This window comes from Dasypus novemcinctus, chromosome 19 (assembly GCF_030445035.2).
Source record: "Dasypus novemcinctus isolate mDasNov1 chromosome 19, mDasNov1.1.hap2, whole genome shotgun sequence".
Taxonomy (NCBI): Eukaryota; Metazoa; Chordata; class Mammalia; order Cingulata; family Dasypodidae; genus Dasypus; species Dasypus novemcinctus.
This window is the reverse complement of record NC_080691.1, coordinates 79,565,198-79,696,248: the sequence shown is the minus strand read 5'-3', so window position 1 is coordinate 79,696,248 and position 131,051 is coordinate 79,565,198. Positions and strand designations below refer to the sequence as shown.

Here is a 131,051-nt window from a genome sequence, read left to right as displayed (position 1 = left end):
GTGGAGCTTGGATGCTGTGAGGGGAGGAGCCTGGGTCCCCTGGGGGTGGAGCTTGGATGCTGTGAGGGGAGGAGCCTGAGTCCCCTGGGGGTGGAGCTTGGATATCTGAGGGGGTCCTGGGTCGCCTGCTGGGCGACCATTGGATCCTCAGACGGGGTGGGCAGGAGTTAGTGGGTACCTGTGAGCAGCCGCCTCCAGAGCCTGGGCATTTGACAGGGACTCTGCCTCCATGACTTTCTCTGCTATCATTTTTGTGTCTCTCTTTCTGAGTGTGTGGCTGTATCTTGACTGCCCCTGCTGTGCACCACCCATAACCACGTGGGGCTCCCTGTGGCTGCCCCTAGGCGTGCGCGACTGCCCCCCCAGGTGTCTCCTGGTGGGAGTGATTTTGTGTGTGCCCGATCTGCGTGTCTCTGCGTCTTCCTGTGTGGGTGTGGTTGTGTGTGCCTGTGCCTTGCTTTTATGGCTGCCCTTGTGTCTCTGGGTGTGTGTCTCTGGGTGCGATTGTGGGTCTGTGACTGTGTGTTCGTCTACCTCAGTGTCCGAATGTGTCCCTGTGTGTGATTGTGTGCTTGTGGTGCTCTTGTGTGGCTGACCTCAGCTCTCTCTTTCTCTGTGTGTGGTGGTGCGTGTTGTGTCTGTGTGCCTGCCTTGATTTGTGTGATTGTGTGTGCCGCAGAATGTGTGTCTCTTGTGTCCCTGTGGGGGCCCCCCCTCTGTGTGTGACTGGTTGTGCTGGCTCCCAAGGCTTCCGTGCCTGCAATTGTGTATCTGCGTGGATGTGTGTTTGTGTTTGGAGCAGATAACCAATGTTTTAAGGAAAGATATGTATTACGCCACTGTGTGTTGTGTGTCCATCTCCGTTTCTGTGACTCTGACCTTGTGAGTTTCGGCCACGTGGCGGCCCTGCTGGGGTTTCCTTCTCGGGCAGCCTGGCTCCTCGAAGGGGTTCCCAGGCCCTGCCCTAGTCTGCCGGCTGGTTCTTTCCTCACCGCCAGCTTCTGCAAACCTAGTGTCCTTCTCCTACCCTCAGCTGGGAAGCACCATTTCCTGCCTTTGATGTCAGCGGTGCTAACGTTTTCCTTCTTTCAAACACCTCAGGCCACTGGTTTCTTTCTTTGTGTGCGCTTGCCTGACCACAAATTCTAGTGCCGCACAGATAGTCTTAAAAATGGCAACCCCGTGGAAAATGCCAGCGGTCCGAGCTTATACAGTGAAAGGCTCACGCCTTCCAGAAATAGTCAGTGCAAATCAATTTCTGCCCCCGAAACAAGAGCCAGCATGCTCTGCTAAACATCCTGCATCTTTCTTTTGTTTTGTTATCCCTTAGAGATCTCTACTGAATTGAGTCACCCTTCCTCGCGCTCTGATCACCACACCGATTCGGGTGGCTGTTGGGGTTGTTTCCATTCGGAACAGTTTTGCAGCGGAAGTCCTCGCGTGCCAATCATTTGGCCCCGGGTGTTCCCATTCACTGGTGACTGGTTCACATGCTGAGCGCTCAGGCCAGGCACTGCCCTGATGCCCGGCGGCCACCCGGTTAGGTGGTTACTGGTATTAGCCCCACTTCACAGATGGGGAAACCGAGGCCCAGAGGCATGGAGCCATTTGCCCAAGGTCGTACAGCTAACAAGGTGGGCAGCGCTGGGATCTGAAGTCAAGGGGTTTGGAGGTGATGCTGGGCTGGTCCTCCGCTAGGAACACACGCCCACGCCCACAGGGACACCCAGACCTCCCCCGCCCCCAGACCCCACGCACACATCACCTCCCGGGACCGGCTGGCTGTGCACTGCCACATCACAAAGCACAACCGCTCTGTACAATCATACCTTGCCATGCTCACATTATACCACGGGTACACACGCCCACGTGCCCAACCTGGGTATCCCTGGCCCAGATCCAATCTTTTCCAGACATTTGACCAACGCGGCGGATGCACTCCTGCCATCTTGTGTCTCTTTCCTCTTTCGACAGGTGTTCACGCCCCCACGGCAGGCAAGCCCGATGCCACTTGTTTCTCACCTTCCCCGTTTGCTTCTGTTCTCTGTTCACACGCCCCTGGGGCCCCTGACTCGTGGGTGCTCTCGCTTGTTCACTTACTCTGCAAACACCACTCCTGCCTTCCGTTAGGGTTTGCCTCCACCCTGGGGGCGGGGGAGGTGTTTTGCCAGGAAAAATCAAAGCAGGCTTCCTGGAGGAAGTGTCCCTGGCACTCCAAGACAGCCAACCGAATCGGGTAGAGACTGAGGTCCCTCCCGTCCAGTCACTTCCTGCCCCATCTCTCCCTTGAGCCCCTGAGTTTGCTGACCCTTGCTGGCAATTCCACGCTCTACTTCATTCATTCCCTAAATAAAGACTACTGAGACCTGCGCCTCTCAGGCTGGGGCTTTGGGCCTTCCCCTGCTGGAAGAGGAAAACGAGGGCCCACACTCTCTGGGGGAGATAGCTGAGTCCGGAGGTGCGACTTGATTGTGGGGTGCTGAGAGCTCCACGGGGGGGGGGCGGGGCTGCCTGGCTCAGATGTCCCAACCACAGCACGTCACGGTGCACCCTGGCTGTGGCCTGAGCCTTCTCCAAGCTGCGAGGACTTGTTTCCCCTCTCTTGTGTGTGTGTGTGTGTGTGTGTGTGTGTGTGTGTGTAAGAACTCTGCCGAGCCCTCCCAACGTAGAGAACCATTCAGAGCCCGTCATGGAGAGATACTGGCCAACTGTCTCCATCTTTTGGAGCCTCGGGTTCTCCTGCATAATTGGCATGATGGTGTATCAGAGAGTTGGAGAAAGAGTTCAGTGACAATTATAATAAGAATAAAAACCCTTACCGGGCATTATTCTGCGCTGGGTACTGGGCTCACAGCATGTTCTCGGCTACCCTTTGAGATCCACTCCTGTTCCCATTTGACGGATGTGAAAAATTGAGGTGGAGAGAGGTAAAGCAACGTGTCCAAGATCACACAGCAAGAAAATAGAAGCATTAGAATTCAAGCCTCTAGAGCAGGGGTGGCAAAGTTTTTTTGTAAAGGGCCAGAGAGTTAATATTTTCAACACTGCGGGTTTGTAGCACAAAAGCAGCCACAAACAATACATAAATGAATGAGTGTGGCTTGTGCCAATAAAACTTTATGGTCATTGATGTTTGTATGTCATATAATTTGCATATCACAAAATAGTATTCTTTTGACTTTTATCCAACTGTTATATTAAAAGAAGTCTCCCCCAAACATCTCTATTCTTCATTTGCAGGCAGTATAAAATGGGTGGCTGAGAGCAAGTGTAGCTCAGTGGTTGAGCGCCTGCATCATATATTCAAGGTCCCGGGTTCAATTCCTGGTATCTCCTCAAAAAACAAAAACAAACAAAAACAAAACGGGTGGCAGGCCATAGATTGCTGGCCCTATTTCTAGAATGTCTCGGTTTGCCAGGGCTGCTATGACAAATACCACACAATGGTTGCTTTAAGCAGCGGGAATTTATCATCTCCCAGTTTGGGAGGCCTGAAGCCCAAAATCAAAGTCTTGGCAAGCCCTGCTTTCTCCTGGAGAAAGCCTCTTTAGCCTTCTGGTTCTGGCTGTGCCGCAGTCTTGGGTTGACTTGTTTTGCAACTCTGTGTTCATCTCGTGGCAATCTGCCTCATTCTCTGGTGCCTTCCGGCCTTTTGGCTTCTCCTGATTCCTGGCTTCTGCTGACATATCTGATTTCCTTTGCTCGTAAGGACTCTAGCCATGTTGGATGAAGGTTCCCTGGGATTCAGTCTGGGCCCACATTAACTAATAATGGCATCTTCGAAGGCGCTAGTTAGAAACGGTTCACCCCCACTGGGCCGGGCATTGAACAGAGACCTCGCATGTGGGAAGCTGGCGCTCAACCACTGAGCCACATCAGCACCCCTGAGTTGGTTTGTTTCATTTGCTTGCTTGTTGTTGTTGTTTTTAGGAGGCACTGGGCGCCAAACCTGGGACCTCCCATGCGGGAAACAGGCATTCAACCTCTTGAGCCACATCTGCTCCCCTTGAACACGGCTTTTGCAGAAGCCGTGATTCCATTTCCAACCTAATGCCTAAGCTCTTAACCTCTATGATGCACTTCATTCATTCATTCATTCGTTCAATGTGCTTGCAACATTCTCTGCATGGAGATACAATGGAATCAAGGCAGAGTAAACTGCAGCCCCTAAAGTGCTTACAATAAAAGGGAGCAGGAGTAGCTCACTGGTTGAGCACCCGCTTCCCAAGTATGAGGTCCTAGGTTCAATCCCTGGCACCTCCTAAAAAAAACCTGCTTACAGTAAGTGGGGAAACAGTTGTAACCAAGTACACAGAATACACGCATTAGAGCATTTCAGATGGTGGAAACTGATAGTACGCGAATCTGATGGTGAGATGGAACAATGGTGTGCGCGGATGTGTGTGTGTGTGTGTGTGTGTGTGCTGAATTGTCTGAGGAAGAGATCTTTGTAGGGATTCCCCCAAATTCCTGGCTCTGCCCTTTGGCGAGGCTACGATGTCCTCCCGGGGTTTGTGTTTTAGGGTGAAGAGGCGTAAACAGATCGGAATTGCCTGTGGCCTGCTCTGCAGCCTGATGACACTGCGATTGGCATCAACATCTTTAAGTCTTTTCTTCTTGGCTGGTCAGGTTATTTCCATCTTCCGGGCCCTGGGGTGAGTGGGCACAAGGGCCGGGGGTGTCATGTACTCAGGCTTGCTTAACACTTCTGATCCTCCTGTCCAGAAATGCTGCCGTGTTCTGGAATAAAAGCACACAAAGACCTTGATTTTCCTGATGTGGACCAGGACGGACGTCTCCTGACGAATGCCCTGGCTTCTGGAGGGCTCGTGAGAGTGCAGAGCGCTGGGCTCCCGCCCCTGGCGCTGCAGCGGGTCTGGGCTGGCCGCGCTAACAGGTTCCCAGGTGTGCTGCGGCCACTGGCCCCGGGGCTCCTTCACAGCCGAGAGCCACTGCTGTCATGGAAGCATGGCCCAGTATCATTTTCTCTGTAATTCCCCAGTGAGCCCCACGAACGGTTTCAAGCCCAGAACCTGCCCTGGAAGAGCTTGCTGCAGCTGAACCAAAATCCCCCAGTATTTCATAGGTTGATTCCTCCTCCGAAAGAGCACATTACCCACTCCCCCCACCGTCCCCTCCCAGGAGGTTGGCCGGGGGCCGCCGAGGCAGTCTGGGCGGGGCAGGGCCTCCACGTGAGCCCAGGGCTTTCCCCGCCGCCCACCTCGCAGTCGGGAGCAGCTTCCCCTTTCCGGCTTCTCGGCTGCTCCTCGCCCCCCCTCCCCCCGCCCCAGGCAAGACCAAACGGGAAATTTGGGTTTCCTCCAACTCAAGGGCCCTCTTTGTCCCAGGGGGATTTCTCTGCTTGGACTCTCCAGTCTTCTGCTTGGGGGGATCCAAAGGGGCTTCAGGGCGGGAAGTGTCCAGGTGGGTGGGTGGGGGCAGGCCAGGGGAGGCCCCGGGATCTTGGGGGGGGGGTGTGCGGCGGGGAAGCAGGGTGGGGGAAGGGCTGAGCAGGCGCGCAGGGGTCCACTGGAGGGGGTGGTGCGCCGGTGGGCACTCCCCATCCCGCTGCGGGAGTGCTGGCCTCGGGGGAGCCCCGGGGGTGGGAAGGCTGGGGGAGTGACGAGGAGGAGAAAGAGACACAGAGATCCAGAGACACCGAGAAAGGTGGAGTCAGAGGTCCAGGGATGGAGGACGACGGAAGAGCGGAGAGTTAGGGCAGCAAAAGGCTGGGAGGGGCGGGGGGGGGGGGGGGCGGTGCAGAAAGAGAGAGCCCCGGAGCCCGAGGGCAGGAGCCCGAGGAGAGAAAGTCCGAGAGCTCCAGGTCGGGGAGGGGGAGGGGAAGGGGCCGGGCCGCGGGGCCGCGGGCGGTACGTCGGGGCGCCCCGGCTGGGATCCCCGCTGGCCCCGCCCCGGAAAGCCGGCCTTCCGGACTCGCGCTTAAAGCCGAGGCCCCGGCGCCGGGAGCCGCAGCCTGCCGCCCCGCCGCCGGCCATGCGCTGCCCCACCGACGCCTGCCCGGACCCCGAGGCCCCGCGGCCGCCCGCGCCCCCCGGCCGCGCCTGCCGCCCGCTCGACTGGGCCCTGGGCGCCGCGCTGCTGCTGCTCGCCGCCACCTGCGCCGCCGCCTGCGCCGCGCGCTCCTGGGCCGTCCCGGGGGTCCCGGGACAGCCCAGCCCCACGTCCAGCCCCCGACTCCCCGAGCTCCCGCCCGGCGACCCCCGCGCCGGCCTCCTCCCCGACCGTCGGCAGGTGAGGCGCGGCCCGGGGCAGTCCCCTGCCATCCCTCTGGGACACCCCCTTCCCCATCCGGCACCTCCGGGGAGACGCCTTCTGCCTCTCCGGCCGGGAGATGGCGGGTTAAGCGACCCCACTGTTCCTCTCCCGGACCCTTCTCCATTCAGGACTCCGCGGGGCACCCCTTCTCCACCCCTCACCCCGAGAGAACTCAGCTACGTCCCGCTCCCCGGGGGAAAACGCTTTCTCCAGCCGGAGCCCGGAGAAGCAATGCCCGGGGACCTCGAACTCCTAAAGGGACCCCCACTTCCCTTTCTGACCCCCGAGATCCTTTCTTTCCTCCCGCATCCTCGGAGGGTTCCCCTGTCTTCCCCAGACTTCCAAGGGGGCCCCTGTGCCACTCCCAGCCCCCCTCCCTGCCCCCCAGGGGTCCCTGCTCTTTTCCCTCCCGAACCCTCGAGGATTCTGTCCTGGCAGACATCCCGGCTGGAGGCGCGTTGAGCTCTCCTTGTGACTCCCTGTGAATGGGCATTCGCGTGTTCTTGGGGCACAGCGCGCGCGCAGACAGCAGGGACCCGGGGGTGGGTGCGGGCCGAGACTCGCACGTTCGGGGTGGGGGGCTGCGCTCGTGGAGCCCCCCCACCCACCTCTCTCCTTTCCTCTCTCCGCAGGGCGGGTTCGCGCAGCTCGTGGCCAGCAATGGTGAGTGTCTCGCGCCTCTTCCCACGGCACCCCACCCGCCCCATCCTTACTCCAAGAGGAGGGCGGCAGCTCTGGGGAGGGGGGTACCCCAGGAGAAGCCTTAAGGGCTCCAAGCCCGCGCCACTCCCATCACCAATCGGACCTTCCCCCCCCCCACAAAACTGTCCTCTCCCCTGTCCGAACCCCATCTTCTCTCTTACTGACCTTAACCTGATCCTCCCGGAGGCCATCTCCTCTCCACTCTGACCTTCACCTGTGCCCACGGCAGACCCCAGCCCTTCTGGCGCTGCGCTTTCTCCCCTCCTCCCGGCTCCCCGAGCCCCAGCTCTCAGCTCTGGGAGATACGGACACTTCTCCCACCCCCTCTGCCCCTCCTCCCTTCCCCTCCTCCCTCTTCTCCCCTCAGAGTTCCCGTCTCCTTACCACCCTCCTCCCCTTGGAGTTGCCTCCTCCCTAACCTCTCCCCACAACTTCCTTCTCCTCCTCTGAGTCCCTTTCTCCCTCCCCGTTCCTCAAAGTCTCCCCCCATCCTCTTCACCAGGTTCCGGCGCCTCTCTCTCTCTCTCTCTCCCCCTCCCCCCCCCCCACTGTCTTCTATCCCGTCCACACCCCATTCCCCATGCTCCCCCAATCCCCAGCCTCCCCCTTGGAACCCCTGCCCTCCCTAGGAGTTTCCTTACTCTCCCCCCCCCCCCCCCCCGCAGTCTCCCCCTTGGAACCCCTGCACTCCCTAAGAGTTTCCTTACTCTCCCCCTCCATCTCCCGCCCCCACCAGTCTCCTCTGGGTCTGAGTGCCCCCCCCCCCCCCCCCCCCCGCTTTGGCGTCTTGTCTCCGCCCCCTCGGAGTCCGGTCCCGCACCCCCAGCCCCCCCTTCTGGCCCGCATCCGGGTCGCACTTGTCCCCGCGTTAACGCGCCCCTCCCGCCCTCTCCGCAGAGAGTCTGACCAACGGGTCCCTGCACTGGCTCAGCGGCTCACACCTGAAAGGCGTGACCCTGGCGCCGGACCTGCGCTACGACAGCAGCACCCAGGAGCTGGTGGTGGCCGCGGCCGGCGTCTACTACGTCTTCCTGAGCCTGGAGCTGCGGCGCAGGGTGGTGGGCGTCGACCCCGGGCCGGGCTGGGTCTCGGTCGCCCTGCACGTCCAGCCGCCCCCGGTCCCGGACACCACGCTGGAGCTGACCGTGGCCTTGCCCTCCTTGGAGGCCGGGGAGTTGGCCGTGGGCTCCCGGGGCCACCTGCTGCACCTGGACGCGGGCCAGCGGCTGAGCGCCCACCTGCGCATCTCGGGCCCCGCCGGCTCCTTCTGGCAGCTAAGCAAGGGCTCCACGACCTTGGGCCTCTTCCTCGTGGCCGCCGAAGGCCCCTTGGGACTCCCGCCCCGGGGGCCCACCTGACTGACGGGCGGCCTGGGTGCCTTCTTCTGAGACTATCCTACCTCACCGGGCTGGGCAGGGAGCCCCGCTGCTGACCCCTCCTCAAGGAGTGCCCAGGAGTTCCCGTTCCGGTCTCTCTGTCGGCCCCTGCTCCAGCTTGAACTTTGGTATTTATTCTGGGCCTGAGCTCAGACGGTGGTTTACTTTATATTAATTCAATTTTTATTTATTGAGGTTCTTTTGTGTACCAGGTATGGGGCAGGTGCTGGTGACACATCAGCAAACAAAATAGACCCCTCTGAATCCTTATTTATGTAATTATGGGTGAAATAAAGACATCTGGGGCACCCCCCCATGTCATTCATGGGGCTAGTTTTTGGGGTGCTAGTAACTTTGCTCTGTGAGTGTCATTCATTTATCCAGCAAATATTTGTTGAGCCGCTACTGTGTACCAGACTTTGTTTTAGATGCTAGGGGCACAGCCCGGAACAAGAAAGAGAAAACCTGCAGATTTCACAGAGCAGATTTCTATTGTGTGGGAGTGAAACTCTGACTTTATGCTGTAATTGGGTGATACCATGTCCCTGGGCCTCTTGGGATAGTGTGAGCCTGTGTGGGTACTGGATGCTAAAGTTATAAACCTAACTACTAAGATTTGAGCATCCGCTCTACCTAGATCTAGTTCTGTGTGCCTTGAGTTGTTTTATTTGAGAATCCTAACTACCCTATGCCATTGGGATTTAAAAATTTTAAAATTTAATTATTTCTTCTGGCCATATGGGTTTTATTATTCCCATTTTACTAATACCAATGCCCTTGACAGTTTAAAAAATTATTTTAAAAAATACTTATTGCATTCGTGTGGTGGAAATACTATATAATGGCACCTGCTCCCATCTCTTTCCTGCTCCTTGTGGGCTGCTTTCACTACTTGTAATTGACCAGGTTCAGAGTATTTACACCATAGAAAGCGGCAAATGCTACAAATCAGGGCTTGATGTATTATCCATTGCCTAGACTTAAGAAAGTCGTGGAGGAAACAATAATGTTAAACGTGTAAAGTATCCTGCCTGTAGTTGAGTTGTTGCCTTGTGCATAGCATACACACAAAATTGAGGAAGTATTCCTCTAGCATTTGAAAACCATAATCTGATTTAGCAGAGAAGCTGCTCACGGACAAACAAGTGAAACGAGGGCGTGCATCTTTGTTTCATTTCAGCTTGCTCTTTAAAATAGGAGGCTATCAACCCAAGATCCATAATGCTGGAACTTCACTTGTTTGTCGGTTGCAACCGTAGGTTGGCTATGGATGCAAGAGTCTGGGAAAAATCCAGGAAAGCATTCTGCGAGAGTCCATGGAAGATGTGGAATTTGTCACAAAGAGTATTTTCCATTGTATAATCATTTCTACCAGCAAAAGCTATAACACACAACATGCACACATGCATATATTCATCTTTTTTCTCTGGAGAGCTGGTTGTTAGACATTTACCAGGATACACCATGGTCCTCATTCCTGAGCTGACCACTTGCTCTCCCATCCCCATAATTTCTCCACTAGACAGATGTTCCCACTCATTCACATAAACCAGCTGGGCTTTGGCTTCTTAGAGACATCGAACAAGGGGCTAAGGTGGATAGAGAAGTCCCACCGGAGGAGGTGGCCTTGATTGGGACCTGGCCAGGCAGCAAAGGAGGGTGGAGGAAGGCAGTAAAGATGCAGATGGTGGAGGTAAATAGCAATTGTCTGACCCATTGCTACTTCTTCTCAAAGAGCTTGTCCCCGAGTCCCTCCTGAACGGGCAGAGTGTACATTGCAGGGACACACGAGTACAGCCACACCGGTCATTAGATTCTTAAAATAATTCCATATTAGTGGTGAATGGTTGTTACCCCAAAGCTCCCTGAGATTCCCACCCCTGCCCCATTGCTTCCTTAAAGACCCGTAGGCAGTACCCGGTGCACAGCATCAAATCTGATTGGTAAGTGTCTGGGCTGATTGGGCCATGGTGGACCAATCAGAGCTCCTTCCTAGGAAGGTGGGCGTGTCTGGCTCCAGGCTGTGTTTGTCTATAAGGGCCACATGCAGAGAAAGGAGGGGAGGGAGAAGGTTTGCTCTGTTGCCAAACTCTGGAGATACAGAGGAGCTAACTTGCTTTCCTGCTTGCTCCTTTCCTTGTCATGGGTTGCCCTAGTGTGGTGGATTGGAATTAGATACCCCAGAAAAACATGTTTTTTTAAAAAAGAGGCACCGGGAAGGGAACTGAACCCAGGACCTCCCATGTGGGAGGAAGACTCCTAATGGCTTAAGCCACCTCCACTCCCTGCATGTTGTGTCTCTCATTGTGTTTGCTCGTTGTGCATCAGCTTGCCGCGTCAGCCTGTCCGTGTCAGCTTGCTGTCTTGCTCGTCTTCTTTAGGAGGCACCGGGAACCAAACCCAGGACCTCCCATGTGGTAGGAGGACACCCACTTGCTTGAGTCACATCTGCTTCCCTGCTTCCCTGTTCTTAATCCATTTCTGTGGGTGTGAACCCACTGTAAGTAGGACCTTTTGATGGGGTGACTTCGGTTAAGGTGTGACCCACCTCAATCAGAAGGGTCTTTTAAAGTTTTTAAACAAATCAGTTTTATTGATACATGTTAATAAAACATAAATCCATCCGAAATGTACTATCAAGGGTCACAGGCAGTCAGCCACCGAATGCCAATCTTGGGGAAGAAAGCATCACCTTACTGGTGCCTCAGTTTTGGAATTCTCCTAGCCCCAAACTGTGAGCCAATAAATGCCCATTGTTTAAGCCAACTCCTTGCATGATATTTGCTTTATTTTTTTGAAAGATATATTTTATTTATATATTTCTCCCCCGCCCCCACTTGTTGTTTTTCACTTGCCGTGTCTGTTCATCTTCCTTGTTTCTTTAGGAGGCACCGGGAGCCCAATCTGGGACCTCTCATGTGGGAGGGAGCAATTCTAAAGTGCAGAGAGGTTCCCTGTCAATTGCGTCACCTCAGTTCCTGGTCTCTGCTGTGCTTCACCTTGACTCTCCCCTTCGCCTCTCTTTTGTTGCGTCATCATCTTGCTGCGTGACTCACTTGTGCGGGCACTGACTCGCTGTGAGGGCTCACCACGTCGGTGCTCGTGCAGGCACTTGACTCACCATGCGGGCACTCGGCTTACCGCGTGGGCACTGGCTCACCATGTGGGCACTCGTGGGCACTCAGCTTGCCCCATGGGCACTTGGCTTGCCATGCAAATGCTCACCTGGGCACCCAGCTCACCGTGTGGGCACGGGCTCACCACGCGGGCACTGGCTTGCCACGCAGGCACTTTCTCTTCTTCTTTTTCACTAGCAGGCTCCAGGGATCGAACCTGGGTCCTCCCATATGGTAAGTGGAGGCCTTATCACCTGCGCCACATCCACTTCCCAGATCTATTTTTATTTCCATTTTAAGGCCCAGTGAGGCTTGTCCAAGGACACACAAGTAATAAAGGGTGGAGAGAGTGGGTGACAGTGGCACTTACAGAGCAGGACTCTTAACCTACCTTCTTCCACAGTGATCTCATAGAATATTTGGGATTAGTGCGTGCTGATACACGTAATACTCAGTGCATTGTCCCTGGTCCTGCATAAATATTCAGTAAATGTTAACTGGTACTAGAAGGGCACTCAGACAGAAAGGATGTGTGACAGGGGGAAGTGGACTTGGCCCAGTGAATAGGGCATCTGTCTACCACATGGGAAGTCCGCGGTTCAAACCCCGGGCCTCCTTGACCCGTGTGGAGCTGGCCCATGCGCAGTGCTGATGCGTGCGAGGGGTGCCCTGCCACACAGGGGTGTCCCCGTGTAGGGGAGCCCCACGCACAAGGAGTGTGCCCCGTAAGGAGAGCCACCCAGCGTGAAAGAAAGTGCAGCCTGCCCAGGAATGGTGCCGCATACACGGAGAGCTGACACAACAAGATGACACAACAGAAAGAAACACAGATTCCCATGCTGCTGACAACAACAGAGGCAGACAAAAAGAACATGCAGCAAAAGAGACACAGAGACGAGACAACTGGGGTGGGGGGGGGAAGGGGAGAGAAATTAAAAAAAAAAAAAAAAGGATGTATGACAGTTTGAGATTGTTTTATGAATCCCCTAAAGAGAAAGATTATGTTTGTAAACTGTTCCTCTGGGTGTGATACCCTTTGATTATATTAAATTCTGTGGAGGGGCCCTTGATTAGATCACCTGATAAAGTTGCTTTGAGGACTTTCTTCGATTCATGACTCTGAGTCGCCACCTCCTTGGTGGATCTGCATTGATACTCACGCAAGAAGACATGGGAAGAGAGAGCTCTGTCATTTTTGATCCTGGGGCCCCATGGAGAGATGAGCCATTTGCCTGATGGTTTGCAGCTGACCTCGGAAGAGATCAGAACAGCTGAGACTGATCTAGAATGCCTGGAAAGAGATGAGCCCTCTGCCAGGAGAGCAAGGCAGCCCTGAGAGACCAGCCCTGTGCCAGCCTGCAGCTGAGATGGGGAAGGAGCTGGGCCCTTGGAGCCTCAAGAGGAAGAGGAAGCCCAGAGGGGAAGGCGGAGACACGTGACAGCTGGCCCTGGTGAGAAAGTACCTCTCATGGAACCTCGAGCTGGACTTTCCATGGTCTGGGACTGTCAGCTCTTCCCCCCAATAAATATCCCTTATAAAAACCAACAGGTTTCTGGCACTTTGCATCAGCAGCTCTGTGGGAGGGCGAATACACGCTGTTACAGAAACACGGTGACACTCAGAGGGGGTGTTTCAAAGCTGATCGAAAAGGCCATCAATACACACACACGTATATAAAGGTTGTAACAAAAGGACAAGGATGCCTCTAGGAGGAGTAACAAAGACAAGCCACAATAAAGGTGGCCTCCTCGAGTGTGACGCTAATTCAGGTACAGATGGAGCTCACCAAGGGTGGCAGGGACTCAACACCCTCCTGACGTGGCCAGAGCAGAGCCCTAATCTTAATTTAACCAAGTTAAACGTGAAACTGCTGAATGTAATACACGCCCAAAGCAACAGACCAGTTCACAAACACAATCAATATTTCTTTTTGGAATTCATCAATAATATCAAACTGCCACACCCACTTAATCCTCCCTACAGCCCATGAGGTACGTATTATTTTTCCAGTTTTGCAATTGAAGATGCTAGGGTCAGAGAGGCACTGATGCCCAAGGATGCATAGCTTGGCCCTGGCAGGACCAAGACTTGCCTCTCAAATGCACTCTCCTGCTGTCATGACAGATGGCTCTGGAGTTCAGGCCTTGCCAGTGGGCCCTACTTTGGAATTTGTGCTCCCAAGTACGATGGAGTTGGGCTCAGATGTGGCCTCTCTACACGTGCCTCTTCTGTCACTTTTCCTGAACCCGTGATTGGTGCTGGGGTTGGTGTATACTCAGGAGACTTGAATCTCTGGACTGTCCATGTGCCAGCTGGGCCCAGAGCCTCAGCAGAGTTGCAACTCCTACTCTCTGGTTCATTGGACTTACACAGGTCAGCTAACAGGGAGGTGAGGATTCCACATGGGAGGTTTGGTGCCTGGTGCCTCCTAAAGAAGACAGCGAGCTGGCCCAACAAGATGATGCAACAAGAGACAAGGGGAGGAAAAATGTAATGAGAAACACAACAAAGCAGGGCATAGAGGTAGCTCAAGTGATTAGACTCCTCTCTCCCACATTGGAGGTCCCGGGTTTGGCTCCCGGTGCCTTGTAAAGAAACAAGGAAGACCAACAGACACGGCAAGTGCAAACAATGAGGGAGCGGGGAGAAATATATAAAAAAATAATATATATATATTTTAAAAAAGGCTTGTGTAAGCCATTCAGGTGAGAGATGGTGGGAGATTTGGGCTGGATGATGCCGGTGAAGATGGGAGACGGTGAATAGATACAGCGGGTAGTTACAGGATAGGCATGCATATGTATGATGGAAAGTTATCCAGCCATGAAGAGGAATGACATGCTCATGCTATAGCAGGGATGAACCTTGAAAACGTCATGCTGAGTGAAATAAATCAGATACAAATGGACAAATACAGTAGGATCCCACTTCTATGGAATAACTGGAATATGCAAATTTGCAGAGACAGAAAGTAGATTCAAGGTTACCAGGGGTTGGGGCAAGGGGCATGGGGAAATCTTACGTGATGGCGCTAGAGATGTGTTTGGTGTGATGAAAAAGTTTTGATAATGGATAGTGGTGCTGGTAACACACCACTTTGAAGGTAATTAATACCATTGAGTTGTGCACTTAAAAATGGTTATAATGGGAAGTTTTGTGTTTTATATATTTGCCACCCCAATACAAATAATAATAAAATAATGGTAAGATAAATAACAAAAGGAGCAAAAAATGGGTAACACTCTGAATATGCATGGGAAGGAGGAGATGGAGGAGCCAAGACTTCTGGCTGTGCAACTGAGTAAGCAGGTAGAGGCATTTGTGATGTGGGGATGTTGGAAGATCATGGGTCACGTTGGGGTGTCTCGAATTCCAGGGACCTCTGAGACTGGCCGAGGAAGGATGGTGAGTAGATTTTGTAGCTATGGGAGCTCTTTGGGAATGTAAACTTGAGACTTGGTGTGTATATATGAGTGCGTTTGTGAGTGTGCATTGCAAGTTTTGGGTCAGGGTGAGTTCTCTAAGGAAAAAAAAAAAAAGGAGTAGAAGAAAAGGGCGCTAAGATCAAGCACCGAGGAACTCCGACTGATAACGGTGCAGTGTGGGAAGATAAGTGTGCAAAAAGGGCCGAGGAGCTGGCAGACGGAAACAAGGAAAATCAGGTTTCCAAGGAAAGTGTTTCAAGGAGGAAGTAGCGGTCAACGGTGTCTGATTTTGCTCAGAAGCAGTTAGCATCAGAAGTGAAAATACTTACCGGATTTCGAATCATCAGGTTCATTGGTGGTTTTACCAGGGTTATTTTTGGTGGGTGTGATGGGTCAACTTGTATCAGTATACAAGGAGTTAGTGAGAAATGCAGAATTTGACCCAGCTTGTGTAGACTGCTTTTTATTTTAAAAATAATTTCAATCGGAAAAGAATTGTATCGTGGTAACATGTAGGCAAAACAAAAGTTCCCATTTTAACCACTTTCATGTGTACAACTCAGCAATATTAATTACGGTCACAATACTGTGATACCGTCCCCACCGTCAATTACCAAAATTTGTCATCACCCCAAACAAAAGCTCTGCATCCATGAAACAATAGCTCTCCATTTCCTGTACCCCCAGCCCCGGGTAACTTCAAATCTACTTTCTATTTCTAAGAATTGACTTATTCTAGGTATCCGTTCGATATTTGCCTTTTGTGTCTGGCTTATTTCACTCTACTTTCAACTTTAAAGAAAAGTTACGTGAACAAGGAAAGTGCGAACAACACCTAAATATCCCTTTTCATTTTTTTTCAGATCTACAAATTGTTAACCTTTTACCTCTTTGTTTCATTGTTTGCTTTTTCTCCCACCCGTAAATACTTGCATGTGTACAGTGTGTATTATCCTAAAAATAAGCGCAGTCTCTTACCTAATCCAGTGCAGTTAACCATTTCAATAAATCTGCATCACCATCTGGAGACAAACCCGTCCATCTGGCCCTTCCCCGTGATACTAATTTCGGTCATCCAGGCAAGGTGGCGTTTCTCTTTTCCCCACGAATGCAAAAAAGACCTTTCCCCTATAAAGCACGGTTTTAATAAAAGGTAACATCCTGGCTCCATGCAGTTGTACAAGGAACACCTCAGAGATTTTATCTGACTCCCAAAGTGAGCATGTGAAGGGTTCAAAGGAGGAAACAAAAGACGGTCTAATCGCAACTCCTGCTTCCTGGGGGTATGATTTCATTTGGAAAAAGGTTTCCAAAGTGTTTTTATATGGAGAGAAATGACAACCAGAGAGGAAGTTCATGTGAAGATGGAGGGAGAGTAAGAGGTGCACAGCTAGAAAGAATGCCAGGGATTCCTGGCAACCACTAGAAGTCAGGAGAGAGGCATGGAATAAGATGTCCCTCAGAACCTCCAGAAGGAACTAACGAAATGCCAACGCTTTGATTTTGGACTTGTGGCTTGCAGAATGGTGAGAAAATAAAAGCCTGTGGTTTTGAGTCACCCGGTTTGTGACAGTTTGTTACAGCAGTTCTAGGAAGAGAATACAACGTATATATGGGGGCTGAATTGAATTTGCCCACAGAATTTTTTGCAACAATTTGTAAAATCGGTTGATATCCTCCTATAGGGCAATAAAATATAACACTGGGATTATCTTTTCCCTACAGCAAAACTTCAATTAGTTCTTAACTGCAGAAATTCATCTGAAATGCTTTGGAGAAGAATCACCATCTTACTGCCATCAGAAAATCAAAGATATACACCTTCATAGAATCAGATAATCTCCAGGAACTCTGAGAGTCCACTAGACATTTCTTAGTGTCCCACTAAAGGGACACATTCCATTTCTGAGACTTTTTTTTTTCCCCTTCACATTACCATAAACTACCAATGGGGAGACACTTGAAAACCATACAAATATATTTCCCTTTATCAAAATTTCTTCCTGGAATTGACATCCTTTGACGATCCTTGCCTAATCCAGCCTTCACTTTCACGGTTGCAAAATGATGATTTTCTTTTTTTTGCAGAGAGAAAAGAGACTTGATTACCTTCTTAGTGAATAAAAACAAAAGTTTGGGGGCTTTGCAGCATTTTGTTTGCTTGTGAGAAGGTTTTAAGAAGGCACTGGGGAGCGAACCTGGGACCCCCATTCGTGGGAAGCAGACACTCAAACCACGGAGCTACACCTGCTCTCTGACGATTTTCCAACTCGAGCCCTCCTTCCATATTTATGAGTCAGCGCTTGGCATTCATCGGCAGATTAAAAAAATTTTTATTTTTATTTTTTGTGGTACCCGAAACGGGAATTGAAACTGGGACCTTGTATATGGGAAGCTGGTGCTCAACCATTGAGCCACACTGGCTCCCCTGAGTTGGTTTTTTCATTTGTTTGTTTGATGTTTGCTTTTGGTTTTAGGAGGCACCCACTGATGGAACTAGGGACCTCTATGTGGGAAGCAGGCGCTCAACCGCTTGAGCCACATCTCCTCGCCCACTCAGATTTCAGAGACCACCAAAGCAGTGAATTCCCTCCCCTTCTCCATCTAGGAGTAGGTACGTAGCCCCTTACACTGCATGGCATGGTGTTGAAAAGTTTGCATTCTAGAGTCGGATCAACTTTGGGTTCATGTTTGCAGCGTTAATATCTTTGCTGTCAGATCTTGGGCAAGCACTGAGCATGTGTTTCGTCACACATGCCATGGGGGCTGATACTCATGCATGCCTCCTCGGTCGCTGTGTGAATGAAGCTGATGATGAAAATCACGGGTGACCGTTAGTTCACCTTGCCAGATCGCACAAGCCCATACAAACGATTGTGCTAGAGGGGGGGACCAGAGAATGGAAGGCACCCTCTGGCTCACCCTCCTTTCCACCCCCAAATTCTGTGTCATCGTAGAAATGAATGCATGCCCCGGGGCTTGGGGGATCAAGAGTGTAAGCAGCAGCCTCGAAATTGGGAATTTTTCCTTTAAGATGAAACAGACGAGATCAGGGTTATTAAGAAATAAAACCGGAGGAAACCGCAACCTGAGAGGCAGCGGTGTTGTAGGAAATTCCAAGCCTAGCGTGGGTGGGTGTGAGAAACGGGAGGGGAGTGTGGGGGCATTTCCAAGGTGCTTAGTTAGAAGGAGATACGGGACTAGCTGGGTGGGCTCCACCCTCTCCTCTGGCTCATGAACGAAGAGGATCCAGTTGTGTCATTTGCCCCGAGACTAAATCAGCAGGTGTAAAATGCCGAATTTCTGGGCCTCCTCTCCTGAGCCTGGTTATAGCCTCTCCTGAGCCTGGGAAATCTGGGATTTTCAGATACAAAGGTGAGCAGGCAGCTATGAATTGCCAGGCAGGGGACCAAATTCAGTGCTGTCAAAGAAACACTCACATTCCACAAAGGCTCCAAACAACGATCACCTGAAGGAAGAGAGCAAAGCCAACCACTGAAAGACTTAAGGGAAGTGTACATCCTTTCCCTGGGAAGGTTCTCTTTTCTTTTAGATGACATGATATTTGAACACACCAATAATAAAACCCATTAGGTTTTATTCAAGTGAGTAAAACCCTTGGCCATCAATTTCAGAGATATTTAAAGATTGTTCGTTACATTTCAAAGGAGGTGACTTATCAGGGAGGCAGTAGAAAATATTCTTCATTCACTCATTCATGTGTTCAACAGATATTTACTGGGGATTTTTTTTTAGGAGGAAACTTTACAACATCACTGTCCTAAATCTCAATTATTCTCAGATTTGTTGATATGTATTACTATTCCGCTCTGCTTTGTCAGCCAACATGACATATTTTGGAAAAGAAGCATATTTTTGTCTGTTTATTCAGGATTTTTAATGTGCCAGCGTTTTTCTAGGTGGTGGGGATATAGGGCAAAAAAGAGAGACCTGCTTTCTGCCTACAAGTAGCTTATATTCTAGATCAGGAGCCTGCAAACTATGGCCCACAGGCTAGGTCCAGGCCTCTGGGTGTTTATGTAAAAAAGTTTTACTGGGGAAGTGGATGTAGCTCAAGTCACTGGGCACCTGCCTACCACATGGGAGGTCCTGGGTTCGGTTCCTGATGCCTCCTAAAGAAGAGAGCAAGACAGCAAGCTGATGTGATGGGCTGACATGGCAAGCTGATGCAATGAGATGACACAACAAGGAGACACAATTCGAAACACAACAAGCAGAGAGTGGATGTGGCTTAAGTGATTGTCACCTCCCTCCCACATTGGAGGTCCTGGGTTCAGTTCTCCTAAAAAGAAGACAAGGAGACACAGAGAGCACACAACAGACAGAGATAGCAGATAGTGAGAGCAAACGAGGTAGGGGGGAGGGGAGAAAAAAATAAATAAATCTTTAAAAAAAAGTTTTGTTGAAACACAGTCATGACCATTTATTTACGTATTGTCTGTTTTTGCTTTTGTGGACAATTGCAAAGTGGAGTTGCTGCAACACAGAAGCCTAAATTATTTACTATCTGTACTTGCACTGAAATGTTACCAACCTCTGTTCTAGATAAAGAAACAAAATAATTTTAGATTGTATAGATGCTGTGAAAGAAATACACAGGGAGACATCCTGGAGAGCGAAGGAGGTCTATTTATTTATCCTGCCTCCTCCCCCCATTGTTTGCACTCGCTGTTTATATCTGCTGTGCGTTGTCTGTGTCTGCTTGTCTTCTCTTTTTAAAAAATTTTTTTTAAAAGATTTTATTTATTTATTTCTCCCCCCTCCCTCCATGGTCTGTTTTCTGTGTCCATTCGCTGTGTGTTCTTCTGTGCCTGTTGTCTTCTCATTAGGCAGCTCCAGGAACCGATCCTGGGACCTTCTGGAGTGGGAGAGAGGCGATCATTCTTTTGCACCACCTCAGCTCCCTGGTCTGCTGCGTCTCTTATTATCTCTCCTTGATGTCTCTTTTTGTTGCAGCATCTTGCTGTGCCAGCTCTCTGTGTGGGCCAGCACTCCTGCATGGGGCAGCACTCTTGTGTGGGGCAGCACTCCGCACAGGCCAGCACTCCACCTGGGCCAGCTCGCCACATGGGCCAGCTTGCCTTCTTCACCAGGAGGCCCTGGGTATCGAACCCTGGACCTCCTCTATGGTAGATGGGAGCCCAATTGCTTGAGCTACATCCTCTTCCCTTGTCTTCTTTTTAGAAGCCACTGGAGACTGAACTTGGGACCTCTCACGTGGGAGGGAGGTGCCCAATCCCTTGAGCCACCTCAGCTCCCTGCTTTGTTGTATCTCTCATTGTCTTTCCTCTCTGTGTGTCCTTGTTGCACCATCTTATTGCGTCAGCTCGCCATGCCTGCCCATTGCACCAGCTCCCTGTCTTGCTTGTTTTCTCTAGGAGGCACTGGGAACTGAACCCGGGACCTCCCATGTGATAGGCAGGAGCTCAATCTTTTGAGCCACATCGGCCTCCCTGGACATCTATTTTTCATTATTATCATATATATTTTTTTATTGAAGTATATTATTCATACATGAAGGAGGTCTATTTTTAAATGGTCAGTTATGTCTTTTCTGAGGAAACAATGATATAAGAACTGAGATTTGAAAGATGATGAAACAGCTTTGGGACAATCTGGGGGGAAGGCATCCCCGGCAGAGGACAAGGAAAACGTGAACGTCCTGAGGAGGGAACAAGCTTGGTGTGTTTGGGGCCCCAAAAACCCACTCTGGTTGGAAGGGAGACGTGAGAGAGAAAGCAGCAGAGAATGAAGTTAGACTGAGATGGCCCCGGATGCCTGATATGGGGCATCTGGATTTTTTGCTATAAGCAATGGGCAGCCACTGGTAGGCTTTAAGTGAAAAATAATGCGTGGAAGGATTGCAGAGGGAGAAATTTGGCAGCAGGAACAGGTTTGGGGGACTGGAGGAGCCTCGAAGAGAAAGCTCTTGTAGGCTTGGACTTGGATGCGGTTTGTGGAGCTGGATAGAAGCGGTGAAAAGCGGACTGTGTTGCGAAGGCGTTGGTGCTAGTTCAGTGACCTTAGGGGGTCTCCATTACTGCTAGAGAGACATCCCTGCCCCTCGCTATAGTCCATAATATGCTCCGCAATTTGCTTCTGTCACCCCTCTCACCTCGCCTCTTCCTGCCCTCCCCTTCGCTCACTCTGCTCCAGCCGCAGGCTTCCTCACAGTTCCTCCAACTTTCCAAGCATGGACCAGCCTCAGGACCTTTGTACTTGCTGTTTCCTCTTCCAGGACTTCACTTGTAGGCGTCTTGTCGTCATTTAGTGCTCATCGGCTTACCGGATAGCCCATTTAAAAGAGCAGTGCCCCCATCAACTCACTATTTATTACTGTTTCATTTTCTCTGGGGCCTGTACCAGTTATCCAATGCTGCATAACAACCCCTCCACCCCCCAAATGTAGCAGCATAAAACAGTTTTATTTTTTTGAAGTAGCGGGGGGTGGGATTGAACCCAGGACCTCGGACGTGGGAAGCTGGCACTCAAACTGCTGAGGCACATCGGCTTCCCAGAATTGTTTTTTTCATTTGTTTTGCTTGTTCATTTTTGTTTTTTTTTTTCAGGAGGCACCGGGAACCGAACCTGGGACCTCCCATGTGGGAGGTGGGAGCTCAACAGCTTGGGCCACATCTGCTCCCCCAAAGAATCTTTTTATGCTCATGGATTCAATGGTCAGGGAGCAGGAATGACTTATATTCTTGCTCCAAGATGCCCAGGGCTCAGCTGGCAAGACCCAAATGACCAGAATTTCTTTGAATGACTGGGTGCATGTATTGGCTTGGGTTCAGAATACCGACCACTTTCTAAAATTGACTGTGGGTTCAAAACCCAGATCACATTTAGAAAGGGTTTTTCCCCTCCCAATTGGTACTTCAGCTGTCTAACTTCCAGCCCAACAGCTTATGACTTTGGGTTTCCTCTATTATTTTTCTGTTTGCGTACTCCCCAACGTTTCCCATTTTGCACTGGGGACCTTTTTGGCTTCCAATTCTTTAGAAGAAAACAATGTTAACTGTTGGAAAGTAAAACGCATTGGTGAGCACATGGAAGAGAAATGATACTAATTGTAAAACCACAACCGTAAGATTTTTAAAAATTGAGGTATGATTTACATAGAGTATGAAGTGTGGCTTGGTGCTTCACCTTGGCAGACCATATTTTTATTAAAAAGTAGACGTTTCCGTCACCCCCGCAAGTTCCTTTGTTCTCCTTCCGATACGCCACCCTCAAATCTAACCAATGTTCCGACTTCTATCGTCACTGATACGTTTTGTCCGTTCTTGAACTTCTTATAAATGAAGCCAGGCACTGTGTACCCTTTTGGGTCTGCTTTCTTTCATTCAAAATAATGTTTCTCACCTATTCGCTGTTGGTGGGAATGCAGAATGGTGCAGCCCCTGTGGAGGGTTTAGGCAGTTCTGAAAGAAATCGAAAATAGACTTGCCTTGTGACCCTGCAATACCATTGCTGGGTATATACCCAGAAGAACTGAGAGCAGACATCTGCACAGCAATGTTCATAGCGACGTTATTCATGACGGCCAAAAGTTGGCAACAACCCAGATGTCCATCCAGATGAATGGATAGACAAACGGTGGTGTAGACACACTGTGGAATAGTATGCAGCTGTGGGAAGAAATGAAGTCGTGAAGCATCTGATGACATGGATGAACCTGGAGGACACGTTGTTGAGCAAAGCAAGCCAGACACAAAAGGACAAATACTGGATGATTGTGCGTCTATGAACCAAGTATATTGTATAATGTATTTGATGATTAAAAAAAAATGTATAGGAATCCAATAATTTAATTGAGAAATATATGTTTATATTCAACTTTGTTTACTTTTTAGTTTTTAATTGTTTGTATTTTCAATTATTAAATGTACAAAATAAATTTTAAAAAATGATTAAAAATAATATTTCTGAGGTGCATCTGCTTTGTGTGTAGCTGTAATTCATTCCTTTTTTTTTTTGGAAAAAGCAAGATAAAAATGCATAACTTTATTTTCTAAATTTTTGGTCTGTGTTTTATAAATAATCCATGATTTTGGGATGTTTCTAGGACTATTTACAACACAGAGAACTAAAATACAGTGGCTTATCAGTGACTTTTATTATCTGATCATCAAACAGGAAATTTTAGGGCCATTTCCCTCTGAAATGTACGATTCAAGTTTTGTCACATTTGTAATTACTTTGAACATTTCAGACACAACACAAAACATTCCCTTTGATAACTTATTAGGCTCAATGTGAATTCCAAATCAAATCTTGTTACCAAATAATACTGCATAGTAGGAGTTTTCATAGATTTTTGGAAAATAAATAAATAAACCCACAGTAATATCAAATGAAAACAGAACAAGGATGTATTGCTAAGAAATTTGAATAATGTTTGATCTTTTTGTGTGTGTGATAGGATTTAGGCACCCTTAACAAAGAGAAATTAGCTGAAAAAATAATTTGCCAGATTGATAGGCCAGTCTCTTTTTGGGCTTTTAAGCTCGTGGTTTAAATAACTTCCGTTTGATGATAAGTCCTAACCCTGAGTTTAAATGTCATGCACTGGAAAGTGATTGGATCGAAGGATTTCCATTCAAACCTCCTGGGAAAGGAGTCCTCCGTTTCACCAGGAAGTAGACCCATGCCTCCATGGCAGAGATATCAGAAGGTGCCGCACTGTTTACGTATTCAGCGTATTTGACCCCTCTCACCCCTGAACTTAGTCTGAGTTTTTTTGGACAATGCAAAGATGCGTTTCTTTTTTGTTGTTGTCAAATAATATTTCATTGCATAAAGGGCAACTTGTTTTTCTCTTCTCCAGGTGATGGACATTTAGGTAGTTTCCAGATTTTCTTTTCTCTATTACAAATAAAGTTACTATTAACACACATGTGCAAGTCTCTTTGTGAACATATTTTCTCTCTTTTTAAAAAACATACTCTTTTCGTGAACATTTCTCTGGGGGAAATACCTAGAAGTGGAATTATTGATTATAAGGTTGGTATAAATTTAATTTTAGCAGTTTCAAAGCATGAATACTTTAAAAAAAACCGTGTCTTTAAAACAATAAAAATGGATATAGAAACTAAATGCAAATATACAAACCTAACCTCAGTAAAAAATGTAGTATTTGAATGTTACTTTTTTCTGTGCAACCATGTAGTGCTCTAATTCAACCCTCTTGTCTTGTATCCACATTTCTTAATTTCCCCTGGCAGTTTGAACTTCGTGGTGGTATTTTAGGAATTGTGGGTATCGAACAAACCTTTTTCTTTTTTTCCATTTGGACATTTCCCTGTAAACTCTCTCTCTCAACATTCTTTTTCTATTCATTTCTTTTTCTTTTTTTCCCTCCTGTCCCATTCTCTGATTCAGATTTTCTGAGAGGGACTGAACAGGAATCAAAGCCATTTCAAGGGAAACAGACTTGGCCCAGTGGTTAGGGTGTCCGTCTACCACATGGGAGGTCCGTGGTTCAAACCCGGGGCCTCCTGACCCACGTGGTGAACTGGCCCATGCGCAGTGCTGATGCGTGCAAGGAGTGCCGTGCCACGCGGGGGTGTCCCTGCGTAGGGGGGCCCCACGCGCAAGGATTGTGCTCTGTAAGGAGAGCCGCCCAGTGCGAAAGAAAGTGCAGCCTGCCCAGGAATGGCGCGGCCCACATGGAGAGCTGATACAAGATGAGTCATCAAAAATAAACACAGATTCCCATGCCACTGACAACAACAGAAGCCGACAAAGAAACAAGATGCAGCAAATAGACACAGAGAACAGACAACTGGGGTTGGGGGTGGGGGGAGAGGGGAGAGAAATAAATAAATAAATAAATCTTAAAAAAAAAAGCAATAACCATTTCAAAGGAGTGGACATCACCATCCCAGAATCTTCAGGATTGGGGAATGAACTAAGGACTATAGTAGACTTACTGATGTCCTACTATAGACTTATTGTGGTTCTAGCAATGGAAGAAATTATATCATTGATGTGGAGGCAGTGGCCCCTAGAGGTTCTGAGGGCAGGGAGAAGGAAAAACAGGTGTAATGCAAGGGCATTTTCACAACTTGCTATTTTCCTGAATGACATTGCTATGACAGATGTGGGACATTATATATCCTGCCATAACCTACAGAATTGGGTGGGAGAGAGTATAAACTACAATGTAAACTTTTATCCACGCCTAGTGGCAATGCTCCAAAATATCAATTGCAATGAGTGTACCTCACTAATGAAGGATACTGTTAATGTGGGAAAATGTGGAGGTGTGGAGAGCGGGGTATATGGGAACACCCTATATTTTTTTGTGTGACATTTGTATAATCTAAGTATATTTAAAAAATAAAATATCAGAGAGGTCATGTAGTATTTGTCCTTCAATACCTGGCTTGCTTCACTCAACATAAGGTCCTCAAGATTCATCCATGTTATCCCATGTGTTAGTGCTGTATTCCTTCTTACAGCTGGGTAGTATTCCATTGTATCTATATACCACATTTTCTCTCTTCTTCTGTTGATGGGCATTTGGGATGATTCCAACTTTTGACAATAGTGAACAATGCTGCTATGAACATTGGTGGGCGTATATCAGTTTGTGTCCTTGTTTTCAGTTCTTCTGAATTGGTAGGTTATATCACAAATCTATAGCTAGTTTTTTAAGGAACCGCAAAACTGTCCTTCAGAATGGCTGGATCCTTCTGCATTCCCACCAGCAGTGGATGAGGGTTCCCATTCCTCCACATCCTCTCCAACACTTGTGGTCCTCTGTTTTTTTAATAGCCACCAGTCTAATGGATGTAAGATAGTATCTCATTGTAGTTTTGATTTGCATTTCCCTATGGGAACCTCATATTTTTTAATGTCACATTTTGTGTGATCTGTATCTTTTTTATTTTTATTTTTTATTGTCTATTTTTAAAAGATAAATAGATCACACAAAATGTGACGTTAAAAAGCATAAGAGGGGAAGTGGATTTGGCACAACCAATAGAGCATCCACCTACCATATGAAGGGTCCAAGGTTCAACCCAGGGCCTCCTGACCCATGTGGTGAGCTGGCCCACGTGCAGTGCTGATGTGCGCAAGGAGTGCTGTGCCATGCAGTGGTGTCTCCCACGTAGGGGAGCCCCATGTGCAAGGAGTGCGCCCCACAAGGAGAGCCGCCCCGTGTGAAAAACGCACAGCCCACCCAGGAGTGCCGCTGCATACACGGAGAGCTGATGCAGCAAGATGACGCAACAAAAAGAGACACAGATTCCCGGTGCTGCTGACAAGAATGCAAGCAGACACAGAAAAACACACAGCAAATGGACACAGAGAGCAGACGATGGGGGCGGGCGAGGAGAGAAATAAATAAAAAATAAATCTTAAAAAAAAACTATTATAATAAAACAACCTGTGTAAAAAAAAAAAAAAGATGAGAGGTTCCCATATATCCCGCACCTCCCCCGCCCCCCGCCAAACTCCTCCCACATCAACATCCCCTTTCATCAGTGAGGCACATTCATTGTATTTGGTGAATACACCCTGGAGCACTGCCATACCATACAGACCGTAGTTTACGTTGTACTTTGCACTCTCTCCCAGTCCATCAAGTGGGTTATGGCAGTATAAAAAATGTCCTGCATCTGTCCCTGCAATATAGTTCAGGACAAATTCAAGTCCTGAAAATGCCCCTACATCACATCTCTTCCTCCCTCTCCCTGCCCTCAGCAACTCCTGTGGCCACTGTCTCAACATCAATGATACAATTTCTTCCATTGCTAGAGTCACAACAGTTCTGTAGTAGAATACTCCACTCCAATCCTTATTATATTCCTCCATCTTGTGGACCCTGGGATGGCGATGTCCACTCCACCTCTGAATATAGAGGGGGCTTAGATCCCACATGGCTGATGGATGCAATTATCCTGCTTGCAATCGTTGACACTCTTGGTTACCTGATGGGGTGATTGACCATTTTCACCTCCCTGTCAGCTGACCTGGGTACGTCCAACGAACTGGAGAGTAGGAGTTGCAACTCTGCTGAGGCTCAGAACCCAGCTGGCACATGTCCAGAGATTCAAGTCTCCTGAGCATACACAAACCCCAGCACCAATCTCAGGTTCAGTAAAAGTGACAGAAGAGGCATGCATAGAGAGGTTACATCTGAATCCAACTCCATCACAATCAGGAGCACAAATTCCAAAGTAGGGCTGATTGGCAAGGCAATGAACTCCAGAACCATCTTTCATGACCATAGAACCTGTTTCTCTGTAGTCCTCAGGAGCACCACTACCTGGGGTTGTATCTACTTTGGCTGTCTTTGTGATCCTGCTAAGACGTGCATAAGCATGACCCCTGTGATGACCTCCTGACTCATTTTGAAGTCTCTTAGCCATAGAAAGTCATTTGGCTTTACCATTTCCCCCCTTTATTCAAGGTCTTTTTCTAGTTGCATCACCAGCTGGTGATGGTAGTAATTCCTCGGCGCCAGGGAGGCTCATCTCTGGGAGTCATGTCCCAGGTTGCGGGGAAGGTGATGCATTAACATGCTGTGTTTGGTTTAGAGAGTGGTCACATTTGAGCAATATGGAGGCCCTCAGGAGGTAACTCTTAGGCACCCTGCAGCTTTAGGCCTAGTTGAAATTTCAAGCACACAGGCTCATAAACAGTCATCAGTATCAAGGGCACATCATTGGACCATCCTTTTTCACTGGTCTTTGTCTTTGCCATTGGGGGATTGTTACTGTTCCATTGGGGAATGTGACAGAGCTCCCCAGGAGATCTATGTATCTTAAAAAAAAAAAAAGATAATTAAAAAAAGGAAAAAAAAAACTTTCTAGGATTAATAGAAACAACAAAATGGAAGCTTCTTTGCCTGGCTGCCTATCAAAATCACCAGGAAATTTTTAACTGATAGAGTTCTGAGCCCACCAACAACCAACTGAGCTGGGATTTCCAAGTGCAGTGCTCAGGAATCTGCATTTTAATAGTTGCCAGGCGTAGTAGCAGAGGTCTAAGATGACCCCCATGATCCTTGTCTTTGTATAATTTCACTTCCATTACTTTGTTACATTAATGGTAAAAGGGATTATTGTAGATTTTGCTCAAGTTAATTCAAAAAAGAGATTGTCCATGAGGGTCTGAGAGAGTACATGGCCCTTTGTTTTAGTTTGTGTGGCTGCTGAAAGCAGATATCATCACATGGGTTGGGTTTTGGCAAGATGAATTTATTAGCTTACAGGTTTATAGTTCTGAGGCTGTGAAAAATGTCCAAATCAAGGCTTCATCAACCTGATGATTTCTTCCTGAAGCCCGACTACATGGCAAGGCGCATGGAGGCATCTGCCAGTCTCTCCCCTTCTCTTTTGGGTTTTGTTGCTTTCAGCTTCTTACTTCCTTGGCTTTTCTCTTTGTCTGAAATTCACTCCTTTATAAAGAACTCCAGTAAGAGGATTAAGACCCACCCTGAATGAGGTGGCTCACCCCTTAACTAAAGTGACCTCGTCACAAGATCCTATTTAAAATGGGCCCACACCCCCAGGAACGGATTAACTGTAAGAACAAGCTTTTCTGGGGTCCATACAGTTTCAAACCACCATACCTTTTTTTCCCTTCCTTTTCAAAGAAGTATTAGATTACATAAAAGTTACATAAAAAATATAGGGGATTCCCATACACTCCAACTCCTCCCTCTATCACACTTTCCCCAATTAACAACACCTTTTATTAGTGCAGTACATTTGTTACAATTGATGAACACATTGAAGCATTGCTATGAAGGATGGTCTATAGGTTACATTACGGGTTACACTTTGCACTGCACGATTTTATAAGTTTTGCGAAATGTATAATACCCTGTATCCATTTTATTGTAAAATCATGTGTAACAATTCCAATATCCCAAAAATGCCCCATGTTACACCTATTCTTCCCTCTCTCTCCTGGTGACCAGGAGACCAATCTCTTTATATCTTCTGGTGACCAATCTCTTTACATCTATGTTACCAGTTCTTCCATTACTAGAATAGGCCTATTTTGGTCCACAGTTGCATTTCCTCCTTATGTTTATTCATTCCTCCATCTTGAGGATTTGGAGATGGTGATGCACACTGTATTTCTGATTTTGAGGGGGCTTAGATCCCATGGGGCAGATGGATGAAACTGTCTTTCTTGTAGTTGTAAATGCTCTCCATTTTTTGGGTATTGCCCATCATCATCCTTTTGTTAGTTGTCCTGGGCAATCCTGATGAACAGGAGAGTAGGTGTTGGCTGCAACTCTGCTGAGATTCATGGCTCAACTGGTATATGAACAGACCAAAGATTTAAGTCTTTCGGACATATATTTAACAGAAATAGTGCTAATTATAGGTTCAAATAAAAGGGCAGAAGAACCATGTATATTTCAAGGTAAGGCTTACCAACAGTGTGCCAATTTCCTGGGGTTGTCTTCCCTGTCTATAGTGTCCAGATGTCTGTAGACCCCTTGAGACTTTAGATGCACTTTGAAATCTCTTAGCCATAAAACTCATTTGTATTTAATATTTCCCCCTTTTGGTCAAGATCTTTTTCCAAATGCATCACTGTTTGGTGCCTGGTAATAATCCCTTGGTGCCAGAGAGAGTCATCCCTGGGCACCATGTGTCCCTCCAGGGGGGAGATAGTGAGTTTATATGTTGTTTGGCTTAGAGGCCACATTTGAGTTACAAGGGGGTTTTCAGGAAGTAATACCTAGGCAATGTGTTACTAGGCTAAGTTTCAATTTTACAAGAATAAGGTTCATAAGTCAAAGGCCTGGCATATTGGTCTGTCCTCCTTCACTAGGCACCACCCATGTGCTCTAGAGAGTCTTGCCATTCTATTAGAGAATTTAGCAGGACTCCTGTATTAGTCAGCCAAAGGGGTGCTGATGCAAAGTACCAGAACTCTGCTGGCTATAATATTTGGGGTAGAATTTCACAGGCACAAGGCCCTAAGGAGTCCAACTCAAGGTACCATAGAGGTCCTTCTCACCAAAGTCATTTGCCATGTGTTGAAGCAAGATGGCGGGCGATGTCTGAGTGGGTTCAGCCCTCCTTCTTCCTCTTAAGGCTCCGTGGTCCCAGCTCCTTCTGATTTCAGCTGAAGGCTGGCATAAGATTTCTCTCTCTCCCTGGGGCTTGTTTCTTTCTGGGTTCAGCTGCTCTGGTCTCTTTACAAGATCACCTGCAGACTACCAGGCTCATCTCTCTTCCTGGGGCCTCTGTCATGGCTAATGAGCTGTCTCTTTTCCTCTGCTGTGTCTTTTTCTGTGCGAGTGTCCACCCACCAAGGAGGCAGGGACTCAAAGCCCTGCTGACATGGCTGATTCAAAGCCCTAAATTTAATCAAGTAAGCATAAAGCCTTTGAATTTAACACAATCAAAGGATAGCATGCCCAGAGAAACAGAAGTTTACAAACGTAATCAATACCTCTTTTTGGAATTTATAAATCATATAAAAATGCCACAACTCCCTAGGATGAGAACTTATTTTGTTGGTTATTGTGTGGGTCTTCACCCACTGAGATACCACCCCATGACCACAAGAACACATTCATATTCCGTAGAGGTATATCCCAGGTGCATCCTTATCCGCACATCCCCACCACTGACACCCCGCACCAGTGCCCCTCCCCTGATGTATTTGCCAAAACAATATTCCCACCATTATAGTTTCAACCACAAACCTACAAATTCTGAGTTCACCTGTTCCTTCCTCCAGCTCTCCCGCCAGTTTCATGAGTAATCCAACCCAATCCCCACCCTGCTCACCCTCACATTTCAGCACCCCCCCACACTCACATCCTTGTACCACCATCACCCCTATCCACTGCCAAACCACCCTCTTCCTCCTTTTCATAGGTTCTGCCCATGTTGAGCATCGGCTCACCACTCTCTAATCATTTTCTGTCTCCTGATAACCTATCTTCTAGACCATCTCTGTGAGTCTGTTCAATATGCTTAGGTCCTATCAGTGAGGTCATGCAGTATTTGACCTTTAGTGAATGGCTTACTTCATTCAACTGGTCTTCAAGATTCATCCATATTTTAATGTGATATTTTGTGTGATCTATGTATCTTGTATTTTTTTTATTTTTTATTTTTTTAAAGATTTATTTATTTATTTAATTACCCCCTTTCCTTCTCTGGTTGTCTGTTCTCTGTGTTTATTTGCTGCGTCTTGTTTCTTTGTCCGCTTCTGTTGTCGTCAGCGGGTTGGGAAGTGTGGGCGGCGCCATTCCTGGGCAGGCTGCACTTTCTTTCGCGCTGGGCGGCTCTCCTTACGGGGCGCACTCCTTGCGCGTGGGGCTCCCCTATGCGGGGGACACCCCTGCGTGGTGCGGCACTCCTTGCACGCATCAGCACTGCGCATAGGCCAGCTCCACACGGGTCAAGGAGGCCCGGGGTTTGAACTGCGGACCTCCCATGTGGTAGACGGATGCCCTAACCACTGGGCCAAGTCCGTTTCCCTATGTATCTTTTAAAAATAAATAAACACTATATTAAAAAAAGAAAAAATTCATCCATGTTGTTGTGTGTGTCAATACTTCATTTCTTCTTATGGTTGAGCAGTATTCCATTGTATGTATATACCACATTTTGCTTATACATCCATCTGTTGATGGACACTTGGATTGTTTCCAACTTTTGGCAATAGTGAATAAGGCCACTATGGGCATTGGTGTGCATGTATCTGTTCATGTCCCTGCTTTCAATTCTTCTGGATATATACCCAGCAGCCCACCACACCCTTTACATCTGGATTTGGAGGAAGTCAGAGAGATTCAAAATATGAGAAAATTGGATGCACTTTTCCTGGCTTTGAAATGGAGGAGGCCACATGGCAAAGATCTGAGGGCAGGCTCTAGAAGCTGACAGCATCTTCCAAGCTAAAGACCAGTAGGAAAATGGACACCTTAGTCTTAAAGCACCCAGGAATGACAACAACCTGTGAACAGCAATAAAGAGCTTGGACAAGATTATTCTGCAGACCCCTTTCCCTATCCCCCTTCCAGATGAGAATATAGCTGGGTCCATCAACTCTTCAAAGCCACTAAGTTTGTGGTAATTTGTTACACAGCAGTAAGAAACTGATACACTGGGCTCTTTTGATGTGGCCAGCTGGTTGATTGGGATCTCTAGACCCATGAGTAAAGATACTTCAGAACCATGGACAGTGGCCTGCATGCCAGGGAAGCGATGATTGGCTGGATTAGTCACCTTGCAATATGGAGCGTTCCCTATTGGGCAATCTTTGACCAGGGTGCTGATCCCTGATCCAATCAATTATGGTCAGGGTCTACAGATGTGACTTTTCTTTGCCAGCTGTATTAGTCAGCCAAAGGGGTGCTGATGCAAAATACCAGAAATCAGTTGGGTTTTATAAAGAGTACTTATTTGGGGTAGGAGCTTACAGAGACCAGGCCATAAAGCATAAGTTACTTCCCTCACCAAAGTCTATTTGGAGCAAGATGGCTGCCAATGTCTGTGAGGGTTCAGGCTTCCTGGGTTCCTATGTTCCTGGGGCTTGCTTTCCTCTGGCTTCAAGGTTCCTTTCTTCCTGGGGCTGGCTTCTCCTTGCTCTGGGAGCTTACTTTCCGGGTCTTCAGCATCAAACTCCAACATCAAAACTTCAACATCAGAAATCCTCAACTCTGTTCTTTGCCATGCCTTTTATCAATGCCCTAATCATAACCCAATCACGCCCAGGTACAGATCAGATTACAAACATAATCCAATACCTATTTTTGGAATTCATAACCATATCAAACTGCTACACCAGCCATAAAGACTTACCTCAGGCAGCTACATGGTCCTGTATGAACTCTTCTTTGCATTTCTCCAGGATTTTACATCCCCATCTATATTAGTCAGCCAAAGGGGTGCTGATGCAAAGTACTAGAACTCTGCTGGCTTTTGTAAAGGGTATTTATTTGGGGTAGAAGCTTACAGATACCAGGTCATAAAGTGTAAGTTACTTCCCTCACCAAAGTCTGTTGTCATGTGTTGGAGCAAGACGGCTGCCGACATCTGCCAAAGTTCAGGCTTCCTCTTCCTCCTAAGGTTCTGTGGTCCCAGCTTCTTCCAGTCTCAGCTATAGGCTGGCATAAGCCTATGTCTCTTTCCCTGGGGCTCGATTCTTTCTGGGCGCAGCAGCTCTGTTCTCTTCACAAGGTCAGCTGTAGACTCTCAGGTTCTCTGTCTTCCCAGGACCTCTGCCATGTCTATGGAGTTGTCTCTATTCCTCTGTGTTCTCCTGCGTCTTCACTTCCCAAGGCTGGGACTCAACATCCTACTGATGTGGCAGAATCAAGACCCCAGTCTTTTTTTTTTTTTTTTTAAGATTTATTTATTCATTTCCCTCCCTTTCCGCCCATTGTCTGCTCTCTGTGTTCCTTCGCTGTGTGTTCTTTGGCATCCGCTTGCATTATCAGGTGGCACTGGGAAACTGTGTCTCTTTTTTGTTGTGTCATCTTGCTGCATCAGCTCTTTGTGTGTGCGGTGCCACTCCTGGGTGGGCTGCAATTTTTTCACGCAGGGCGACTCTCCTTGTGGGGTGCACGCCTTTGCGCACAGGGCATCCCTATGCGGGGGCGCCCCTACGTGGCATGGCACTCCTTGTGTGTGGCAGCACTGCACGTGGGCCAGCTCACCACACGGGTCAGGAGGCCCTGGGGATCGAACCCTGGACCCTCCATATGGCAGATGGATGCTCTATCCGTTGAGCACATCCACTTCCCCAAAACCCCAGTCTTAATCAAGTAAAAGTGAAACCTCTGAATCTAATACAATCTAATACACCCAGAGGAACAGACCAGTTTACCAACAGAATCCAACATCCACTTTTGGAATTCATAAACAATACCGAACTGCTACATTTGGGCACACATAGTAGATTCTATTTCCCAGGACCCATGACTTAATCCTAGTCGATGGACTGTGAGTGGAAGCTATGCACTCCAATTCCATGCCTGGCTCATAAAAACCATCTGCCAATGAACCTTCATCACCTGCTCTTTTGGGCTTGATGTGGGCAAGCACCGTGACAGATGGCAGAACCAATATATGGAAGAAGCCTGGATCTCTGAATCACTGCTTGGAGGAGAGTTTTGAGCTAACCAAGAACACCTGTTTCAAACTTAATGTGAGCAAGAAATAAACTTCTATTGCATGAAGTCATGAGAATTTAAGGCTTATCTGTTACAGCAGCTAGAGTTATCTTAATAGCCTCTTTGTCTCTCAAGAGGACATGTCTATGGATTTGCCTATTCTGGATACTTTATATTAGTGGAATCACATAACATGTGATCTTTGTGTTTGGCTTCTTTTACTAGGCACAATGCTTTCAAGTTTCATCCATGTTGTAGCATGTATCTGATCTTCATTCCTTTTTATTGTTGAATAATATTCCATTGCATAGATATCACATTTCATTTATCCATTAGCTGATGGACACTTGGACTGTTTTCACTTTTTGGCTATTATGAATAATGCTGGTATGAATATCATGTACAAGCATAAATTAGGTTTTTTTTTTCCTTATTTCTCTCCCCCCGCCCCTGTTGTCTGCTCTCTGTGTCCATTCGCTGTGTATTCTTCTGTGTCTATTGCATTCTCTTTAGGCGGCCCCGAGAACCCATCCTGGGACTTTCCAGAGTGAGAGAGAAGTGATCATTCTCTTGCTCTACCTCAGATCCCTGGTTCGTTGCATCTCAATTATCTCTGCTCTGTGTCTCTTTTTTATTGTGTCATCTTGCTGCATCAGCTCTCTGTGTGGGCAGCACCACTCCTGGGCGGCCTGTACTCCTTGCACAGGGGCACTCCTTGCTTGGGGGGCACCCCTGTGCGGGGTGACACTCCTTGTGTGCAGCAGCACTCCACATGGGCCAACTCACCACAGGGCCAGGAGGCCCTGGACCTTGTACTTCATAGGCAGAAGCTCTATCAGTTGAGCCACATCCGTTTCCCCGTAAATTAGTTTTGGATCTATTAGTAAGTTCATTTCAGGGTTTCTTTGCTTGACTATATACATTCTGTCCCTTGAATTCTCCTTTTAACAACAGCCTTACCACCTGTGGCAGTTTGGTATTATTGATGGATTCCAAAACTAGATACTGATTAATGTTTGTAAACTGGTCTGTTCCCCTGGGTGTGATACCCTTTGATTGTATTAAATTCAGTGGTTTCATTTGTACTTGATTAAATTAAGATTAGGGCTTTGCTTCAGCCGTGTCAGTAGGATGTTGCGCCCCTGCCGCCTTGGCTGGTAGACACTCACACAGAAAAAGACGTGGCAGAGGAGAAACTTGGTATTTTGATGCTGTAACCCAGGGAGAGCTGAGCTATTTGCCTGATAGTTCACAGCTGACCTTGTGAAGAGAGTAGACCAGCTGAGCCTGGAAAGAAACGAGCTCTGGGAAGAGAGACAAGCCTTATGCCAGTCTACAGCTGAGATCAAAAGAAGCTGGACCCACGGGACCTTAAGAGGAAAGAGGAGGGCTGGGCTTTAACACGTGGCAACAGACTTTGGGTGGGAAAGTATACCTGTTATGGTATCTTGTGTTGGATTCTTTGGAGTTGTGATTGTAAACTTCTACACCAAATAAATACCCCTTATAAAAGCCAACAGAGTACATTTTGGAGCATTGCTACACAGCATGGGTTATGTTGTGGTTTACACTCTCCCCCGGTCCATTCAGTGGGTTATGACAGGATATATAATGTCCTGCAACTGTCCCTGCAGTATCATTTAGAACAACTCCAAGACCTGGAAATACCCTCACATCATTCCTCTTTTTCCCTCTCCCTGCCTTCAGCAACTCCTGTGGCCACTGTTTGCACATCTATGATACAATCTTTTTAAAATGTACTCATCAAATACAATGAATGTACCACACTAATGAAAGAAGTTGTTGATGTGGGAGGAGTGGGGTGTATGGGAACCATTTATTTTTTAAATGTAACATTTTATGTGATCTATGTATCTTTAAAAAAAAGATAAGGAAAAAAAAAAAGAAAAAAAAAAAGCCAACAGAGTTCTGGTACTTTGCATCAGTATCCCTTTGGCTGACTATTATACCATCTTACAAGTTCCTTCCTTAATTAACTGAATAAAATCTTTGATATGTCTTTGTTTCATATTAGTATGAGCATTATGTATTTTTTTTGTTTTTTTGTTTTTAAAGATTTATTCATTTATTTATTTCTCTCCCCTTCCCCCCCGCCGCCCCAACCCCGGTTGTCTGTTCTCTGTGTCTGTTTGCTGTGTCTTCTTTGTCTGCTTCTGTTGTCGTCAGTGGCATGGGAATATATGTCTCTTTTCATTGCGTCATCTTGTTGTGTCAGCTCTCCGTGTGTGCAGCGCAATTCCTGGGCAGGCTGCACTTTGTTTCACGCTGGGCAGCTCTCCTTACGGGGTGCACTCCTTGCGCGTGGGGCTCCCCTATGCGGGGGACACCCCTGCGTGGCAGGGCACTCCTTGCGCACATCAGCACTGCACTTGGGCCAGCTCCACACGGGTCAAGGAGGCCCGGGGTTTGAACCGTGGACCTCCCATGTGGTAGGCGGACGCCCTAACCACTGGGCCAAGTCCGCCACCAGCACTATGTTTTATTTCACTTCTTGGAAATTGCACTTGAACATTTTACTGAAGGCCACAGTTCCTCTTCTATAGCCTTCTGCTACAGCTAAGGTGATTCTTCCTGGGTTCTGGAAACTGCTCTCTCCTCTGGTCCATGGGGGCTGTGGCTAGCCCTGGGTACCTTGCCATTCCTGGTGGCGCCTTTCACAGTTGCACACAGCTCCTCTATTGCACACTGTCAACGTGCCATCCCTTTCCAGGCAGGGCTTGATTCCCATTGGAGTAGCCTGGAACCCTGCTGTGTTCACAACCGTATCTCCAGTGGATACAAAGCAGTACGTAGCCCATGGTCATCAAACACTTGTGAAATGGATGAGGGGAGTACAATTTGTAGGCTCTCTCTCTCTCTTTTTTTTGAGGTACTGTGGATTGAACCCAGGATCTTGCATGTGGGAAGCAGGCACTCAACCACTTGAACCACATCCTCTCCCCTGCAGGCTCTTGAAGACTGTGAAATGAAAAACAAACCCAAACACAGCCACATGCAATCAATCAACACCTTGGCAGGATCTATCTAGAAATACGTGAAAAGCTATTTCCCTAATATAACATAGTTATAGTTCGGTATAAATCCCTAATCATGATTCTTTTACTTCTCTTATTTGAACCTATACTTTTCAATTTCCTGGTTAAGTATATTTCCCAGTGATTTGGATTGTTCCTCTCCTGGTGGAGCCCTGAAACCCAGCAGAGATACGGCCAATCCTATTTTCCAACTCTTTAAGCCTTCCCTGGACGACCAACAAAACAATGATGCTGGACCAGCCCCGGCCCAGGAGGAGGGAGTTTTCTTCAACGGCAAGCAGAACAGCCCCACTCCTCTTGCAGCCGGCTAGTAAGACAGGGAATCAACAGATGGGTCTGGAAGCTGGCAACAGGTCCGCGTGGACATCGGTACCCCAGGATGGCTGTTGGAAGACCCCCACCCCCCAGGATTCTACCATTCAGAGCAAGATCTCCTCGGGAAGCCAGGAGAAGCCCTGGATATTCCTCAAGGACTTTATCCCTGGGCCCTCCTGGGGGAGTGACCGGTGGGCTGATCAGTCAAAACAGCAAATCGCTGGGACCCCTCCTGGGCCCCTAGCAGAGGGAGGGAATAATGAACAGCTCAAGAAAGCAGGGGCTGGGAAACGGACTTGGCCCAGTGGTTAGGGCGTCCGTCTACCACATGGGAGGTCCGTGGTTCAAACCCCGGGCCTCCTTGACCCGTGTGGAGCTGGCCCATGCGCAGTGCTGATGCATACAAGGAGTGCCGTGCCACGCAGGGGTGTCCCCCGCGTAGGGGAGCCCCATGCGCAAGGAGTGCGCCCGTAAGGAGAGCCGCCCAGCGGGGAAGAAAGTGCAGCCTGCCCAGGAATGGCACCACCCACACTTCCCGTGCCGCTGACGACAACAGAAGTGGACAAAGAAACAAGACGCAGCAAATCGACACAGAGAACAGACAACCAGGGGAGGAGGGGGAATTAAATAAATAAATAAATCTTAAAAAAAAAAAAAAAAAAAAAGAAAGCGGGGGCGAGGTCTGGCATCTCTCTTTCGCCTTGGGACCCCTGCTCTTGCCTTCTCCATGTTCCGAGCCTGTCCGTGTGCCTCTTCCTGCCCTCTGTGCCCTGCTCTCGCTGTTTCTCCTCTGCCGGGATGGCCATTTATAACCTATAAGGGAAAACCGTAGTCTGTCAATCAGCCCTCTTTAGCCTTTGTCAGCCCCTTCCTCTCTATCTGGGACCCATGATCTGTTACTTTCTCCCATTGCTTGTCCTTCTCTCCCTGAGTGAATTCCTGGCCTAACTCACCCAACATGCTCTTAAAATTCGTTTTGGCGGCTTAGTCAAGGACCCAGACAAAACCCGGCATAACACTCTGCCCCGTAATATCTCCATCCCTTCTCAGCCCCAAATAGTCAGTGTTGACGTCATCCAAAAACCCCTGGAGATGGAGAAACGAGCCCTAAATCAGAAGGGAGTGTAACTGCTGACTAAAGCAGGTGTGTTGTTAGTGTCCTCGTGTCTCGTGTTGTTGTAGAATTTGAGAGAAGTTCAATTACTTGAGTATAGAGAGGCCAGGACTCAGGAATGATTTTGAGAAGGAAAAATGGTTTATTGACGGCCGGCCGGACTCGGGAGCTTTCTGTTTGAATCCCGAGCCTCGAACAAGATTTTTTAGTCCCTTTTATGCAGAAAGGAAAGGCCAAATGGTCCTTTTGTTTCAGTTCTCAATAGGCTTGAATTAGCATATATTTCCACATCTTAGTAAGCTTTTAGCATGGACTTCAGGCATTCGATAAGCTTTTAGCATATTTGCTTTGTATTTCCCCTGAATACTTAAAGTTTATAGACCTTGCATTGTTAAACTGTCTCCTGCTCACCAAGGGCAGGACTGCAACCTTTCATCATCCCACACCCACAAGTCAGATAGTATAGGTTATATCTGAAGAGACAAAGAGCCTGCCACCCGTAGCCCACATCAGTGTCAACTAGCATGTAACATTGATATAAAAAAATTAAAGGGAAAAACAAAAAGGAAAACAAACCCAAACTTAGCCAAGACTTTATTTGAAAGGATTATTGCAGGGTAGGGGGGGTGGAGGAGAAGAAGCGGGGGGGTGAAGGAATAGAGACCAGAGAACGTTTGAGCTCAGGGAATTCTCAGGAAGAGTTCGGGGGGATTGTATACGGACTTTAGACCGGAGGTGGGTCAAAATTTAGGGTCCCGGAGGGAGGAGAGACGCTTGGCCCAAGTCTGCTTCACAGGTAGCTTGTGCCGGTTGATCAGCGGGTACAAACAACTGTCACTTACGAGTCTGCTCCAAGTCTCATGGGGAAAGGCACATTCTCTGTGGTCGGCCCTTGCCCGGAACCCAGAAGGGTGAGGGGATTTCTTAGCCCTTTTGCTATTGTGCCTGGGGCCAAAGTAAAATTCGACCTTGTCAGTTCATCTCGCTGTTGCTATGGGCGACGAGGCATATACTGGGAAGACGTGCGGTTCCAGTTTGTGCACATGAGGTTTGCTGGTCCTAGTGTGCGCGGGCGAGAAGCGGGGCGTGTGCTTAGCGTGTGGGTTTCCCGTCTGTATGGGAGCCTGAAAGTCCCCCCTCCCCGGCCTCTAAACCTAACAGAAGCCGGGGCATGCCTGGGCTTGTCTCCAGAGCAGATGGGCTTATTTGCAAGGCAATTGACATTCTCATGCTCTAAGTCCTATCTGAAGGGGGGAAGGAGATATGCTCGTGAGCCTGACCCTGCACTATGGTCTTGGGGTAGGAAGGGGAGGAAATAGGCAACATGCCCCAAGGTTGCTGTGTGGATTTTTGCCTCCTCTGTGGAGGGCTGGAGGGCTGTGAGAAAAACAGAAAAGCACGCAATGCAATGTTGGTGGAGAAGGTTTCCCACTGCCCCAAAGCTTTAAGCCTCAAGAGTTTTTTTTTTAATAACTGTGTTTTTAAGTGATCTTTTTAAAAAGATACATAAATCACACAAAATGGTACATTAAATAATACGACAGGTTCCCATATGCCCCACTCCCCACTCCTCCTACATCAGCACCTTCTTTCATCAGTGTGGTACATTCATTGCATTTGGTGGATACATTTTGGAGTGCTGTTTACACAGGAATGCTCCTGGGGACACTGGCTGCTTCCTCAAGGACTGTGTCTTAGAGGAAGCCGCAGGGGTCGCCAGGAACATCCCAGTGTAAGGCCACGTGCCAGCCCCTGGATTCTGAGAAATATATATATGCCGAGGAGGCTGGGCACCTCGGCTAGGGAAATGTAAGCTCGCTCTGTTCAAATCATCCCACTTAGGTCTTGGGACTCGTGATGTCTGGAGGGAAAATTCAGGTTCTCTGTGCATGCCAGCAGGATCTTGGAGTCAGCATGATCTTGGTGAATTTTTAATTAGATGCAATTTTTCTTCCTCAGGTTAACATAATCTTCAGGCTTTTATCATCCTTTCTAAAAAAAGTGGGGGCATGTAGAGAATGGAAAAATCACCAGACCTTTAAATCGCTCCAAGCCTCAGTTGACAAGTCTGTAAGATGGGAAACCAGTGGCGTCAGAATCACTGGGTTGTTGTGAAGAGTTGGACCATGGGCTCCGGAACCAGACTGTCTGAGTTCGAATCCCAGCTCTGCCTCTTCCCAGCTTTGTGACCTGCGGCACGTTGTTTAACCTCTGCGCCCCAATTCCTTAGCTGCGGAATGGCAGTGACGGGCATATCTCATAGGGTTTTGTGAGAATTATGAAAGGCGATGTGCCTAATCTGTTAGACACCGGTGGTATATAGCTTCTGTGGTATATAAGTCCTCTGGTTATTATCATAAGGCACGTGAAGTTCGTACAAGTTGCTCTGAGGAAAGACTCAGAACAAGTCGGAGGGCTGGGCTGAAAGGGCAGGGAACTGGGGTCAGAAGGGAAATGTCAGTTTAAGAGGAAAGTGGGGGAATGGATGTGGCTCAGGCAGTTGGGCACCTGCCTCCCACAGGGGAGGTCCCAGGTTTCGTTCCCAGTGCCTCCTGAAAAACAAAAACAAACAACAAGCAAAACTAATGATAAAACCAACTCAGGGAAGCCAGTGTGGCTCAATGGTTGAGTGCTGGCTTCCACCTACGAGGTCCCAGGTTCAGTCACCCACCCCCCAGTGTCTAAAAAAAAAAAAAGAGGAAAGTGGGCCAGCGAGTGAAATACAAAACACTTTCAGAAGCTTTTGTGTTTCGTTAGAGTTTCAAGCTGACTGTTCCCCTTGGGGGACCTTCTGATGTTTGTTCTGCTCTTAGCTTCCTCAATGCCCTATTCTTGTTGAGCTTTTTTTAAAAAAGTAGGCACCAGGGATTGAACCCAGGACCTTGTGCATGCAAAGCAAATACGCAACCACTGGGCTACACCCACTCCCCTCTTGCTTGGGCTTTTTATTTTATTTTATTTATTTTATTTTATTTTATTTATTTTTTTCCTTCTCTCTAGTTTATTTGTATTTATATTTTGTAAATACAATCACATATATGCAATATTACTCATATTCATATTTTAAATGAGGTTTCACTCTGTTATACAGTCCCATGTTACATTTGGGTTTCTTTCTACTAATAAAAATGTCCTTAGGCTTTCCCTTTCTTTTTTTAAAAAATATGGAACGCTTCACGAATTTGCGTGTCATCCTTGCGCGGGGGCCATGCTAATCTTCTCTGTATCGTTCCAATTTTAGTATATGTGCTTCCAAAGCGAGCACTTATTTTATTTTTTAAAAAAAGATTTATTTATTTATCTCTCTCCCCTTCCCCCCCCCACCCTGGTTGTCTGTTCTCTGTGTCTATTTGCTGCATCTTCTTTGTCCACTTCTGTTGTTGTCAGCGGCACGGGAATCTGTGTCTCTTTTTGTTGTGTCATCTTGTGTTCAGCTCTCCATGTGTGCGGCACCATTCCTGGGCAGGCTGCACTTTCTTTCGCGCTGGGCGGCTCTCCTTACAGGGCGCACTCCTTGCGCGTGGGGCTGCCCTATGCGGGGGACACCCCTGAGTGGCACGGCACTCCTTGCGCGCATCAGCACTGCACGTGGGCCAGCTGCACACGGATCAAGGAGGCCCGGGGTTTGAACTGTGGACCTCCCATGTGGTAGACGGATGCCCTAACCACTGGGCCAAGTCCATTTCCCTTGCTTGGGCTTTTTTAAAAAAAAGATTTATTTTTATTTATTTATCTCTCCCCACCTCCTCATTGTTTATATTTGCTGTGTCTGTTCGACTTCTTTGTTTTTTTAGGAGGTCCTGGGAACTGAACCTGGGACTTCTGATGTGGGAGGGAGGTTGTCTAATCCCTTGAGCTGTTCCCTGTTTTTGTTGAGTCTCTCATTATGTTTTTCTTCTTGTGTCTCTTGTTGGGTCATCTTGTTGTATCTTGCTGTGCCTGCCAGTTGCGTCAGCTTGTTGTCTCGCTAGTCTTCTTTAGGAGGGACTGGGAACCTCTGCTCCCTGCTTTGTTTTGTCTTTCATTATGTTTTTCTCTTTGTGTCTCTTGTTGCATCATCCTGTTGTGTCAGCTTGCCACACCTGCCCATTGTGCCAGCCAACTGTCTTCTTTGGGAGGCACTGGGAACCAAACCACAGACCTCCCATGTGGGAGGTAGATGCTTGAGCCACATCTGCTTTCCTTGATTGGGCTTTTGAATGAACTTCTCTGCTTCTAACATACCTTCTAACTTTCTTCTATCATTTCTTCTATTTTTGGTAACAGTGTCACTGGCATAATTCGCAAACCATAAAGTTCACTGATTTAAATGCATTTAGTTTGCCAGGGCTGCCATGACAAATACATATGATGGGTTGGCTTATACAACAAGAAGTTATTGTGTCATGGTTTTGAAGGTTAGAAGTCCAAAATCAAGATGACTGCAAAGTAACAACAATGACAAAATAACAAAAGACGGTGAATGCAAAGCCATCTTCTGATGGGAATTCAGATTTTCTCCAGGGGTCAGTAGTTTTCTGGTGATGGCAGACTTCCATCACGTGACAATTTCTCCTTCCTCTCTAGCTTCTTCTGACTTCTGATTTGTTCTCACTCCACCTGCATGTCTTCTTTTTATGGGGTCTCCAGTCACGTGAATTAAAACCCATCCAGGTTCAGTTTAGCCACATCTTAACTAACTTACAAATGGGTTCACAAATGAGTTCAGGGAAGTGAGCTTGGCCCAGTGGTTAGGGCGTCCGTCTACCACATGGGAGGTCCGCGGTTCAAACCCCGGGCCTCCTTGAGCCGTGTGCAGCTGGCCCACGTGCAATGCTGATGCGCGCAAGGAGTGCCGTGCCACGTGGGGGGTGTCCCCCGTGTAGGGGAGCCCCACGAGCAAGGAGTGTGCCCCGTAAGGAGCGCCGCCCAGCGTGAAAGAAAGTGCAGCCTGCCCAGGAATGGTGCCACACACACGGAGAGCTGACACAACAAGACGACGCAACAAAAAGAAACACAGATTCCTGTGCCGCTGATAAGGACACAGAAGAACACACAGAGAAAAACTGGGCAGGGAGACGGGGGTAGAGAAATTAAAAAAAAAACCCAAAAACAAACAAACAAAGAAAACAAATGAGTTCACACTCACAGGGATGCAGATCAAGACTTGAACATGACTTTTGTGGGGTACATGATTTACTCCTCAACATTCTGCTTTCTGGACTATCAAGAGATGTGTTCCAGCGGGTGAGGAGTGGGGTATATGGGAGCCTCTTATATTTTTTAATGTAACATTGTGTGTGATCTATGTATATTTAAAAAAAAAAAGATAATAAAAAAACAGTAAGATCACAACTGAGAGGTGAGACCCACAAGTAGAAAATGCGTCATACTTGCCCTCAACTGTTGAAAAGTCTCAAAATGGAAGATTCGATTTTAGAGTAAGAGAAAAGAATCCCAGTGTGTGTAATAAGACACTAAAGTCCAGCTGACATACTTTCTCCATAACCCCATTATCAAAACAGTACATCTTTGTAGTTGGAAGTTACACAAGTTTATTTTATATGTTCACAGCTTTTACTTTGCACTTATTCTTTATGTATGTTCATGTATGAATGATATAATTCAATAAAATAAAATTTAAAAGAAGAATGAGTTTGGGAAAAAAAGAGACATGTTCCTCCCAAATGCAAAATACATTCGCCCATCCCATTATCACCAAACCCTTATTTCAGGAAAAACTTGATGTCCAAAGTCTTATCAAAATCAGTTGTGCATATTGAGCAACAAAAGGAAAAATAGATAAATGGGACCGCCTCAAAATTCAGCACTTTTCTACTGCCAAGGATTTTGTCAGAAGGATGAAAAGGCAACTGACTCAATGGGAGAAAATATTTGGATATCACAAATCCAATAAGGGTTTAATATGCATGATATATAAAGAGATACTACAACTCAACAATAATAAGACAAACTACCTGATTAAAAAATGGGCAAAAGCGTGCAGTGAGCTGCGTGCCCATGTGGTGAGCCAAATGCCCTCACGGCAAGATGATTGCCCACATAGCAAGTCAGTGCCCGCGCAAGCCAGCCACACAGCAAGATGGTGACGCAACAAAAAGAGAGACGAAGAGGAGTCTCAAGGCGAGGCTCAATAAAAACCAGGAACTGAGGTAGCACAAGTGACTGGGAACCTTTCTCCTCATCAGAGGTCTCCAGGATCGAATCCTGGTGAATCCTGGAGGAGAAAAATGAGAAGAGAAGTAAAAAAAGAGAAATAGATACAGAAGCTCACACAGTGAATGGACACGGCAAAAACCAGCAGTGTGGGGGGAGGAGGGGAGGGAAAAAACAAAACTATTCTAAAAAATGGGCAAAAGATTATTGTCCAGGGGAGCAGATGTGACTCAAGTGGTTGAGCACCTGCCTTCCACATATGATGTCCACAGTTCGGTCCCTGGTGCCTACTAAAAATGGCAACAACAAAAAAACACACAACAAGCAAACAAATGAAAAAGCCATCTCAGGGGAGCCCATGTGGCCCAGTGGCTGAGCACTGGCTTCCCGCTATATATGAAGTCAATCCCTGGGCCTGGTGCCTGAAAAAACAAAAGATAATTGTCCAAAGAAGAAATACAAATGGTAAAAAAAAATGTTCAAACATCACTAATCATTAGAGAAATGCAAATCGAAACTACAATGAGATATCATTTCATACCTACAATGAGTGTTGAATTTTGAGGAGGTGCCATTTATCTATTTTTCCTTTTGTTGCTCAATACACACTACTGATTTTGATAAGACTTTCGATGTAGAGTTGTTCCTGAAATGAGTGAAGGGTTTGGTGATATTGGGATGGGTGAATGTATTTTGCATTAAGGACCACGTCTTTTGAAAGTCAAGAGAGCAGAGTGTTGAGGATTGAATCGTGTACCCCACATTAGAATGGCTACCATTAAAAAGGTGGAAAACTACAAGCGTTGGAGAGGATGTGGAGAGATGGGCTTGCTTAGTCGCTGTTGGTGGGAAGGCAGAATGGTGCAGCCCCTGTGGAGGACGGTGGGGCAGTTCCTAAGGAAGTTGAGCATAGACTTGCCACGTGACCCTGCAGCACCACTACTGGCTATATGCCCACAAGAACTGAGAGCAGTGACACGAACGGACATCTCACCCCGATGTCCATATGGCGTTATTCACGATTACCAAAAGATGGAAACAACCCAGGTGTCCATCAGTGGATGAATGGACAAACAATCTGTAGTGTATACACATGATGGAGTATTATGCAGCTGTAAGAAGAAATGAAGTCATGAAGCATATGACAGCATGGATGAACCTGGAGGACATGATGCTGAGTGAAGCAAGCCAGACACAAAAGGACACATACTTTTTGATTGTGTTGTTAATGAACTAAACATACTGTGTAAACTCATGGAGTTAATAGACTATAGGTCACCAGAAAATAGAAAGAGGGTAGAGAATGGAAAGCTGAGGGTTAATCTGTGCAGAAACCATAAAAAAGGCTGCTTGTAAATCTTTTTTTTTTTTTAAGGTGTACTGGGTGTTGAGTCCGGAATGTTGTACATGGGAAGCAGGCACTCAACCACTGAGCTACATCTGCTCCCTTGTTTGTAAATCTTTGGAAAAGAATAGAAATGGTGAAAGCACATCATAGTGTTTGCAACTAGCAGTGCTATTTTTTAAAATTTATGATTTATTTTATTTTATTCCCCCCCACCCCAGTTGTCTGTTCTCTGTGTCTATTTGCTGTGTGTTCTTCTTTGTCCGCTTCTGTTGTCAGCGGCACGGGAATCTGTGTTTCTTTTGTTGTGTCATCTTGTTGTGTCAGCTCTCCGTGTGTGCGGCACCATTCCTGGGCAGGCTGCACTTTCTTTTGCGCTGGGCGGCTCTCCTTACGGGGCACACTCCTTGCACGTGGGGCTCCCCTACTTGGGGACACGCCTGCGTGGCCGGCACTCCTTGTGTGCATCAGCACTGCACATGGGCCAGCTCCACACGGGTCAAGGAGGCCTGGGGTTTGAACCGCGGACCTCCCATGTGGTAGACGGACGCCTTAACCGCTGGGCCAAGTCTGCTTCCCCAGCAGTGCTATTATATGGTGTAGCAGTTTGATATTATTGATGAATTCCCCAAAGAAATATTAGGTTATGTTTGTAAACTGGTCTTCTCCTCTGGGCATTTTAGAGTGTATTGGATTAAGAGGTTTTACTTTTATGTGATTAAATTAGATTAGGGCTTGAATAGGACCACATCAGTAGGGTGTCGAGTGCCCACTCCCTTGGTGGACAGGGACTCACAGGGAAAGGACATGGCAAAGGACAGAACTGGAGTTTTGAGCTGGAGTCCGGGAAGTGAACACATAGGAGAATAACACAGAGGAATACAGATGGCTCCTTAGACATGGCAGAAGCCCTGGGGAGAGAGACAGAGCCATTCACCTGATAGTCTACAGCTGCCCTTGTAGAGAGAGCACAGGAGCTGAGCCCAGAGAGAAATGGAGCCCAGGAGGAGAGGAACCCAATAAGCCTGAACCCTGGCAGACGTCAGCAGCCATCTTGCCCTAATACGTGACAATAGACTTTGGTGAGGGAAATAACTTATGCTCTATGGCCTGGTAACTGTAAGCTCCTACCCCAAATAAATACCCTTTATAAAAGCCAACAGAATTCTGGTACTTTGCATCCAGCACCCCTTTGGCTGACTAATACATATGGGTAAGACAGTGGTTGAAAGGATAAGTCTAAGATCATGAATATCAGTAGAAGGAAAGCTAAAAAAGGTAACACAGGGGGAGCAGAGGTGGATCAAGTGGTTGAGCACCTGCTTCCATGTACAAGGTCTGGGTTTGATCTCTGGTGCCTCCTAGAAAACAAAACAAACAAAAATCAAACGAAAAGACCAACTCGGGGCCGCGGATGTAGCTCAGTGTTTGAGTACCGGCTTCCCAAACACGAGGTCTGGGATTCAGTCCCCGGCTCTGATACCTAAAAAAAAAAAAAAGAAAGTAACATAGGGGCTGTATAACATAGTGAAACTTCATGTAAAATATGAATATGGGTGATGCTGCACATATATGATTGTTTTTACAAAACATACATACAAATATACTAGAGAGATGGAAACAGAATTGCAGCTATGTATGGCAGGGAAGTATAGAGAGATTGAGAGCTCATGAGGTTTTTTTTGGTTTGTTTATTATTATTACTGGAATAATGAAAATGCTCTAAAAATGATTGAAGTGACGAGTGCGCAACTATGTGATTATACCAAATACGATTGATTGTACATTTTGATGGATTTATGCTTTATGAATAAGTATCTATAAAATTGATTTGTATACAAAATTCTATCTCCAGCTAGAATATTAACATGGTAAATATGTTTACAAAATTAAATGAAAAACCTGAAAATATTTCTTGTTTTTGCCTTACTTTCTTCTTTTAATATAATTTTTTATTTTTAAAGAAGCTTTAGATTACATAAATGTTACGTCAACAATATAGGATTCCCATATACCCCACCCCCTCTCCCTCCCACTCTTTCCCACATTAACAACATCTTTCATTAGTGTGGTACATGTGTTACAGTTGATGAACACATGTTGAAGAATTGTACTAACCAAAGACTATAGTTTACATTATAGTTTATACCTTTCCCCACACAATTTTATAGGTTTTGACAAAATGTAGAATGGCCTGTATCCATCATTGCAATGTCATGCAGGAAAATTCCAGTGTCCCCACATGTCCCCACGTTACACCTATTCTTCCCTCTCCCTCCCCTCAGAACCTCGGGTGGCCACTGCCCTTACATCAGTGATACAAGCTCTTCCATTCTAGAATAATAAGTCTAATTAAGTCCATAGTTGCTTCCTCCCCGTATTAGTCAGCCAAAGAGGAGCTGATACAAAACACCAGAAATCTGTTGGCTTTTATAAAGGGTATTTATTTGGGGTAGAAACTTACAGTTACCAGGCCATAAAGAGTGAGTTACTTCCCTCTCCAAAGTCTGGTGCCACGTGTTGGAGCAAGATGGCGGCTGACATTCGGCCTTCCTCTTCCTCTTTTTTTTGGTCTTTGTTTTTATTTATTTATTTATTTTTATTTATTTCTCTCCTCTTCCCCTCTCCCCCCCACAGTGGTCTGCTCTCTATGTCCATTCGTTGTGTCTTCTTCTGTGACTGCTTCTATCCTTATCAGTGGCACCGGGAATCTGTGTTTCTTTTTGTTGCGTCATCTTGTTGTGTCAGCTCTCCATGTGTGTGGCACCATTCCTGGGCAGGCTGCACTTTCTTTCGCGCTGGGCAGCTCTCCTTATGGGGCACACTCCTTGCACGTGGGGCTCCCCTACGCAGAGACACCCCTGTGTGGCACGGCACTCCTTGCGCACATCAGCACTGTGCATGGGCCAGCTCCACACGGGTCAAGGAGGCCTGGGGTTTGAACCGCAGACCTCCCATGTGGTAGACGGATGCCCTAACCACTGGGCCAAGTCCACCTCCCTCCTCTTCCTCTTAAGGCTCCGTGGTCCCAGCTTCTTCCAATATCAGCTGTAGGCCATTAGGCTCTCTAGGTTTTGTCTCTCTCCCTGGGGATGGATTCTCTCTGAACTCAGGCTTGCTTCTCTCCAAAGGTCAGTTGTAGACTCTCAGGTGAGGTAGTCTCTCTTCCCAGGACCTCTGCCATGTCTGTGGAGCTCTCTCTATTCTTCTGTGTCCTTGTCCTTCTGTGTGTTTACTTCCCGGGCTCCAGCTTCTAAAAACTCCCCACTCTGTCCTTTGCCATGTCTTTTATCTCTAAGTCCCCACTCACCAAGGGGAGGAGACACAACGCCCTACTGCTGTGGCCTAATCAAAGCCTCAATCATAATTTAGTCAAGTAAAAGTGAAACCTCAGACAGACCAGCTTACAAATATAATCCAATATCTATTTTTGGAATTCATAAACAATATCAAACTGCTACACCCCTTTATGTTTGTTCATTCCTTAATTGAGGATTTTGGGATGGTGTTGACCAACCTGTTTCTGACTGAGAAGGGGCTTAGATCCCATGGGACAGATGGATGGAACTGTACTGCTTGCAGTTGCAGGCCCTGTCTGCTTCCTGGGATGGGCAATGTCCATCATCATCCTTTTGTTATTTGTCCTGGATTACTATTATGAGAGTCAGTGTTACAACTCTGCTGAGATTCAGGGCTCAAGTGACATATGAGCAGACTGGAGATTTAAGTCTCTGGAACATATATTTAACCACTGTAGTGCAAATAAAAGGGGCAGAAAAGCCATGTATAGGAAAATTATACAGTCTAACTCTGTTACATTGGGGAACATATACTCCAAAGTAAGGCCCATCAACAGGATGCTGAATTCCTGAGATTTTCTGCCCTGCCTATAGTGCCTCAATGTCTCTAGAGCCCTCAGGAGCCCTGCTGTTTGAGGCACTGTTTACTGTGGTCAATGAGATCCTGCTGAGACATGCATAAGTGTAACCTCTGGAATGACTTCCCAACTCACTTTGAAATCTCTTAGCCCTAAAAACTCATTTGTATTTAATATTTCCCCCTTTTGGTCAAGGTATTTTTCCAGATTCATCATTAGTTGGTGCTTGGCAATAATCCCTCAGTGCCAGGGAGGCTCACCCCAGGAGTCATGTTTCATGCCAGGACAATAAAATAACATTTTTTTTTTAAATACATTTTTTTTAAGATTTATTTTTCTAAAAAATTTATTTATTGCCCCTTCCCCCCACTTTGTGGTTACTTGCTGCCTGCTCTCTGTGTCCATTTGCTGCATGTTCTTCTGTGTCTGCTTATCTCCCTTTGTTGCATCATCTTGCTGTGCCAGCTCTCCGTGGGCACAGGCCAGCAGTTTTCCGCAGGTGTGGGCCAGCTTGCCTTCACAAGGAGTCCCTGGGACACAAACCCAGGGCCTCCCATATGGTAGACAGGAGCCCAATCAACTGAGCCATGGCTGCTTCCCTAAAATAATGTTTTATTTTAACAAATAAAAACAAATCAGTTGTGCATAAAGGACTGAAAGCAGGTACTTGGGAAATGGATGTGGTTCAAATAGCTGGGTGTCTGCCTACCACATGAGAGGTCCTGGATTTGGTTCCTGGTGAGGAAAAAAAGTTGAGCAATGCAGTGAGTTGACATAATGGGCAGTGTGTCAAGATGACACAACAAGATGATGCAATGAGATGATGCAATGAGGAAACACAATGAAAGACACAACAAGCAGGCAGCAGAGGTGGTTCAAGCAATTGGACAACTCCCTCCTATGTAGAAATCCTGGGTTTGGTTCCTGGTACCTCCTAAAAAGGAGATGAGTACACAGTGAACAGACACAGTGAGCAGGCAGTGAATACAAACAACAAAGTGGGGGAAATAAGTAAATAAAATAAATCTTTAAAAAAAAGACAGCAGGCACTCAAACAGATGTTTGCATACTGATGTTCATACTGGCATTATTAATAATTTCCAGAAGGTGAAAGCAACCCAAGTGTCCATTAACCAATGAATGATTAAAAAAATGTGGTATATACATGCAATGTAATGTTATTCAGCATTAAAAAGGAATAAGGTTCTGGTTCATGGAGCATCAGGGGGGAACCTTGAAGACATTAGGTTGAGTGAAATAAACCAGACCCCAAAGGACAAATACTGTTTGATCTCACTGATATGAAATTAGTAGGGTAAGCAAACTCATAGAGTTAGAATCTAGAAGATAGATTACCAAGGGCTGGGTGGGCTAGGAAATGAGGAGTTATTCCTTAATTTGTACAGAATTTCTATTTAGGTTGGTTGTAAAGTTTTGGAAATGAATGGTGGTGATGGTAGTACAATGCTGTGAGTGTGGGTATAAATAACAACATTGAAAAATATATGTGAATGTGGTTAAAACTGGGAAATTTTAGATCATATATGTTACTAGAACAAATAGTAAAAAATAAAACATAGGACAACACAACACAGTGAACCCTATTGTAAATGACGCACTGTAGTACAATTATAAAAATGTCCTTTCATGAGTTATAACAAATGTACTGCACTAATGCAAGGTGTTAATAATAGGGTGGTATTTGGGAAAATACATCCTAATGTGAACTATAGAGTATAGTTAATAGTACAATTATAATGATCTCACATTAATTGTAACAAGGGTACTACACCAAGGCAAAGTATTAATAATGGGAGGGTATATGGGAACACTTTGGTTTTTACATGGTTTTTCTGTCAACCTACAAATTCTCTAATTAAAAAATTGAAAAAAGGAGTCATGGGTTCCAAGCAAGTCCGAAACCCAGGGCAAATTCCATTAGACTTCAAGGTCTGAGTCAACTGCGGAGCCGTACTTTGTCCTTTCAGTCTGCTGCTTGGCAGCCTCACCCTTTCCAAGCATTGGGACAACCACACTTTCCCTGAGGGATGGGGCACAGGCCTCACCCTCTCTGAACACTAGGATACTGGCCACACTCTTTCTGTACATCAAACATAAGTCAGAAAGCCCACCTCTCCAGGACAGAAGTGTTACCTTATCCAAAAAAGGGATGGAAACCCCTCTTTGTTCACCCATGAATATCTCTTTGGTCCAGAACTCTATTTCCATGGTTATGCCTTTGAAGTAGTTTTTCCTTCATTTCATCCTGTGTCAGTTCCTCTCAGTCCAGGATGGCAATACTTTTGCACATACAAAATTCTCAATCTTGTTGATTTTGTATGCAGTTCTAGGGTACCAGGCCATAAGAGAAAAGGATCTTCCACAGATCTTTCCTAGATAAGTGCATTTCTAGTGCTGACTTCCTCTGACATGGTTGACTGAATCCCTGAGTCATATGCCTGATCTCCTTAGCAAAGGATGGTTCAGCTACACCCTTGTGTGGAGCTCCATTCTGGGGACTCACTTTTTGGAAGCTTATGGAGGGCTCTGATAGAGCTTTTTCTGGCACTAGTTTCACAGTATGCTAACTGGATAGGTTGAGAATGTTCCAAATCATCAATTGCTTGTTCCTTTGTGCTGAACAGTTCAGTCCTCAGTTTATCTCTTTCCTCTGTCATTTTACTACAAGCATTGAGGAGAAATCAGGCTGCATCTTCCACAACCATCTGGGAATCTCTTCAGCTAAATATCCAAGTTTATCACTTACAAGAAATGCCTTCCATTAAACATCAGAACACAATTTTGCCATGTTCTCTGCTACTATATAACAAAGATTGCCTTTCCTTCAGTTTCCAAGAACACATTCATCATTTCCTTTAAAGACCTCACCAGAAGCATCATTCTGTTCATAACAATATATATATTCTCTTAGATGACTAAAACTTTCTCTAGAGCTCTCACTTATTTCTGAGATCTCACCGGAAAAGCCTTTAATAGTTGCATCTCTACTGACAGTCTCTTTAAAGCAAACTAGACGTTTTTTTTATTCACCAAGGTTCATAGCAGTTTTATTCACATAGGCCAAAAGGTGGAAGCAACCCAAGTATCTATCAAGAGATGAATGGATAAGGAAACTATAGTATATTCATAGGAGGGGTATTATTCAGTCATAGAAAGGAATGAAATCCTGAAATATGCCACAAGATGGATGCATCTTGAAGATAACATATTGAGTAAAATAATCCCATCACAAAAGAGCAAATATTCTATGGTATCACTTATGTGAAATAACAAGAATATACAAATAATACATAAAGATAACATGGTACCAGGGGCGCGGATGGGGAATGGAGAGTTATTGTTTAATGGGTACAGACTTTCCTTCATGAAGTGATGGAAAATTTTTGGTAATGGATGATGGTGATGGTTGGACAACATTGTCAATGTAATGAACACCATTTAACTGTCTGTGGAAAGTGGTTAAAAGGCGGTTTTTATGTTTTATATATCTCACCACCACAAACAAAATTTAAAAGTACCACAATAAATCCATTAAGTGTTAATTTTAGGAAAAATCTTTTTTAAAAAGTGAGAAAAGCAGCAATGTTTGATTTTGTGTGTGTGCACAAATCTCTTTAATATCTGACTGTAATAAGTGAGCTGGATTCTCATATCTGCTTCTACTTTGAATCTGTTGTGATGGGTTGGTTTGATGGATGTATATTAAAAAAATCTGATTTGTGTTCTTGAGTGTGATGGAGATGGACTCAGATATGACCTCTCTACACATGCCTCTTCTGTCACTTTTACCAAACCTGTGGTTGGCGCTGGGGTTGGTGTATACTCAGGAAACTTGACTCTCTGGACTGGTCATGTGCCAGGTGGGCCCTGAGCCTCAGCAGAGTTGCAACACTTTCTCTCCAGTTTGTTGGATTTACCCAGGTCAGCTGACAGGGAGGTGGATGGTCAACCACCACACCAGGGAACTGAGAGAGTCTACAACTGCAAGCAGGAGAATCCCATCCATCAGCCATGTGGGATCTAAGCCCCCTCTTGATTTAGAGGTAGAGTGGACATCGCTATCCTAGGGTCCATAGAATGGAGGAATAAAATATGGATTAGAGTGGAAAACAACAACAAAAAACACAAAACAGCAGGGGGGCATTTTCAGAACACTGGAATTATCCTGAATGATGTTGCAATGACTGATACAGGCCATTTTATGTCTTGTCATAATTACAAAAGTTGTACATGAGAAAATTTAAACTATAATGTAAACTATAATTCCACACTTAGTGGTGATGCTCCAATATGTGTTCATCAATTGTAACAAATGTACCACACTAATGAAGGATGTTGTTAATGAGGAAAAGTGAGGGATGGGTAGGGAGGGGGACATTTGGGACTCCCCTACATTTTTTATGTATCATTTGTATGATTATTAAAAAATGAAAACATTTTTGTGTGTCATTTATATAATCATTAAAAAAAAGAAAACTAAATAAATTGTGGAACTTAGAAAAAAAATCCAGCCTCAGAGACATGCGTAGTTCAAAACATAACAATTTTAATAGCCTTTTCGGACAACTGTGGATACTCTTCTTTGATGCAATGCCGAAATTCAACACGTGGTAGTTTTTTTTTTTTAAAGATTTATTTATTTATTTCTCTCCTCTTCCCCCACCCCCACCCCAGTTGTCTGTTCTCTGTGTGTCTCATTGTGTCTTCTTTGTCTGTTTCTGTTGTTGTCAGAGGCACCGGGAATCTGTGTTTCTTTTAGTCCCTTCATCTTGCTGTGTCAGCTCTCCGTGTGTCCGGGGCCATTCCTGGGCAGGCTGCACTTTCTTTTGCACTGGGCGGCTCTCCTTATGGGCGCACTCCTTGCGCGTGGGGCTCCCCTACTCAGGAGACACCCCTGTGTAGCACAGCACTCCTTGCACACATCAGCACTGCTCATGGGCCAGCTCCACACGGGTCAAGGAGGCCCGGGGTTTGAACCGCAGACCTCCCATATGGTAGGCGGACGCCCTAACCACTGGGCCAAGTCTGCCTCCAACATGTGGTGGTTTTTAAAGGTCATTTAAGACCCCGAATGTGGAATGGGAAACCCTATCAATTAACCTGTCATGCTCTGTTACATTAAAATCTTTACCTGTATGTGACATTTTAGTTTTTTTTTTTTTTACCTGTTTTTCTTTTTTCTCAGTCGTCTACTTCATTTTCTTTTGTCTTACTGCCACGCCTCGATGTAGCCTCAGGACCTGGTCCTCAGTTTCCTCAAGGACGCCGGTCAGAGCCCCTCAGACCTGGAGCACCCCCGCCACCCCCCCCCCCCACCTCGTCTGGTCCTGTGGGCGCCGGGGGAGCCTCCCCGGGTCTCCACCGACGGGGCGCGGCCAGGGCTGGCTCCGCACGGGATCGCGCCCCGGGTGGGGTGGGGCTAAGCTAGACCTTTCCTATCAGGCACTTCAAAATTCTTCCAGCCTCTACCCGTTACCAAACTCCAAAGCCGCATCCACGTGTTTGAGTGTTTGTAATAGCAGCACCCCACTTGCTGGTACCACAACCCCTCTCGGTTAGCCAGGGCTGCAATGAGAAAGGCCACATCGTGGGTTTTGACATGATACAATCCTAACACCAGTGCAGAAAAGGGTTGAGTTTAATGTTCACAAAGGGGAAGCCAGAGCCGGCTCTGCCGTTCCAGGAAGGAGGGAACGGGGTTCTAGGGGCTTGGGCGCGCCAGGAATTTGAAAAGTGGCGCCAAAACGAGGGGGGCGGGGAATGGTGAGAAGTGTGGGTGGGGCCAAAGCGAGGAAGGCCAATGGTGGGTGCTGGGGGCGGGGTCAAAGCGAGAAGGGCCAATGGTGAGAAGTGGGGGCGGGGCCAACAGTGAAAAGGGCTCCAGTTTTGGCAAGCGGGCCAGGAATGAAAGTGGCCTGAGCTCCCCCCAGCCCGTGGGAGTGTAGGGAACGCGGGAACCAGGCCTGAGAGCCGGAACTGTGGTAATCAGTTAGACAATTCGGATTGGCTGTAACCCCTGAAGTACCCAGTCAATGGGGCACAGGGGCGGGACCTGCGTGTGAGGTTTAGGGTATAAAGGTCAGTGTTTCTTGCTGTTTGGCGGCCCGCCAGTTTATCCAGCTCATGCCCCTTTCTTGCAAGATCCTTGATAAAATTCTTTTCTCCTCCACAATCGAGTGAGCTTTTGTTTTCTTACAGGTACAGCTTTCTTTCTAACAACCAGGAAATGGGGTGGTTTGGGTAGGGGTTGGAGGACAATAGAGGAAAGTGATTGGGAGATCCCAGCAGGCGCCTCTACCCAAGATGCCGAAGATGAAGGTGGATTTAGTATGTGTGTGGGGAAATCAGGTGCCTGCACCCTCCCTCCCCTTTCCACTTTCAAAGAAACGATGTTGCAACCCCAGCCAACAGAGCCAGGTTTGTTCTGCTTCTCCACCCCCCCCCCCAACCCTCCTCTTCTGGGCACAGTGTCACTTACAGGAAATCAGAGCAAGCTCCCCCTTTAACCCCTGCCGTGGAGTTCTGGAAGCCAGCCCCCAGGGACCAGGACCCTCACCCCACGCCAATCCGTGGCCTTAACCATTCACCTCTTACGGGACTTCACCACCTCCCCGCCAGATGCTCAATCTTGCTTGGAATCAGAGAAATGCAAATTTAAACGACCCTGAGCTACCAGTTTTCACCCCTGGGGCTGGCGAAAACCCAAAAGTTTGTCAACATGCTCTGGTTTGAGGCAGTGGAGAAATCATTTCACCCAGTGCCGGTGGTTGTGTAAATTGATACAACTCAGGTGAGGGGAATTCAGCAATATGTAGCATATGTAGCAAGATCACTAATGTATGTAGACGCTGACTTGGCAGGCCTACTTACACACTTGCACATTTGCAAAATTACATTACTAACGCTGAAGGCAGCAATCAGCAGCTATAGCCCACTCTGACCCGGGGAAAAGTTTACCCAAATTAACTCCTTTAGTCCTCAGAGCAGCACTATGAAGTAGAGGAGCTGTTGCAACCCCCGTTTTGCAGATGAGGGAATGCACGCACAGAATGGCTTGTCAGTGACTTGCCCAAAGGTCACAGCTCTTGCGGGTCAGAGCTGGAAAACAGCAGGACAAAGTTACTCACTGCAAGGCACAAAGCTTGCAGTCACAGAGGCTGTCTACAGGAGACACGTGACTTTCCCACAACATAAGACTAGGCAGTTTTGTGGACATAGTAAAGAAGTTTTCTGTGTAAGGTTAAGGAAAATCTCCAAGACATATTGTCTGGAAAAGCAAGATGCAAATTAGGAAACCAGGAAGAATGGTGTGTGGAGTACGCTAACATGGGTATGCTCTTGAATGCATAAGATATATCTAGAAAGAAATACAAGATTCAGCCACAGGGTCACATCTGGGTGAGCTAAATGGCTGGCTGGCAACAGGGGTGGGGAAAAGATGATTTTTTCCTGTATGCCCATTTGTACCTTTTAGATTTTGAACCATGTGTTACCAATTCATATACACAAAATAAATACAATTTAAAATAATAATCATAGATTATTATTATTATATTATATATATATTTAAAGGACCAGAACTGGGGATTAAACCCAGGACCTTGTATGTGGAAAGCCAGCACTCAACTGCTGAGCCACATTGGCACCCCAGTAATAATATTCTAAGAGGAAGTTGATGTGCAACAGTCCAGAGGCTAGAAATGGGGCTTAATAAAGACTTTTTAAACCTCAGTTGTTACTTGGCATTATGACAGTTGGGTGAAGGGAGCTCCAGACCCCTCTTTGCATAGAAAACATCTTTATCTGGATAACGAACTCTTACACATCCTTTAAAACCCAACTTAAATGACTCCTCTTCCATGAAGCCTCTCCTGAACCACCAAGAAGCAGAGTTCTCCTCCACTGGGGAAGACACTCCATGGGCCAAGAGTGTCTCTGCTAAGCTTCATCCCCGCCCTTCCCATCCTCTCACCTCCAACGTGAAAGCTTCAGGAAGTGAGGCCTTGGGTTCCTCTGGGGCTCTAGCTTCCAGCACACACGTGGACCTGTAGGAAGTTTTGGATGAATAAATGCATGGGCCAAAAGCAGAATGGGCTTCAAGCTCGGCTATCGAGAGGCGCCCTCGCTGGGCCTCAGTGTTCCTCTCCCATCAGGTGGAGACAACAGGTGAAAGTCCCCGTTCACAGGCTGGGCCTGACCTGAGGATGGCCAGGGCATGGGGGAAGGGCTGCTCCTGAGGGACAGGGACGTGACCTTGGGCTCCTGGCTCCATGGATCAAAAATGGTTAGGAAATGGTATTGAGAAATCTGGGGCAGTGCCAGGGAGGGAAGAGGCCAGAGGAGGAGGGGGAGGCGGGAGCCAGATAAAAAGCAGCCTCCAGCGGCCTCTGCTCACTCCCCCTGTCCTCTCCCTCTGTCCCTCCGTCCCTCCGTCCCTCCACGTTCCCTGCACCATGGGACCTGCCGCAGGGTCCAGCCTGCTGCTGCTGCTGCTGACCAGCATGCCCCTGGCCCTGGCGGACCCTATGTGAGTCGTCACGACGATCCTCCCCCCAAAAAGGCTGCCCCTGGGCTGGGAGCAGGCACCTGCGGGGACAGGCTCCTGCGGAATTCAGAGGGCGCTTGGGTGCCTGCGGGTTCAGGGGTCAGTGGGTTGGGATCTTTACAAATCTGGGCTGTCGGTGGAATTCAGGAATTGTGGGGTGGGGCTGTCCGGGTTGGATGTTCACAGAAGGGGGCTCCGGGTGTTTCCGGGTTTGGGGTTGGGGCAGGCGCGAGGTTGAGCTGAGCGTGTGGCTGGGGTGATTTGTGGGTTTAGGGGTTTTTCGGTTTGGACTTCAAAGGATTTGGGAGTTTGCACTTCCAGGGTTTCCTGTTTGTAGGTTTGGGGTTTGGGGCTTCAGGTTTACGAGGGCTTGGGGTGTGTGGATGCGGATATGCAGAGGACCAGAGCGTTAGAGGCTTAGGCTTGGGGTGTTCAGAGATTTGGGGGTGCGTGTGAAAGTCTAGAGACTTTGGGGGGGGTGCAGGTTCTGGCTTTGAGGTTGCGGGTCTGGCGAGATCCAGTTGTTCAGGGCCCAGGCAGGGCTGGGTGAGGGTGGGGGTCGGGGTGCCCTGCCCGTGGGGGCGAGGCGGCGGCGGTTCCCAGGGAGGAGCGCAGCCCTCGGGCTGGCGCTGGCGCCCCGGGCGGCCACTGGCGCCTCGCCAGGACCAGGCTGGGTCCAAGCGCCCCCGAGCAGGACTGGCCGCCGCTGACCCCGGAGAGCCTTGGCGCGTGGGCGCCCCGGGGTGACGGCGCCGCCCTGTGCCCCGCTCCGGCAGGTACTCCATGATCACCCCCAACGTCCTGCGGCTGGAGAACGAGGAGATGGTGGTGCTGGAGGCGCACGAGGTGCAGGGCAACGTTCCCGTCACCGTCACGGTGCACGACTTCCCCGGCAAGAGGCAGGTGCTGTCCAGCGAGAACACGGTGCTGACCGACGCCAACGGCCACCTGAGCACCGTCACCGTCAAGGTGGGCACAGAATGGCGCCGGCCTCCCACGCCCAGAGCCCCTCCCCCCGAGCCCCTCCCCCCTGAGCCCCTCAGCTCTCTAAGTCCCTTCCCCCTTTTAAGCCCCTCCCCCTGAGCCCCTCCCCCGAGCCCCTACCCCTGAGCCCCTCCCCCGAGCCCCTCCCCCTGAGCCCCTCCCCCCTGAGCCCCTCCCCCCGAGCCCCTCCCCCCTGAGCCCCTCAGCTCTCTAAGTCCCCTCCCCCTTTCTGAGCCCCTCCCCCAAGCCCCCTCACCTCTCTAAGTCCCCTCCCTGTTTGAGTCCCTAGCCCCCCTGAGCCCCTCACCTCTCTAAGTCCCCTCCCTGTTTGAGTCCCTAGCCCCCCTGAGCCCCTCACCTCTCTAAGTCCGCTCCCTGTTTCTTAGACCCTCCCCCTCCCCGCCCCTCAGCTCTCTAAGTCCCTTCCCCCTTTTAAGCCCCTCCCCCTAAGCCCCTCAGCTCTCTAAGTCCCTCCCCCTTTCTGAGCCCCTCTCCCTCTCCCCCCTTCTTCCCTGTGACCCCACTCTCCCTCTGAGACCCCCTCATCTGAGCCCCTTCCCCTCAAAGCCCCCTCCCCCCTCTCTGAGTTCTTCCTTCTTGGAAAACCCCTCCCCCTCCTGAGGGTCCTCACCCCCCCCCCCCCCCGTGACCCTCCCCGCTCGAGCCCCTGCCCCTCTGCCCCACCCCCGCTATCCCCACCTTTGCGCTCAGGCGCGCTGGGCAGGCTCTGCAGGGATGAGGGGCAGGGGAGGGTCTGGAGGCTGGACCACGGTGTGGAGCCCTGAGCAGACGCCAGAGGATGCCCTTGGCCTTGCCTAGATCCCGGTCAGCAACGAGCTCAGGATTGGTAAGGGGAAGACGTACGTGGTGGTGCAGGCGGCCTTCGGCGGCACGCAGGTGCAGCACGTGGTGCTGGTGAGCCTTCAGACCGGCTACCTCTTCATCCAGACGGACAAGCCCATCTACACCCCCGGCTCCACAGGCAAGGGCCGCGGGGGCTGGGGCGGGCGGGGGCGTGGGAGGGGCGGGCCCGGCAGGGCCTCACTCGTCCTTCCACGCCCCCCCCAGTCCTCTACCGGGTCTTCTCCTTGGACCAAAACCTGCTGCCCGTCCGCCGGACCGTCGTCATCACCATCGAGGTACCGGGCAGCTGGGGCCCCAGGGACCCCCGGGAAAGAGATCAGGCAGAGCAAAGAGGCAGAGGGAGACGGGGGGGGGGGCGCTGACCCCCAGGAGGAGACACGGGGCCAGGCTCGGCGGCCCCACGAGGTGGGCAGGGACAGAACCAGAGAGAGAGGCGTCGAGGCGGTCCGAGCCCCGGGAGTCGTGGGCGGCGGGGCTGGCGCCTGGATTCCGGCTGCCGACAAGCTCCTGGTGACTGTGGGACTCTGGACAGGTCACTTGGCCCTCCTGAGCCGCCCTTTGCTCCCCTTAAGTTGGGGGTACGGCAGAAAATAACTCGAGGGGGGCGGTCCTCCTGGCAGCCGCCAGAGGGCGGGCTCGAGCCCCCGAGTCTGCTCGCAGCCCTCCAGGGCACACCTCCTGGGGGGAAAATCCTCCTGGCAGCCCACCCGGCCCTGCGTGACCTGCCTCTGCCCCTCCCCTGACCTCCCCTCCTCCTGCTTTCCCCCTCACTCACTTGGGCCCAGCCACACAGGCCTCCCTGCTGACCCGCCACCTCACCAACCGCTGTCCTGCCTCAGGGCCTCTGCACTGCTTCTCTCTGTCTGCAACCCTCGTCCTCCAATTACTTCCACAGCTCACTCCCTCACCTCTTCAGTTCTCCGCTCCAAAGTCAGCAATATCCCCGCTTTATAGTGAGGGCCCCCCAGGCCACCCTGTAAAATATCACCCCTCCCTTCAGGCTCTCTCTCCACACACACACACACACACACACACTTCCCACTCTAACTCTCCCCCTAGCATCTCCCTTCAGCGTCATGGGAATTGGATGCACGTTTGTTAAATGCCTCCCTTCCAACGCAATTGCCGCAGAGGAAGGGATTTGCTGTATCTCCCAAAATCAGCACATAGTAGGGCTCAAGAAAAACTTTCCCGAGGAAGGGAGGGAGGGAGGAGGAAGGAGGGAGGGAGAAGGAAAGGGAGAGTGGGTATTGCCTCCCGTAGGACTGAACTTTTAGGGAGATCGTGCCTAGTCACAGAGGAGACAAGTCACCACGTGAAGGCGGAGAGCTGCTGTAGGGAGAGGCGGGGTCTGCGGGGAAGGGAGGGCACCCACCTCCTCTAAGGCACAGCCGGCGCCCTGCTGTGAGCCAAGACCCCTGCTTCACCCACAGAACTGCCCCATTTCCAACGACAACCAGCGTTTTTGTGTGATGTCTCCTGACACTTCACTCTTGGCAAATAATGAAATCATACGAGGTTGCCATTCTTGTAGGAAAGAAGAACAAGGCAATTACCTGTGGTTCATTCCAGTCAAACGCTTAGCGTAATAAATGCCAGTTAATGTTGTTAGCCGTGGAGGCACTGGTGATGCTGAGCTCAGGCTTACACCTCTGTACGAAGCCAATGAGGTAGCTGCTGCTGTTATCTGCTTTTTATGCACAGGCGGATTGAGCACAGAGAGGTGAAGGAACTGGCTGGAGGCCACACAGCTAGTGGGAGACACAGTGGGGATTTGAACCGGGCCAGTGAGGTGGCCTCCTGCTCTCCCCCTGCCCAGTGGGCGCAGGCACCCAGAGCCCCTTCATCTGACCCGCCTCTGTGTCTCCCACAGACCCCCGACGGCGTGGCCATCAAGCGGGACTCCCAGTCTTCTCAAACCTACTTAGGCATCTTGTCCTTGTCCTGGAACATTCCGGAGCTGGTCAAGTACGTGAGGTCCCCCGAGAGGGGTTCGCCGGCCGCGCGATCCCCGCGGCGGGGGTGGGGGGCTGGGGGCCCGGCTGGGCGGCTCACCCGGCCTTCCCCGCAGTCTCGGGCAGTGGAAGATCCTAGCCCACTACGACGATTCTCCGCAGCAGGTCTTCTCCTCCGAGTTTGAGGTGAAGGAGTACGGTAAGAGCGGAGGCGCTCGGGCGGGGGTCCCCGGAGCGCGGGCCCAGCGGCCGCCCCCAGCCGACGCCGTCCCTCCCCGCAGTGCTGCCCAGTTTCGAGGTCCAGGTGGAGCCTACGGAGAAATTCTACTACGTCGACGACCCGAAGGGCCTGGAGGTCATCATCACAGCCAGGTGAGGTCCGGGGGCGGGGCCAGGTGAGGTCTGGGGCGGGGCGGGGCCAGGTGAGGTCCGGGGGCGGGGCCAGGTGAGGTCCTGGGGGCGGGGCCAGGTGATGTCCGGGGCCAGGTCGGGGCCACGCGAGTTCCCGGGGCGGGGCCAGGCGAGGTCCGGGGCAGAGCGAGGCCAGGTGAGGCCCCAGGGCGGGGCCAGGTGAGGTCCGGGGCAGGGCCAGGTGAGGCCCCAGGGCGGGGCCAGGCGAGGTCCGGGGGCGGGGCCAGGTGAGGCCCCAGGGCGGGGCCAGGTGAGGGACGGGGGCGGGGCCAGGTGAGGGCCGGGGCGGGGCCACGCGAGGTCCCGGGGCTCTGGGTCCTCGCCCGGCTGGAGGCAGTGGGCAGCGCTCCAGGGAGGAGCTGAGGCGCGTCCCCCGCAGGTTCCTCTACGGGAAGAACGTGGACGGGACGGCCTTCGTCATCTTCGGCGTGCAGGACGGCGACCAGCGGATCTCGCTGTCCCAGTCCCTCTCCCGCGTGGTGGTACGGGACGGGCCCCAGAGCTCCTCCCGCGTCCGAGCGCCCCCGCAGCGCCTCCCCCTCGGAGGCTCCTCCCCCTGGGGGCGCCTCTCCCCCGAATTCACTTCCCCCTCGGAGCCCCTACCCCTCTCTGATCCCCTCCCTCTCCCTGCGCTCCTCCCCGCCCAGCCCCTCCCCTTCCCGAGTCCCTCCCCTGCCTGGAGACCCCTCCCCTCTCCGGCTTCCCTGTCCCCCTCTGAGACCCTCTCCGGCTCTCGCTCTCGGGGCCCCACGCCCGAGCCCCTCTCCCGCCGAGCCCCGCCCCCTCTGAGCCCCTCCCTCTGATTCTTCCCCTCCTGCCTGAGCCCCTCCCCTGCCTAGCGACCCCTTCCGGCTGAGTTCACTTTCCCCTCTAAGAAGCTCTCCCTCTCCCTCAACCCCTCCCCTGTCCAAGCCCCTCTTCCGCTGGGCCCCTCCCTTTTCTGACCCCTCCTCTTCTCCCCCAGATTGAGGACGGCACCGGGGAGGCCGTGCTGCCCCGACAGGTCCTTCTCGAGGGCGTGCAGCCCTCCCGAGCCGACGCCCTGGTTGGGAAGTCGCTGTACGTGTCTGTCACCGTCATCCTGCACTCAGGTGAGCCCGAAGGAGGAGGCCCGGTCTGAGGTTGGAGGCCCAATGACACCTTGTGGTCCAGACTGAGAGGGGAGGTCCTGTGCGATGAGAAAGCCTGTTCTGAGTGGGCTGGTCTGGTCCGAGGGGGTGGCCCGGTGAAGGGGGGAGGAAGGGCCAGCCTGAGGGTGGAAGCCCAGGATAACTGTGGTCCAGCCTGACCCTCATGGCCGGCCCCTTCAGGCAGCGACATGGTGGAGGCGGAGCGCAGCGGGATCCCCATCGTGACCTCCCCCTACCAGATCCACTTCACCAAGACGCCCAAGTACTTCAAGCCAGCCATGCCCTTCGACCTCATGGTGAGACCCACGGCGGGGCTCCGGCGCCGCGCACCCCCTACCCGAGTTCCCTGAGCCGCTGAACCCCTCCACCTGCCCTTCCCCCCCAGGTGTTCGTGACCAACCCCGACGGCTCTCCGGCCGGCCGGGTCCCCGTGGTGACCCAGGGAAACAGAGACACAGACTCCGTGGAGTCTTTAACTCAGGACGATGGGGTGGCCAAGCTGACAGTCAACACTCCCAACTCGCGGCAGCCGCTGAGCATCACGGTGCGTCGGCCAGCCTCGGGGCTCCCCGCCGCCGCACTCGGGAGGCCGGAGGGGCCCTTTATTTGCACGGTGTGGTCCTGACATTTGCAAAAAGAGGTGCATTTGCATAGCAGGGTCCGGTCTAGCGCATAGGGGGTCCTGCCCGTTACACAGAGATGCTCTCCATTTTCAAGGGGTGTTCCTGCCTTTTGCATGGAGGAGGCTTGTCATCTGCATACCGGGGCTCTGCATTTGCATAATGGGCTCCTTATATTTGCAGAAAGGGGTCCTGCCATCTGCTCAGAGCGGTTCACATTTACATAATCAGGCCTCTTCCTCATCCCTGTCTTTCCGTTTGCACGGAGATGGTCTCACCAGCAGGTTTATCCTTTGGGGAGGGGAGTCTGAATCTTGCCAGGAGGGGCTCTGAAGTTCACAGACAGGGGCCAATGATTTGCATGACGTTTTCTGTTCTTAGAGCTCTGAAGGTCGAAGTCCAAAATCCGTCTCCCTGGGCTAAAATCCAGGTGTCAGCAGGGCTACGTTCCAGGCTGTAGGGGAGAATCTGTTTCTTTGCTTTTTCCAGCCTCTAGAGGCCACCCCGCATTCCTCAGCTCAGGGCCCCTTGGCCCATCTCCTAAGCCCTCAGCACAGCGTCTTCAAATCTCTCTGCTTCTCCTGCCTTCCTCCTCTAAGGACCCTGGTGATGATATTAGCCCCCCTGGGCTATCCAGGATAATCTCCCCATCTCATGATGCTCCCTTTAATCGCATCTGCAAAGCCCCTTTTGCCACGGCAGCTTCCATATGTCCAGCTCCCGGGGATTAGGACGTGGGCATCGTTGGGGCCCCCCGGCAGCCCAGCTCAGCGGGCATCCCTCTCCCCTGCCCAGGTGCGCACGAAGAAGCAGGGCATCCCGGAGGCGCGGCAGGCCAGCAGCACCATGCAGGCGCTCCCCTACAGCACGCAGGGAAACTCCAACAACTACCTGCACCTCTCCATGTCCCGCACGGAACTCAGGCCCGGGGACACCCTCAACGTCAACTTCCACCTGCGAGTCGACGCTGGTCTGGACGCCAGGATCCGCTACTACACCTACCTGGTCCGTGGCCCTCCACAGCCCCCGGCCCCTCCTCCCCGCTTCTCCAGCACCATCCAGACCCCTCCCGTCTTCTCTGCCCCCCCCAGATCATGAACAAGGGGAAGCTGTTGAGGGCAAGACGCCAGGTGCGAAGGCCAGGCCAAGACCTGGTGGTTCTGCCCTTGACCATCACCCCGGATTTCATCCCTTCCTTCCGCCTGGTGGCCTATTACACAATGATGGGCAGCAAAGGTCAGAGGGAGGTGGTGGCCGACTCCGTGTGGGTGGACGTCAAGGACTCGTGTGTGGGCACGGTGAGCTCCCCGGATCGCTCTGTGCCCGTCTCGGGCATCTCAGCCTCTTCTTCTCTCTCTCCCTCAGCCTCTGCCTCTCTCCAACCCGCTGAACTGGTGTATCTCTCTCTCCTTCCCTTGTTTCATTCTCTCTTTGCCTTTCTCTCTGACGCTGCTGCTCTTGTTATCCCTGCCCATCTCTCTCTCTTGCGTCTCCACTTTTCTCTTGCTTTCGGCCAGTCCAGGACCTCCTCTGCCCTTGGCTGCCTGAGGCCGGGGCCTCCCAGGGCTGACTTCTCCCTCGTGACTCCCATTGTCCCCACAGTTGGTGGTGAAAAGTGCTGGAAAGGAAGAGAGGCGTTTACCAAGGAGGCAGATGGCCCTCAAGATAGAAGGTGACTTTGGGGCCCGCGTGGGGCTGGTGGCCGTGGACAAGGGCGTGTTTGTGTTGAGTAAGAAGAACAGGATAACACAGAGCAAGGTGAGCACCCTGTTGGCTGAGGTTGGGGAGACCATGGGTGGCCATGGGATGGGGTTGAAGATGGGAATGCACATGGACAAGGCTTAAAGTTGGGAGGTCATGGGAGTGGGCGGTTTCCCTTATTGCACAATTGCAACACCAAGAGCAGCATATTGTGGAGTTGCCCAGGGTGGGCAGCCTGAAGACGGGGATGGGGATGAGATGAGTTGGAGTGGTTTTGGGAATGAGGATAGGATTGCAATGGGATTAGAGGGGGAATGGACATAGGGTTAGGAGTGGAGTTGGGATAGGGGTGGAAATGGAGATTGGAATGGAGTCCGGAATGGAGATGCAGACAGGAAGGAGTTTGGGATAGCATTGAGAGAAGAAATGGGAAAGGGGTTGGGAGAGTGTTAGGAGTGGAGATGGAAATGGGGTTGGGATGGACTTGGGAGTAGACATGAGAATAGGGTTGGGAATGATGATAAGGTGAGTTGGAGTAGGTTTGGGAATGAGAATAGGAATGCAATGAGATTAGAGGGGAAATGGAGATAATTAGAAATGGGGTTGGGACTGGGGTGAGAATGGACATGAGCATACACTTAGCAATGGAGGTGGACATAGGAATAGAGTTGGGATAAGAATGACAGTGGCAATGGGAATGAGTTGGTACAGTTGGAAACAGATTGAGATGGGAATGGGGTTGGGATAGTGTTGGGGGTGAATATGGGAATGGGGTTCGAATTGGATTGGGAATGGTGATGGGTTGGGAATGGAGATGGGAATGGGTTGGGATAGACGGGGCGTAAATATGGGAATGGGATTGGAATTGAGCTGGATAAGCTTGTGAATGATGATGGGTTGGGTGCAGAGTTACGGTAGGGATGTGTTTGGGAATGATACCGAAGTTGGGGTTGGAGAGGGGCTGGAGAGTGGGATGAGGGAAGGATTTGAGAATGGGGATGCAGCTGTGGGAGGAAATGTGCGCGAGGCTGGGAAAGGGATGGGTGGGCGTGACAGTGGAAGTGGGTGAGGATGGGAGTGTCACTGTGTGGGCGTAGGAATGGTGTGAAGAGGGGCGTGGAGATGGAGAAGGGGCGCTGGCGTGTGGTTGGGGTAAGGGGGCTGTTGGGTTGAGGTTCTGGGGGGGCATTGGTCGGGGGAGGCAGTGGGTTGGCAGCGGCCCCGCTGGCTGGACTTGCCCAGCCTCGGCCCCCTCCTCCCACAGATCTGGGATGTAGTGGAGAAGGCGGACATCGGCTGTACCCCAGGCAGTGGAAAGGACTACGCTGGTGTCTTCACGGATGCGGGCCTGTCCTTCAAGACCAGCAAGAACCTGCAGACTGCCGAGAGGGCAGGTGAGGACGCAGCCCGCGCCCTGCCCAGAAGGGGCAGCGACTCTGACGCCTGACGCCGGGGTCAGGGAGCTCAGTGGTTAAGGGAAGGTCCTTGGAGTCAGAAGGACCCGGGTTCAGTCCCCCCCCCCCCCACTAGCAAATCACTTCTCCTCTCTGAGCCTCAGTTTCCTCGCCCGCCCAATGGGAGCACTGACACCCCTACCTCACGGCCCTTGTGAGGAGTAAACCAAGGACGCGCAGCAGGTGCCTGATCGCCTTGTCCCGCTGCCCCTGCCCCTCAGAGCTCGAGTGCCCGAAGCCAGCCGCCCGCCGACGTCGCTCTGTGCAGCTGATGGAGAAGAGGATGGGCAAAGGTGAGGGCCCTCCGCTGGCCCCTAACACCCCCCACTCCTGAGCCCCTACGGGATCCCATCCTGGCCTCTTAAGAGCAAAAGAGGGAGGAGGGGGGCGCCTGGCCTTGGGGAAGTTCTCCCTGGTGTCTGCCCTGAGTTTATCCTGCTTCAAGGTGCACTGGCTGAGGGTCTGATGTGGGGGACTCTGTTCCAACAGCGGGTCAGTACACGGACGAGAAGCTCCGCAAGTGCTGTGAGGGCGGCATGCAGGATAACCTGATGCAGTTCTCGTGCGAGCGCCGGGTCCGGTATGTTGAAGACGCGGACTGCAAGAAGGCTTTCCTTGACTGCTGCAAGTATATCACCGAAGAGCGGCTCAAACACGCCCGGGACAGTCCCCTGGACCTGGCCAGAAGTGAGTGATGGTGGGGTCCCGGGGTGGTGGAGGTCAGACCTGGAGGAAGGTGGCTCTTTCTGAGGAGGGAGGGCATTCCTGTCTGAGAGAGGAGGACGCCCTTGACTGAGGGAGGAGGAGGCCTTCAGATGAGCGTCCAGGTGAGGGGAGGAGAAGGATGTCATCCAATGGAGGAGCACACCCCCTGACTGCGAGGATCTTTTTAACCCAGCCCCAGTCAGTCCGAGGGTTGACATTGCCATCGGGAGATTTCTAGATGATGGGGCTGGTGACACTAGTCATGTTAAGAAATGTGGATTCTATGCTCGCTTTTACCAAAGGAAGCCAATTTATGTTGCCTTCCAAAGAGCAGTGCCGAAGCCAATGAGTTACCCAACCAGGTTCATTCATTCATTTCTTCATTCATTTTTGGATAAGATAAAACACGAAAATACTTGAAACTTTCTAGCCCATGCCAAAGGAATATCAAGCAAAGCAAAGAGAAATTTCTCTCTAATAAACCCAGTTTAGCCAAAGCCAGAATGATCTCCACTGCAATTTGGAACTGACAAAGTTGACAAAAGTGATCACTGCCGCTTGCTGAGAGGCTTTGAGTGTGAGTGTTGCTCCATCACGCCATTTATTAAATACCTTTTAGCGTGTCTTACTGAGAGAAAGACGTTTCTGCCAGGATGGACATCGACAAAATAGAATGCCTGGAAAACACACTTCCGGGAACCCAGCCTTTCACGAAGATCAACTCAGCAAAATCACAGTTCATTTTAACCTGTCCATCTTTCACTGTTTAGTAATTTTACATGGAGGGACCATCACCCTGACGGTGGTTCTAATTACTTGAAATCTTTATTTTGTACCATTTGTGGTTTTCATGGGGGATTGGAAATCCATTCATTGGTGATGTTGGGTGAGCAAAAACTGTGGGTGGCTCTTGAAATTGTGGGAAACTACTTTTCATCGATTACATGATGCAAAGTAATGAAAGAGAATATCCTTAAAATAGAAGAAAAAAGAAAAGACAGAGGTTTTTAATGTGAATGGCAAACAGCTCTAGCTTTAATCTCTTTGCAAGTTATAATAATCTAGACATGTTGATTGCTATCCTGGTGCCCCGGGTAATTGTGCCCAATGAAAAGATTTTCTTTTGCAAAGAAGAGGTAGTCTGAAGGCTACTGGGAATTTAAACAAAAATTCATGATCAACCAGGAAATGGTTTACTTGCACAGGTCCCCCCACCCCCCAGCATTACGTACTTTCCTGAGTCTGTTGGGAATCGAATAGAGGATTGCCTAATTTACTATCCTAAAATCACTGACATGGATTATTCCAGAGTATGGTTGCATGTTGGCATCTGTGGAATTCCACTTACTTTGTTGATATGGGGACTCAGAGACAAAGTGAAATCTTCCTACCATTTCTGCTTATTTTTTAAAAAAATTGTTATTTCTTTTAGTACTCCAAGAAGTAATAATCGGCATTTTTGAGGAAAGCCCAGCCAGGGATAATTTCTATTTCAGCCCAATTTTGTCTGTCTGCTAGTGGTGTCAGGCTGACGTTTCGAGGCCACCACCTCTTCCGTGGCCTCCACTGGGCTGGGTGAGCCTCAGCTTACCTGGCTGTGTTCGGCACCATCGTGTCCATTAGGCAGAGGGGACAGGGCCCAGGACCCACGACAATTTCAGGGCCCCATGGAAGTGTTTGCATTTCTTTGAAAATCAGAGGGAACAAATGAATATGGTCCAGTTTGGGTCATATTCACCTTTATACAAATGCAGAAGTAAAATGTAAATTTTTAGAGATATTTTTATGAAAGACAGCAAAAGCGCATTGCATCCTTCAAAGTCATAATGTGACCCCGAGTGGGTTTTGCTGCTAGGAATCCCTCGGGGACCGCAGGGGCTGGGGGTGGAAAGGGGGCAGGGTGTGGGGGGTGGTCTGTTCTAACCCCAGGTCGCCCACCAGGTGACCTGGATGAGGACTTAATCCCAGAAGACGACATCATTTCCCGAAGCCACTTCCCCGAGAGCTGGATGTGGAATGTAGAAGAGTTGAAAGAACCAGAGAAAAACGGGTATGGCTGGGAGCACCCACTTCAACCCACCCAGCCAGCATCGCCCCCGGTTCCTCTTCCCTTCACATCAGACCCCTCCTCTTAATCTGCCGGCACCCCAGCACTTCGACCCCCTTCCCTTCCTGGAACATCAGCGTTTGTATCCCTGAGGGCCCTGCCCACCAGCCCTCCCCACTGAAGTCTTCTCCTAATCCTCCCCTGCCCCCCAGAATCTCAACGATGATCAAGTACGAATTCTTGAAGGACTCCATCACCACGTGGGAGATTCTGGCCGTGAGCGTGTCCGACAAGAAAGGTGAGGCAAGGTGGTGGTGGGGAGGGTCCCGGGGCCCCGGGGATTTCCTCAGCCCGTCCTCGGTCTTGGTGGCTCACATCTGTCCCCTGGTCACTACGGAGGAGCCAGAGGCTGGTCTGCGGGGGATCAGTCTCTAAAGTGGGTGCTGTTGCAATAACTAAACCATTGGGGGGCAGTGTCGACATGGGGAAGGCGACTCAGAAAAGCTAAACCAGGAGGCGGTGTGAAATGCCCGATTGAAACGCCAGGGCGGGGTGTGACAGGAGACAAGTGGACTGGGGGGGCTCTCGTGCCTGCACCCCTGTTCCCCCACCAGCCAACAGCCCATGTGAGCACCTGGCCAGATGGGGAGGGCTCATGGCCGGGCTGAGACTGGGGAGAGGAGAGGCAGGCACTTGCCTGCAGCACCAAACCTAAAGGGGCACCAAAAACCTCAGGCGTCGGGTAGATAACATTTAGTGCCATATTTCTAAAACTCAAAGTAGATGTGAGAAATCTATTCTGAGCCAAATATGAAAAATTTAAGAAAGGACTTGCCTCGTATAGAACAAATTGGAACCTGAGGTCAGAGGAAAAGTGTGTGCCCCTTACACAGGTTATATATATTTTTAAATTAATTTTTGTCCAGAATATTAAAGTGGTTACAAAAGAGTGAAACATTTAAAAAGCTCACAGAATTAAGTGTAAATATTTCATTGATACCCAAACAAGAAATGATTATAATTTCACTTTCCTGGCCCTAAGGAAAGCTATCCCATCAAACTATTCTTAAATCTGCTTTTCTGCTTTTTTTGTTTTCAATTGAATTGCCATGTTTGCCAGTTTCTCTTGGATGAGGGCCGCGGTCAAACGGCGCGGACACTGGGTGCCCTTTTTGCCTCAAGCTCCAGCATGGCTCCTCTTGGCGCTGGTTTCTGAGCCCCGTGCAGGTTTCCAATCAGGACATGTCTGTTTTACCTCTTGTACATTCTCATACACTGAGGTTCCTGGTAAGATTTCATTTTAGCATAAAGCTTCCTGCAGCTTGAAAAACACATGGAGAGCCACAGGCTCCTCAAAGCGGGCCCCTGAGCCAGTAGCGTCGGCCTCATCCGGGATCTGTTAGGAAATCAGAATCTTGACCCCCACCTCCCCAGACCTGCTGGGTGGGACCGTGCCCTTGAGCAGGACCCGCGGGGAGCCGGAAGGGCCTGAGCGCTGAGCTCTGCGCTAAGCCGCGCCTCTCGGCCTCAGCCCTGGGCATCGCGTGCTGGGCTCCTGGGGCCGCTCCGGGCTTCGCGCGGGGCTTCCCTGGGCTCCCCCACCCCCAGCGCTGACAAGCACCTGCCTCCAGGCTTTGCCAGTGTCCCCTGGAAGGCAGAGCCACCCCACCCTCACCCCAGCTGAGACCCCCGGGCCAGGCGAGGCCACGGACAACCAAGCACTTTTCCTTCCGTATTTTTCTGAACTGAAGTCTTGGGCTGCTGCACACATTTAAACAAACAAACCTGGGGTTGGGGGGGGGGGTGGGGGGTGGGGTGGGGTGGTGGTGGTGGTGGTGGTAAATCAGAGCCCCCGGGGGATGCCCTGGTTTGTACTGTGGAGCCCATCGGGGAGTTTTCTGGGGTACAGTGTGAGCTAGGGCTCAAACTCAGCTTTTTCCCAAATGATCGGTGCAGCTGACGGCGCGGCTGACACCTGGGGCAGCTCATCCTCTGCGCCGGGGGCTGTCCTGTGCCTCTGCTCAGTAGAAGCTTTCCCTGCCGGTGGGGGGGGGGGTGAACACCAAAAATGTGACCGGTCGTGGCCAAGGGCCCCTGGGGCGGGGTCCACGTCCTCACACCCTCAACACCAGAGGTTGTTACCCCCACCTTTTCCCACCATCTCTCTCTTACCCTGCCTGGGGCACTATTCTAAGCTCTCTCTCTATTACCTCATTTAATTCTCACAACAATCCTAGGAGGCTGGAGCTATTATTATCCTACAGTGAGGACCCTAAGGTCAGAGAAGGAAGCTGACTTGCCCAAGGTCACCTTTCAGGAATCCAATAACAGGGCTTCGGGATAAATATTTTTGCACCATAACCAATGGGACTTGGGTATTTTAGACAGAGTTACTAGGAATTAAAATGTCAGGTGGGTTAAGCTCCTCGAGTCTATGCACCTGGGTTCAAATCCCAGGTCCCACTCTGCGTAGCTGTGTGGCCTTAGGTGAGTTACTTCTCTGTTTCTTGATGTTTTATCTAACCCAATATATTGAAAATATGATGTCTTTTTGAAAAATTTGCAAAACCATTATCACAGTAATAATTACAATAATCCATCTACAAGATTTAACATTGTTTTCATTTCAAACTTACTAAGATAGTGTATACTTTTGTAATTAACCTTTGAAATCAGTGTATAGCTTACACTTACAGCACATCTCTATTGGGACGGTGAATTTTCACCAGGAATGCTTTGATTTGTGTTTCAGATTTCATAAAATTTACAAATAGAAAAGTAGATTTGCCAACCCAAGTTGTTCCAAACATGCTTGAAAGTTTTCCAGTTACCGAAGAGAACATTGGTATTTTTAAAACTCAAGATTATTCATATTATCATAAAATTCACCCTCTAAAAGTCTACGATCCAGTGGTTTTTAAAAAACACTCACTAAAGGCCCCATTCTTAAGTTTCCATCTAATTTAACTAAAATTATCTGAGCGCAGATCCGGTTCCCGGTCGTGCTGGCCCCAAACGAAGTGCCCGGTGGCCGCGTGGGGCTGGAGGGTGTCTTTTGGACAGGGCAGGCATGGACCCTTCTACCTTTCTCTTCTCCCTCTCTAACGTCTACGAGGAGAACTACAAAGAAAATAAGGAGTAACTCCCCAAGGCCACCGCCATTGGCGATTTTATCTTCAGCAGCAGCGTTCAGTCCCTGGCCTTCTACAAAGCCAGGCGGAGTTGGGGGAAGCTGCTGGTGCTCGCGGTGACTGAGGCCGTGGGAGCGCGGGAGCTCAGGCGAGCCCCTGCCCCGCGTGCGCCCTGCCCCGCGCGCCCTGCCCCTGACGCTGGCCCTCTGTCCCCGCCGGGGCAGGGATCTGCGTGGCCGACCCCTACGAGGTCACGGTGATGCAGGACTTCTTCATCGACCTGCGGTTACCCTACTCCGTGGTGCGCAACGAGCAGGTGGAGATCCGAGCCGTCCTCTACAACTACCTCGAGCAGGACGAACTCACGGTGGGCCCCCGGGGACGGCGGAGGCCTGCGCGGGTCCTTGGGCGCAGGGTCCGGCGCCCACGCCCCTGACCTGCCGCCCGTGCTCCCGGGCAGGTGCGCGTGGAGCTGCTCTACAATCCGGCCTTCTGCAGCCTGGCCACCGCCAAGAAGCGCCACCAGCAGATCGTGAAGGTCCCGGCCAAGTCCTCCCTGGCTGTGCCTTATGTCATCGTGCCCCTAAAAGTGGGGCTGCAGGAGGTGGAGGTCAAGGCCGCCGTCTACAACGCTTACATGAGCGACGGTGTAAAGAAGACCCTCAGGGTCGTGGTGAGTCCTTCTGTCCATCAAGGAAGGCCCCCCTTTCTTGGAGACCCAAGCTGAGGCACAGAAGGGCTCAGTCACCAGCTTCCTGTTGCACAGAGAGAAGGGGGTAGGGCCAGGTTCCACCATGCCCATATGGGAATGGTGTCCAGAACAGAGCCCCGCTGACCACCTGTCTGGTGTCTGTCTGTCCTTTCATTCACCTGATGCCGCCCCCCCCCCCCCCCCGCCCTCCCTGTCACTGCACAGCCGGAAGGAGTAAGAGTCAACAGAACTGTGGCCGTTCGCACGCTGGATCCAGAACATCTCGGCCGCAGTGAGTGGGGCCACAGGCGAGGGGGTGGGGGCTGGCATGGGGGTCAGGGAGTGAGAGGCGCCGGTGCCATCCGGTCTCCCCCTCACCCCACAGACGGCGTGCAGCGAGAGGAGGTCCGTGCCCTGGACCTCAGCGACCAAGTCCCGGGCACGGAGCTGGAGACCAGGATCCTCGTGCAAGGTGGAGCCCCCTTGGCCCAACCCCTTGAGACGCAGGCAGGTCGGGGGGGGACTGCGCTCCCCAAAGCGAGCTGAGTTCCACCGAATTCTGGGGCCTTTAATGGCTGCACCTCCCGCCTCCAGTGCAGCTGGAACAGTCCCTCCTCCACCTGCGTTATAGAAGGGCCCAGGCAGTCCTTAGCCCAGCAAGTAGCTTTCACTGATGAAAAAGTTTAAGTGAGAAGCAATGCAGTAGGAGAGCAGAATTTCTGGAGCTCACTGCCCAGGCCTGGGTGGGAAGAGGCTTTGCAATCTGTGAGCTGTGAGGCTTTGCGCAAATTCCTCTCTCCATGCTTTGGTTTCTTCTTCTGAGATATGAAGTGAAGCAGGGTCTACACCCAAGGATTGTTGCAGGGATTAAATGAGATACTACAGGCTGTTCTCGTAGCAAACAGCATTAATTACTGTATAAGTTTTAATGACCCTGTGACTTGAACGGTTTTACCACTGGGGTAAAACAAGGGTCCAGGTGCCCAGGATCCCCTGGGAAGCTCAAGCTCCCCACCCCCAAGTGCAGACCCCCCTCGCCATTCAGCCGCACTGGGCCCCCCCCTCAATCTCCAGCCCCCAGCTCCCTCTGAACCCCTTGGCCTGGCTGGCCCAAGGCTGAGAGGTCACGGGGGGCGGGGGCTGGCCCTCACCCCAGTGGCCTGAGCGCCATCCTCCTGCCGGGCACAGGGACCCCGGTGGCCCAGATGGCAGAGGACGCCATCAACGGGGAGCGCCTGAAGCACCTCATCGTGACGCCCTCGGGCTGCGGGGAGCAGAACATGATTGGCATGACGCCGACGGTCATCGCCGTGCACTATCTGGACCACACGGAGCAGTGGGACAAGTTGGGCCTGGAGAAGCGGCAGGAGGCCTTGGACCTCATCAAGAAGGGTGGGTGCCCTGCCTTCCCTGGGACCCTGCACCTCTCTGAGGTCCTTGCCCTGTTGGAGAACGATGCTGTGTTTTCCCTGGGACCCTTCCCATCCCCTCCCTGGAGCCCTCATGCCCCTCGGAACCCTTTCTCTGCACTCTCTCCCTCCATTGCTCCCTCTCAGTGAAGCGCCTCTTCTCTTAGAACACCTCCCCTCTTTAAACTGCTCCTCCCTCCCCTGCCCTGAGGCCCCCTTTCCTCTCTGAACCCCACCCCCTTTCTCTTATCTTTGAAACTCAACACCCTCTCTAAGCCCCACCCCCCTCTGTGAGACCACCTTCCTCTGAGCCCCCTGCTCCTGGTGGCACCCTGTCCCCTCTCTGAAGCCCCTGTGCTTCCTCAGCCCTCCCCTTCTGATTCTCCTCCCTGCTTATGAGCCCCTTCCCCTCTTTTAAAAAAGATTGATTTATTTTATCTTCCCCCAGATGGCTCTCTGGTCTGTCTGTTTGTTGTTTCTGTTCTCTCTTTGCACTTGTTGTCTGCTGGCTGTCTGCTTGCTGTATCTGCTCGTCTTCTTTAGGAGGCACTGGGAAACACTGCCCAACAGCTTGAGCCACATGTGCTCCCTGCTCGTTGTGTCTCCTCGTTTCATCTGCTTGTTGTACCAGCTTTTTGCATCTGCCTGGCTTCTTCAGGAGGCACTAGGAACTGAACCTGGGACCTCCCATTTGGGAGGCAGGTGCTCAACTGCTTGAGCCACATTGCTCCCTCTCCTCCCCTTTTGAAGCTCCCTTTGCCTGGAGACACCCATGCCTCTACCAGAATTTTCTTTCTGAACTTCTACCACCTCCCCATAGATTTCCTGTTCCCACTCTGAGCCCCTCCCTCCTCTGAAGCCACTCTCTGCTGTCAGCATCCCCTCAAGGGACACTGCCCCTTCTCTGCAGGCTACACCCAGCAGCTGGCCTACAGACAGCCCAGCTCCGCGTACGCCGCCTTCCTGAAGTCGCCGCCCAGCACCTGGTGAGTTCCGAGGTAGCCCCAGGTAGCTCTGAATCCAGCCCCGGGGTGGTCCAGGCCAGCCCTGTGGGCCACCAGCCTGGACCCTCCACGAGCGGTCAGGCGCTGGCTGGCCCAGGGACCACACTGAGCACCAGCTGCATGCCCTGCTAGGTCCGGAGCCCCGGGAGCTGATAAAGGAAAACCACCCGGGCCCCGCCCCTCCGGGCCCCGCCCCTCTCCGGCCATTGGCTGGCTCGAGTGGCACTCTCTGGGTGCCGGAGCCGATTGGCTCACCGGCGCCCCGCCTCGCTGTGCTCGCCCCTAGGCTAACCGCGTACGTGGTCAAGGTCTTCGCTCTGGCCGCCAACCTCATCGCCATAGACGCCCATGTCCTCTGTGGGGCTGTCAAGTGGCTGGTCCTGGAGAGGCAGAACCCGGACGGGGTCTTCCGGGAGGATGGGAGAGTGATAACGCCATCAATGACTGTAAGCAGCAGAGATTCGGGGCCCCCTGGGGGAGAGCGCCCCCTGCGGGTCATAGGGTGCGTGAGGGAAAGACGCCCCCAACCCCTCCCTGCTCAGTCCTCCCTATCCGGGGGCATCGCTCCTCCCCTGCGAGCCAAAAACTTGCAGCACCCAGTACGAAATGAAATGCAGAGCTTTGCTCAGAAATTCAGCATTTTATGAAACCAAGTGCAAGGGTCCTTCTGAGAGATGAACCCTGCCTGGGAGGCCCCATCTCACATCCAACCCATTTCCACGCCCCGCCCATTCTGCCTTCTGGATGTTTGTTTAAAAAACCCCCACAAAACCATCTCCTCTCCCTTCCCATGGGCACCCCTTGCTGGGTCCAAGCACCCCTATCCCTCACCTGGGGACTTGGCAGGGCCTCCCTGGTCAGTCTCCTGGCTGCCTCCCACTCTTGTCCGTTCTCAGGCGACGCAGCAGCCGGGGTGATTCTTTCAATCTGATTGGGGCACTGCTTAGAAGCTGCTATGACTCCCCTTTGCTCTAAAATAAACAGAGAACTTTAGAGTAGTGATTCCTCAAAGCGTGGACCCCGGATCAGTAGCAACAGCAGCAGCACCTGGGAACTGGTTAGAAATCCATGTTCTCTAGCTAATCCAGAGACCCACGGATTCAGGAATTCTGGGGTTGGGGTTCAGGAATCAGAGTTTTAATATACGCACTTCCCCCAGGTGATGCTGATGTGTGCTCAGTTTTGAGAACAACTGCTCTGGACTGACCTTCCAGGTTTCCAGGCTTACACCCTTCCTACAGCTCCACACTCCAGCCATACTCCTAGGAGCCTTGTTCATTCCTGCCACAGGGCCTTTGCACATGCTGCCTGGCATGCTAACCCCTGCTGTTTCTGAGAGCTGACTCCTACTCACTCTTCATTCAGATCAGGGCTCAGCCCTAAACCCCCCCAGGGACTCCTTTACTGACCTCTGTGGCTGGGTTTGCCCTCCCACTGTCTATCCTCAATGCTGGGTCCACCTCTCCCTTATAGCACTCATCAGTCTGTAGATAGTTGGTTGGTTCACACTAGACAGAGAGCTCCATGAGGGTAAGGGTTGGTGCCTGGTTTTTGTCCCCCATCATATCCCCTATTGAAGAATGAATGAATGCAGGAATGAATGAATAGGGTTTGGGGGAAACAGACTTGGCCCAGTGGTTAGGGCGTCCGCCTACCACATGGGAGGTCCGCGGTTCAAGCCCCGGGCCTCCTTGACCCGTGTGGAGCTGGCCCATGTGCAGTGCTGATGTGCGCAAGGAGTGCCCTGCCATGCAGGGGTGTCCCCCGCGTAGGGGAGCCCCACGTGCAAGGAGTGCACCCCATAAGGAGAGCCGCCCAGCGGGAAAGAAAGCGCAGCCTGCCCAGGAATGGCGCCGCCCACACTTCCTGTCCCGCTGATGACAACAGAAAGCGGACAAAGAAACAAGACGCAGCAAATAGACATAGAGAACAGACAAATGGGGGGGGGGGTTAAATAAATAAATAAATCTTAAAAAAAAAAAAAATAAAGGGTTTGGCTCCGCCTGGGGGAGACACAGTGGACAGATCCAGTCCTACCCCCGGATCTGCAGGGGTTGGTGGGTTTGTGGGAACACACTGGTAATCCCATCCTTGCTTCCTGCTTACTCTAGGGCGGCTTGCAGCATGCTGAGGAGAGAGGCATGGTCCTCACAGCCTTCGTTCTCATCGCACTACAGGAGGCTAAAGATATCTGTGAGGGGCAGGTTAGGGTAAGTGACCCCCATGTTCAGTCCCCAACATCCTTCCCACCCCAGACTAAGGCTGGAGACTTCCTTTTTCCCAGAGAGAGAGAGAGACTCTGATAGGCTCAGCCTCAGTCAGGTGACCAGCTCTGCACCAGTCAGCTGGAGCGAGGAAGTCGGTCTCAGTGGGAAACATGGCTGCCTCCACTGTGGCCATGTGAGTGGAAGGCAGGGGAGACAGTTCCTACAAAAGTAGGGTTGGGCATAGGAGAGCCATTTGGGCAGGCACAGAGATTGTTTTCTATTATACTTACATTCATAGCAACGTTGTGACAGAGTACAGCACAGGTTGTGGAACTGTGCTGCTTGGGCACAAATGAAGGGCGTGCTAGAGCCGTCTTGCCAGAGCCCATTGTTATATTTCCGGGAATTTTGCAAGCTGGTTGTTAAACACAATCATTATTATGAATCAAATTACATAAATTTACAGCTGGACACATTATATTAAAAACAAACTCACCACTTAATATCTCTTTTCTTACTTTACCATGAGCTAGGTTCACAAATTTATTTGCATCTATTGTATCCCTACAGTGGAAATATGTAATACTCTCCTACTGCACATCTCTCCCCAACTCTGCATTCATTGGTAGCTTGAAATCTGCCACAGTAGAAGTATTTACATCACAAAAATCAGCAATAATTCAAACCGTGGTTTCCTCTACTCCAGAGGCCCAGCTTTGGATCCTGGCTCTGCCACTTAACTAGCTTGATGGTCTTGGCAAAGTCAGTACATCTCACTGGGTAACAGTATTGTCTTTGATGCAGTAGGGATGATGATAAAAATAATAACGACCTCATAGGGTTCTCTGAGATTAAATAAGTGGGTATATGACTAGCACATGGTAAGTGCAAGCTATGATGATGATGATGATGATTAGAAGAGTAAGCAAAAAAAAAAAAAAGAATAAGCAGTGGTGTGCTGAATCTGGCTCATATTAGCATGTGCGTTCTATTTAGGGCTCTCTTTCTGTCTCTGGGTTCAGCAACATCGCTTTGCCTTGATATGGGCTGTAGAGTGAGTATTTACACCATGGAAATTGGCAACTGATATAAACCAGCCCCCTTTCCCAGCTGGGAGCTGGTTGTTAAACATTTACCAGCACACCACTAGGTGTATGGACTGCTCCAGGCACATAACAGGTACCCAGCAACAAAGCAGCTCATGATGACTAAAATGCCTGGGAAACTGTCAAAAATAGATTGAAGGGAAGCGGACTTGGCTCAGTGGTTAGGGCGTCCGTCTACTACATGGGAGGTCCACGGTTCAAACCCTGGGCCTCCTTGACCCGTGTGCATCTGGCCCATGTGCAGTGCTGATGCGCTCAAGGAGTGCCATGCCATGCAGGGGTGTCTCCGCATAGGGGAGCCCCACGCTCTAGGAGAGTGCCCCTTAAGGAGAGTCGCCCAGTGTGAAAGAAAGTGCAGCCTGCCCAGGAATGGCGCCTCACACACGGAGAGCTGACACAACAAGATGATGCAACAAAAAGAAACACAGATTCCTGTGCCACTGACAACAACAGAAGCGGACAAAGAAGATCGTGCACAAATAGACACAGAGAACAGACGACTGGGGTGGGGGGGGGGCGGGGGTTGGGAGAGAAATAAATAAATAAATAAATCTTAAAAAAAATAGATTGAAGATGGGCAGGTATGTCCAAAGACAGAAACTGTTCTACTGACCGGAAACTGGTGCTTCTGCCTTGCTTAGCTGTCTGTGGCAGCAATGCTTGCCTGACCAAAAGTACTTGATCTTCTCTAGAGCCTGGGAGACAGCATCGATAAGTCAAGAAACTTCCTTGAAGCCAAGTACATGAGCCTGCAGAGACCATACACTGTAGCAATGGCTGGCTATGCCCTGGCCCAATCAGACAGTCTGAAGGGCCGCAATCTCGACAAATTTCTGAACACAGCCACAGGTGAGGGGCATCTTTGAAAGGTAACGTGGGATGCATGATTGAGGTTTGAGGGGGGCAACCCCAAGTTGGGATGACTGGCTCCAAGCTGAGCTGGGATACAGGAGGTCTAAGTCAAGACAGGATGACTGGTCTAAGCCACGATGGCATGGGCAGTTCTGAGATGGGGTGTGATGGGCGGCTCCTAGCCAGCAGTGATATAAAGTCCTCATTGTGAGCCTCACAGGAAGGTCTGTTGTCTCATTCCTTCAACAAGTGTTCTGAGCACTTGCTATGGCACAGTAGTGAGGAGTAGCTAAGGGCATGGACTCTGACATCAGCCAGACCTGAGTTCAATTCTCACTCTGTCACATTTTCACTGAGTGACCTTGTACAAGTCACTTAACCTCTTTGGACCTTATTTTCCTTCTCTTAAAATGGGTGGTTGTGAAGATTAAAATGAATAATGCATGTACAACAAAGTCTGGCACATCATAAGAGTTCTATAAGTGATGTCCCTTTGCCTTTATCTTTGTTAATCATATTGTCATTACCTCAAGGGTAACTATGATTAGATAAGATAATGCCATGGAGAATGTAGCACAGTGCCTAGTACATAGTGAGCATACAGTCAAAGGTTCCAATGATGACACTACATCAGTTAGGTCTGGGCTGGCTTCTGTAACATATCTCCCCCAAGACTGAAGTGGCATAATACAATAGAAGTTTATTTCTTGCCGTGTAACAGCATCCTGTGGGTTTTCCAAGTTGATGGACAGCTCTCCTCTATATGGTGATGCAGGGATCCAGGCCTCTAGAGTTTTGCAGCCCTGCCACCCCAGGGTTTCGGAATCTTCTGCGTATACACAGAAGGGAAAACAGTCAGAACGATTGTACAAGGGAGGTGGTCCAGGCATGGAAGGGGCTCCATCACTGCCATGCACATTCCACTGGCCAGAGTTCTGCTACATGGCCACGCCCCCCTGCAGGGTTATCTGGGAGGTGTAGTTAAGCTGGTTGCCCAGGAAGAGGCATAAGTGGTTCTTGGTGGGAATCTCTGCCATAGGTACTTTCTTAGGTCTTTGGGGCACATAACAGTGGACATGGCACAGCCCCTGCCATTATCACACTCCATTTGAGAAAAGAGATGTGTTAACAGGAGATTGCTGTAGAGTGTCACAGTGCTGGGATGAGAGAAGCACAGGATGCTCTGCTAGACAGAAGGAGGTGCCCAGCTCAGCCAAGGGTGGCCATTGAGGCTAAGTTGTACAAAATGGGTAAGAATTAACTAGGAGTGGGTGGAGAAGAGGTGCTCCAAGTAGAAGTACCAAGTATATGCAAAGATCCAGAGGTCAGAGTGAGCAGCAACTTTTGGGAAACTCCCAGTAGTTCAGTGAGGGTGTCATTCAAAATTTAGAAATGGTGAGGATTGATGGGGGAGGAGAGTGAGGCAAGCAGATGGAAGTCTAGAATGCCAATCCAAGACCCTGGAGTGCTGGGAGGTCTGGTATGGGTCTGGCAGCCATGAGGGTAGCCTGGCAACAGCTTCCTCTGAGCCATAGCAGTGAGCACTGGGGGGATCCTCTTTACAGAAAGGAACCGCTGGGAGGAGCCTGGCCAGCGGCTCTACAGTGTGGAAGCCACGTCCTACGCCCTCCTCGCCCTGCTGCTGCTCAGAGACTTTGAATCTATGTCTCCTGTTGTGCGCTGGCTTAATGAGCAGAGATACTATGGAGGCGGCTATGGCTCTACCCAGGCAAGTGCGGCCACTACCCCTCCACCTGTGTCCTACCTCCTCTGACCGGCCTCCTGGAGGAGATCCTGAGACCCAGAGAAGTAGTTCTTCTGTCCCACAAGCCAGTGATTGGAGTAAAGTTGAGAAATCCATTCTTTTCTTAATTGTGAACCCATCTGTGGGTTCTAGAGTACATTTTGTATGCCCAAGCTGTGATCTGAACCTCCTTCCTGGTATCTGACCATGTTCTCGGGGCCCAGATTCATGTGTGAACTTCCCTCCCTCCCACTCAGTTCTAGATCACATTCCTAGTTTTACCAGGCTCCAATCCCACCCTATCTCACTGGAGGCTCTAGGCCAGGTTCCTGTTTACTCTAGGGCCTTTGTTGTCCCTGATGTTTTTTAGACTTTTCTCACTTTTAACAGGCTCCATCCTGTTTCACTGATGGGTTTTAGACCAGGTTCTTGGTAACCCTCACCTGAGACTCATTCCCCTCCTCGTGGGTTCTAGGCCATGGTTCAGTAGCCTCAGGCTCCAGCATCCTCAGGCTCCAGTTTGACCCTTTTTCTGGTGGGCTGTAGGTCATGTTTTCAGTATCACCAATGCCTGGTCTGAGCCTTCCACCTTTTGGATTCTAAGTCATATGCTCAGTGTCCTCAAGCTCCATTTTTGTTCTTTCTTTCATGAGTGGGTTCTAGACACATATTCAGTGTTACAAAGCCCTGGCCTGAACTCTCTCTTGTGAATGGTTCTTGGTGTTATTAGATCCCCAATCTTACCCCATATACTCTGATGGGTTCTTGACACGTTCTAAGTGTCTCCAAGCTCTAGTCTCAGGCTCTCTCCTTCAGAGAGAGTCCTAGGTTATGTCTTCAGTGTCCCAAGGCTCCCAATATTGTGCTCCACCAACATTCTGGTGAGTCTAGATGGCAGTCTCAAGGTCTCCGTTCTCAACCGAGCCTCTTTATCCCCCAGTGGGTTCTAACTATTTTCTCGGGCTCCCAAATTCACCTGCTCTCTCTGGTGGGTTCTAGGCCACCTTCATGGTGTTCCAGGCCTTGGCCCAGTATCAGAAGGTCATACCTGACCACAGGGACTTGAACCTGGACGTGTCCATCCACCTGCCCAGCCGCAGTGCTGCAATCAAGCACAGCATCACTTGGGAATCTGCTAGCCTCCTGCGGTCAGAACAGGTACAGCCACTGGCCAGACTGTCCTCACTTTGTTTTACCCTCTATGCTCACTGGGGTGTGCTGGGAGGAAGGATGGAGGGCACATGGCCCTGGCAGCCAGGAGAAGGCTTGATGCCCAACACACTCTCTTCTTTCTCTGCAGACCAAGGAAAATGAGGATTTCACGTTCACAGCCAAAGGGAAAGGACAAGGCACCTTTTCGGTAAGGGGCAGAGGCCCACACCTGCCTGCCTGCTGCCTTCTCACCACCCATCTGCCCCCAGGGACCCTCTCTTTCCTGTCCTCAGTCGTCCCAGTCATGTGGGCTGATGCCTCCTCTCCTCTCCCACCTCTCCAGGTGGTGACTGTATACTATGCCAAGGCCAAAGCCAAACCCACCTGCAAGAAATTCAACCTCAGGGCCACCATCCGACCAGCCCCTGAAACAGGTAAAAGGAACACAGACCCTGGTCTGTCACCCCAACTCTCCACCTCCTCCCCTATTCCGATATCTCTCTCTTTCCCTGAATGGGATGCTGGGAATCCCTCCCATTTTCTGTCTTCTGTGTTTCTAGTCAAGAGGCCTCAGGATGCCAAGAGCACAATGATCCTCAACATCTGCACCAGGTAAGAAGCTGGGCCACGGGTTCATCTTGGCCATCCCCCTTTTTCCATCCTGGTCCTGACAAATAATATCCGTGACACCTAACACTTTTCTAAGAGTTAACCGTGTGTCTAGTACCAATCAAAGTACCTTCTGTGAGGCAGGTACCACATGCACTTCTCTCTTTGCCTGGCTGTGGAAGCTGAAAATGTGCAAATGATTGTAATAATCAATAGGGACAATAATCAATAGGGACAATTATTTTTGTCAAACATTGAAAACAATGTCAAGGTGGCGGACTTGGCCCAGTAGTTAGGGCGTCCGTCTACCACATGGGAGGTTTGCGGTTCAAACCCCGGGTCTCCATGACCCGTGTGCAGCTGGCCCATGTGCAGTGCTGATGCGCGCAAGGAGTGCCCTGCCATGCAGGGGTGTCCCCCGCATAGGGGAGCCCCACGCACAAGGAGTGCTCCCCATAAGGAGAGCTGCCCAGCGCGAAAGAAAGTGCAGCCTGCCCAGGAATGGTGCCGCACACACAGAGAGCTGACACAACAAGATGACACAGCAAAAAGAAACACAGATTCCCATGCCGTTAACAATAGAAGCGGACAAAGAAGACGCAGCAAATAGATACAGAGAACAGACAACTGGCGTGAGGGGGCGGGGGAAGGGGAGAGAAATAAATAAATAATCTTAAAAAAAAGTCAAAATATTAAAAAATCTCTTAGTATGGCTTTAAAAGGTGCAGAGAAATGAAAAACACAGCAGCATGAATATTTATTATGATGTGATTTACACTAGAGACATTAATATTAAAGTGTTTTTATTTTCCTTTGCCGAACACATATCAAGTGTACTGTAATTCGATTATTGGTTGTCTTCTTAGTAGGTCATATGCCTTATATACCTTGTGATATGGAGTCAGCCTCCTCTCTATGTCTTGGTAAATGTTCATGGCCTTTCTAATCTTGGATCAGCTCCCAACATTTTATTTTTTGTGTTTTCAATGTTGTGAAATATCTGAGCATTCCTTTAATGTGAAGTCTTTGCCAGTTTCACTTTCTTTAATACATCTTTATCCTTTTTGACATGATACCTTTCCTTTTATGTCAATCACTTTGCCTTCATTAGGCTAACTCCATTTTTTGATGATCTATTTTTGTAAAATGTCACATGGGTTTATGACTGGGAGACAAGACAGCAACACAACTTCATGCTTTGCTGTCTGTGCATGAACTGAATGACAGATGCAAGTGACCAATCACAGACAGGCTCTGGAAGACGTGCTGCGATTGGTCACTGATCTTGATGCATGGCTGTTATTTACGTAGGGATTGGTGGACTGAAGAGCAGGCAATGGCATGTGTACTTTATGTAGACATTCACACTCAGTATACCATGGTACTAAAATGTGAACCATATTGGTGGGGTCTGCTGTTATTTAACTAAACCATGGTAACTGAATTGTGCAAAACAAGGACTGCCTGGGGGAGCCACATTTTATAGATGAACTCAGGCATAGAGAGGTCAAATAACTCATCAATTGTTATATAGAACTGAGATTTGAACCTGTGCAGTTTGGATCAAGAGTCTGAGTTATTAATCACATTGACCATTTTAGGAAGAGTTTCTTCCCCTTTAGGAAGAGTTTCCTAAGAGCTAAAATCTCTCTAGGCTGCTCTTGGGAACCAGAAGCCCAAGTCCCAACCAGACCCCCTTGTCCAGGCACTGGTCACTGGGGCTGAACCCACCCTGGGATCCAATAGTCTCTGTCCTTGCCCTGTCCAGGTATCTGGGAGATGAGGATGCTGCCATGTCCATCCTGGATATATCCATGATAACTGGCTTCTCTCCTGACACTGGTGACCTCAATCAGGTATGGGAGTCTTGGGTTTGGGGCTGGGATTGGCAGGAAGGGGCCTGGGGTCTGGAAGAGGCTGGAAGGAGGTAAGGTGGTCCAGGAGGGATTATCCCAATCCCCTTCCTTCCACAGCTGAGCAAAGGCATCGACAAATACATCTCTAAGTATGAGCTGAACAAGGCCTTCTCTAACAAGAACACCCTCATCATCTACCTGGACAAGGTAAGGCTTCATGCCCCCCGGGGGGCCCCCATTGGTACCCTGACCTTTTCTTCTCCCCTTGCCTTTGTCTCCAGGCCAGGTAGGCTTAGGCTAGGGGAGATAGGGTCTACACTGCTGGGTGGCAGGAAAAGGGGCTTGCCAAAGATGGTGGCCAAACCAGGATCATCTCATATTATCATCTTGCTTCAGACTACTGATGTTCCAACCTGGTATTTCATCTTCCTCCTCCAACTTCTTATTAGAGCCTTAAAGAAAAGGAGTGGTGCTGTAAAGCTTTCATTACTCCCAAAAAGAAGCTTTGTTTCTGCTTTTTGTGCTTCTGTTTCTCTCTTCTCTACTTATCTCTCCATCTTTCTCCTGCTCTCTTCATCTCAATACGATTTAAGCTTTTTCCTTCCCCTCCCTATTTTCCCCACTTTCCTGTCCCCATATCCTCCCTGTACTCCCAGTGCCACTCATCCACCCATTAGTCAACATATATAACACTAGCTGATATAACAAAATATCTAAGAATGGTGTCGTAACACAATAGTCTTGGATTTTTCATGCAAAGCTATGTAAAGTCTAATGGAATGGCTAAGAAAGGGGTCTCTCCTCCAAGCTGTCACTCAGGGACCCAAGTACTTAAATCTTATCTCTAGGATCTTGGGTTCTTCTACTGTATTCTTTATTTCTCCAAGAAGAGAGACTGTGCATGAGGCATTTTAATGGACATAGATAGCAACCTGTTGTCCAGAATTCAGTCTCATGGCCACAGCTAAGTGAAAGGGAGGTTGGGAAATAAAATCTAGCTGTGAGATGTAAGAAAAGTAAAATGGATTTGTGAACAGATCATTAGTCTCTGCCATGTCCCCTCACCCCCATTCCTCTTCTCGTTCCTTCAATTTCTCCACCACCATCCCAACTCCCAGTACCCAAGCTGGACTCCCTCCAGTGTCTCTCCAGTGACCAACCTCCTTCTTCCCCTCAGATCTCACATACTGAGGAGGAATGTCTGACCTTCAAAGTTCACCAGTACTTTGATGTTGGGCTTCTCCAGCCTGGGGCAGTCAAGGTCTATTCCTATTACAACCTGGGTGAGCAACCAAGCTGGGCGCTGGGACGGAGGGTCCCAGGGAATTATGGGTAGGGCCAGAGACTGGGGGATCCCAGAGATCTGGAAGTTGGGCTGTGAGGATCCCAGGGGCCTTAGAGTTGTGGATCTAAGAGTTCCAGTGATGTGAGGGTCCCAAGAAGAGTGGGGGAGTCTAGGGATCCCAGGGATCTATGAGATGGGGATTTATGGGTCCAAGGGATCTGAGTGTCTCAAATATCTGAAAGTTAGGGGTCTGAGTGTCCCAGGATCTGAGGACCCCATGGGCCTGAAAGTTTGGGGTATAGTGTCCCATGGATGTGAGGTTTTCAAAGATATTTGATGGGGGTCTGTGAGTTGGGGGACTGAGTGTCCCAGGGATCTGAGGGATGGACATCTGGGTATTCCCGGTTGAGCATCTGAAAGTCGGGAATCTGGGCATCTCAGGCATGCTTTCTGGGGTGGAGGCCCAAGTCTTCTGATCCCCCTCCCCATCACCTCTGCCCACAGATGAATCTTGCACCCAGTTCTACCACCCAGACAAGGAGGACGGAATGCTGAGCATGCTGTGCCATGGGGACCTGTGCCGCTGTGCTGAGGGTGTGTGCAGAGGAGCCAGGAGGGGCAGGCCTGAGAGAGCCACACTCACCCCATCCCTTGCGGGGAGTGTGTGACCAAGGGTCTCCAAATGCCAACCTCAGGAAACAAGGGGAGAGGACTGGGGCTGGCCACACTCATGGGCAGGGAGACCCCAGATGGGATGTGGGACTTAGTCATGTCCTCACCGCCTGCTCTCACCCTGCAGAAAACTGCTTCATGCACAAGGAGAATGACAAGGTCACGCCAGATGAAAGGATTGATAAGGCCTGTGAGCCGGGAGTGGACTACGGTGAGTGGACCCCTGGGGGGAGGCTCTGTGGCTGGGGAATGCATGAGTGTATGACCATGTGAGCAGCAGTGTGCATAGGTACGAGCCTGTGTGTGCAACAGTGTGCATGGATGCATGCCTGTGTGAGCAATGGTGTGCATGAGTGTGAGTGTGAGAGTGACAGTGTGCCTGGGTATGAGCGTGTGTGTGACAGTGTGCATGGCTGAATGTGTATGTGATTGTGTGTGAGTGATGCAGTGCATGAGTGTGTGTGTGGCTGTATGCATTGGTGTGAGTGTGAGTGACAATGTACCTGGGTATTATGAGGGTATGTGCATGACAGGGTACATGAGTGTGAGTGTGTAAAAGAGCAATAGTGTGTGCCAGTGTGAGCAGCAGCATGTAAAGATATGAATGTGTGCAACAGTGTGCGTGGGTGCTGTCTGTGTGTGATTATGTGTCATTGATATATGCAAGGGTGTGTGTGAGAGTGACAGTAGGTATTGATGTGAGCGTGTGAGAGTGAGCAGCAGTGTGCTTGGGTTTGTGTGTGCACAACTATGTGCATGACATGAGTCTGCAAGTGTATTGACGGCATGCTAGGTGTGTGTGAGCAGAAGTGTGCATGGGTGTGAGAATGGGAGAGAAACTGTGCATAGGTTGTGTTGTGAACAAGTGCGTTTGGGTGTGATTGTGCATGGGGATGTGTGTGCATTTGTGAGAGAGTGTGACTGTGCATGTGAGTGTGTAGTTGTGTGAGCTTCAGCATGCATGGCTGTGGCTGTGAGAGAGCAACAGTGCATAGGTGTGAATTGCAGCATGCTGGGTGTGGGTGTGACTGTGAACAGCTGTGTGCATGGGTGTGAATGTTTACGATGATAGTGTGCATGGGTGTGTGTGCAAGTGCATATGGCAGTGTGTGTGAGAGAGCACCAGTGCGCATGTGTGTGTGACACTGTGGGCAACAGTGTATGGGGCTGTGAGCGAGGCTGCGTGTGGCTCTATGTGTGACGGTGCGGCTGCATTTGTGTTTGTGTGAGATGGTGTTTGTGGATGACTGTGGCTTTGAGCAGAGGTAGTTGTGCAGTTGGCCGTGCTGTGGGTGGCTGTGTGATTGTGTCTGTGTGAGCGGCCTTGGCAGAGCATGGGAGCTGCCGGGGGAAGCCACACGGCCGCGTGAGCCTGCGGGCGAGCGTTCCCAGAGCCCACACAGCGGGACCCCCTGCGCCCACCCCGCAGTGTACAAGACCAAGCTGGTCGAGAGGAAGCTGTCCCAGGACTTCGACGACTACGTCATGGTCATCGAGCAGATCATCAAGTCAGGTCAGCGCAGCGGGCTCCGCCCCCACCCCGCCCCGGGGCGCGCGCCTCCCTCCCCGCGCTCAGCTCCCGCCTCCCCCCGCCCCAGGCTCCGATGAGGTGCGGGAGGGACAGCGGCGCAGGTTCATCAGCCACATCAAGTGCAGAGAAGCCCTGAAGTTGAAGCAGGGCAGTCACTACCTCATCTGGGGCGTCTCCTCCGACCTGTGGGGACAGAAGTCCAAGTGAGTGCCCGCCCCGTGCGCGCGCGCGCTCGCCCCTCCCGCCGCCCCCGCGCCCTGCTGACCCGGGTTCTCCCCTCCGCGCCCCCAGCACCGACTACATCGTCGGGAAGGACACGTGGGTGGAGCTGTGGCCAGAGGCCGAGGAGTGCCAGGACGAGGAGTACCAGAAGCTGTGTCAGGACTTGGGCACCTTCACAGAGAGCATGATCGTGTTTGGCTGCCCCAACTGAACCCCGTGAACCGCACCCCCCCCCCCCAATAAAGCTTCAGTTCCACTTCACCTGTCTGCAAAGTCCAGAGGTCTTTGATGGAGGGGAAGAGGCGGCCGCCATCCCCAGCTCCACGTGTCACCTGCAGCTCAGCGCCCTCCTACCTGAAACCTCACCTGTGTCACACTCCACCCCCACTGCAGTCCACCTGCCACTTCACCAGCCTCCTCGCCTGAAGAGGCCTGCCTGCTCCACCTGCACCTGGTCTGAAGGGCACCTGCATCTTCCCCTGCAGCTCCCCTGCGTCCTCGCCTGAATCCTCATTTGCATCTTTCACCTTCACCCTCACCTGCATCCACACCTGCATCATTACCTGCATTTTCTCTGCATTCTCATGTGGGTCTTTACCTGCATCATTACCTGCATCCTCCTCTTTATCTCCTCTTGTGTTCGTACCAGCATCCTTGCCTGTACTTTTGCCTGTATGCTTATCTGCTTTCTTACCAGCATCCTCACCTGTATATTTACCTGTCTTCTCACCTACACCTTTCCCTGGGTTAATTACCTGCATCTTTACCTATCTGTACCAGCATCCAAACCTACACTCTCCCTCTGCTTCTCACCTTCACTTTCACCCCATTTCCCCCCATCTGAGGTTCACTTTCACCCCATTTCTGATCTCCCCTGTACTTTCATTTGTTCTTTTCTGCCCGCCCCACCCTCCTAGTCCCAGCTTTCTAGAAGGGCCTGAACAAGCTGATCAGTGGGTCAGGTTGGACTGGGTTGCACCCGGGAGGGTGTGATAAGATGCAGACGGGGCACCATTTCTGTCTGGAGCCCACTGCCCGGGAAGGCATGAGTCAGCGGTCAGGGAGGGGACGTGGGGGCTGCTGCGGTGACAGCATCACCAGCGCTGTGTGGGAGACGTGAGCCACAGGCCTGTGGGGGTTACTGGCTGCTACGGCAACTGGGGCCCCAAACAGCTCTTGTAACTGCACCTCTGTCCACTGGGGGCTGGAAAGGTTGCTCGAGGGGTGGTGTCCAGCCTCACAGCTCTGGGCCAAGTCATCACAAGAACCCCCTGAGCTTGGCAATCACCCCTTTAGGACTTCAGGTGGGGGAGACCCTCACCTCCCAACTTCAGAGCCCCTTCGCTTCCCCTCCAGTCTCCAATCGCCAGATATACCCCATTACTCAGTGAACATCCCAGCAGACATCTGCCAGGCTCACCACCTTAATTCTTTCTTGTCTGTTTTCTCATTTCTTGCTCATTTACCTTTTCTCCTGCCTGGGATTCATTTATTCATTTTTAAGAAAAATTTTGGGTAAAGATTTATTTTCAAGGGGAATACTTTGCCTTTTTAAAAAAATATAGTTTTTCATTTTTTAAAAGATACTTAGATTACATAAATATCACATAAAAAATATAGGTGATTTCCATATGCCCCAGTCCCCACACCTCCCACATTTTCCCACATTAACAATGTCCTTCATTAGTGTGGTACATTTGTTACAATTGGTAAATACATTTTGGAGCATTGCCAGTAGGCATGGATTATAGTTTACATTGTTGTTTATACTCTCTCCCGCATAATTGTAAGTTATGACCAGATATATAATGGCTTGTATCTGTCATTGCAGTGTCATTCGGGGCAATTCCCAAATCCCAAAAATGTCCCCATATTACACCTGTTTTTCTCTGTCCCTCCCCTCAGAACCTCCGATGGCCACTGCCTCCGCATCAATGATAACAGATCTTCCATTGCTAGAGTCACAATAAGTCTATAGTAGAATAACAGTAAGTCTTCCCTAGTCCATCATTCACTCCCCAATCCTGGGGATTCTGGGATGGCGATGCCCACTCCACCTCTAACTGAGAGGGGGCTTAGTTTCCATGGGGCAGATGGATGGGATTCTCTTGCTTGTAGTTGTAGACTCTCTCTGTTCCTTGGGATGGTTGTTGCCCATCATTATCTCCTTGTTGGTTGTCCTGGGTGAGTCCAGTGAACTGGAGAGTAGGTGTTGCAATTCTGTTGAGATTCAGGGCCCAGCTGGCACATGGACAGCCCGAAGATTTAAGTCTCTTGGACATACACCTTTCAAGTCCAGTACTAACTAGGTTCACATAGAAGGGGCAGAAGAGCCACGTGTAGGGAAACCACACCTGAGTCCAGCTCTGTCACACTGGGGAGCATAGGTTCCCAAGTAGAGCCCACTGGCAGGGCACCAAAATCCCGAGCTGTCTACCCTGCTTTAGTATCTGGATGTGTATTCTTTCTTTAACATTTTTTTGTCTGCTTTTGAGCACCTGTTATTCTAGGCCCTGGGGATTAGGCTATGAGCAGCACAAGCAGGATCCTGTGAATCTTACATTCTGAAAAGGGGATCAGGAAGGGTGCTCAAAGATACGGTCAAGTTGATTTCAGATAGTGTGGATGTGCAAGAAGTAAAATCGGATGACCTGAGAGAGCTGTTTGGGGTGGCTCCAGCAGGAGAGAGACTTCAGGTTGAGTGGTCTGGGAAGGCTCCTGGAAGGAGGTGATTCTTAAGTGGAGATGGAGGAACCAACCATGGGAGAGCTGGGGAAGCCTGTTCCAGGCAGAGAATAGCATGTGCAAAGGTCCTGTGTCATCTGGGGCAGAGTGAGCTAGGAAACAAGTGCTTCAGGATAAGTTAAGGACCATAGGTGAAGACCACTTGGCATTCATTCCAAGCTCAGGGGTTGGCAAAATTTTTCCTAGATGTCTGGATGTATATATTTGAGGCTTTGTGGGTCAAGAGCCATAATTGAGGATATCAAGAGGATACTTATAAAACAAGAGAATAATCTGCATCGTCTTGCCCTGCGTGCTTGGGGCAGGCGGCCCATGGCGGTGCCCATCCTTTGCGTCCAGTTGCTGGAGACATTTTTGGGACAAAGAGCAAATAGCCCCAAGGGAAGGAGCCAGAAGGGCCCAGCAGGTGCAGGGAAGTGTTTGCCGCAGTCAGTTTCCCACTCTGTCCTGTGACACCTGAATCCCAGGGAACCTTTCTCTCAAGAGAGCCTGGCTATGACAAACATGCTGAGAATGCCAGACTCAGAATCCGCCGTTCGGTGCCCAGCATTTGCCAGTGGCAGAGGCCCCAACATGTAGGTGGCGGTGGACGTGGTGTGGTGTTGGCCAGTGTCCAGGGAGGAGGGCAGCGGAAGCACAGGGGAATGCCCCAGCTTGGTCTCCGCAGCTCACCGGCCAGCCCAGCAGAGCCGTGCCTTGTGGGCTGTACAGAAGAAGGTGGCTGGCTGGACTGGACTGTATGAAACCTGTGATGGTGGAATGCCACCAGATATCGGATGGCTTTGGACTTTATAGTTTGAACTTAAAGATGTACAGTCTCTTACTTTTGTTCTCTGATGAAAATCAAATGTGTTCATCAATTGTAATGAATGTACCACACTAATGTAAGAAGTTATTAATGTGGAGAAAAGTGGAAGGTGTGGGAGTATGACATATGGGAATCCCTTATATATATATATATTTGTGTGTGTGAAATATTTATTTTTATTCTCTCCCCTCCCCCCCCATCGTCTGCTCTCTGTGTCCCTTCGCTGTGTGTTCTTCTGTGTCTACTTGCATTCTTGTCAGCAGCACCGGGAATCTGTGTCTCTTTTTTTTGCGTCATCTTGCTGCGTCATCTCTCCGTGTGTACGGCGCCACACCTGGGCGGGCTGCACTGTTTTTCGCGTGGGGCGCCTCTCCTTATGGGACGCACTCCTTGCGCGTGGGGGCTCCTCATACCCCTGCGTGGCACGGCACTCCTTGCGCGCATCAGCGCTGCGCGTGGGCCAGCTCACCAGGGTCAGGAGGCCCTGGGTTTGAACCGTGGACCTCCCATGTGGTAGGTGGATACTCTACCCTTTGGTCACATCTGCTTCCCTTATATTTTTAATGTAACATTTTATGCAATCTAAGTATCTTTTAAAAGTAAATTAAAAATATATTTTAAAAAACACAAAAAAACTCTCGGGCCCGCCAGCGGATAGAAGGTGAGTTATAAATAAGGTGGCGGGTGTTGGAGCACGAAGTCCAGGCGTGAAACTTCGGCGGCCGTCGGGGGAGAGGCGGCAGGGTGCCTCACGGTGCGTCTTAATGCTGGGCTTGAGAACAGGTGCTGGGTGTCGGATGTGATGTGGAGAATGAGCCCACAGGGCTGGCTGAGGACTGGACATAGGGGACATGACAGAGGGACGAGCCCAGGATGACTTCTAGGTCTTCAGCTTGGTCAAGTGGGTGGACAGGGTTTCCACCCCAGCTGTGAGTTCCAGCTAATGTGTACACACATACGTGCACACATGTACAGATTGCACACTTCACATTACATGTGCATCCATACATGCGCATACCTGTACACATGCACAAGCACTCGCGGGCATGCACACACATACACACTTGCGTATGCACAGATGCACAATCCACACATAGTGCACACATGGGCACCCATACGCACATGCCTGTATCACACACGCACACGTGCACACACAGATTCCCTCCCTCGTGCATACATACACACAAACCTGTCCACTTAGGCACATACATGTGCATACAGACGGGTGCCCACGTGCACACATACACCTGAAGACGTGTGCACACACATTAGCACATCCGTGCTTGCGCACACCTGCCCACCGGCTGCGCCTTCATTCTGTTCGCTCTTGTGTATTCCACTGCACTCATCACCCTCTAAAACACCGTATATTACTTTCAAATACTGTACATTGCTTTCTTTTCTTTTTTTAAAGAAATTATGGGGGATTGAACCCAGCACCTCGCACATGGGAAGCAGACACTCAACCACTGAGCTACACCTGCTCCCCTACTTTTTTGGTCATCAGGTTGATTGTCTTTCTCACCCCCCTGCTACAGTTCTCCTCGAGCGCAGAAGGCACCTGGCTCCCAGGAACCTGGGCTCCATCAACGTTTGGTGACTCAGTGAATGAACCGGCCCCTTCTCCACCTGAGTCACATTTTCAGATGGCTCTGGAAAGTGTGGGCAGCTGCATGAGTGAGAGTGAGATGGGGCCTGGCCCGAGGTGGGGGCACAGGAAGAGAGGAGGGCATGCGGGGAAAGGGGAGGGGCCGAGCCCCAGCTCTAAAGGCGGCCCCCGGGGGCAGACGCGCACTCGTCTGCAGCCTGCGAGGCCAGGAGCGTTGGGCAATTGCGGTTTCCTCTGAGCCCTCAAGAGCCCGTCCTGCCGGCCCCGCCCGGGGCGTCTCGGTGCCTGATCTGCCGGGGCATGGAGGAGGTGATCGTGAGGCCCTCGGTGTTCGTGGTGGACGGACAGTCGGACATTCCATTCGCGAGACTGGAGCGCCGCCGGCGCCGCCGGCCCTACAGCGCAGCCTGGGTGGGCCTGGGTCTCCTGCTGCTGCTCTTGGGAGCCGGGCTGGCCGTGGAGGGCTGGTTCCTGCTGCAGGTGCACTGGCGCCTGGGGGAGATTGGCGCCCGCCTGCCGGTGAGTGAGCCCCCGGGGGGGGCGGGTGAAGGTGGACGCCGAGGGGGGGGGCTCTCATGTGCCATTTGGCGTCTGTGCCGGGCGCAGGAAGCGGGATCCACTCGGAATGTGGAAGCCCTGGGCCAGTGACTCCACCTGTCTGAGCCTCAGTTTCCTCGTCTGTGAAATGGGGATGACGATAAGCGGGCCCATCCCTTGGGGTTGCTGTGGAGTCCGGGAGCGGCTGGCTCTCGTGAGTGTTCCACCAGTCTGAACAGGCATGAATATAATGATGCTTGGAAACCTTGCCGTGTTCCCTGATGGTCACTAATCCTCTCTGGTGCCCACGTGCCTCACAGTATCTCTCGGTGTCTGTTTCTGGCTGGCTGTGCCTGCATCCCTGTGGACAGACGCGTGCGTCCCTGTGCCCTGTGCCCGTGGCCACGTGGTCCTGCCCAGTGCACATTCCGTGTCCCCACGTCCTTCTTCCGGTGACCCCAATCCCCGTACCCTCGTGCCCACAGCCCCGGCGCTGGTCTTGTGTGCCTGTTTCTTCAGTCCACATGGATCCACGAACCACGCCTCCATGTGTCTGCATCCCCATGTGTCTTAGCATGCTTCATCTCAGTGGTCCCGTGTCCACGTGCTGCCATTTATGTCCACCTGTCCAGGGATCCGAACCTCCATGTGCTCTTTTTTATTTTTATATAAGCTATTTTAATTTTGATTTTATTTTTTCTCTTTATTTTTTAAATGTTACATTAAAAAAATATGAGGTCCCCATATACCTCCCACCACCCTCACCCCACTCCTCCATCCTTAACAACAATCTCCTCCATCATCATGAGACATTCATTGCATTTGGTGAATACGTCTCTGAGCACCCCTGCACCTCATGGTCAATGGTCCACACCATAGCCCACACTCTCCCACAGTCCACCCAGTGGCCCGTGGGAGGACATACAATGTCCAGTATCTGTCCCTGCAGCACCACCCAGGACAACTCCAACCCCCGAAAATGCCCCCACATCACATCTCTTCCTCCCACTCCCTACCCCCAGCAGCCACCATGGCCACTTTCTCCACACCAATGCCACATTTTCTTCGATTACTAATCACAATAGTTCATGAATAGAATAGCAGTAAGTCCACTCTAATCCATACTCTCTTCCTCCATCCTGAGAACCCTAGAATGGCCGTGTCCACTCCACATCTGTATCAAGAGGGGACTTAGATCCCATGTGCTCTTAATTTTATTTCTAGAATACACCTTAGATACTGCTTACTGTGCGCCGGGCACTGTGATGTGCTTCACGCAGATAAATCCCAAGGGAGCACGACACAGAGCCCTGTTTGACAGAGAGGGACACAGGCACTGGGCGGTTGCCAGGCTGCTGGCCCGGGGTGTGAGCACATGGCTGTGCGTGTGTCTGACGGCGGAGCACATGGCTGTGCGTGTGTCTGACGGTGGTCTGTGTGTCTGTCTCATAGCCGCGTGTCTGTGGGTGGCTGGGGCGGCGCCCCTCACCGTGGCTTCCCCTGCATTTTCAGGACGGAGACGCCAGATCTTGGGAGCAGTTGGTGCAAGGTGAGTCGGGGTCCTGGTCCCGGGGTGGGCCTGGGGAGGGTTCCCACGCTGCCTGCACACTCCCCCCGGGGCCCATTGCCCAAGGGGATTTGCACAACTGGCTGGAGTCCCACAGGTGCCCCTCCCCCGGGCCTGAGAAGCAGAAGTTTGGGTCACTCCGGAAGGGGTGGGGTTGGTACCGAGAGATGGACGTGATGACCCCTGGGGAGGTGCTGGTCTGGCTGTGCCCAGGGATTAGCCTTCTCTGATCTCTGATCCCCTCTCCACAGAACGGAGGTCCCATCAAACCAGTCCAGCAGCGCATCTCACAGGTGAGTGGAACCCTGGGACTGGTCATGGGGTAGGGTTCAGGCTTTCCCAGGGAGACCAGACAGACTTCCCGATGGGTCCGAGCGAGGAGAAAACTCCTGCTGCATTGAGGCTTTGGTCCCACAGGGACATCTGTGGAGCATCCTTTGTCACCCTCCACCCCTTATTCATTCATTCAGTACATGAGGCTCTGGGTCTCCATGGCCTGGGTTCATGTATTATTTTTTTGATTAAGCCCTTAAATAGTGCTTACTATGTGCCAGGCACTGTAATATGCTTTACATGTATTACCTCATTAAATCATAAGCAGGTTCTCTTAATATCTCCATTTGACAGAGAGGGAAACTGAGGCACAGGGTGCTTTCTTTTGTGAGTTCCGCCTTGGTTTCTCCGTTCCGCTACCCACAAGTTTTGGTGCTTTTGACCAACCATTTAATCGCTCCACGCTCCCGTGTCCCCCTTTGCAAAGCAAGTGACGTTGCCTCTCTGTGCCTCGGTTTCCCCATCTGCAAAGCGACTCTGAAATGCGTTCCAACGCCCCATAAGCACAGTTACTTTGCTTCTCGGTGCCCCCATTTCCCCATCCGTCAAGTGGGTGCGAAGTCAATTCGCAGCCTAGCACAGAGAGGCGTGGCCGCTGGCCCAGGGTCGCGCTGACCCGCGCCCTTCGTCTCCCTCCGCAGGCGCCAACTCCAGCCTGATGCGCAGCGGGGGCCCGCTGCTGTGGGAGACGCAGCTGGGCCTGGCCTTCCTGCGGGGCCTTGGCTACCGCAACGGGGCCCTGGTGACCTCCCGCGCCGGCTACTATTACATCTACTCCAAGGTGCAGCTGGGCAGCGTGGACTGCCCCCGGGGGCTGGCCGGCAACCTGCCCATCACCCACGGCCTCTACAAGCGCACAGCACGCTACCCCAAGGAGCTGGAGCTGCTGGTCAGCCGGCGGTCCCGCTGCGGGCGCTCAGGCGGCGCCCGCGTCTGGTGGGACAGTAGCTTCCTGGGCGGCTTGGTGCACCTGGAGGCCGGGGAGGAGGTGGTCGTGCGTGTGTCCGAAGACTGGCCAGTCCGGCTCCACGACGGAACCCGGTCCTATTTCGGGGCGTTCATGGTGTGAAGGAGGAAGCCACGGAGGATTGAGGGGGGCCTCTTGTAGGCAGAGGTTGCCGCAGAAGAGCGAGAAAGCCCAGCAGGTGGAGAGTTCCACGGGTGCCAGGAACTTACTTCTTCCAAAAGGCCGAAGTCCCTGCCGTGGCTCATACTGGACACAAAGACCCAGGGACCTGGGAGTCTGCGACCCCCCTGAGTGTAGGATAAAGCTGATTTTCCTGATAATCAGGAAGAAGGGGAGAGGAGTGGGTATTTATGCTTTAGATTCACAGGAACGTGGGACTTGGGGGTCCCGGCACTGGGCTGGAAACAGGAAGTACAGCGTCCTCCCCACTCTCAGAGGGTGGGTGGGGGGAGACTCATCACGGAGACTCGTCGTTGTGGAGGGCCCAGCCCTGGCTTGGTCATAGTCACACATCCAAGTCCCACCCCCGTTTCGAGGCCATTCTGCAAAAAGTACACCCAGGGTCACCGACACAACTGTGCTGGTAAAAGTTTAGCAACCTGAAAACCAAAGGGGTGGCTTGGTGACGTGTGCCGCTCTCCACGGCGGAGTGGTCCCATGTGGCTGATTTCCAGCTACCGATATATCATCAGCCCGTTCATGCACAGAAAGCATCGGGTTTGCCCACGACCACACGGTTACACAAGAGTCCGAGGCGGCATTGCAAACACACAGCTGCTGCATGACAACCCCACACGACACAATCACGCACAAATCACAAGACGGCGTTGCAGTCACGCTGTCAGAGACACTACAACACCGTCATCCCCAGACACACAACTACATGTCAGTGGCAGACAGCTCCACAACCACGTGGTCACCTCCATGTCACAGTCACACCTGGTCAGACTTCCAAGTGCTGCGTCATCATCGAACACCATTACACACGCGGCACCACCATCACATGCACACTACATCACACACAATAGCCTGAGGTTCCTCCCCAGCCAAGACTAATGCGTCCTGGGGTTAGGGTCAGATCTCGCCCCCAGCCTTGGGCTTCTTAACCTCTGGTTTTTGAAATAAATAGCAAAACGCTTGCACCTGGGTATGCCTGGTTCTTGGGGGACGTGCTGGGTAGGTGGGTAATCTCAGCCAGCAAAAGGTAGCAACCCCCAGAGGCAGAGGGATTGATGGAATGATCCACGGATGTCATTTTTACAGATGAGGAGCCTGAACCCAGTTGGCCCAACCCCATGCAGGAGGCATGGGTGGGGAGCACCAGAAACCTCATGCCCAGCTCTGCCTTCCCCTCAAATCCACAATCCCTATAGGATTGGGGGCTGCAAGCTGCAAGGCTCCTTACTGCAGACATCCAGGGCAGAGTTGACAGTCTCCCGTGCCAGGTGGAAGCGCGGAGCAAATGGGAGCCCGGGGCAGGGTGTTGGGGTCAGATAACGATGTGCAAACAAACCAGCTCACCTATTGCAAATGAGCGGGTACCAAACCCAGTGGGGCTGGAGGGAGATTTAGTTCCTAAGATCCTCGGATGAGGGCATAGACCCTAGAGAAGGACGAATTATTATTGTTATTGTCAATATTGTTATTGTCATTGTGTATAGTACAGGGGTGAAGAAAATAAGCCTTGCAATCAGACAGTCCCAGGTTCATGCTCCACTCTGCCTTGTGACTTTGAGCAAGTCTTGTCACCTCTCAGTGCCTCAGTTTCTTCATCTGTAAAGTGGGGCTGACAAAAGTACTCACCTGTAGTTTGGTTGTAAAGATTAAATACGATTGTGTATGGACTCTGTTTAGCATGCTGGCTGGTACACAGTAAGGGCGTAGGTAGTGTGCAGGTTCCTTAAATGATTTAGAAATATCAAGGAAGACTAACATTTGTTGGGCCCTTTCCATATGCTAGAAATCTCATGTGAGTTACATCTTTTTTCTACACACCCCAGCTCTGGGCAGGAGGCCTGGGTCCCGAGAGAGGCAGGGACATCCCCTACCTCTTACTAGTGGCACATAATGAGACTCTCACTGGGCTGGTGGGACGTGGGAGGGCCCCACACGCTCAGCTTCAGCCCCTGCTGGAGTTTCCTTTACCCTCGTCGCAGCTTTTCTGTTTCCGTGGTTTTGATGGCGGAGAACGAGGTGTGGGGACAGTGTATTTATAAAAGCCACCAGCAGCCACTAACTTCCTCCAGGAGATGGAACCTTTTGTTACGTTTAACCTCTGAAGATCATTTCTAGGAGGTGCCTCTCAGCCTTAAGGAGGAGGAGAGAGGAAAAAAGTGTGTGTGTATGTGTGTGTGTGTGTGTGTGTGGGGTGTAAGGAGGAGGAGGGAAAAGGGAGGAAGGAGAAGGAAAGAGATGGCGGAAAGAGGGAGGAGGGAGAGGGAAAGAGGGAAGGGAAGGGAGGAGGGAGAGGGAAAGAGGGGGAGGCCAAAAGGGAGGAGAGGAAGGGAGGGGGAGGGGCCAGAGGCTGGGATGGGCTCTGCAGGGGCAGAGGCTGCTTAGCAGGAGACCTGAACCCCAGTCTGATTTCAGATAAAGTGTGGGGACAGGAAGCCCCTAGCCCAGACCACTGACCTACTTTTCAAACTTCTGAGAAATCTATCTACTCTGTTTCCGCTTTCACCTCTTGTGTCCCAGCATCTTGTTAGATTTCACTCTCCCTAACCGCACCCCCCCCACCCCAACACACACACAAAAGCCCAAAACTCTTCCTCCGGACCTGAAATCCACCATCCTTATTTTAATTCCCAACCGCTGGGAAGGAAACCACCTCCCTTCTCCTCCTCTCCTGCCAAAACCGAGGTGGTGGTGAAAATGATGATGATAAAACAACTTAATATGATGGTGTTAGGGCCCGCCTGCTAAACGCGATTGTGGTCAAACAATTTTTTTTTTTAAGATTTATTTATTTATTTATTTATTTCTCTCCCCCCCGCCCTCACCCCAGTTGTCTGTTCTCTGTGTCTATTTGCTGCATCTTCTTTGTCCACTTCTGTTGTTGTCAGCAGCACGGGAATCTGTGTTTCTTTTTGTTGCGTCATCCTGTTGTGTCAGCTCTCCGTGTGTGCAGCGCCATTCCTGGGCAGGCCGCACTTTCTTTTGCGCTGGGCGGCTCTCCTTACGGGCGCACTCCTTGCGCGTGGGGCTCCCCTACGCGGGGACACCCCTGCGTGGCAGGGCACTCCTTGCACGCATCAGCACTGAACATGGGACAGCTGCACACGGGTCAGGGAGGCCCGGGGTTTGAACTGCGGACCTCCCATATTGTGGGCGGACGCCCTAACCACTGGGCCAAGTCCTTTTCCCATTGTGTTCAAACACTTGACACACATCGCCTTATAGAAAAAAACGTGGCTCTTACTCTGGAGTCGGACAACCTGGGTTCAATTCCCACTCCACCACTTCCCAGCTGGGAGACCTTGGACCCAACCCTGGCTTCTCTGGGCCTCAGTTTCCCCATCTGTCAAACAGGATGAATAATGACCCTTTCCTTATCCTGGTGAGATTAAATGACTTGAGACTTTAGTGTGTTTGCAAAGGTTTTCCATAGGGAGCTCTTTAATCCTTCATAGGCATTCTTTTTCTAAATCAAATGGTAATGGCAAGCACATTTAAAATTTCTGCTTCATTTCAATTCCTATATCAAAGGCAGCCTTATATCCACTCACTAGGCACTGGCTGTATTTTTTAAATGGGCATTAGTAGCCAATATTTATTTATTTATTTATTAGATTTATTTTATATATTTATTTCTCCCCGCCTACTTGTTTATCACTTGCTGTGTTTGCTCGTCTTCCTTGTTTCTTTAGGAGGCACTGGGAGTCAAATCCGGGACCTCTGATGTGGATGGAGGTGCCTAATTGCTTGAGCCACTTCTGTTCCCTGCTTTGTTGTGGCTCTCATTATGTTTTTTACTCCCTGTGTCTCTTGCTGTGTCATCTTGTTGCATTAGCTCGCTGCGCCTGCCTTTGCCTCAGCTCGCTGTCTTCTTTAGGAGGCATTGGGAACCTCTGCTCCCGCTTTGTTGTATCTCTCATTATGTGTTTTCTTCTTGTGTCTTTTTGTGTCAGCTTGCCACATCTGCCCGTCGCACCAGCTTGCTGTCTTCTTTTGGAGGCACTGGGATCCGAACCAGCAACTTCCCGTGTGGTAGGTGGAACCTAGTTGCCTGAGCCACATCCACTTCCCAGTAGCCAATATTTAAACATCAGAAAATTTTGCATATGGACAAATTCAGATTTCTGGACACTCTTGGAAAGTTGGAAGGTGACCCGGGCTGGGTAGCGGCCATCCCCTTTGGACAGAGCATTGGGCAATCATGGTTTCCTCTGCCCAGCTTGCCAGGTTCCCACCCTTCCTGCCTGTCTCACATGCTGAGGCTTAATGCCAGTTTCTTTTCATCAGTGTGTTTGTGTTATTTTTCTTTTCTTTTTTTTTTAAAGATTTTTATTTTTTTAAATTTATTTCTCTCCCCTCCCCGTCCCCCCCACCAGTTGTCTGCTCTCTGTGTCTATTTTGCTGCGTCTCCTTTGTCCACTTCTGTTGTTGTCAGCCGCACGGGAATCTGTGTTTCTTTTTGCTGCATCATCTTGTGGTGTCAGCTCTCCGTGTGGGCGGCGCCATTCCTGGGCAGGCCGCACTTTCTTTTGCACTGGGCGGCTCTCCTTACGGGACGCACTCCTTGTGCGTGGGGCTCCCCTACGCTGGGGACACCCCTGTGTGGCAGGGCACCCCTTGCGCACATCAGCACTGTGCCTGGGCCAGCTCCACATGGGTCAAGGAGGCCCGGGGTTTGAACCGCGGACCTCCCATGTGGTAGACAGACGCCCTAACCACTGGGCCAAGTACGCTGCCTGTGTTATTTTTCTGAAAAGGATAGCAATTATTAATCATAACTCATACTGTTATAATTAGCCACAGTGCCAAGTGCACTAATTCACATTAATTCATTTAATTCTCATAGTTATCCTGTTGGGGGAAGGCTACTATTTTTTTTTAGGTGGTAGGTTCTTTTTTAATTTTTAGAATTTTTATTTGTTTAAAGATACTAAGGTTATACAAATGTCACATAAAAAATATAGAGGATTTCCATATGCCCCATTCCCCACACCTCCCACATTTTCCCACATTAACAACGGCCTTCATTAGTGAGGTACATTCATTGCAATTGATGAACACATTTTGGAGCATTGCCACGAAGCATGGATTAAAGTTTACATTGTAGTTTACACTCTTTCCCACCCAATTCTGTAGGCTATGGCCTGTATCTGTCATTGCAATGTCATTCAGGACAATTCCCAAGTCCTGAAAATGCCCCCCTATTACACCTCTTTTCCTTCCCCTTGCCATCAGCACCTCCAGTGGCCACTGTCTCCACATCAATGATATAATTTATTCCATTGCTAGAATCATAATAAGTCTACAGTAGGATACCAATAAGTCTACTCTAGTCCATAGTTCATTCCCCAATCCTGAGGCTTCTGGGATTGTGATGTCCATACCACCCCTAGTTGAGAGGGGCCTTAGATCCTATAGGGCCGATGGATGGGACTCTCTTGCTTGCAGTTGTAGACTTTGTTCCTTGGGATAGTAGTTGTCCATCATCACCTCCATGTTAGTTGTCCTGGGTAACCAATGAACTGGAGAGTAGGTGTTGCAACTCCATTGAGATTCAGGGCCCTGCTGGCACATGGACAACTCAAAGATTTAAGTCTCTTGGACGTACACTACCAACTCCAGTACTAATTATAGGTTTAAAAAGAAGGACAGAGGAATCATGTGTAGGGAAACCACAACTGAGTCCAATGCTGTCACTTTGAGGAGCATAACTTCCAAAATACGGACCACTGGCAAGTAACCAAACTCCTTAACTGTCTGCCCTGACTATAGCGTCTGGATGTCTCCAGAGACCTCAGGAGCCCTGCTATTTGGGGTAATATCTACTTTGGCAGTCAAAGAGATCCCACTGAGAAGTGTGTAGGTGTAACCTCTGGAATGGACTCCCAACTAACTTTGAAGTCTTTTAGCCATATAAACTCATTTGTCCCTACCTTTTCCCCCTTTTATTCAAGGTCTTTTTCCAGTTGCATTGCTAGCTGGTGCTTGGTAGTAATTCCCCAGTGCCAGGGAGGCTCATCCCTGGGAGTCATGTCCCATGGTGGGGGGGAAGGTGATATATTTATATGCTGAGTTTGGCTTAGAGAGAGGGGAGGACTACTATTATTATTCCTGTCTTATGGATGGGGAAACTCAGGTGCAGAAAGGTTAAATCATTTCTCCATCAGAGGAGGAGAAACATCTGGCAGCCTGAGATGACCACTAGTTTCAAGAAAAACAAGAAAGTGTGTAGTTCTATTTGTTTCCTACTGCTGCAGCAAGAAGTTACCATACATTCAGTGGCTTAAAACAAACGAGTGTATTATCTTATACTGCTGGGGGTCAGAAGCCCAAACTGAGTCTTATGAGGTTAAAATCAAGGTGTCAGTATGGCTATATTCTTTCTGGAAGCTCCAGGAGGGAGTCTCTTTCCTTGCCTTTTCCACCTTCTAGAGGCTGCCTGCATTTTTTGGCTCATGGTCCCTTCCTCCATCTTCAAGTCCAGCAGCATAGCTTCTTCAAATCTCTCTCTCTGACTCTCCCCATCCCATCTCCCTTTTATAAGGACCTTGTGGTGACAATGTGCCCACCTGGAAAACCCAGGGTAGTCACTCCATCTGAGGGTCTTAACTTAATCACATCTGTAGAGTCCCTTTTGTCATGTAAGGTACCGTGTTCACAGGTTCCAGGGATTAAGACACGAGCATCTTTGGGGTGTGTGTGCATTGTTCTGCCAATATAATAGTCTCTTATGGAAAATGAAGATTATTTTTGTGTTTAATAATCAAGGAACAGGAAGTGGATGTGGGTCAAGTGATTGAGATCCCACATACCACATGGGAGGTCCCAGGTTCAGTTCCCAGTGCTTCCTAAAGAAGAGGAGCAAGACGGCAAGTTGGCATGGGGAGCTGATGCAGCAAGATAATGCAGCAAGATGAGAAACAAGGATGAAAACATAACGAAAGACACAACAAAGCAGGGAGTAGAGGAGGCTTAAGTGATTAGGCACCTCCTTCCCACATGGGAGGTTCCAGGTTCAGTTTACAATGTGGGTGGTCCTGGGTTCAGTTCCCAGTGCCTCCTAAAAAGAATACAAAAAGATACAGCAAGTGCAAACAAGGAGGTGGGGAGAAATAAATAAATAAAATAAATCTTTTTTTCTTTTTTAAAGATTTATTTTTATTTATTTAATTCCCTTCCCCTCCCCCGGTTGTCTGTTTTCTGTGTCTTTTTGCTGCGTCTTGTTTCTTTGTCCGCTTCTGTTGTCGTCAGCGGCACAGGAAGTGTGGGCGGCGCCATTCCTCGACAGGCTGCTCCTTCCTTCGCGCTGGGCGGCTCTCCTTACGGGGTGCGCTCCTTGCGCGTGGGGCTCCCCTACGCGGGGGACACCCCTGCGTGGCAGGGCACTCCTTGCGCGCATCAGCACTGCGCATGGGCCAGCTGCACACGGGTCAAGGAGGCCCCGGGTTTGAACCCGGACCTCCCATGTGGTAGACGGATGCCCTAACCACTGGGCCAAAGTCCGTTTTCCCAATAAAATAAATCTTTAAAAAATAATCAAGGGATGTTTGTGTTAAAAAATAAATTATGGCCCAGCTTATTTCACCTATTTATATTAACTACTTAGCTCTTGTTGTCATTTGAGTTTGTAACCCTTCAACAATATGATAACATGGATTATGACAGGGATGAGTGGAGGTGCAGGAGGGGATTGGCATTTGATTTTTGAGTTGATAAAGTGAAGAGTAGAAGGGAAGAGGATCCCAAGCAAGGAGAAAAACTTGTACAAAGGCCCTGAGAAATGAGGGAACTTGGAGATGGGGAAGTTATGAGCAGCTGTCAGTGGAGCTGGAGTGGGGAGGAAATGCAGGACTCTGGAGGCCGTTATGATTTTGAATTTCATTATTCAGAGTGCAATGGAAACCATGGGAAGAGATTTTTAAAAATTTAATTCCCTAGAAATATATATATTTATATTTAGGAGGTACCAGGGACTGAACCTGGGACCTCATACATGGGAGACAGGCACTCAACCATTGAACTACATTCACTCCCCACTAGGGCTTTTTAAAATTTTTAATTTAACTTAATTATTTTTTTATCCCCCCTTGTTGCTTTTTTTTTTTGCATGCTTTCTGCTCTCCGTGTCCATTCGCTGTGCGTTCTTCTGTGTCTGTATTTATTTATTTTATTTCCCCTCCCCCCTTGCGGCTTGCTTGCTGTCTGTTCTCTGTGTTCATTTGCTGCATGCTCTTCCATGTTTTTGCTTGTCTCCCTTGTTTTGTTGCGTCACCTTGCTGAGGTGGCTCTCCGCGGTGTGCGGCTCTCTGCAGTGTGCGGGTGAGCCTGCCTTCACAAGGAGGCCCGGGGATGCGAACCCAGGGCGTCCCATAAGGTAGACGGGAGCCCAGCTGATTGGGCCATAGCTGCTTCCCCCCACTAGGGATTTTTAAAACAAAAAGAGGGAGGATATAGTCTAAAGAACCCTCATGCACCCATATCTAGATTTATTCAATTGTTTCAATGTTCTCCCATGCTTACTTTATTGACAGTCCCTTTTTTGTTTTCGCATAATTTCAGGCGTCATTTCATTTCACCACCAACTCCACCTGCAATATTTTTAATGCATTTCTAAGAGATAAAGCCTTTTTTTTTTTTTTAGCATAACCATGCAGCCATGATACTCTCAACAAAATAACAAATGTCCCTTAATAACACCTATTTCCCATTGTCTGCACCATCCATGGAGCATTCCCTCCCCCAATTTGACCTTGACTCTTATCAAGCCTCACATACCAATTGCTAGTTTATAGCAGGGATTTGCAAACTACAGCCCAGGGCCAAATCCAAATGGCCCCCTCTTTTTGTACAACTCACAAGCTAAGGATGGGTTTTACATTGTTAAATGGCTGAAAAAATCCAGAACAGGAATCATGTTTCATGACCTGTGAAAATTATATGGAATTCCAACTTCAGTGTCCTTTCATAAAGTTTTATTAGAACATACCCACTCTCATTCATTTGTTTCCTCTAGGACAACAATAAAGTTGAATAATTGTAACAGAGACTGCCCAGCTCACAAAGCCAAAAATATTTGCTATCTGGTGCTTATAGAAGATGGTCCCTGACCCCTGGTTGACAGGATGTAGGGGTGAAAGAATATTATATATTCAGAGACACCACAAGAGCAGAATCAGCATAATCCAGACAGTGGGAACTTCTACAGAACAAATAACCAGATGTCTTCAATGGCATTTTAAAAAAGTAATAGATGCAGTCAATGAAAGCAACCCATGTGGACTGTTTGGATCCAACCATAAAGAGATATTTTTGAAATAATTGGGTAAGTTGAATATTGTAGGATTTTCAGCAGGGAACTGATGAGGTTGGATTTGTCATTTGGAAGGATGCCCCTCTGCTCTGGAGGATGGAGAGGGCTGAGAGGGGTGGGAGCCAGAAGAGAAGATGCCTAGAAGTCTCTTGGGAGGGGAAAATGAGATGTTAAGAGAGGAGACTCTGATCAGAGGAGGGGCAAAAGACTCCAGCATCAAGACTGTGGGCAGGGGTTAGGGCATGGAGAGAGACAGAGAACCTCAGACTTCCTCCAGGGAAGCTTTTCTTTCATCCCACCCCTTTCCCAGTGTAGCAGTTTGATAGGGATATGAATTCCAAAAATAGACATTGGATTACATTTGAAATCTGGTCTGTTCCTGGGCATGATTAAGTTATGATTAGGGCTTGATTGGGCCATGTCATTAGGGCGTTGCATCCCCACCCCTTGGTGGGTGGGGACTCACAGATAAAAGGCATGGGAAAGGGCAGAGTTGAGAGTTTTTTGATGTTGGAGTTTGATGCCAAAGCCTTAAGCTAGAGCCCCAGGAAGTAAGCACATAGAGGAAAGAGAAGCCAGCCCCAGGAAGAGAGGAATGCTGAGCCCAGGAAGAAGCAAGCCCTAGGAAGAGAGGAATCCTGAACCCAGAAAGAAGCAAGACCCTGGAAGGGAGGAACCCAGGAAGCCTGAGCCCTCACAGATGTCGGCAGCCATCTTGCTCCAACATTTGAAAATAGACTTTGGTGAGGGAAGTAACTTAGACTTTATGTCCTGGTATCTGTAAGCTCCTACCCCAAATAAATACCCTTTATAAAAACCAACCAATTGTATTTTGCATCAGCACCCCTTTGGCTGACTAATACATCCAGCTTTGCCCATCCCTAGGTCCCACCCTCTGCTGCAGCCCTGTCCACCGAAGACTGAGAGTCGCACGTGCATCTCTGATATCTCCACCCATCCTGAGGAATCCTCAAGGGCAAGTTCAGGGGAAGAGTTATTTTAGGACCCGTGAGGGGTCCAGAGAAAAGGTGCTGTAGAATCTCTGCAAAAGGAGAGAACCCTGTGGTCTGGGGCTGGATGTGGGTCCAGGGAACAGTCAGGGGCATTCTGGCTGCAGGGGAGGTGACATGGCAAGGGGAGGAAAAGAAAATGAGGCAGGTTAAGGGAGATTGCAAAAGTCAGGTTGAAGAATTCTGATGTCAGTGATGGGATCCAGGAGCTGCACTCAACCAGTGGTGGATGGGATTCGATAGATAAATACCCAACTTCTTCCTGGTCTTTGTGTTGGATCTTTCCCTACTACCCTCCTGGTATTTCCTGGGTTCCCAGCTGTAGTGGACAGACCCTGGGGTGATGACCAATAATTCCTGCCTCCTGGTGTCCATGCTCCTGTATAATCCCCTCATCTAGAATGCAGGCAAAGCCTGGCTTGCTTCTAACCAATAGAATATGACAAAGGTGATGGGATGTCACTCCCTTGATTAGGTTCTATTAATAAGTCACTGTCTTAGCAGACAGGAGTGAGAGGCTCCTGCTGGCCTTGAAGAAGCATGTTGCCATGTTTTGAACTACCTCTGGAGAGGTCCATGTGGCAGGGAACTGCAGGTGTCTTTTAGAAGCTGAGAGCCCCCGTCCTATAACCACATGGAGCCGAATTCTTCTAACAATGAAGTGAGCTTTGAAGAGGACCCCAAGCTCCAGAGAAAGATGCAGCTGATGACGTCTAGATTGCAGCCTTGCGAGACCCAAAGCAGAGGACCTAGCTAAGCTAGACTCTTGAAACGGAGATTAAAAAAGGTATGCTGTTTTAAGCTTCCAGACTGGAGTAATTTGTTACACAGCAGTAGCTAACTCATACAAGTTTCCAGATAATTTTTTTGTCTGAGGGTCTGCAGCTGTGAGAGTCCAAGTTGAGATACAAATGTAGCATACATGAATCTAAATCCACAAGGTGTGCAAAAAGGTTACTTTCTTTCTATTTTTTTAAATTAATAATGCAACTAAATTTATATTTCTAGATCCCTTTGTACAAGGAACCTGGAAACTTGACAGTCAATTTGGAAACTACCCTTCCCCAAATGCTCCTTTCCCAAGACTGTTGCATTAGGGGTGGAAAAGGGATCTACCTAATTCTTGAGTGACATTTCCACACAGGTGCCCACCAAGACACAACCATGTTTTTTTTCCTGCTTCTGAGCTGTCAGCCCTCTACTCTTGTCCTTGTGGCCAGTAAAAGTGGGTGCATTCACTGTCACTCCTGAACCCTGTGCATGGGACTGATTTTCAGCCAGGCTGAGGCACAGGAAGCTCTTTGAGGTTGTCTGTGGCTTAAACTGTCCAGAGACATCACTGAGTCATTTCCTCTTTGGTCCTGCAGCTTCTTTAGGTGCTGCTAAGGGTTTTGAGTCCCCCCAAACTTCTCTGGGGGACTTTCCATGATCCCAGAGCAGGGCATCATAGGAATTTCCCCCCACTTTTCCTCCTTCCATCAGCCCTGGGCAACCTTGTTCTTGACGGCGGAAGGGGAGGGCATTGGAGGAGGGGTCCTTATAAGTGAAAGAGGGAGTCAAGAGAAACAGAGTCAGAGAAGGAGATGTGACAATGGAAGCAGACAATGGTTGGAGAGATGTGGTTGCTGGAAGGGGGGCCCCCAATCTAAGGGATGCAGGCAGCCTCTTAGGAAAGGGCAAAGAAATGGACTCACCACTGGGACCTCCAGAACAATGGCACAGCTGACACCTTGATTCTAGCACACTGAGACAGATTTTGGACTTTCGATCTCCAGAACTGTAATATAGTGGATTTGTGTTATTTTAATTCATTATATTTGTGGGAATTTGTTACACCACCAATAGGAAACTAATCCGGCAGGAATCTGAGTGGTGTCTTCAGCACCCACTACAGTCCACCCCTTAAGCCCCTGGGAGCTACTGGCTTTGCAAACGGGTTGTCTTAGTTTGCCAGGCTGCTAGGACAAATAGCAGACAATGGGTTTTGGCTTACCAATAGGAATTTATTGGCTCATGATTTTGAGGCTAGAAGAAGTTCCAAATCAGGATATCAGCAAGATTGGCTATCTCCTGGAGTCCATGGTATTCGGATGCTGGCTGCTGGCGATCTTTGGGGTTCTTTCATTTGTATCTCTGCCTCTCACCGCATGGCGATGGCCTCTATTTCAGGCTTTTGTGACTTCTGGGTTCCCTTTATAAAGCCTCCAGTAATATGGATTAAGACCCACTTTGTTTCAGTTGGCCACACCTTAACTAAAAATAAACACCTTAAAAAGAGTCTTCTTATCAATGGGTTCACACTCACAGGGACACAGACTAAGATTAAGAACATGCATTTGTTGGGGAGCACAGTTCACAGGTTCACTGCATTTGAGGAGAACTGCTTCAGGGTTCTTGCTAGTCTCTTTTTCAACCAGAAACTGAAGTTTGGTGCAATGAGCTATAGTCTACACTGGTGCAGCTGAATCTAGCGGTCTCAACTGGTACTCATCATCTTCCGTTTGTACCCATTCCAGACCCCCTTTATCCTCAGCTAGAACCACTGCTAGTCTAGGTGACTCACGTGGCAAGGTGACCCAGATCCTCATCCATGAGGATTCAGAGACCCTGGTCACCAGGTGATGTTGTATTTGATTTACTATCTTGGTTGGTGGAGGGTGTGGAGGGGAATGATTTCCACTCGGCCTTATGCACAGAAAATGTTTGTGGGCACCTGATCTACTCAATGATTTCCATGTGCCAAGTGCTTAACACGCATCATCTCCCTAAATCCTTGTAACCACCCCCCAATGTCGATACTATTACTGTCCTTTAACTACAGATGAGGAAACTGAGGCACAGGAAGATGAAGTAACTGGCCCAGAGTCGTTTATCCACTAAGTGGTGGAGACTTCTGACTTCAGAGTACTTGCCTTAAACCATTTCTATGGTACCTCCAGTCTAGGTGAGACCTATTTTATTATGCTCTCCCCAAATGATGGACACATAGCTTGTTTCACAGTATTTACATAATACTGTGGTAAACATCCTTAGGCATGTCTTTTTGTGCAGGTGGTCTCCATCTCAGATGGAAGATATATTCTGAGTCATTGGGTATTGACCTCCACTTTTGGAACCTCAAATCCAACGGGCCTCCCTGCACCCCGCACCCTTTCTCCTCCAAGCTCCACTTACTCAGAGCACTCTTACTAAAACTTGGCCTTGAGGACAGAATTGTCACACTCCTTGGAGGCTCTTCTTTGTCACTCTGGCCAAGCCCCTTTCTCTTGTTTACTCTGTTTCCCCAACTGTACAACATGGTTAAAAATAGCTGGTCCCTAGGGTAGCAGATGTGGCTCAACTGACAGAGTGTCTGCCTACCATATAAGAGGTCCAGGGTTCAAACACACGGCTTCCTGTCTGTGTGGTGAACTGGCCCATGTGCAGTGCTGATGCATGCAAGGAGTGCCCTGCCACGCAGGGGTGTCCCCTACATAGGGGAGCCCCACACGCAAGGAGTGCTCCCCACAAGGAGAGTCGTATTGTGCAAAAAGTGCAGCCCGTCCAGGAGTGGCACTGCATGCACAGAGAACTGATGCAGCAAGATGATGCAACAAAAAGAGACACAGATTCCCAGTGCTGCCGAGAATGCAAGCAGACACAGAAGCACACACAGCGAATGGACACAGAGAGCAGACAGTGGGGGGGGGTGTGTGTGTGCAAGGGGAGAGAAATAAATAAACCTTAAAAAAACAGCTGGTCACCAATCAAAGACACCATAAATGGACAGATAATAATGCTGAAATAATTTAAGATTTTCTTCCTTTCTGATCCAAATCACCACTCTGTCAGTTACTGGTTGAGTGACCTTAAGCAGCTGACTTTCCCCCTCTGTGACTCAGTTTCCTCATCTTTAAAATGGAGATCGTATTATCTCCCCTCTCTGGGCATAATTAAGACATGCTTAGAGTGGCTCTTAGCACATCCTGTCCAATAAATATTGGTCGTTGTTGTTAATGTTATTATTATTTAATTTCTCCTGTTCCTTTCCCCATTCAAAAGAAGTAGTTAACAGAGGATTGTGGGAAGATGGTACCATAGAAGCTCCAGGAATCAGTCGCTCCAGCGAAACTATTTAACAGTCTGAATCAACTATTTCAGAACTCTAGAGTCCAGTAGAACACTGCGTAACATCCAGGGAAGAATGGGAGGAAGAGGCTGGTAAACTGGAGTAAATACCAGTGAGTTGCATTCTCTGTGTGGCTAGACTGATGAAGACAAAAAGAGAGGAAAAAAATAGAAATGAAAAAGAGGACATTATAATTGACTTCACTAAAATAAAAAGGACTATAAGAGACTACTATGAACAACTGTATACCTACAAATAGGGTAAAATAGGGTAACTAGATAAAATAGGCAAATTCCTAGAAACACATAAACTACCTACACTGACTCAAGAAGAAATAGAAGCTTCAACAAATCAATAACTAGTAAAGAGATTGAATCAGTAGTCAAAAACTTCCCCAAAAAGAAAAGTCCAGGACCAGATGGCTTCCCAGGGGAACTTATCAAATATTCCAAGAAGAATTAACACCAATCCTGCTCAAACTCTTCCAAAAAATTGAATTGGAGGGAACACCAGTTCATTGTATGAGGCCAAAACCACTCTCATACCAAAGTCAGATAAATATACTTTAAGAATGGAAAATTACAGACCAATATCTCTTATGAATACAGATGCAAAAATCCTGAACAAAATATATAAGCAAACCAAATCCAACAGCACATTAAAAGAATTATACACCAAAATCAAGTGGGATTTATCCCAAGTATAAAAGGGTGGTGTGCCATAAAATCAGTTACTATAATATACCACATTCACGGAATCAAGGGAGAAAAAATACATGATCATCTCAATTGATGCAGAAAAGGTATTTGAAAATATCCAGCACCCTTTCTTGATAAATCGCTTAGAACACTAGGAATAGAAGGAAACTTCCTCAACATGATACAGGGCATATATGAAAAGCACACAGCTAACATCATACTTAATGGTGAAAGACTGAAAACTTTCCGTGTAAGAGCAGGATCAAGACAAGGATGCCCACATCACCACTGTTATTCAGTGTTTTACTGGAAGTTCTAGCCAGAGCAATTAGGCTAAAAAAGAAATAAAAGCCATCCAATTTGGAAAAGAAGAAGAAAAAACTTTCCCTATTTGTAGTCAATATGATCTTGTATACAGAAAATCCTGAAAAATCCATAACAAAGCTTTCAGAGTTAATAAATGAATTCAGCAATGTGGCAGGGTACAAAATCAATACCCCAAATCAGCAGTGCTTCTCTACAGTAGTAATGAATAATCCGAGGAGGAAATCAAGAAAAACGTCCATTATAATAGCAACTAAGACAAAAAAATATCTAGGAATAAATCTTACCAAGAATGTAAAAGATGTATACACAGAAAACTATATAACATTGCTAAAAGAAATAAAAGAAAACTTACATAAATGGAAAGGCATTCCATGTTCATGGATTAGAAGACTAAATATTAAAATATCAATTCTACCCAAAGCAATTTACAGATTCAATGCAACCCCAATAAAATTCCAACAGCCTTCTTTCAGAAATGGAAAAGTTAACCATCAAGTTTATTTGGAAAGTGAAGTGCTCTGAATAGCCCAAGACATCTTGAAAAAGAATAGTGAAGTTGGAGGACTCACACTTCCCAATCTTAAAATAATCATGGTAATCAAAATAGCATGGTTTAATGGCAAAGGATAGACACACAGGCAAATGGAATCAAGTTGGGAATTCAGAAATCAGCCCTCACATTTATGGCCAACTGATTTTTGACAAGGTAGTGAAGACCACTCAACTGGGAAAGAGTCTCTTCAACAAATTGTGCTGGGAAAAGTGGGTCTCCATATGTAAAAGAAAGAAGGTGGACCCTTACCTCATACCATATACAAAAATCAACTTAAAATGGATCAGAGGGGAGAGGTCATGGCACAAGCAGTTGAGTACCCACCTCCTACATGGGTTCAGTTCCCGGTGCCTCCTAAAGAAGACAAACAAACAGTGAGCAAACATTGAGCAAAAAAAATGAGCAAAGAACAACAACAAAAACAATGAGCAGACAATGAGCAAAAAACCCGAGCAAGACAACAAGCAGACAACTAAGAGACAATGAGTTAAAAAAAAAAAAGGTGAATGAACAGGGAGCAAATGTGGCTCAAGCAGTTGAGTGTCTGCCTCCCACATAGGAGGCCCCTGGTTCAGTTCCTGGTACCTCCTAAAGAAAAATGCAAACAATGAGCAGACAACGAGGAAAACAATGAGCAGACAGCCAACAGACAACAAGCAAAACAACGAGTAGATAATGAGTGCAAACAAGGAAAAACAACAAGCAAACAGACAAGGAAGCTATCTCAGGAGAGCGGAAATAGAGCAAAGACAAATATAAGAGATAGAACAATCAAACTCCTGGAAGAAAATTTAGGGAAGCATCTTTGGAACTTTGTGTTAGACTATGACATTCATTATAATATGGCACACATGACAACATGGAGGAACCTTGAGGACATTATGTTGAGTGACATAAGCCAGCACACAAAAATATTGTATGGTCTCACTCATATGAACTAAATACAATGAGTAAACTTATAGAGTTGGACTAGGAAGTGTAGATTGGTGGGAGATGGAATGTGGGATGAGAAGGGGTAGATGATGCTAGATGTATGCAGAATATTTAATAAGATCAAAGTAAATATGTGGTAATGGTTGGACTTGATGGTAACATATTATAATAAATGTAACAAACTGTTGAACTATGGATGTAACTGTGGAGGAAATGAGTCATCTAGGGAGATTAATGTTAGTTGGAGGATAGTTGGAGGATAACACTGGGAATGTATAATAATAATGGTTGTGGAAGTAGATGAGGATTGTGGTTAATAATATAAATATAGAAATGTTCTACAGGATATTAAGAATATGGTGATACATGGGAAAATATGACTAATATAATTTGTGGACTGTAGTTAATAACAATATTGTAATGTTTTTGTAGCAAAAGTAAAGTTGGTACTACATGAATGCTAAAAGATAAAAAAGAATATGGGATTTGGTTTTGTGAGATATGAATATGATTAAGTATTTTTTCTCTTCTTCATTTTTTTTTCTTTAATAAGGAGATTTTGACCTTGTCATTTAACTAATCTGTGTTCATCTGTGTATCTTTCTGAACACTAGAGGAACTACTAGATTAACAGTTGGAATTAGATGAGATAAAAGTGCCTGTAAAATAATTTTTTAGGAATAATGTTTCTATAATTTGTTGAGCTGCCTTTTTCTGCTCCTTTATTTTTGTGAATTTGAAATAAAGTTTTTTTTAAAGATTTATTTATTTATTTCTCTCCCCTCCCCCCGGTTGTCTGTTCTCTGTGTCTATTTGCTGTGTCTTCTTTGTCCGCTGCTGTTGTTGTCAGCGGCATGGGAATCTGTGTTTCTTTTGGTTGCGTCGTCTTGTTGTGTCAGCTCTCCGTGTGGGCGGCGCCACTCCTGGGCAGGCTGCACTTTCTTTCGCGCTGGGCGGCTTTCCTTACGGGGCACACTCCTTGCGCATGGGGCTCCGCTAAGCGGGGGACACTCCTGCGTGGCAGGGCTCTCCTTGCGTGCATCAGCACTGCGCATGGGCCAGCTCCACACGGGTCAAGGAGGCCCCGGGTTTGAACCGTGGACCTCCCATGTGGTAGACGGATGCCCTAACAACTGGGCAAAGTCTGCCACCTAAAGTTGTTAATAAAATAAAAAATGAATAAAATAAAACCAGGTAAGAGACTTGAATAGACATTTCTCCAAAGAAGATATACAAATGACCTGAAAGCACATGAACAGATGATCAAATTATTAGCCACAAGGAAAATGCAAATTAATGTTATTATGAACTAAATATATTGTTTAAACACTTGGAATTAATCACTAGAATGTAAGTCACCAGAAAATAGAATGAGGTTAGAGAATGGAAAATTGAGAGTTAATCTGTGCAGAATTAGTAAAAAGTTGTCCATAAATCTTTGGAAAGGAATAGAAATGGTGAAAGCACATCAGTGTTTGTAACTAGCAGTGCAAATATATGGGTATGACAATGTTTGAAAGGAAAAGTCTAAAGTGATATATATTACTAGAAGGGAAGCTTAAAAATATAACATGGGACTGTATAGCACAGCGAAACCTCGTGAAATAAGAGCATGAAATATGAGTAATGCATATGTAAGACTGATATATGTTAATGTTGCAAGATGTTAATATCAGGCTAGCATACAACCAAGCAAAATATGGACAGTGGTGTATAGTAACATATCAATAATCTTCAGTGAAGGATAAAAAAAGGAAACACACTAAGGGAAAGAAACTGGATAAAAGGTACTACATATTGTTTGACTCCATCTATACAAAATATAAATACAAGTAAATTAGAGAGATGGGAACAGAATATAGCTATGTTTGGCAGGGGAAGCATAGAGAGATTTAGAGTTGATTATTAAGGGGTAGATTTTTTTGTCTTTTGTTTTTTAAATTGTTTCTACTATTACTGGAATAATGGAAATGTTCTAATAGTGATTGAAATGATGAATCCACAGCTATGTGATTATACCAAAAACGTATCAATAAGACAGATTTTAGAAAAATAAAAAATAAAAAGAACACACAATGAGATTCCATTTCACACTCACTAGAATGGCTACTATTTTAAAAAAGAAAGACTTACAAATGTTGGAGAGGATGTGGAGAAATTGGAACACTCATTCATTGTTGATGGGAATGTAAAATGGTGTAGTCACTGTGGAAGACAGTTTGGCAGTTCCTTGGAGAAGTACCATATGACCCAGCAATACCACTTCTAGGTATATATCCAAAAGAATTGAAAGCAGGGACCTGAACAGCTATTTGCACACTGATGTTTATAGTAGAAGTATTCACAATTGGCAAAAGATGGAATAACCCAAGTATCCATCAGCTGATGAATGGATAAACAAAATATGATGTAGACACACAATGGAATGTTATTTAGCTGTAAAAAGGAATGATGGTGTCATGCTTGAAAACGTCATGTTGAGTAATATAAGCCAGACACAAAAGGACAAATAGCGTATGATCTCATTAGTGTTAAATAATTAGATCAGGAAAACTTATAGAGTCAGAATCTAGAATGTACAGGGTGGGGACAAGGAATACAGCATTAACGCTTAAATTGCACAGAGTTTCTATTTGGGATTATGGAACAGTTTTGTTTTTCTTTTAATTTCAAGATACTTTTATTTTTAAGCTTGTTGGCCCATTCTGCCATTATGCAAGCTACAGATGATTGCTCAGCAGCTGAGGGACATCCTTTGGAAGCATGTTTGAATGTGAATAAGAGTTCATATGAAACAAATAATCAAGTAGAGTCCATTGGAACACAGATAAGTGTGACCCCATCTCCAAGTCTCCCATTTCACTGCATCTGTGCCAACCCTGCTCTTATGAGGACATTTCAAAACTAGCAGTATGGGGGAGCAGATGAGGCTCAAGTAGCTGACTAAGCTCCTGCCTCCCACATGGGAGTCCCGGTGCCTCCAGAAAAAAAAAAAAACAAGCAAAACAAATGAAAAAACCAATTCAGGGAAGCTGATGTGACTCAGTGGTTGAGATCTGGCGTCCCATATATGAGGTCCTAGGTTCAATTCCTGGCCCTAGTACCTCAAAAACCAAAACCAAAACCAAAACCAAAGTCTAGCAGAAATTAAGTTAAATGGTCCCCCCAAATCCCTCCATTCCAGCTAAACTCACAGTTAACAGCTACAAAAAACGGTCTTTACACCTTACTAGCGCAGGTGGCTGGGCGGTGCTTCATCCCACTTTCCCAAGCACAGGATAGGATGGTTGACCCTGGTGTCCTTGCTCTGCTGCTTCGGGCCGGAAACTCGCAGCTCTTGACTTGCTGCGTTACTTGCCACGCGGGCCCTGACATCACAGGGTAGTAGAATCTGGAATCCATTGAACGTGGAAGCCCCAGCAACAGCGTAAGCTTCCGTGTTCTCAAACAGCATCCAATCGCCCTCGAGTGTATTTCTGGCAAGGCATGGCGCTCAACGATCAGATCAAGGTCACCGCACTTGGGTCCCCATATTTGGGTCTCTTGCAGAATTAAACGACCCATATACTCCGTCATTCACGTAATGCATAAGGGTTTGTTCATTTGCTTCATCTTCATCGTCAGAGCCTGTCTGTACCTTTAATGCTATTAATATTTTTTTGGTGGGGAGCAATGTTATTCACTACAAGTGTGAAAGCTGATGCCACATAAAATCCGCCTGCCTCAGCAACCACCAATGTCAAGCAGATGGATGCTGAAAGCAACCTCAGCTCCCATATCTTGCCATAACCCACTGAATGGACTGGGAGAGAGCATAAGCTCCAATGTAAACCATAATCCATGCTGTGTAGCAGTGCTCCAAAATGTATTCATCAAATGCAATGAATGTGCCACACTGATGAAACGGTTTGGTGATGTGGGAGGAGTGGGGTTGGGGTGGGGAGTGGGGGTATATGGGATCTTCTTACAGTTTTTAATGTAACATTTTGTATGATCTATGGGTCTTTAAAAAAAAAATTTAAAAAAGACACAGGGTGAAGTCCAACAGACCAAGTAACAATCTCAGGAAATTTGCACCCTGTCATTGGGCCTTACATTGGAATATATGCTCCCCAGTTACACTCATTTATAGTTCCACTACACAAGGCACTTTTGTGCCTTTTATTTGAACCTATAATTAGCACTATTCTTGTTAAAATATATGTCCCAGAGACTTAAATCTTCAGTCTGTTCATGCACTGGTTGAGCCCTGAATTTCATCAGAGTTGCAGCCAATACCCATTCTCCAGCTCATTGGACTCACCCAGGACAATAGCAAAAGGATGATGATGGACAACGCCCAGCCCAAAAAAAGATAGTGTCTACCACTGCAAGCGAGACAGTTCCATCCATCTGCCCCAGGGCATCTAAGCCCCCTTATTGGTGGCATACTCAATTAAGACACTGGTTTACAAGGGTTTGCAGAGCGTATCCTCTCTGGCACACCCCGAGACACTGCACAAACTGGGTTTCAGTCTTGCTCGCAGAGTCAAATGCTGTCTCTATGACAGCTAGGTTTTCACTATGGCTTTACTGTCATTACATTTTTTAAAAACAAATCAATATTATTGACACATAATAATAAAATATACAATTCATCCAAAGTGTACAATCAATGGTATTTGGTATAATCACACAGTTGTGCATTCATCACCACAATCATTAATAGAGCATTTTCATTATTTCAACAATAATAATAACAAACAACAAACAAAATTCTTCACGTTTCAATCTCTCCATGCTTCCCCTGCTGTTCATAGCTTATTTCTGGCTATTCTTGAAAAACTACTGCTTTATTTATTAAGCAGTTTTTTTTTAAGGTTTATTTTTTATTTATTTCTTTCCCCCCACCCCCAGTTGTCTGCTCTCTGTGTCCATTCTCTGTGTGTTCTTCTGTGACCACTTCTATGCTTATCAGTGGCACTGGGAATCTTTGTTTCTTTTTGTTTGCTTCATCTTGCTGTGTCAGCTCTTTGTGTGTGCGGTGCCATTCCTGGGCAGGCTGCGCTTTCTTTCGTGCTGGGCGGCTCTCCTTACGGGGCGCACTCCTTGTGTGTGGGGCTCCCCTACGTGGGGGACACCCCTGCGTGGCAGGGCACTCCTTGGGTGCATCAGCACTGCATGTGGGCCAGCTCAACACGGGTCAAGGAGGCCCAGGGTTTGAACCGTGGACCTCCCATGTGGTGGCGGATGCCCTATCCATTGGGCCAAGTCTGCTTCCCTCTTAAGCAATTTTATTGAGATATATTCATACACCATGCCATCTATCCAAAGTGTATCATCAATGGCTTTTAGTATAACCACAAGGCTGTGCACTCATCACCACAAAAAATTTTAGAACAATTTCATTATTCCAAAAAGAAAAACTCCACACCCCTTAGCACTCCTTCCCTAGCCTTACATAACCACTAATCTAACTTTGTCTTTATAAATTGATTTACATTCATATTATATAGAAATGGCATCATACAACATGTAGTACTTTGTGTCTGATTTCTTTCACTTAGCATGATGGGTTTTTGAATTTTTTTTTGCCTGATATTAGTATCTTATAACATTAACATACATTTGTTCAATTTCAAGAAAAACAATCATATCTGCAATTTTACCCATATTCATATTTCATATGTGATTCTGTTATACTATATAATTCCGTGTTACATTTTTTGGCTTTCCTTTTAGTGATATACATGACCTTAGACTTTCCTTTTAAACCCCTTTCATACCCACATAATAGTACTGCTAGTATAGACATTATGTTGTACTTTCACTTTTTCTATTCATTAACAGGAATAAGTTTCACATGCTTGAGACAATGCAGAACAGAGAAATTGTATGTACCTTCCTCATAAAACTGCTGGAAGCTCTAATGTCAATCTCTGTGCTTCCCCTGCTGTACATAGCTGCTCTATCTGGCTATTTGTGCACAATTATTTATTTGTTAAGCAGTTTTATTGAGGTATATTTATATACCATATGATCTACCCAAAGTGTGTAATCAATGGCTTTTAGTGTAATCACAAGGCTGTGCATTCATCACCACAAAAAATTTTAGAACAATTTCCATACTCCAAAAGAAAAATTCCACACCCCTTAGTACTCCTTCCCCAGCCCTACATAACCACTAATCTAACTTCATCTTTATCAGTTGATTTATATTTACACTTCAGAGAAATGCAAACATGGAACCGTACAATATGCAGTACTTTGTGTCTGGTTTCTTTCGCTTAGCATAATTTGTTTTTTGGTCTTGTCGTGTTAACATACATTTGTTCTATTTTAAAAAAAAATTCTTTTACTTCATTACATTAGAGTCCATAGAAGCTGGTGACACCAAGAAGAGCCTTTAACCATCTCAGATGTTTCCAGACTGTCTCCCCGGTCCGCCGCATAGAAGGCATCTTTATCATCATCGGAAGAAACTTCATTAATTTTTTTTGGTTCGGCCTATCCTTGGCGGTAAAGCCTTCAGCAAGGAAATGCCTTCAAACTCCTTACGAAGTCCTTCATGGTTTTTCCATGTTCCTGGAAACACAACCAAGTGGAAAATCAAGAGACGGAATTTAAAGAGATGATTCCCAGTTTTTTTCGCAAAGGCAATTCTCCAGGAATTCCAAATCCCTTTGACTAATAAGACCTGCGCCCTTGTGCTGCGGTGGAAACTTTCTCCCAGCGCACGTGCAGCGCGGCAGCCCAGGAACCCTGCAGCCAGAGCTGCAGCCCCGCCGGCGCCTCCTTCCCTCCCCTGAGCTCGGGGGCCGCAGACAGTGGTCTGTGGCTGGGCTGCAGGGGGCTGAGCAGAACAGTTTTGTTTTGTTTTTTTGATTTATTGCACTTAAATTTTTTTTTCTTTTTTTAAAAAAGATACATAGATCACAAAAAATGTTACAGTAAAAAAATATAAGCGGTTCCCAAATATCCCACCCCCCACCCCACCCCACTCCTCCCACATTAACAACCTCTTCCATCACTGTGGCACATTCATTGCATTTGGTGAATACATTTTGGAACTGCTGCACCACATGGATTATAGTTTACATTGTAGTTTACACTCTCCCCCAGTCTATTCAGTGGGTTATGGAAGGATATATATCGTCCTGCATCTGTCCCTGCAATATCATTTAGGACAACTCCAAGTCCAGAAAGTGCCCCCACAGTACGTTTTGATAAAGGGTGAAGGTGATGCTGGCACAGCAATGTGAACATAATTAACAGCACTAAATTGTGTATTTCAATGTGTTTAAAGGGGTGGGGGGCAGGGATTTTAGGTTGTATATATGTTACTAGAACAAAAATAGAAAAAAAGAACACTACATGTAATGCAACACAAACTCTAGTGAGTAGTTCAATTATAAAAATGTGCTTTTATCCATTGTAACAAATGCACCATACTAATGCAAGGTGTTAATAATAGGATAGTTTATGGGAATCCTGGCTTTCATACATGATTTTTCTGTAAACTCATGACTTGTCTAATTAAAAGAAAAGCACATGAAGATTTTGAATAACCTTGTTTCTGTGAAATGCGGGTAAAAAACAACATTTAAAAATAAATTGGAGGAAGCAGACTTGGCCCAGTGGTTAGGGCGTCCATCTACCACACGGGAGGTCCGCGGTTCAAACCCCGGGCCTCCTTGACCCATGTGGAGCTAGCCCATGCGCAGTGCTGATGCGCGCAAGGAGTGCCCTGCCACGCAGGGGTGTCCCCTGCGTAGGGGAGCCCCATGTGCAAGGAGTGCGCCCCCCGTAGGGAGAGTGGCCCAACGTGAAAGAAAGTGCAGCCTGCCCAGGAATGGCGCCCCACACACGGAGAGCTGACACAAGATGATGCAACAAAAAGAAACAGATTCCCAGTACCGCTGATAAGGATAGAAGCGGTCACAGAAGAACACACAGCAAATGGACACAGAGAGCAGACAACTGTGGGTGGGGGACAGAAGGGGAGAGAAATAAATTAAAAAAAAAATCTTAAAAAAATATAGAGAAAGATCCTGAAAAAAGTATAACAAAGTTATCATATATCCACTAGGATGGCTATTATTAACAAACAACAGAAACTAACAAATGTTGATGAGGATGTTCAAAGATTGGGACCTTTGCAAATTGCAGGTAGGAATGAGAAATGGTGCAGCCATTGGGGAAAGCATAGTTCCTTGAATAGAAAACTATAGAATGATCATATAAACCAGTGTATATCTAAATAAATGGAACACAAGGACTCAGGCAAATTCTTGTTCACCAGTTCTTCACAATAGCCAAAGGTGGAAGCAACCCAAGTGTCCATTGACAGATGAATGAATAAACAAAATGTAGTATAACCACACAATGGAATATTATTTGGTCTTAAAAAGGAATGTAGTTCTGATGCGTGCTATACATGGATGAACCTTGAAAATATGCTGAGTGAAAGAAGCCAGTCACAAAAAGACAAATATTGAATGATTCCACTTGTAGGAAATATCTAGAAATAGCAAATTCTTAGAGACAGAAAGTAGATTAGAGGTTACCAGGGGATGTAGGAAGGGGAGAAGGGAAAGTTGTTGCTTGGTGGGTACAGTGTCTATAAATACCCACTGAATGGACTGGGGGAGAGTGTAAAGTACAATGCAAACTATAATCCATGCAGTGTAGCAGTGCTCCAGAATGTATTCACCAAATGCAATGAATGTGCCACAATGATGAAAGAGGTTGTTGATGTGGGAGGATTGGAGCGGGGTGGGGTGTGGGGTATATGGGAACCTCATATATATATATATATATATATATTTAATCTTCCAAAATATTTTCTAACTTTATTTCAAATTCAAAAAATAACAGGCAAAAACCCTTAACAAGTAATGGAAGCACTACATCAAAAAAGTTCTGTCTAGGCACTTTTATCCATCAAATCCTAAAAACAAACTCAATTATTCTTCTAGGGGTTAGAAAGATACACAGATGAGCACAGATTAAATGACAAAATCAAGGTCTCTTTGTTAATGAATAAAATGAAGAAGAGAAAAAAATGCATGCTCACATTCATATCTCATAAAACTAACACCATATTTTTACCTTTAGCTTTAATATATTACTTTCTTTGCTTTTGCAACAAATATATTACACTATTGTTATTGACTATAGTCTATAAATTACATTAATTATATTTTCTAATGTAACATTTTTTGTGATCTATGTGTCTTTAAACAAAAAAGACAAAAAGATTTTTAAAAAATAGCAAAATTAATTTGACAAAATACAGCACCCCTTCTTGATAAAAACACTCCAAAAGATCGGAATACAAGGAAACTTTTTGAACATGATAAAGAGTATATATGAAAAACCTACAGCCAACATTGTTTACAATGGAGAAATCTTGAAATCCTTCCCTCTAAACTCAGGAACAAGACAAGGATGCCCATTGTCTCCGCTCCTATTTAACATTGTCTTGGAAGTACTTGCTCGAGCACTGAGGCAAGAACCAGATATAAAAGGCATTCAAATTGGAAGGGAAGAAGTCAAAATTTCGTTATTTGCAGATGACATGATCCTATACATAGAAAACCCTGAGAGATCTACAACAAAGCTTCTAGAACTCATAAATGAGTTCAGCAAAGTCGCAGGTTATAAGATCAATGCGCAAAAATCAGTAGCATTTCTGTACACCAATAATGAGCAAGATCAGGAGGAAATCAAGAAACAAATACCATTCACAATAGTAAATACAAAAATCAAATACTTAGGAATAAATTTAACTAAAGAGGTAAAGAACTTATACATTGAGAACTATACAAGACTGTTCAAGGAAATCAAAGAAGACCTAAATAAATGGAAGACTATTCCTTGTTCATGGATAGGAAGACTGAATATTATTAAGATGTCTATCCTACCAAAACTGATCTACACATTCAATGCAATCCCAATAAAAATCAACACAGCCTTCTTTAAGGAACTAGAAAAACTAACTATGAAATTTATTTGGAAAGGAAAGAGGCCCCGAATAGCCAAAGACATACTGAAAAAGAAAAACGAAATAGGAGGAATCACACTTCTTGACTTCAAAACATACTACAAAGCTACAGTAGTGAAAACAGCATGGTATTGGCATAAGGAGAGACACACAGACCAATGGAATTGAATTGAAAGTTCAGATATAGAACCTCATGTATATAGCCATATAATATTCGATAAAGCCATCAAACCCTCGCAACTGGGAGAGAATGGCCTATTCAACAAATGGTGCCTGGAGAACTGGATAGCCATATGTAGAAGAATGAAAGAGGATTACCATCTCACACCTTATACAAAGATCAACTCAAGATGGATCAAAGACCTAAATATAAGAGCCAAGACCATAAAGATCTTGGAAAGCAGTGTAGGGAAACATCTACAGGACCTTGTAATAGGAAATGGCTTCATGAATATCACACCAAAAGCACGAGCAGCAAAAGAACAAATAGATAAATGGGACTTCCTCAAAATTAAAGCCTTCTGCACCTCAAAGGAGTTTGTCAAGAAAGTAAAAAGGGAACCCACACAATGGGAGAAAATATTTGGCAACCATATATCTGATAAGAGACTTATATCTTGCATATATAAAGAACTCATATATCTTGAAAACAAAAAGATAAACAACCCATTTAAAAAATGGGAAAAAGATCTAAACAGACACTTCTCCAAAGAAGAAATACAAATGGCTAAAAAGCACATGAAAAAATGCTCCAAATCTCTAGCTATCAGGGAAATGCAAATCAAAACGACAATGAGATACCATCTTACTCCCATAAGATTGGCAGCTATGAAAAAAACAGAAGATACAAATGCTGGAGAGGATGTGAAGAAAGGGGAACACTCATCCACTGCTGGTGGGAATGCAGAAGGATCCAACCATTCTGGAGGACAGTTTGGCGGTTTCTCAAAAACCTAACCATAGATCTGCCATATGACCCAGCAATACCACTGCTGGGTATATACCCATCAGAACTGAAAACAAGGACACAAACCGATATATGTACACCAATGTTCATAGCAGCATTGTTCACTATCGCCAAAAGTTGGAATCAATCCAAATGCCCATCAACAGACGAGTGGATCAATAAAATGTGGTATACACACACAATGGAATACTACTCAGCTGTAAGAACAAATACACTACAATCACACGTGATAACATGGATGAACCTTGAGAATCTTATGTTGAGTGAAGCAACCCAGGCATTGAAGGACAAATACTACATGACCTCAATGATATGAAATAAGCAAACTGCCTCAGAGAGCTAGAGTCTGGAAAAGAGGCTTACAGGAAAGCGGGGGGTGGAGGAAGGATGTGAGTTAACGTCTGCAGGGGTGGAATCTGTGATGAGCTGGCGGTAAGTATGAGCAAAAAGAAGGGACAAAATGGGGGCAAGGGGTTGCCTTCGGGTGGGGCTTTGTGGGTTTGAGGGGGGCTGGGGAAGGGAAGAGGGGTAATATTGTCCAAAAATTCGGGGGAGGGAGGGGCAACATACAAACATGGGAGAGTGTCAGGTGTCCGTTGAGAACAAAAAGTTGAGAAAATCGTATCAAAGTATAAGTAGGAGGGACACCTGGTTAGGATGCTCAGGGGGTATGGTCTGATGCGGGACGGACTCCGGGGGAATAGCTGAAGGCTCATTTTGCCAAGGTGGGTTGTACCATTGGGAAGAGACCCAAGAAGTGAGAGTTGGGGTGGACCCACACCCTGGGGAGGACTAATGCCATCAAATAGAGAGAACTGTATCTCTCGAGAGAAAGGATGGCTCCCAGGGCATTAGGGCAGTTGAGAAAGTCAGTCCCTGAATACTGCTGCAAGGATCTCTGAACAGGGCTTCTTGGGAAATAGAGATTGGCTGGCGTTGTGGGCCTCAAGGGGAGGGGGAAAATGGATGTGGAATGGAAGGAACCAAGGTGAATATGGGGGCAAGAAAGGAGTTCTGTGAGAGTACACGAGGATGAATATAAAACATGTAATATTATACCAGAAACATATAGGGGACGACAGGCTAATAATGTAAACCATAAGGCAAAACATAGGATAACTAAAAAATTTAGAAAACTGTACAATCTAAAGTATGGGCCACATAGTAAGCACAGATGTCACCTTGTTTGAAAGCTATTGTCCCGGAATCTGTACATCAGTATCAGGAAATATGATATGAATAAGCTAAAAGATTATCGCTATGGAAGGGAAAAGGTTTTATGGTGGATATGGGGAAGTACTGTATATTGTATATATGAATTTCGGTGATCTAAGACTCTTGTGAAGCTGACGTTATGTTGGGATTCACTTTACAGGAAGTTTTGAATCATAGAGTGGTTCAACAATGGCAGTAGAGGAATACTGATATAGGATGTTATTGACAGGATATATAAGGCTGACAGGGAGTTATACAGGGCATATGCCCAGGGTATATAGTAATGTCTAGATATACTCATAGTGGAAACAATTAAAAACAACAGCTGGGGCGGGTACTGGGCGCCTGGCCGGGGGGTCACGGTCATGGACCCTGGGGAGCAGCGGCAGTCTGCCAGGGGCAACGGCAAGAACCAGGAAGGAAGGAGGGCCAAACAGTGGGTTCCTGATAATAATGGCTTTGCTTTTGAGCCTATACATCTGCAATAAGAACAAGGCCTAGAGTAGCACTGTGCCTGGGAGTTTCCTCCTGACAGCCTTCATGTTACTCAAATGTGGCCACTCTCACAGCCAAACTCAGCATGTAGATGCAGTGCATTCCCCCAACGTGGGACATGACACCCGGGGATGAGCCTCCCTGGCACCGAGGGATCACTACCACATACCAGCTGAAGATACAACTAGAAAATGACCTTGAATTAAAGGTTCAATACGGATCAGCCGAATATCCTTGTCTACATATAATAACATGACTTCAAAATGCTGTTTGACCTAACATAAGGGGGAAATGGAAAGGAGAAATGAGATTATAAGGCTATGAGTCTCTAAAAAAGAGTCCGGAGGTTGTCAGAAGGAATGCCCTTATGCACAACTGAGCAGAGTCTAAGAGACAGATAAAGTAGATACAACCCCAGGTATTGGTTCTTCTGAGGGATAAAGAGACCCACGGGTTCTATGGTCAAGGCAGATGGGGTTCACTGCCATGGCAGATGGCCCTTCTTTGGAGCTGGTGTTTCTACATGATGGAATTGAACTCGGAGGGGATCTCTTCCCACAAGACTTGCATGCTACTTTATTGGAATTGTAGTTGGTGCTGGGGTTTAAGATATATTTAGGGGATTTGAATCTCTGGACTGATAATAAGACACCCAGGCCCAGAGCCTCAACCGACTTCAGCTCCTACACTTTGATTTATTGGACTGACCCCACTCAGCTAACGTGGAGTTGAAGAAGGTCAACCGCCACACCATGGAGCCTAGAGTGCCTACAACTGAAAGCAGGAGGAGTGCATCCAGTATCCATGTGGAATCTAAGCCCCCACTTGACATAGATGTGGAATGGACACAACCAATCCAATGTCCACAGAGAAAATGTGGAATGGGTGTGGGAAGGGTAGCCATGGTGGCTGCTGGGTTTGGGGAATGGGAGGAAGAGATGAGATGTGGAGGCATTTTAGGGACGTGGAGTTGTCCTGGGTGGTGCTTCATGGACAATTACAGGACATTGTAGACCCCCCCAGGGCCCACTGGATGGAACGGGGGAGAGTGTGGGCTATGATGTGGACCATTGACTATGGGGTGCAGTGATGTTCAGAGATGTACTTACTGGGTGCAATGGATGTCTCACGTTGATGGGAGAGAGTGTTGCTGTGGGGGGAGTGGGGGGTGGGGGCGGTGGGGTTGATTGGGACCTCGTATTTTTTGAATGTAATTCGTAAAAATAAATAATTTTAATTAAAAAATAAAATTAAAAATTAAAAAAAAAATAGCAAAATTAGAAAATAAGGGGGAAAAAAAGATAAAATGTAGACCAGCTTGAAAGGAAGAAAGAAATTAAAGCTAGAGTGACTTGATGCAATGGATCAAGGGGTTGGTCCAAAAAGTAGACTCTTCGGGGCAAAGAGATGGGATTCTGTTGACTCTTTAGGAATGAAGTTGTGTCTCAGATCTGGAGGAGGCAGGGAAAGGGCGATTGAAACCCTTGCCCATAATCTGAAGCGCTTTCTGATAAAAGGGGCGTAGAAAACCCTACATGTGGGTGGGGAGAAATGTTATCCACAAGAAATCAAAACTGCAGATTTGTTTCATATGTGGGCGAATGGAATCTCTACTTACTGTAAGTTGCAAGACCCAGGAGGTGAGACTGACGGGGGTAGGGAATTTGGCTGTTTTGCTTATGTCTTAACCCCAGAATCCATAACATAGAGGAAGTTTGCAAATAATATTGTCAGATGAATGAACTGTGACTTGCTTTGAAAGAAGTGATGTGGCATGAATTCTGGAGCCCAGGGGGACCTAGAAGCGTCCACTTTCACCCTCTTGGGCCTCAGATGGCCATGTGAGGAAGTGTAGCCATCCTGTTTCAGGGGACAAGTGGATGGAGATGCTCTGGGGAACGAAAGACAAGGAGTGGGAGCATAGACGATCCATCAGCCCCCCATAAGTGGCTCCAGCTTTTGGGGCTGATGCAAGCCATCTCCACCAAGGTCTGCCCAGACCACTCAGAGAATTGTGAGCAAATAAGAGTTGTTTTAAGCTACTAATTAAAAAAGAAAGTAACCAACTTTATTTTTAGAGTGGTTTTAGGTTTACAGAAAAATTGCGCAAGAGTACAGAGTTCCCACATATCTCATGCACAGTTCTCCCTATTTTTAACATCTTGCATTAGTGTAGCACATTTGTTACAATTGGCGAACCAATGTTGATACTGTTGATATTAAAGTCCATAGTTTGTATTAGGCTTCACTGTTTGTGTTGTACAGTTCTATGGGCTTTGACAAATTTATAGTATGGATCCACCATTGCAGTATCATACCGAGCAGTGTCACTAAAAGTGCCTTGGTCTCTACCCCTTTACCCCTTCCTCCCCTCTCCCTTAACTTACAGCAACCACTAATCTTTTTTACTAGTCCCTATAGTTTTATCTTTTCTAGACTATCTTATAGCTGGAGTCATAAGGTATGTAGCCTTTTCAGACTGGCTTCTTTCACATACTGATATGCATTTACAGCCCCTTCATATTTTTTTATGACTTGATAGCTTGGTTCTTTTTATCACTGAATATTTTTCTATCATATGGCTGTACCACAGTTTGCTTAGCCATTCGTCTACGGAAGGACATCTGAGTTTCTTCCAGTTTTTGACAATTTTGAATAAAGCTTCCTTGAACACTTGTGTGTAGGTTTTTGTGTGATTTTTATCACCTTTGGATAAATACTTATGAGTGCAATTGCTTGATTGTGTGGTAAGCCTATGCTTGGCTTTGTAAGAAACTGCCAGACTGTCTTCCAAGTGCCTGCACTATTTTGCATTCCCACCAGCAATGAATAAGAGCCCTTTGGCTCTGCATCCTCACCAGCACTGGGTGTTGTCGACGTTTTGGATTTTACCCATTTTAATAGATGC

At 48.4% G+C, this 131,051-nt stretch overlaps 3 protein-coding genes, 1 long non-coding RNA gene and 1 other non-coding gene across 6 annotated transcripts; 3 read left to right on the top strand and 2 right to left on the bottom strand.

The window, feature by feature from the left end:
• Positions 1–3,087: 3,087 nt before the first annotated feature.
• On the bottom strand, positions 3,088–7,289 carry LOC131274637 (uncharacterized). Its single transcript, XR_009181933.1, has 2 exons — positions 7,144–7,289; positions 3,088–4,740 (listed from the first exon to the last, which is right to left on the bottom strand). It is a non-coding gene; the product is annotated as an uncharacterized lncRNA (long non-coding RNA).
• TNFSF9 (TNF superfamily member 9) lies at positions 5,995–8,706 on the top strand. The gene is made up of 3 exons (XM_058281986.1): positions 5,995–6,252; positions 6,909–6,939; positions 7,876–8,706. Exons 1-3 carry the CDS (start codon positions 5,995–5,997, stop codon positions 8,334–8,336), a joined length of 750 nt encoding a protein of 249 aa, XP_058137969.1. The 3' UTR covers positions 8,337–8,706.
• A 32,968-nt stretch (positions 8,707–41,674) lies between these two features.
• On the bottom strand, positions 41,675–41,781 carry LOC111764462 (U6 spliceosomal RNA). The gene has a single exon (XR_002797059.1). It is a non-coding gene; the product is annotated as a U6 spliceosomal RNA (small nuclear RNA).
• A 16,518-nt stretch (positions 41,782–58,299) lies between these two features.
• LOC101411049 (complement C3-like) lies at positions 58,300–90,036 on the top strand. Its single transcript, XM_058281982.1, has 41 exons — positions 58,300–58,442; positions 59,237–59,429; positions 60,264–60,426; positions 60,513–60,583; positions 62,182–62,276; positions 62,380–62,462; positions 62,545–62,635; positions 63,054–63,156; positions 63,639–63,765; positions 63,985–64,100; positions 64,190–64,348; positions 65,220–65,429; positions 65,516–65,722; positions 66,027–66,182; positions 67,390–67,519; positions 67,801–67,872; positions 68,069–68,266; positions 70,226–70,334; positions 70,544–70,629; positions 73,687–73,829; positions 73,923–74,135; positions 74,379–74,445; positions 74,539–74,625; positions 75,342–75,545; positions 76,473–76,548; positions 76,853–77,012; positions 78,678–78,776; positions 80,572–80,728; positions 82,297–82,460; positions 83,475–83,633; positions 83,776–83,835; positions 83,971–84,061; positions 84,188–84,239; positions 86,005–86,092; positions 86,210–86,299; positions 87,270–87,375; positions 87,882–87,971; positions 88,177–88,260; positions 89,479–89,562; positions 89,648–89,783; positions 89,872–90,036. Exons 1-41 carry the CDS (start codon positions 58,369–58,371, stop codon positions 90,011–90,013), a joined length of 4,995 nt encoding a protein of 1,664 aa, XP_058137965.1. The 5' UTR covers positions 58,300–58,368; the 3' UTR covers positions 90,014–90,036.
• A 139-nt stretch (positions 90,037–90,175) lies between these two features.
• Positions 90,176–99,508, top strand: TNFSF14 (TNF superfamily member 14). Of its 2 annotated transcripts, XM_071209991.1 has the most exons (6): positions 90,176–90,388; positions 94,894–95,038; positions 95,161–95,483; positions 96,954–97,050; positions 97,320–97,361; positions 98,043–99,508. In XM_071209991.1, exons 2-6 carry the CDS (start codon positions 95,002–95,004, stop codon positions 98,468–98,470), a joined length of 927 nt encoding a protein of 308 aa, XP_071066092.1. In that variant the 5' UTR covers positions 90,176–90,388; positions 94,894–95,001; the 3' UTR covers positions 98,471–99,508. The 2 variants fall into 2 exon arrangements, with proteins under 2 accessions (XP_071066092.1, XP_071066093.1); XM_071209992.1 differs by having other exon boundaries at positions 90,176–95,038; positions 97,014–97,050.
• Positions 99,509–131,051: the final 31,543 nt, after the last annotated feature.

Excerpts from the sequence above, each read along its gene's own strand:
- TNFSF9 (XM_058281986.1), top strand. The coding sequence starts at position 5,995 with ATGCGCTGCCCCACCGACGCCTGCCCGGACCCCGAGGCCCCGCGGCCG. Across the intron at positions 6,253-6,908 it reads TCCTCCCCGACCGTCGGCAG|GGCGGGTTCGCGCAGCTCGT; the intron begins GTGAGGCGCGGC and ends CTCTCTCCGCAG. Across the intron at positions 6,940-7,875 it reads GCAGCTCGTGGCCAGCAATG|AGAGTCTGACCAACGGGTCC; the intron begins GTGAGTGTCTCG and ends CCCTCTCCGCAG.
- LOC101411049 (XM_058281982.1), top strand. The coding sequence starts at position 58,369 with ATGGGACCTGCCGCAGGGTCCAGCCTGCTGCTGCTGCTGCTGACCAGC. Across the intron at positions 74,626-75,341 it reads GACCAGGATCCTCGTGCAAG|GGACCCCGGTGGCCCAGATG; the intron begins GTGGAGCCCCCT and ends TGCCGGGCACAG. Across the intron at positions 78,777-80,571 it reads TCTGTGAGGGGCAGGTTAGG|AGCCTGGGAGACAGCATCGA; the intron begins GTAAGTGACCCC and ends GATCTTCTCTAG.
- TNFSF14 (XM_071209991.1), top strand. The coding sequence starts at position 95,002 with ATGGCTCTGGAAAGTGTGGGCAGCTGCATGAGTGAGA. Across the intron at positions 95,039-95,160 it reads GGGCAGCTGCATGAGTGAGA|CCTGCGAGGCCAGGAGCGTT; the intron begins GTGAGATGGGGC and ends ACTCGTCTGCAG. Across the intron at positions 95,484-96,953 it reads AGATTGGCGCCCGCCTGCCG|CCGCGTGTCTGTGGGTGGCT; the intron begins GTGAGTGAGCCC and ends TCTGTCTCATAG.